Source organism: Peromyscus maniculatus, chromosome 10 (genome assembly GCF_049852395.1).
Source record: "Peromyscus maniculatus bairdii isolate BWxNUB_F1_BW_parent chromosome 10, HU_Pman_BW_mat_3.1, whole genome shotgun sequence".
NCBI classification, from domain to species: domain Eukaryota; kingdom Metazoa; phylum Chordata; class Mammalia; order Rodentia; family Cricetidae; genus Peromyscus; species Peromyscus maniculatus.
In genome coordinates, this window is record NC_134861.1 from 5,861,850 (window position 1) to 5,967,500 (window position 105,651).

Sequence of the window (105,651 nt, forward strand, 5' to 3'; positions counted from 1 at the left end):
ACTTTTCTTTCCTTCTGTGTATCTGACTTTCACTGCTTCTCTTGGCTGCCTGGCAGCTGCCTGGCTTCTGGCCCTGGGCGTGTCCCTCTCTTTCTCCCTCCTTCTCTCTTGAGCCTAGGTTTCCCCTAGATAAGGTGGAGCCTACTTATTCTCTCTGCCCACCAGCCCTGCCTATCCCTCTCCTGCCTAGCTGTTGGCCATTCAGCTTTTAATTAGGCCAATCAGGTGCCTTGGGCAGGCAATGTGAAACAATGCAACACATCTTCACATAATTAAACACACATTCTTACATTGTTAAACAAATGCAGCATAAACAAATGTACCACATCTTTACATAATTAAAATAATATTTCACGAGTTAGTATTACAGAATTGCATTCCTGGTAAAATGTTACTTTAATAATGTAGTTTCTGAATTTGGTAAGAAAAAGCACACCATCTTATTTTAAACTTGGTATAAATCAGCAATGACCAATGAGCTAGAGATGCAATTTTAAGTTATCTGTTCATACATTAAAAAGGATTTAAAAAAAGCTACAATTTTAACCCTTGTGACATATAGTTAACTTCATATCTAAAATACTGTCAGGCAGGGCATGGTGGCATGGGCCTGTAGTGCTAGCTGCTAAGGAGCCTGAGGCAGGAGGATTCCTAGTGCCCTCAAGTAGAGAGGTCAGCCTGACAGCAAAAGGAGACCTAACCTCACAAACATGACAGCTCAACACAAAGAAACCAAGAGCTTTCCTTCTAATGTACACTCAATACAAATTTACCAACAAGATATCTTATATTCTTTTATTCATGCTAAGTGTGTTAACCTGAGTTCTGTCTTACACACACAGTGTAATTTGGACCAGCCATAATTGAAGGGCTTGGTGAAACTCAGCCATAGTGCTGCACAGGTCAAATAACATCCCTTCCCCAAACATCCCACTAAGAAAGAGTCACCTGAATCCTAAACCCTTGAAAGACAGAAAATGTTTTCCCATACGAGTAAATAGCCCAGGAAGGTCCTCACACAGCCCCTACCAGTCCTTGCAGACTTATGAAGTGGGGAGGAAGATATGCAGGATATATGTCTTCCTGCTGTTTCAGCCTGGAATGGTCTCTCAGATGGCCATGGTCTCTTTCCCCCACGCATTCGGGTAGGTCTGTAGGAGTGTCCTCTCGGTTGTTCTGTGTAACGTGCCCCACTACACACTCGAATTTCTCTCACTGCAGACTACTTTCCACTCGACCACCAGAATTCCCTTTTGGACGCACACAAGAAACACAGCAGTTCCTGGTCGCACATGTGTGCCTATGCTCAACAGATGCATGACTTGCCATAGAACGGCTTCTGTAATGTGCTCAGTGTGTATCATGTGTACTGTGCTTATGTCCAGGAAGTAGGATTCAGGGAAGTGGTTAATCTCCATGTGTAGTGTCCTCTGATGGTTTCTAGTTTGATCTGTCTCTTCACATCTGTTCTATAAGCAGGGTTTCTCAGACCAGCAATGTCCCAGACATCAAAAGGTACCCCTGGATTCTCTTACAGCAGATATATATTTATGTGTTGACTTATTTGACATTAAAATGGGCCATTACTAGTTTCACACATGAAACACAACACCAGTGCAGTATTAGTCAGATGATTACAAGATGCAGGGGGCGCCAGGCGGTGGTGGCGCACGCCTTTAATCCCAGCACTCGGGAGGCAGAGGCAGGTGGATCTCTGTGAGTTCGAGGCCAGCCTGGGCTACCAAGTGAGTCCCAGGAAAGGCGCAAAGCTACACAGAGAAACCCTGTCTCGAAAAACCAAAAAAAAAAAAAAAAAAAAAAAAAAAAAAAAAAAAAAACCACCAAGATGCAGGGGGCAACTGGCCTCTGGGAGGAAAGCCTCTGGGCATCTCAGAGCAAAACAGAAGGAAGTGTTGGAATTTGCCTCCCTGAGGGACCACACGGAAAAATGAGTTCAAGCGAGGTGGCTTTCAAGCAGAGGTAGAAAGGAATGGCTAACTTGAAAGTGATCGATGCTACAAGACATTGGAAAATCTCTGCCTTTAGACTCTGGGTAATATGGTTATGTCTGTAACAGTAAAGACCAGCCCAGATAGGGCAAACTCCTTGCGTTCCTTCCCCTTGTAGAACCTCCCAGAAGACAGAACCAGGGTTGGAGACAGAAGGAAAAGTGCCTCAGAAGGCAAAGAAGGTCCAGCAAAGATCTTTCCCAGAGCAGAGGCCTATGTCCTTCTGTCTCTGGACCACTGAGCATTTTTCCACCATCTTACCTAGGTCCTATTAGATATTGAGCTATGATGAGGGCCCAAAGATATTCCTTATGTTCTAGTTCATAGGTTGCAGATCAAATCAGGACCCAAAAGATAGGGCCACATGTTGCCAGAGAACTTGGTTCTGTAACATGAGAAGTGACAGTGACATTTGGAGTATCCTACTAGAGAGAACCTAGGATGTGACATGGGAAGTGACAGTGACTTTGGAGTGTCTTACTGGAGAGAACCTAGGTAGTGACATGGAAAGTGATAGTTGCTCCAATTCTTCAATTTTAGAATGGGAGTGTTTAGTTTCTACCATTACCTAGTAGAAGGATATAACTTGTTTTGTGTTTTTATTAGAGCTCACAGTTAAGAGATTGCCTTGAATCTCAAATTAGATGTAGGCTTAGGACTAATTAACAGTTTGGCTTGTAGCCATAGCTCAGTGGTTAAGAGCACTGGCTGCTCTTCTAGAGGACCTGGGCTTGACTCCCAGTACCCACATGGTGGCTCACAACCATCTGTAACTCCAGTTCCAGAGGATCCAATGCCTTCTTCTGGCCTCCACAGTCACCAGGACCATACATGGTACACAGACATACACATAAAATACAATAATAAAAGTGTGAATTTGGATTATATTTTATATTAGAAGATTAGCAAGACTTTTGAGACAAGAGTGAAAGATTGTGGTTTAAAATAGGTTCATCTGGTGTAGTAAACACTTTTAATCCCAGCACTTGGGAGGTAGAGGCAGGCAGATCTCTGTGCATCTGATGTCTACATAATGAGTTCTAGGAAAGCCAGATCTACACAGAAGACCATGTCTCAATAAAATAAAATAATGGCTGTGAAGTTGGAGGTGTCATGGTTAACTCCAACTGTCAACTTGATGAAATCTAAAATCACCTGGGACACCTTTTGGCCTATCTGAAAGGATTAATTTGATTAGGTTAACTAAGGAGGGATGACTGGCCCATTGTTGGTGGACTGGGATCCTTGACTTTATAAAAAGAATTAATGTGATATGCACAAGCATTCATTGCTCACTGCTTCTTGACTGTAGATAAAATCTGACTGGCTGTCTTAAATCCCTGATGCTGTGACTCTATGACAGACTTTACTCTGGAACAAACTCTTTCTCCAGCACCTTTTTTTTTTTTTTTAATCATAGACATCCTACTTTGCTTTTTGTTGGTGTGAAAAAAAACCCACAAAAATTTAAAAAGTAGCTAAGACAACTGTTCAGATAAGAGTGCTTAGCCAGGCAGTGGTGGCATACACCTTTAATCCCAGCACTTGGTGACAAGGTGTGGCATCAACAACACAGACACCAGAAGTCAGCTGAAGACAAACATCAGATTCAGGGAGGAAGGTATATAAGGCCTTCCCCATTATTGAATAAACAAGTCTGCTGTTTGCCTTCAACAACTCCTGGTGTCTGTGCCATTGACACCTTCTCACCCCCTCCCCTGAGGGAGCCATTAGGATCCAGCAACATCTGGTGCAATGTAGAGCTTCTGTTACTTTCTCTTTCCCAGTGCAGATTCTGATTGTCTCCCTCCCTCCACTCATGGTGCTTGACAGTGCTTCCAAGACAGTGTGTTTTGGTGAGAAGGCCCCTCAGTGTAGTGTTTTTTCTGTCCCTTCAGTAGGTAAACGTTAGGACCCCATTTTTTCCCTTCTTTTGTGTTGTCTGTCATGTTTGTCTGCCTGTCCTGTTAGGAAGGCACATTTGTTTTTTTCTGTTTCAGTTTGCCCAGTGCCTCCATATAAGGATTGATACACCCCCACCCCCACCCCCCGCCAGGGAAGTGAAACCAAGGCTTGGCTCCTGATCACCATCTCTCATCCAGAGATACCATGTGGGCATAGGGCCATGACCTGAAAAACCATGGAAGTCCCCCACTAAGCACAAGACATAAGGGTCCAGTACAAATTCCACCCCTGTTGACCATCATCTTCTCTCTGACTATTGTTTGCTTGCTGTTTCTCTCTAAAAGATGGGTAATCTTTTCATCACCCCCATCATTTCTATGTTGGCTATCTCTACAATATCCAATGATGAGGAGACAAACACTTTGGGCCATGTGAAATCTGTCAAGTAGAACACAGCTGTAAGTTTGGGCCCTGCAAAATCTGTCAAGGAGAATATAGCTGTCAGTTTGGGCCCTGAAAAAAATCTATCAAGGAGAAGGCAGCTGTCATTAAGTCATGTGCTGCTTCCTCTCTGCTCCACCCTCATGGGCAGCTATGCCTCCATTGCAGTACTCTTGGGGCTATCTATCCCAATACCCACCTGCTTCAGGAGGTGGCTACTCTCCTTTGGTGCCAGATGTCTTATAACCCTCACAGCCTGCACCACTGTAAGTCTGTAGGCCCATAGAAGCTTTCCCAGTCAATATGAGCCCAAATGCCAATGCCTAGCCCTGGATTCCCACCTCCATAGCTGATCTCTCCCTCATCCAGAAGGCAGCCAATGAGTCAGGCCCAGATTCTCTCTATTTTCAGCAGGTACTTGATCAATGGTCCATGCAGTTACAAACTTATTTTGATTGGTACCATTTGCTTAAAGCTATGTTGGAGCCTGCAGTCTTTCTCAGTTGGAGATTGGCCTATGATGATTAGGCAGAATCCCAGACTTGGACAAACATTATTTAACATCTCAGTGACCTATGATATACCCATAGGGCTCAGGAAATATGTCCATCCTGTATACCGGGCACAGATTGGCTTGATGCCTATTTTCAAAAGGTCTCAGACCTGGCCCCCAAGGCCGTCAGAGCCTGTACTTCCTGGGACCCCTCAGCTTACTTTCACAATCTTATCTAACAGTCAGGGGAACTCTTCACTGACTTCCTGGCCCATGAAAGTGAGGCAGAAGAGCACAGAGTGGATGCAGGCTCCACTAGAGCTATGTTGATTAAACGCTTACTTGGGAGAGGCTCAATGTCCAAACCCATAATTTGGCTGCAGCAGTGCACAATGAGGACATACAGAAATGGATGCAGGCCACTGGAGATCTTGACCCCATCACTGGTCCCATTGCCACTCTTCCTGCCTTTCTGGATGTTCTTATCACTGACAGGCAGCATGCTAACAACACCTTTTGAGATGAGGAACGTTAGTTTAGCAGGCCCAGAGCCAGCTAAATATATTAAGGGACCCATGGTCAGCTAAGTTTCTATATTATTTATTACAGCTAACACACGAACTTTTCCAATTAAATAAAACAAGGGCAGAGATTATGGCCTTTGACTATTTTTGAAATGTTTTGGCATGATATAAAAAGACTGTTTGACCCCTCCTGGATTTTCACTTATGTTTTGATTGGCAAGGTGGTACTTACAGCACATTGGGAAACAATGGGCAGTCACTAAGGTGACTCTACAGGTGTTAATGGCTCTTAGACACCTAACTCATATCCCTCCACAGGAGGTTATGTATGCCTGGCTTTCTGAAATTCAAAAGGCTACTGCCTGATCCTCCCCACCTGGGGTGACTCCCCAGGGATGAATGCTCTTTGATGACTGATAGTCAATGATGGGTAAGAGCTTATTTGGAAAGCTACCCTAAGACAGGCACAATCCAGTTGCTGAGCCCCCCTGAGGCGGGGTCAACAAGACCAGAGCAAAGAACTCTGACTTCCACTGAGCACCCACATAATAAAATAAAAATGGTAGTATGTAGTAGGACAGGCCCATAGGGTCAAGGAAATTGGCTCAAACCAGTTGCCAAGGCATGCACATAACATACTTCTTTATGAGCCAACCTGGAGTCTGCCTGAAGGCCTAGCAACAGGCTCTGTCAGAGTTCCTGGTCACTGTCAGAGTTCCTGATCATGCCCAGCCAATGAGAGATGACCATACAATGCCACCAGATTGAGACACAGATGGGTTCTGGGAGGAGGATATACAAGGCCTTCCTTGTTATTGAATAAATGGGTCTGCTGTTTGCCTTCAACTGACTCCCAGTGTCTGTGCTATTGATGCCACATCTTCTTACCCCCTCCCCCAAGGGAGCCATTAGGATCCAGCAACACTGTAGATTGCTTTTGGTAGGAGAGCCATTTTTACTATGTTAATCCTATCCATCAATGAGCATGGGAGCATCTTCTGATATCTTCAATTTCTTTCTTCAAAGATTTGGAGTTCTCATTATACAGGTCTTTCACTTGCTTGGTTAGAGTTACCCCAAGATATTTTATGTCATTTAAGGCTATGTAAAGGTATTGTAAAGGGTGTTAATTCTCTGATTTCTTTCTTAGCCTGTTTATCGTTTGTATATAGGAGGGCCACTGATTTATTTGAGTGAATCTTGTATCCAGCCACCTGACTAAAGATGTTTATAAGTTGTAGGATTTCCTGTCTGAATTGCTAAGATCAAAAACACAAGCAATAACTCATGCTGAAGAGGATGTGGAGCAAGAAGAACACTCTTTCATTGCTGGTGGGAGTGCAAACTTGTACAGTCACTTTGGAAGTCAGTGTGGTGGTTCCTCAGAAAACTGGCAATCAACCTACCACAAGACCCAGCTATACTACTCCTGGACATATACTCAAAGAATGCTCAATCATACCACAAGGACACTTGCTCAACCATGTTCATAGCAGCTTTATTTGTAATAGCCAGAACCTGGAAACAACCTAGATGTCTCTCTACTGAGGAACTGGCAAAATGTGGTGCATTTACACAATGGAGTATTAATCAGCTGTTAAAAAACAAGGACATCAGGAAATTTGAAGGCAAATGGAAGGAACTAGACAAAAATCATCCTGAGTGAGGTAACCCAGATTGATAAAGACAAACATGGTATGTACTCACTCATAAGGGGATATTAGCTGTAAAATAAAGGATGACTATGCCACAATCCACAGACCCAGAGAGACTAGATAACAAGGAGAGTTCATAGGAGAATACCCAGATCTCCCTGGGAAGGGGAAATAAAAGAGATTTTGTGAGTGGACTGAGGGCAGGTAAAGAGCAACATGAGTGATCAGGTTGGGGGGGGGGCGGAGAGGTTGAGTGCGTAGGGGAACTGCTGGGAGGGGGATATTTCAGGTTGGGATGGAAGCCTGATGCAGGGGAATCTCTCAAGAGTCTATGGGGAGGATCCCAGCTTAGACTCCTAGCAATAGTGGAGAAGTAACCTGAACTGGCTGTCTCCTGTGACCAGACTGGTGCCTGGCCCAATTGTCATCAGAGAGGTGTCATCCAGCAACTGATGGAGGCAGATGCAGAGACCCACAGCCAAATATTAGGTGAAGTTCTAGAATCCCGAGGAGAAGGAGGAGAAAGGAGTATAGGAGTCAGTGGGGTTGACAACATGGAACTCCTGGGCTTATATGGGCTTGCAAAGATTGAACCAACAATCAGGGAGCCTGCATGGGGCTAACGTAGGCAGTTTGCGTATATGTTACAGTTGTGTAGCTTGGTCTTCTTATGGGACTCCTAACAATGGGAACAGGGTCTGTCTCTGATGCTTTTACTAGCTTTTGGGATCCTACATCTCATACTGGGTCACCTTGCCCAGCCTTAATACATGGGAGGTGCTTAGTTTTACTATAACTTGATATGCCATGTTTTATTGATGCTCATAGGAGACTGGCCCTTTCCTGGATGGAGGCAGAAGAGGAGAGGGTTGGGGAGGGGGGAGTGGGGGAGAGGAACTGGGAGGGGAGAATAGAGGAGGCTGCAGCAGAGATGTAAAATAAATCGATGAATATAAAAAAGAAAGAGTTGCTGTGGGCATGGTGTCTCTCCATGGCAGTAGAACAGCGGCTAAGATACATTGCCTTTAGGTTTGGTTTGTTCTTGTTTTCTGACACCTTAAGATTCATCATTAAGTCATTTATTTATATGAGATCTCTCTGATTTTTTTTTATTTTTCTTTTTAGTCTAGGCATTTAGAGCTATAAATTGCCCTCATAGGACGGCTTTCATTGTATCACACAGGATTTGGTGTATTTTCATTTTCAGTTAGTTCTAGGAGTTTTTAAATTTCCTTCTTGATTTTTGCAGTGACCTAGTCATCTTTAAATGATGTGCTATTTAATCTCCACGAGTTTATGTGTTTTCTGTAAATTTTTCCTGTTATTTCTTGTTTTATTCCACTGTGGTCAAATAAAGTACAAGGAGTTATTTTAATTTTCATATGGTTGTTCAGACTTATTTTGTGTTCCAATTCATGGTCTATTTTAATGAGATCACCATGGACTTTAGAGAAAAATGTGTATTCTGTGGTATTTGGTGGAATGTTGTGTAAAAGTCTGTTAGGTTCATTTACTCTATGATGTTATTTAATTCCAATGTTTATCTGTTTAATCTTTGTCTGAGTGACTTATCTAATAGTGAGAATAAGGAAAATGACATCATATATTATTACTATGTTGAGATTAGTTTGTGATCTTTTGTCTAGTAGTACTCGTTTTATGAATTTGGGTCCATCTGTGCTCAGGACATATATGTTTAGAATTGTAATATGCTCTTAGTGGCTTATTTCCTTAATCAGAATGAAATGACCCTTTGTCCTAGTTAGGTTTTCTATTGCTATGATAAAACACCATGATTGCTGTGGGATGGTCTGTATGTCAAATTGCTCTGATTGGTCAATAAATAAAACACTGATTGGCCAGTGGCCAGGCAGGAAGTAGGTGGGACAAGGAGAGAGGAGAATTCTGGGAAGCGGAAGGTGAAGGCAGAGAGACACTGCCACCCACCGCCATGACCAGCAGCATGTGAAGACTCCGGTAAGCCACCAGCCACATGGCAAAGTATAGATTTATGGAAATGGATTAATTTAAACTATAAGAACAGTTAGCAAAAAGCCTGCCACAGTCATACAGTTTGTATGCAATATAAGTCTCTGTGTTTACTTGGTTGGGTCTGAGTGGCTGTGGGACTGGCAGGTGACAAAGATTTGTCCTGACTGTGGGCAAAGCAGGAAAACTCTAGCTACAAATGGCGCCCAACGAGAGGGCAAGAGTTTCCACCTAAAACCTGAGAAAAGATTCTAAAACAGAGCTAAAAACAGCTTCCTAATTGTCTCTCTCAAATGAGCAGCAGCTGACGGTTTGAGTTCCTGGCGGGTTCCTGGCGTGTGCGCTCGATCTGCAGTATGGCGGGAATAAGGCCTCTGCAAGTGGCACATTAAGCTGTGTGGTGGATTTAGCCTTTGCTAGTACAAAACAAAAAGAGGTTTCTGGGCTACACGCTGCTTTGATAAGAAGCATAGACCCACTATTTCTGAGAGCTAATGGCTCCCAGAGCTGGCGGAAAACGTACCACCACCATGTTGGGAAGCTGAAGTGGGTGGAGCCAGCAGCCACAGCACAGTTTCAGGCTTAAAAGGCTACAGTTTAAAGCAATAGGCTCAAGGTAATATAAAAAATAAGCCACATAAAGATGGCTACCACACAGAGAATCTGGATTATGTTCTCTTTGATATTCGTAACTAAAGAAAAATATTTGATTGCAAAAGCTGTTGAGTTATGCCAAAATGTATATTTTAAAGGTACCTTGACTTCAAAATTTAGATGTAAGGATATGTTGCTTTGGAAAAGAGGCTCTGCTTTTGTTTCTACAGAAAGCCAGAGGCTGTGGATTTGTTCCAGATTAAGATACATCAGGTTTGACCAGCCAAGACCACCTGAAAGGTCTCTGATGACACCATGGCCCAGATGATCCAACATCCAGAATCGTTTCAAGGCAACTGGCTCAGACAATACAGCCTCACGGACTACTCTATGATCCTAAAATATTCTTTGTGTTCCCATAAGATACAGCGTCCCCCTCCAGCAGGAAGTAGTAAGAGAAGCTACGCCCAAATTCCCAATATACCAAGCTGGCTTTGGAGATGTATAAAAGTTAAAACCTTCCTTTTTAAAAAAAAGAAAAGGGGAAGTGCTGTGGGATGGTCTGTATGTCAAATTGCTCTGATTGGTCAATAAATAAAACACTGATTGGCCAGTGGCCAGGCAGGAAGTAGATGGGACAAGGAGAGAGGAGAATTCTGGGAAGCGGAAGGTGAAGGCAGAGAGACACTGCCACCCACCGCCATGACCAGCAGCATGTGAAGACTCCGGTAAGCCACCAGCCACATGGCAAAGTATAGATTTATGGAAATGGATTAATTTAAACTATAAGAACAGTTAGCAAAAAGCCTGCCACGGTCATACAGTTTGTATGCAATATAAGTCTCTGTGTTTACTTGGTTGGGTCTGAGTGGCTGTGGGACTGGCGGGTGACAAAGATTTGTCCTGACTGTGGGCAAAGCAGGAAAACTCTAGCTACACATGATCAAAAGCAAATCGGGAGAAAGGGGTTTATTTGGCTTATACTTCCACATTGATGTTCATCATTGGAGGAAGTCAGGTCAGGAACTGAAACAGGGCAGGAACATGGAGACAGGAGCTGATGTAGAGGCCGCAGAGGAATGCAGCTTATTCTCTGTGGCTTATTCAACCTGCTTTGTTATTGAAGCCATGACCAGGGGTGACTCTATGCACAATGTACTGAGCCCTCCCCATCAATCACTAATCAAGAAAATGCCCCACAGGCTTGCTTACAGCCTGATTTTATGGAGGCATTTTCTCAATTGTGGTTCCCATCTCTCAGATGACTGTAGCCTCTGTCAAGTTGACATAAAACTAGCCAGTACACTTCTTTATTTCTTCTAACTAGATTTGATTTGAAGTCTGTTTTGTCAGGCTTTATAATAGTAATGCCAGCTTGCTTCCTAGTTCCATTTGCTTAGATTATCTTTTCCATACTTCCATCCTATGATACTGTCTATCTTTAATGGTAAAGTGTTCTTGGGGGCAGCAAAAAGAAAAATCCTGTTTTCTCATCCATTCTGCTAGTCTGTGTCTCTTGTAGGGCCATGAGACAATATTTAGAATTATTATTGAAAGGTATGCATTGATTCTTGACAATTTGTTAATACTGTAGTCTTTTATATTTTTTAGTCTTCTATTTCTTTCTTCCTTTTTTTTTTTTTGAGACAGAATGTCTCTACATAACTCTGGCTCTCCTGGAACTTTCTGCCTAGACCAAGCTGTCCTCAAATGCATAGAGATCTGCCTGCCTTTGCCTCCCAAGTGCTGAGATTAAAGGTGCATACCACAGTCTTTTATTTCTTAATAATTATATTAACATAGTTCATTTTTCCCCGTTGGCTCTTGGGTGTATTTTTCTTTCCCTTCATAGTGAAGTATTCCTACTTGTATCCTCTGTATTTATCTTGGTAACTATAAATTTCTTTAATCTGTTTTTATCATAGAAAGCTTTGTTCTCTCCTTCAATTATGATAGATAGTTTTTCTGGATATGTTAGCCTAGTTTGACAGTAGTGATCTTTCAGAATGTGAAATACATCTTCCCAAGCCCTTCTGGCTTTTAAGGTTTGGATTGAAATGTCAGCCATTATTCTGATGGACCTGTCTTTATATGTTCTTGGAGGCAGCTTGTCAAAGGGTTCTTTGGAGGGAGGAGAGAGGAATGAGGAAATATTAGCTAGAAATGTAGATGGGAATGAGAAAGACAGAGACACAGGATAGGTTCAGGAGGGCCCTGGGTCAATACCCAGTCACCCTGAGTTTAATCATGATGGACTTTTTATACATTAGCAAAGGGAGGAGCAAAAGATCTCCCCTTTTCAAGATCAAAGCACAACATACAAACAAATGTAGACCTTTCAAAGCACCTGGTAACCACGCCCATGGTCAAATCATCCCATTATGCAGCCCTGCTGGGTAAAGCAAATTCATACTTTCTGACCTTGAATAAGGCCATACTAGGGAGCCTCTGTGGGCCCCCTCAATATGCATGTGATCTTTCTGTCTTACAGCTTTTAATATACTTTCCTTGCGCTATATACTCATTACTTTAACTATAATATGATGTGTGGTTTCTTCTCTGGTCCTGTTTGGTGTTCTGTGTGCTTCTTGTATCTGGATAGGCATTTCTTACCCTAGATTTTCTCCTATTACTTCATTAAAAATATTTTCTATGCCTTTGGTGTGAAATGCTTCTCCTTCTTTTATACCCCAAACCCAGCTTTTTCCATGGTGTCCCCATGGTCTCTGACCTTCTGTTCATTGTTTTAAATTTACGATTGACCTCGACTATGTAATCCAATTCTTCTACCTTGACTTCAGGCCTGATAGTCTGTCCTCCATATGAGTCAATCTATTGATGATGATGCTGTCCACTGAATTTCTTATTTGACTTATTGAACCTTTCATTTTCATCATCATTTTAGTTTAGTTGTTTATTAGAAAAGGAGACATATAAGAACATATGTTCTCTTTTGCTGTGGATATTGCTCTATATAAATAAAACACTGATGGCCAGTGACCAGGCAGGAAGTAGGTTGCCAGGCAGGAAGTAGGTGGGACAAGGAGAGAGGAGAATTCTGGGAAGCAGAAGGCTGAGGAGGGAGACACTGCAGCCACCACCAGGACAAGCAGCATGTAAAGACTCTGGTAAGCCACCAGCCACGTGGCAAGGTATAGATTTATAAAAATGGGTTAATTTAAGATAAAAGAACAGTTAGCAAGAAGCCTGCCACGGCCATACAGTTTATAAGTGATATAAGCGTCTGAGTGATTATTTTATAAATGGATTGTGGGACTGTGGGGCTTGGGGAACCTGGAGAGAAGCCCTCCAACAACACTCTTTTATTATAAGTTACATAAAATTGAAAAAAACAAAAAATTAATAAAAGTGATTATCAAGATGTGAGGCAGGAAATGGCAGCAAATGTCAGTGGGGAAAGGAGAAAGGCAAGTTGCATCTTTTAAAATATTTTCTGTTATTCTTCAGAATTTCATACATATATACAGTGAAATATGATCATATGCCACCCCTACTTTCTCTCCAACTCCTTCCACATACACCCCATCAACATGTCCCCCTTCCAAGTTCATAGCCTTTTTTATAACCCAGTAAGTCCAATTGGTGAGGCCCGTATGTACATGGGCATTAAGTCACCCACTGCATCAAGAGAAACCTACCAGCGGCCATACCCTCAAAGAGAGAGAGAGAGAGAGAGAGAGAGAGAGAGAGAGAGAGAGAGAGAATAATTTCCTTTTCAATCAGCTATAACCTGCCAATAGCTTTTCAGTAAGGAGAAGGGCCTAGAGATCTATCCTATCTATGTGAAATTTTGGTTGGCTTGATCTTATACAGGTCTTGTGCAGGTACCCACAGTTGCTGTGAGTTCAAGATTGCAATTGTCACATCATGTCTGACAGATGTCATTTTATAGCATTCCTCCAATGCTCTGGGTCTTACATCTTTTCCATTTCCCTTCTGGGGTGTTCCCTAAGCCTTGAGAAGTGGGGTGGCTGATAAAGATGGCCAACTTGGGGTTAAACACTTAGTCTTTGATTCACAGCATTTTGACCAGTTGTGAGTCTCTCTATTGTCTGCTGTCCATTGAAAAAGGGAGCTTCTTGACAAAGGTTATGAACAGCCCAGGTCTATTGCTAGAAACATAATTGAATTCTATTGTTCCCACATCCTGAATTGACTTTCTTATCTCATTCAACTCTATATGTTCTCTTGGAATTCATTCAGGAGGCTATTCATGTCTTCTTTGACTTCTTTGAACATATTTATAGTCATTCTCTTGGTTTTCTTTCCTAGTTTAAGTTGCTGTCATTGAGGGTTATAGTAGGATTATCTTTTGTACTGTGATCTACCCATATAGAATTCAGTCACTGGTTAAGTGTTAGTGTTATTGCTGCCGCTGTTGATTCAATTCACCTGCAGTGGAAGTGTTTGTGGTCTCATAAGAGACTGGGTTGTAGATGTTGAGATGATAATTCCTTATTCTGGATGGGTGTTTAGGGTAGGAGGCCCAGTTCTCAGACCTCTCCTGAGAGTTGATTACTATCTACAATAGTCCCCATCCAGCAATAAACTAACTGAAAATAGAGTAGCAGTTGAGTACAACCCAGTCATCCCTTAATTACCAATTGCTTTAGGAAATAAAGGAACAGCATTAGTGCCACACAGTATTAATGCATTGGTTATTGTGGGTATAAAAATAAGAAAGAAATCTCACATAGGAAGGGGGGGCATACATAGAAGGGGAAGTGTCTGAGCGGGGAGAGAAAATTTGGGAATGGGGGAGATGTGGGAGGTTGGGTAAGGTAGACTGAAAAGAGAGGGAAATAGCCACTCAGATAACACAACAGCCCCAGCTCCCAGGAGGCTGAGTCGCAGGAAGCTAGGTAGCTTCAACTGGCAACTTGAGCCAGTCTGGAATCACCTGGGAAGAGAGCCTCAACTAAAGAGTTATCTAGATAAGGTTAGCTCCTGGGCTATCTGTGGGAATTTTCTTGTTATGCTGAGTGTGGGTGTCACCATCAGGGGCGGAGGCCTGAGCTGTACACAGGTGAAGAGAGTTAGCTGAAAGCAGGCAGGCAGACAGCATGGATGCACTGTTTCTCACTGCTCTTGGCTGTGGATGTGATGTGACTAGCTTGAGTTTCTGCCTCAGCATTCCTGAAATAGCGGACCACAACCTGGAATTATAAACTGAATAAACCCTCTCCTTCCCACATGTGCCTCTATGTCAAGATACTTGTCACAGCAGCCAAAGTGAAACTAGAGCAGCCTGTAAACCAGGGAGGCCTCTGTCCTTTGAGAGCTGGAAAGAGGCTTACGGAGAAACGGGAGGAAAGGCATGAATAGCGGGGGGACTGAGGAGACCAGCTGCAGTGGCCTTGGGTACTACATAAATCAGGAATAGCTGCCGAGGGAAATGAGAGCTGTGTGGAGACAGGCTGGAACCGGAGTCTCTGCTCACTCCCTGACCTCCGAGGGCGACTGTCAGTGTGAGGCTGAAATCTCACTGTACTTCCTTGTCTCTGAGGATGCTCTGGCTGGGGGACCCAAGGCTTTAACCTCAGAGGGGACTGATGGAGGAATCCAAAGTCTCAGCACACTCCCTGACCTTGGAGTAAAGACTGAAATTTTGGCAAACTTCCCTGGCCTTAGAGGTGACTGTGGGTGGGGAGCTAAGACTTGGTACACTCCCTAACCTCAAAGGACAAACTAGAAGATCCAAAGTCCCACAACACTGTCTGAACTCAGAGGACAACCTGTATTTCAGGCTGAATAGATACATTTTTCTTGAATTGGGATATGGTTATGTTGCCCAGGCTATCTCAAACTCTTGGGCTCACGTGTTCCTTCTATTTGGGCCTTTTTAGTACCTGAGAATATAGGCTCACACCTTTGTACCTGGCTTTGGGTGACAATTTTTAATTGTTCAAGTGTGTGTGTGTGTGTGTGTGTGTGTGTGTGTGTGTGTGTCCCATATCTGAATGCTAATCACAATTAGGATCACTATTTACCTGTAATTTCAAAGTTGTTCAAATTTTAATGTTTTTGTTTTTATCAACATAAATACCCTTTAACCTGCTGGGTGGTGGTGGCGGCGGCGGCGGCGGCGGCGGCGGCAGCAGCAGCAGCAGCAGCGCACACCTTTAATCCCAGCACTCAGGAGGCAGAGCCAGGTGGGTCTCTGTAAATTCAAGGCCAGCTTGAGCTACGGAATGAGTTCCAGGAAAGGCTCAAAGCTACACAGAGAAACCCTGTCTCGAAAAACCAATAAATAAATAAATAAATAAATAAATGCCCTTTAACCAATGGGACTATAGTACAACTTAATACAGCATCTACATGGTTACGTGCATGTGACTCCCACCCCCTTTTCAAAGTGTCTTCTCTACACCACAGGAAATCCCATAAGCACCAAGATTTTCCATCGTTCATAAAGGAAAACACACAGTTCAGACAAAATAATTTATTACAATATATACAGTAAATCATTGGCCAATGCCAAGAACTAAAACCCAAGCAATCTAGGGAGTTTACGGTGCCCTTCCCACCGCAAGCTTCCGTTCCTCCCCTCTCTCCACTCACAACCTGCCTGCCACGAAGCCCACCCAAGACAGCACTCTGCGCAGTGCCGGCCATGAGGAATTCCCCGCTCCCCATCTTCTCAGCCTGGCTGCACGGGAACAAGAGGATCTCCATCACCTCTCCAGCTTTCCTTTCTTCTCTAACAAGAAGCCGTCCACTTCTCTTGGAGGCTCTTCCACGCCCAGTCTCCACTCAGCTCTTCCCTAAGCTAGCTAAATGAAACTATTATTCTACAATCACATGCTGATTTCCTAGCTTCAAAGGGATCATAGTACAATATAATTGAGATTTTGCAAGTATAATTTTAATTAATTCATTAATTATAAGTTAAATGAAAATGATTTTTTCCCATGGAAAACTAGCTCAACATAAACATTTTCTTCCAGCTAAAGCCACCAAGCACTGCCATCCAGAACTCGGGCCATCTGCCCTAGCCTAGTCAGGCCATGGTCACCAATCAGGACGCCTTAGAAGGCAGCTTGGTGGCCATGGGAAGACATGGGAAAGAGGAGCTCGGGCTAATTATGTCAGTGATTCCTGGGAAGGTATGCTGTACTAGGGTAGTGTGTGCCCTGCAGGGGCATTTGCTCTGTCCTATCATGAAGTGTCAACTTCTCAGTCCATACTTCATGTCAATATCAGCACCATGAGGCATTCTTCTCCATAATAGACACCATAGGTATACTTTGTGTGGCCATAAAAATAATAAAATATAAACTAAGCAAGGACCAGGGAGCACCTGTCGATAAATGCCATAAAAATCATGGAGTCAATGAGCATCCCTGAGTGGCTAAGACATTTTAGGCTCAGTAAACACCAAGGTGAGTAACAAACATAGGAGACACACACTGAGCATTTCTTTAAAGACCAGAAAATTCCCAGTACCTAAGACTGTCTGCACCCCCAACTGGTGTGAGTCCCTGCACTTCAAATAAATACTGTCCCCTTGAGACCACCACTTTAAAGAACAAATTCCTAGGACCAGGTCCTTATCCTCAGCTTCTGGGCATTCATTCATTTGTCAAATTGATTTTCTTTTTACTAGAAAAAAATGTAGAGGTATGTGATGACAGGGGAAAAGATTAAAAAAAAAAAAAGCTGGAGGAGGAGGAAGAGGAAAAGGAGGAGGAGGAGGAGGGTTAGGTAGGAAAGTGACAGGAACCAGACTACAATTTTAAAAAATGGTATTGAAGGATTATAAACAATAATTACAGGCTGGATGTACTGAAGCAGGGTAGTATGAGGGCACACAGGTTTCTGTGTCCAAGTCGGACTTTTCCTAGATCTGAGTCATTTTCTCCCTCCTCTAAAGCTCTAGCAGAAACAGGGAAGTGTGCCCCACTAGCTTCAAATGCAAAAATTCACAGCAACATAATTATTTTCCTCCAGCAAGCCTAAAATCACATATATACATATCTTATCCCAATGGGTAAAATGTACAACTGGCCGGTTTCCCCTTAGCACCACAGAACGGTCTAAGAGGAAATGACAGATCCAGACTTGCCGAGTCCACAACAGGAGGCGGGATTCAAGCAAAGTAGGCGTAGCAAAAGACGGCCACGGCCAGCAGGATGATGCCGTTGATGTTCACCACCGTCCTCCACAGGGGCTTCTCAGAAGTGTCGGTCATCTTCAGCTTCATGGCTGCCTCCTCTTCCTTAGTCATCTTGGGTCCTTTTTCCTGGTCCAGCCCACAGAACAGGTCATATGCCCTCCTAAAGCATCCTTTCTTCTTTTGGGGAGCTTCTGTGTCTGCAGAAAGACATAAAGGGATTATTGGATACAAAGCCTAAAGCAGTGGTTCTCAGCCTTCAGAATGCTGTGACCCTTTATTTTAGTTGCTACTTCATAACTGCATTTTTGCTACTGTTGTGAATTGTAATGTAAATATCTGATATGCAGATGGTTTTGGGCAACCCCTGTGAAAGGGTCATTTGACCCCCAAAGGGGTCATGACCAACATGTTGAGAACCACTGGGCTAAAGGGCCTAGAAAGGGTTTCCAGGGAAGATGGGATACCACAAAGCATTTACCATTCTATAGAAGCATCCCAGTTCTCTTGTTTTCAGGAATGGAAATTGAATGCAATGTTCAAAGCCTGAGAGTGTTGAATTGGATTCTGCCTTCTCATGATCAACTAGTCTGAGTCTTATCTCTTCCAGGACCAATAAAAATGTGTTTTGATTTGGAATAGTCAGATAATAGATTATGAGAGGGACATGCTAACTATGAGATGGACAGCCGACTTAGGGAGAACGTGGTAAACCCACCTCGGAAACACAGAGCTTGTATCTGTTTGCTTCGTCACTGCATGGCAGTGAGGCTGGCCTGACACAGAGAGTTGGCTGCACTTGCCTAGTCTAAGGTTTCACAACAGACCCATCTGGAGGGCAAGGACTACTCCGCACAGGTCCTGATGCAGAACAACAACAGTCAGTACTTGTTGGGCTTGCATGCTGATGCACGTTAACACCGCTAGATCAAACCATCCGAGTGGTGCTGACACCCGAAGAGGATGCCGGCAAAGGAACAGATCCCCTCCGCAGAGGTCAGGTGTGGCACTGGAGACAGACAGACAGAGTTTCATATGCCAGCTCTGCCAGTCACCAGCTGTGAGATCCACTCTACCGTTGAGAGACTACTGATTGGCACGTCCTGGTTTTTATAAGCAGACCGTTAGGTTTTGCTTTGCTTTGTTGGGGGTCGGAACGCAGTCTCAGTCTGTAGCCAGACTGGATGATGGGTATGTGCCACCATTCCTAACTCACACACTTATTGAAAAAGAGCTTTAGTGATGAAGTGCATACGTGCATCAGAACTCTAAAGTGAGGTGATGAGGGCAAATGGTCTCTAGGCCATAGTGAGGTAGACATCTAGTGGGCCCGTAGCTAAGAATCTCTGCTTCTGATGCCAGATTCGTAACTCTTTCTGCTTCATCTAGTGCTGTCCTGCAGGACTGACAGGCCTTCCACTTCAGCACCCGATCAGTGCATGAGCCTGAGCGCCTCACTTCCCCAGACGTCTTCTGCACACCATACACACGCGTTCCCATGTATACATCTCTTCCACATAGAGAAAAGGTTGCGACACTAAAGCTGAAGAGAGCCTTAATTCAAAGGGTAAGCCTGGGGCTAGAGTCGGTAGCTCAGGGACAGAGTGCTCTCCTCGCAATGTGCTAAACCTAAGTAAGGCTTGATCCCCAGAACTGAAAACAAAAAATCACAAAGGATAAGTCTATGGACACTAAGCATCATCTTAAGCATCCAGAGAAATTGGATTTCCTAATCTAAAGTGGAAAGACATAAGATGCCAAGAGCCTCTGGTCCATACCCCCGTTGTCATGAGAAGTCAACATAGCTTTGCACATGTCTCTGTCTCAGGCCATAGGATGTCAGTAAAGCCCTAACTCTGCCACACCAACTATGCTCCAAATCAAGAACAAATTATTCTTTGTTCACTGATTCAACGAGTTCTGCAAATTATGGGGAGTGAGGCAGCTGAAAGCATTTCTTCCTCACCTTCACCTATTTGGTGAACTTCCACAAATGCATACCTGTCTTTCACCCTGCCCTCCCCCAGTCCTCAAGGACATAAGCAGTGATGAAGGCATTTGCTAAAGACTTCAATAAATGGCTTAGGAACACACCTATTTCAATTGTATCCTTAGGTTCCTCTTGAATGTGCTCATCATCTTCTGCATCCAGGTCAATACGTTCTTCTTTGCTGTTGCGTAGGCTCCAACACAGACGGTACAGCTGTGGAGAAAGCAAAGCAGATCACCAGAGTGTGGTGACATATTGTGTACCCTGATAATTTGCCTGAAGATCAGAGGACAGAACAAGCCACTAGATTAAACATAGAAGCCAGGTAGTGATGGCACATACCTTTAATCCTAGCATTCGGGAGGCAGTGAACTCTGTGAGTTCAAAGCCACCCTGAACTACATGAGATTGACTCAGTCTAGGAGAGAAACAGAGCCAGGCAGTGGTGGCACACACCTTTAATCCCAATACTTGGGAGTCACACACCTTTAATCCTAGCACTAGGAAAGTTGAGACAGGAAATTATATGGGAAAGGTATATAAGGCGTGAGGAGACAGGAAGTAAAATCTTTCTGCTGAGGAAAGCTGTACAGGCTGAGGCGTCCTAGAGGTAAGAGGTGGCTTGTTCCTTTGTCTCTCTAATCTTTCAGCTTTCACCCCAATATGTGGTACCAGGTTTTTTTATTATAAGACCATTTAAGATTTGAACAACACCAGAAAGATCTAAATAGGCCAAGAATTTGGGGGAGGGGGGAAGTACACATCAAGAAAGGAAAAGCATATGGCCTTTCCATACCAAGAAAACATGGATCACTGTCCCATCGACATCCCAATTAATATATATATATATGTTAACATATATATTAACATATATATATATATATATATATCATAATAGAGAGAGAGGCTAAGAGACTGCCTCAAGTCATCCCTAAATGACACATCTGCATCTTCACCTCCGAGGCTCAGGAAGAATCACAGAGAGAGGACAAAAAGAAGGTAAGAGACCAGATGGGGAGGAGTGTTGTGAACAGTGTCTTCTGGACGTGACACACCACTGTCCTCAGGAACTCACTGCAGCAGGGACCTGCACAAGATGATGCGGCCTGTCTCCCCTTCCTCGTGCATGGGGAAGGCACTCATGAGACCCCACCCCATGTGAGGGACTGTGGACAACTAAAGAATGCTGGAGAGGAAGTGTCCCTTTCTTCAGGGGTGAAGCCAGTGATAAGTTCCCATGTTCTGTATGACGCCCACTCATGCTCAAGCAAGCAGCCTTCACTAAACTCCGTGAGTCAGAAGATAAGATGCGAAGTTAAGAGGGGGCTTGTCGGAAAGAAAGGTTTCAGGACAGACATGGGATGGCAGATGGTAATGGACAGTGTAAACGACCAAAATTCAGAATATTCACATATGCAAGTACCAAAGGAGTAAAATAATACTAATAGTAATAAAACAAAAAATTAAACAAAGTAAAAGGCAAAGTGAAATAAAAATACAATAATTGTAAAAAACTGGGCCAGTGAGATAGCTCCATGAATAAAGTTGTGTACAGCCAAGCCTTTAGACTCGAGTTCAATCCTGAGGATCCACTGAGTAGCAGCAGACAACCACCTCACACAAGTTATCCTCTGACCTTCATGTGTGCACTGGGGCATGCAGATGCCCCCCATGCATGAAATATATAAATAAAATGGAGTTTTTAAAATTAAAAACCTCCTGAGAAGAGACTGCCTGAAACATACATGTTTGTTGTGTGGATGAATCACTTTTCTCCTGATAAAGGAATTTGTCCTCTCAGCACTGCTTCTCAGAAACAGGACAAGAAGTCATTTTTCTGAACCAGCATTGTAAGATCTTATTATTGAACACTGCCACATTATGGAAATAAAAACTGTAAACATGAGCCATATCAACACAGGATACAGCAGGGCCATTTTCTACTGATACACCTCGGAATGTGAGGTAGGAATTTGCAAAATCCTGTGAGAACCAATGCCAAATGTCTATCCCAATCATGCTTTTTGGTGAGTGTCTTGCTTTCTCTACTTCACAAGGAAGCTCAGAGCTAAATAGGTTTGAGGCTTCAATACTTCTGCAGACTGAGATATAGCAAAATGGTTGCTACAATGTAAAGATCCCTACCACAGAGCTGGCAAAGGACGAGCTGGTGAATCTGCAGCTATAAACGTGGATTCTATTTTACAATAAGGTTGTCTCAGATCTCGATCATCTGACAGGGAGATTAAAGGTCTCTTAGGGATTCCACGGGTGCTTGTATTTGTGTGTGCTGGAGTAAAGTGTTCATACGACCCTTTTCCTATAGATAAATGCTACATTGGCTTTTTTGTTTGTTTGTTTGTTTGTTTGTTTGTTTGTTTGTTTTTAGCTCTGTTCCCTTGCAAACCTGGGAACAACAGAATGTTGTATGTGTTGGGTCATGAGACTATTTTGACTGTAATAAAATGGGTTCATTATTGATTATCCTTCTTTGTAGTGCTAAAGCTATGAAATAACTTTAATCCAATGGCAGCATATGCAGCTAAAGAAGTGTTTTATGTTTTCTGAAGGCTTGAAATGGGTGGGCATTGGCAGTGCATTGTGGTTTGAATGTCCAAAACAAATATTGGAAGGCAATTGCCAGTTTGACAATATCAAGAGTGGGGTTTTCTTTAGATAATCTTTGGAGGTAAGTAATCCAATTACCTCTTAATACTGTTATGCTGGGAGAACCTTCCTGATTAAAAACAAAAAGATGAAGTTTGGCCCCTATCCTTTCTTCCTCTCTCTCACATGCAGCTTCTGTCAAGACACCAGCTACCACGTTATTGTTCTGCAAGAAACCCCACCATACAAAGCCTCTCAACCTTGAATTTCCAGTATCTACATGGTGAGAGACATAAACTTCTATTATCTGTGATATTATAAATGTTATTTATAATAGTATAACTATAAATATTGTTTCTAATATTATTTATAATCCACCTAGTCTGTGGCATTCAATTAAAGTGGCAGAAAACAGAATAAAACATATTGTTAAAGATGTCTCATTTAGAAAATAGTCAAAAAGTAAACCATAGTTTAAGTGGTTCCCCTGAGTGGGTAATTTTTGTAATTAGGCATGTCCCTACTGGGACTTCTGGATGATTTGGCCATGGAACTTTCACAAGAAATACAACTTCTTATTTTGGACATGGACTTCTAGTCTAGAGTATTATGTTGCCTGTCGAGGGACCTCTCTTCACTTTGTATCTGTTACTCAGGAAGCCGAGTCTACAGAACAGCCCCCTAGACTGAAGTCTGGGCTTTGAGGATTTGCACCAGACAGTGTTGATACAGCAAGCATTCCATGTTTCCCATCCTGAATGCTTCTACATGAAACCAATGATAAGCTGGAACTATTTCAGTCACGCAGAGTGTGAGCTGCTCAGAGGGATGTGGCACAGGGTGGGGTTAGCTCAAACGGATACTCACGTGCACGTCGGGAATGGGCTTGGTGAGGAAGGAGACGATCAGGATGGTGATAATAGAGACAGAGAAGAGGATGATGGCGAAGTACAAATAGTGGACTCCACAGATGATCGTGGGGCAGTTGCTGGGCTCCATGCAGCTCCCAGTTCCATAGGCAAACTCGGTAATCATACGGGAAATTCCAACCAAAAAGCCTAGAATCAGTCCCCAGAAGGCTCCCTGCAAAGGAAAACCCTGGGTTAATGGTGCTGAAACAAGAAAGCAATGACATTCTCATTTTCCTAAGGAGCAGAAGACAGAGATGAAGAAACAGAGGAGAAAAGGTTCCTCCCGGCCATCCGAGGCCAAGGCACTGAAATTCAGGTTCTGGACAGAACTGGTAATTAGCCTGACACATGGGTAGCAGCCACCTTTTCCAACTCTTCTCATGTGGGTGGATGACTGAAGAGCACATCCATCTCAGGTCTCATTTCTATTGTACTGTAAACTTGGTAGCACCCTCCCCCAGGTTAGTGGACTCAGACTCACTGACCTGGGTTTTGATGCTGCTGTTCCTACCCTGGTTTCTCAGCTGTGTCTCCCATTCTTCATACACACAAACTCCATCTCTGGACAGGTTAAACTCCTTATGCTTTCATTTCCACATTGGCCAAGGTTGTGAGCTCCATCTTGAATGCCCTCTTTCTTCTTGACTTTAAATCCTTTCTGCCCTATGCCCTCCAAGCAGCCGTCCCTGCTTAGAGTTTTGGTGTCTGTTGACATGGCCCTTTTTGAATCCCTGCCTACTTACACTTTGTCCCATGTTTCATGGCTCATTTGTCATCTCTCTTACAGTTTCACAGATGAACTTCTTGAGCACAAGGACTTTGTCCCTCACTGGGCCCTGAAGATCCTGACTAAAAAGGCAAGTTCACATCATAGGTAACTTGTACTAGAACATCCTCTGGTGTCGTTCACCCAGGGACTACAAACAAGACTTCCTAGTGGGAGCCACATAGTCAGGTCAGAATTGCAAAGATTGGATGGATAGAAACAGTGATGCCATACTGATGAGAAGCCATATGTGTGCAAAGAGTGTGCAAAAGTCTTACCGTGCACCAAAGAATTCATACAGCAGAGAAAGCTTACTCCATGAATGTGGAAAAGACTCCTGTCTGCCCTCCTGCCTTACTGTCTGCCAGAGACTTCAGAGTGGAGATCTCCCTCATGGGCATGAGGACTGTGGGAAGCCTTCACTTGTAGCTTATACATATTCATATAAGAATCCATAGTGGGGAAACCTTATATGTGTAACAAGTATGGTAAACCGTGCACCAGTGAATCCACGCTGGAGAGAAGCCCTATGAGTGTGCAAAGTATAGTGTGGCCCTCATCTCTAGCTCATACCTCATGTGACACCACACGACTCACCTTGTCAAAGAACGAGGCAGGGGAAGCTCTCTTGTCATAGTCTATGCCCCCCACTACCCCATAGGAGACGCCCCTGTTCTATTTATTCCTCCCATGTGTTTTAAAGTTAGTTTTCTGGAAGGCAATGTAAGCACAAGTATTTCAGAGACTAATTCAAAGAAAATAAAACTAAGTGCCTAAATGAAGGAAAAAAGGTTGGATGGAAAACATACACTATTAGTTGAGACTTTGTAGCGAGGACAAGGGCGGATCTGATACTAACTCCTGAGGGTTCATGCCAGTTCTCGGGGGACCTCAGGGTTTCTTGAGGCATACCCAGTCAAAGCTATAACTGTACATCCACTTCTGTTTGAGATCTCTGGAATACAGAATCCTTCTCACAGAGAATATGCAAAGCCCTGTGACTGCTGCAGCACACGGGCTTTCCTGGAGCTGCTAGAGTGATACCTACTGGTTCATTGACTCTCTTGCAGAAAACAGCGAGCAGGAAGACAGCTGCAATGGGTGGCCCCAAGTAACTGGTGATAGACTGGATATAATCAAAGAGCTGTCCACTTTGAGCAGACTGCACAATAGGAACCCAGGCGATGCTGATGCCAATCAGAACGAGGATGAACAACCTGAAATCAAAGCCCCACAAGAGTGTATCAGTATTCTACATGATAAATATATACCAGTAATATAGAAACACATACGCACATGCTAGCATATCAGTGTTCTACATGATAAATATATACCAGTAATATAGAAACACATATGCACATGCTAGCATATCAGTGTTATACATGATAAAGATATACTAGTAATATAGAAACACATATGCACATGCTAGCATATCAGTGTTCTACATGATAAATATATATCAATAATAGATAAACACATACACACATGTTAGCATATCAGTGTTCTACATGATAAATATATACCAATAATATATAAACACATATGCACATACCTATATGTAGGTGTTACCAGCAAATATATATGCATACACATATTATATAAATATATACATATTTCATATTACCACAGTGAAGCAAATTCATTCTGGAGGCTTCTTTCTTCCTTATTCTGTTTAACTGAAAGTCATCTGTGTCTATGAATAACTGAGACACATTTGACTTTCAAAAGGCAGCTAGGCCCAGTGATCTAATGCACAAAAATCCCACTTTGAGAAGAGTCAAAGGCAGGTACAATGTTACAGACTCGGGAGCAAGGTAATCATGGATTCAGATTCTCATTGTTCCTGCATGAAACAAGCTACTTAATCTCCCTCCAAGTCTCAAGTTCTCCAGCTGAAAACGGAGAATAAAAGATTGGGTGAAGATTAATGAGAGAAAATCATCTCACAATAGAAAATTTAATTTTAATTTAATTTTTTTTTTGGTTTTTCAAGACAGGGTTTCTCTGTGTAGCTTTGCACCTTTCTTGGAACTCACTTGGTAGCCCAGGCTGGCCTCAAACTCAAAGAGATCTGCCTGGCTCTGCCTCCCGAGTGCTGGGATTAAAGGCATGTGCCACCACTGCCCAGCAAATTTAAAATTTTTAAAAAATTTAAAACTTAAATTTAAAAAATAAAATTTTCTTCCTTCCTTCCCTTCTCTCTCTCTTCCTCTCTTTCTTTAATTTTTTGAGACAGGTTTTCTCTGTGTAACAGTCCTGGCTGTCCTGGAACTCTCTCTGTAGACCAGCCTGACCTCGAACTCACAGAGATCCACCTGCCTCTGACTCCCAAGTGCTGGGATCAAAGGCGGGTGTCACCACACTCAGCTCTAAAATTAAAACTTTTTAAATTAAATAAAATTTTTAAAATATCATCTTCTTTTTCTTCTTTCTTACAAAGTCTTAACAAAGTTAAAGAATTAGCCAGGGAAAGATTTTAAGGGAACAGTCTAGTCAGGAAGTAGCCAGGTCTTTCTAGCTCTCTTCTTGTTTACTTCATGTTGGAAAACTATGGGAGATTCTCTTACACACTCTTATTTCTTGTGCACTTGGTTTAATTATAAAGAAGACTAGAGTTTCCTTACCCTGTGCGTATTTAAAGCAAACGAGTAATGTTTCCACCTAGGTCTCCCTCTGGAACAGCCTTCCTATACCACCCACTATTTACCCAAAACCTACCTGCCTTTTTGACTCCAAAAATCTCCCTCCACCAAACCTTCGCCTGCTACACTGAGCCATGCTCATCTCTCCCTTATCTGGGTCCTGGATTGCTCTTACAAACCATACAGTTGCTTCATGCCACTGTGAGCTTGTTTAATTTGAGCAAACCCAAAGCTAGTAGTTATTGGATGCACAAAAAAAAAAAAAATGTGAGATTTAATGCAATCATAGGACCAGGAGATCTAGAACTGTACAAGTCAACAAACTGGTTTTCTTTCCAGTAGGTACCTTCTAAGAAAACAAACAAACAAACAAACAAACAAGTGAGGTCTCGGTGCTGCTCAGTAGAGTGCAAAGTAGTAGACGCTCTGCTGGTCAGATACTCTTTTGTGGGGATAGGGATCCTTATTTTCTCAAAAAACAAGGAATGGGGATGCAGCTCAGTGGGAGAGCATTTGCCTGGTCCATGCAAAGCACCAAGTTTGATCCCAGTGTCATTTATTAAAGTATATGTGCACAGAGCTGGTGCTTTGTACTTCACAGAGTATATTGAGAGCTCTGTGGAGGGACTTAACCATCTGCAGTCACAGGCCTGGCTCTGCCCAGCCCAGGCCTAGTTAAGACACAGATAACTTCATCCTAGTAACCCTCATTAGCAGCCTGAGATAAAGAAGTTGATTTCTTACATCTTCTAACTCCAGTGGGACACTGCTTAATTGTTTTCAAATGTAAAATGAAATGCCAGGGCTGGGGTCTAGCTCTGGGGTACAGTGCTCGCCCAGAGTGTACAAAGCCCTGACTTCAATGCCCCATTACCACAGAAAATAAAAAGAAAGTGCCAGTGAAGGGTAACTATAACTGGCCACAGAGACAACTCCGATTATACCAAGTATCCGCCAATCTTGCCTAACTGAACTACGGTGGGTAGAATTTTTTGTGATCTTTTCAGCTTCCCTGGTACATGGCAGAGTGGAGGAAGCCGCATTTACCTTCCTGCGATCATGAGCTCCTTCTCGGATGCTCCCTTCCGGATCTTGGTGTAGATGTCCATGGTGAAGAGGGTGCTGGCACTATTGAAGATGGAGGTCAGGGAGCTCATGAGTGAAGCCATCATCACTGACAACATCAGGCCTCGAAGTCCTGGAAGAGAGAGAGGTTCTGAGTGACACATCCGTCACCCCAACCTCTGTTTCTTGTGCAGCAGTACCCAAGGTTTGTTTGCCTTCAGAAATTGTGCCTATGTCCTCAAATTCATCTCTCTGGGAAGAATAGGGGTTTTAAGAACTGGACTGTAGCTTCAAATTCTAAGACCACAGCAGATAATGATTTAGAGACAAGATAAACATTAGAGACTTTTCAACTAAATGGTGATGATGATGATGATGGTGATGAGTGTGGTGGTCATGGCAGTGGCAGGTATTTCCAACCAAGGAGACTTTCATAAGGACTCTCACCAAAAAGAGTCATGATACAGCAGAAGGATGTCTACACTAGATTGAAAAGAGAATGAGAAGACATCCATGAAGCCTAGAGAAATGAGCAAATCACATCTGGCAAAGCTGTAGCATACAGAGTGTGATGGCTGCTCTTGGTTGTCAGCTTAACCACATCTGGAATCAACTAAAACCCCTGAGTACAACTGTGGGGGATTTTCTTAATTAAATAATTTGAAGTGGAAAGATCCACCTTTAATCTGGATCTTTTAAGGTGGGAAGATCCACCTGTAATCTGGGCCACACCTTCTGGTGGCAGCCTATTATATAAGGACTTGGAAGAAGGAAGCTCTTGCTCTTTGCCTGCTTGCCCTCACTCTCTCTGGCAAGTCCATTCCTGCACTGGCTTTGGAGCCTATTTCTTAGGGATTCCAGCATACACTGAAGACTAGCTGAGACACCCAGGCTTATGGATGAAACAACTACTAGATTCTGGGACTTTTTGTTGGAAGACAGTAATTGTTGGGCTAGCTGGGCCACTAGCTGTGAGCCACACTAATAAATCACCTGGTGAAGCGGGTCTGTGACACAACCTGCCTGCCCTGCAACAAGACCTGTTTAAACTCCGCCGCCGACATCGGCTTTGCCATTGATGACTTGAGCAGCATCGGACAAGCAACTTAATTTCCTCTCATTGTTCTATTCTTGTTAGACCTTCATTCACTTATCTGCTCAACAAATGTTTGCTAAATATAATTGTGCGGCAGCCTAGCCCCCGCCCCCAAATCATGGTATAGCAGACTAGTAAGGCAAGAGAGGCAAAAGCAGACAGGAAGAAAAGTACATGATAATTAGGAGACAAAACGGGCAGAAGTGGTGTGGATTAGTGGGGGAACACTCACTGGCTGAAAAGCTGAATCTACAAGTGGAACCAAAGAGGCAGCCTAAGAAGATGGGGAAAGAGACAAACTGGAGAGGATAGCATTATGAACCCAAAGAGAAAGGTTCGAGAAAGACAACTGATGGATGACATTAAATGCTATTGAGTGATGTAAAGGGAGGGACAGGAAATGTCTGTGTGGTCTAACATGGGATTCAGTATTCACAGAAGCCAGGTGACTGCCGGGAGGCCAGAAACACCTAGTGCAAACACAGTGTTTTGCTGTTTTGCACACATCTTTTTGTTGTTCACTGTTCAACTCTAGCACCATGGGCTAGGGTCTCATGAGAGCAGAGGGTTACAGGGCCAATTTGGAAAAGTCACACATTTGTTCCGGCAAAGACCAGTGTGACTGACTGTTGCTCGTTGGAACCTTAATTAATAAGCAGCCAACTTCAGTGGAGGAGTTAAATATTACTCCAGCTCTTATATGAGTTGAATACAAATGTTCTGCCCAAGATTGTGCATAAAGCTTGTGGAAAGAAGTTTAAAAAGAAAGCTAGCCATGTTGGTAAACACCAGTAATCCGAGCACTAGGGGAGCTCAGACAAAAAGACTAACATCAATTCAATTCAAGGCCAGCTTGGATGGATGGATGGATGGATGGATGGATGGATGGATGGATGGATGGATAGACAGATAGACAGACAGACGGACAGACGGATGGACGGACAGACAGACAGATAGATAGATAGATAATAGACAGACAGACAGATAGATGGAAGGAAGGTTGAAAAGGTGGCTCAGTGGATAAGATATTTGCTGCATAAGCAGGAGGACCTGAGTTCGGATCCCCTGCATCTACATAAAGCCAGGAACTATAGCACATATCTGTAACTCCAGTGCTGATGGGAAAGACATAGATACTGGGGCTCCCTAGTCAGCCAATCTAGCCAAAACTGAGAGCTCCTGTAGGGGACTCATCCCCATCTTTTTTTTCCCAAGGTACTCTTGAGGAGTGAGGGATAAGAGATTTAGATAGAAATATAGAGGGGAGAGAGAGACAGATAGAAACACAGGATAGCCTCGGGAGGGCCTGGATCCTTATCCACCAGCCCCCTCTGTCTCTTCTCAAGGGCTTTTTAAAGGAATGCTGAGAGGTGGAGCAAAAGACCTCTCCCTAGCACAGTCAAGTGCAGACCCTTCCAAACACCTGGTAACCATGCAATTCAGTAACCAGTCAGTTCATCCCCTTATGCAGCCCTGCTGGGTAAAGTAAGCTCAGATCTCACTAGGAAACCTCTGTGGGCTCCCACAAGCACCAAGTACAGTGAGATAGCATGTCTTAAACAGACAAACAAACAAACAAACACCCCATGGCTTAAGGCTTATGGGACATCTTGGAAGATAAGATAGAAATACTGTAAGACCCAGAGGACCAGGAAATCTGCTGTAAGACTGTGTCTCCCAGAAATGACAGGGAAGTTTCATGCATGCTATCTTAACAATATGACTGCTTAAACAAGACCTGAACAGGGACAACATCAATAGACGTGATAACATGGAAGGGGCCCCAACCATAGGCAAAGGACCACAGGCAACTAAGGGGCATTAAGAGCAAAAGCAGTCTTCTCCTTGGGATGAGCTCCCAACTAGTTATCTAATACCAAGTGGTCAGCTCTGAAATCAAATACACACAAAGAACACTAAGTAGACTCAGCTCTCTCTCTCTCTCTCTCTCTCTCTCTCTCTCTCTCTCTCTCTCTCTTTCTCTCTGTGTGTGTGTGTGTGTGTGTGTGTGTATTAAATTTTAAAGGACAGGAATTTGAGAGAGTGAAAGAGGAACACAAGGGAGGAGCTGGGGGAAAGAAATGTATTATATTTTAATAATAATGAAAATAAATGTAACAGGAAAAGGACTATTACTATTATAAATGAGCGACAATATAGGTTATTGCAACTGTCAGGTAAAATGTTCTCTACAAATTTGTGTATTTCCCTTTTACACACTTAGTATTTCTATCATAGTGTAAATTTTTAAAATTGTGAGAAAAAATAAGGTGCATGGGCCAGCGAAGTGGCTTGGTGGGTAAAAGTGATGGGTACACAAGCCTGATGGCCTGGATTGGAGCCCCAGAGTCTACAGTGAAAGGGGAGAACCAGCTCCTAAAGGCTGTGCTCGGATGTCCACACACAGCACACACACACACACACACACACACACACACACACACACACACACACACACTAAATCAAATATTTGAAGTAATTATGGTGGTTTGGAAGAAAATAGCCCGCAAAAGAAGTGGCACTATTAGGAGGTGTGGCCTTGTTGGAGTAGGTGTGGTCTCATTGGAGGACATGTGTCACTGTCAAGACAGGCTTTGAGGTCTCATATGTGCTCAAGCCATACCCAGTGAGAAACTCTGCTTCCTGTTGCCTGCATATCAACATGTAGCAGCTCCTTCTCCAGCACCATGTCTGCCTGCATGCCACCATGCTCCTTGCCATGATAATGGACTGAACCTCTGAAACTGTAAGCTGCCACCTCAGTTAAATGTTTTCCTTTGTAACAGTTGCCATGGTCATGGTGTCTCTTCACAGCAACAGAAAGCCTAACTAAGACAGTAATAATAGAAGTGGAGACTTGACATCTACTTGTGGCTTCCACATGTGTGCACATGTGTACATGTACATACATACATACATACATACACACACACACACACAAATTCTAAATTTTGAAATGAGATCATTCAGCATTTGAGTTTCTATGACTGGCTTTTTTCACTTAACACCTTGCAGCGTCATACACATTACCACAAATGAACAGATCACCTTGCAAGTCTGAATGTCATCCTATTGTTTGTGGAGACCACATTTTTATCCATTTATGTTTGAACGCTTAGGTTGGTTCCATAGCTCGGCAATTGTGCACAAGCCTACGATGCACACTAGAACACATTTGTCTCTTTAACATAGTGGTTTCATTCCCTTTGGATATGAACTCTGTACGAAGAACGTTGAACCCTATGGTAGGTCTACTTTTAATTTTCTTTTCAGGAGCCTCCATACTGTTTTCCAAAATGGCTGCTGTAAGTTATAACCTCTCTGTTTAAGTGCTTTAAATGACTATCTAGACAGATAGGAATAGGGAATTTCTGCCCCCACCCCAACAAGTTTTCATATCATTTCCTTTCTTAGCCCAACTAAAGGACAAGACCCAGGACGACAGACTCCAACTGAACTATATGTTACAGACAGTAACTCAAAAACACAGAAATGGGGCTTTCACCTTAGAGCACAGCCCTGGCTGGGAAATGGCTTTGTCCCAGAATGCACCCAAAAGTTTAGGTAGAGCCTAAACCAAATTGACCTCCCAAGAAAGTCTCACCATTAGGCATGAGCTCCACCACCAAGGTTGGATAGGCGATGTTGGTGCAGCCAACAGCAGTGCCGCAGTACCTCTTACATTCTGAGGGGATGACACAGGCGATTTTGTCTAGAGAGAGAGAGGAAGGCTTGTATCAGCAAGTTTTCGTTGGGTTGCAGTGGGTTCAGATGGGTGCAAATGTTTATGCTTTTTTTTTCTTTTCTTTTTTTTTTTTTTTTTTTTTTTGGTTTTTTGAGACAGGGTTTCTCTGTGGAACTCACTCTGTAGCCTAGGCTGGCCTCGAACTCATCGAGATCCGCCTGACTCTGCCTCCCGAGTGCTGGGATTAAAGGCGTGCGCCACCACCACTGGGCATGTTTACCTTCTTAAAGCAACACTTCAAACAAGATATTCCCACCCAACACCCAAGAACAGTGCCCGGAAGAGAACATCTCCCAGCTAAGCCATTCTGTGTCATATCCTGGCCCTGTTATCCCAGACACAGCTTGAAGCTCCCACAGCAGAGAAAAATGGTTCTTAGGCAGAGGGGGAAAAAGGAAACTAAGAAATGATCTGGTGGGAAGGGAGAAGACGCTGTCTTCTATCTTAACAGCTTGGTGATGATAATTGTCTTTTCTTTTTCCTCCTGAAAATCATGGTTATCTGTGACTCCTAGTTTTGAGGTTTATTTTGAATAGCTCTTAAGCATACAGTCAATCCCCTAGAAAACCATGGTTACTCCCAAGATGTGAGAAATCTGGTGCAAAGATAAGAAAGAAATAGACTGGGAGGAGAAGGGAACAAGATCTAGAATCTTGGAGCAAATTCTAGAAACTTATATAGAATTCAGCTCCACAAACATCTGTTAAGTACTCACTTAGCACTGCACTGCACAGCACCAATTCACCAAAGTAGTATTTTGTAAATAAATAGCCATTAAGGAATGAGCCATTCTATTTGCTAGACAAGTGTCTCTCAGTATCCACACGTGATTGGTTCCTGGGTATTCTTGACCCAATGGATTCCAAAGTCTGCGAGTGTTCAACCCCTTAAATAAAATATCATAGTACCTGTTGTAATGCACATCTTCCCCTTAAATGACGTACTTACAATACATAATAAGCTATAAATGCTATGGAAATAGCTGTTACACTCTGTTGTTTGGAAAACGCAATAAGCAAAACTTTACAAATTTTCATCATAGGTGCAGATTTTTTTCAATATGTAGTTGGTTGAAGAGCCACAGATGTGTGAGTTACGAATATAGAGGGCAATTATATTTCCCCATGGTGTGCAAGCCGGCACAGGAATAGGAGAGCCTAGAGGGGGCATGTAACCAAGGACAAGATAGCAAATGCCTGCCAACTCTTCTGACTTCATTTTGGAGGATGCTTGCCAAACTGTCACTCTGTGGTGCTCTGTTTATTTATTGTTGTTATTTTGCATTTCAAACAGTTTTGAATCGTAACAGCTCACCAAAAATTATTTTTATTCCTAACAGCAGCATGTAAAGAGCAATGCTGAGATGCCACAAAAAAAGGCCAAAGATGAACCTGTCACTCTAGATGGCAACTCACAGGCTTGAGGCCCCTGCAAGGAAACAATCCACAACACAGGGCAGAGAACATGGCACTCAGCAACTGGCTGGGCCTTTGACATTAAAATTACAAAATAAATTATTAGACACCACTGCAAGGCTGGGGGTCAGGGTGCAGAACAGCCATCGAGCAGACACTATTTCCTGGAAGAGGGAACCTGGATGACAAGTCATGACTGTGGAAGATTTGAAAAGTAACGAGAAGGCAACTGTTGATGTAAGAAATGAGGGAACTGCTTCTCTCCTTCTGCCTCGTAGGCTCCAGAGATCAACTTCAGGTTGTCAGGCTTGGTGACAAGCCTGCCATCAAACAACTTTAAATTTTTAAAACACAAATAAATCATAAACTGATTTTAAAAGAGACTGGGAAAGGCAACGCCAAGATTTCTGTGTCTCTGAAGTGCTCGCTGCCCGACACAGGCAGCCCTGACCCTTGGTAATCATGGCACGAAAGAAAGAGTATCAGAGGGGCGGGAGGGCTTCCAGAGCGCCATAGAGCTAGCAAAGCAAAAATGGGCTGAGCTCGGGTAGAGGAATTACCTGTGTATAAAACCCGGCTGACCATCCCCGTCATCACCATGAGGAACATGGGCAACAGCTTCATATAGCCACACAGGATACAGCCGGCCTTCACATGAGACATGTTCTTAGCTGAGAGGCAGCGCTGCACGATGACCTGTCAAGAACATCCCAGTGAGGACCTGTGCGACACTGTGACCATCTGACATCCCAGCTTCCCTGTTTTGGGTCTTTAGCCTTGGTCCCCAGAAACCCACAGGCCTTCATCTCCATACTCAACCCCAACAGCCTGCCAGGTGGGAGTCTCCATCATGCAACCTGTCTACCTGCACACCCAGACGGCATACCTGGTCTGTGCACCAGTACCACAGGGAGAGGATGCCCAAGCCAAAGATGAGTCCAGGCCATGGAATGTCTCCCTTAATAGGATCTCGGAATATATGGAACGAGTCAGCCCTGGGAGTGTAGCATTCTTCCTTGATGGTGATGTTTCCATCAGAAACCATGCTTGGAATGGCTTTCATGTACTTCTCCATGAACGCCTCATACCCTCCTACTTCATTGAAAGCTGAAAAATATTGGTACCAAAAAGAACACTGTAAAAAATTTAATTCCATATAGTGATTTCATGTATGAGTATATTGGACACCAAGAGGGTACCAGCACAGGAGAACGCCCTTGAAGCGTGCACAGTTTGGGGCAAATTACCTTCCCTGTAGGCCCCAGGTTTCTCATTTATAAAAATGGGAGTGTGAACTCTGCCCAGCCTTCCTGGGAGCCACTGACATTTCAAAGCCTGTGGAAGTGCCCTGACTGAAAACCATATACAAAGGGGGAATGTCTTATTAAAAGAAGACCTCGGCTTTGAACCACATGCAGACTGTTTTTTCTTTAAATCCCACCTGTCAGCCAGGGTCTTTGGAACTCAGAACACAGTTAGAGACACACAGTTGCTTTCTGGAGACTGGCCACAAGGCCGGACAGCAAGTCCCAGGGATGTACCGGGAATGGGTGAGGGATCAGAACTTGGCCACCTCAGCTCAGTGTTGCCTTTTAGCCTGTGTTTGCCGACCCCCCAGAGCCTACAGGAAAACCCAATGAAATCCTCAGAAAACTAAACCCTAGAGTGTAGACAAGAGCCTTTGACTGACACCCAGAGGGTCCTATACACATGGAAAACAACATGTGTCTTCTGTCTCCTCCTAACAGCTAGGCTTCCCAATGCTGTCTTTTTTTTTTTTTTTTTTTTTTTTTTTTTTTGGGTTTTCGAGACAGGGTTTCTCTGTGTAGTTTTGCGCCTTTCCTGGAGCTCACTTGGTAGCCCAGGCTGGCCTCGAACTCACAGCGATCCACCTGGCTCTGCCTCCCGAGTGCTGGGATTAAAGGCGTGCGCCACCACCGCCCGGCCCCAATGCTGTCTTTTATAGACAGGACAATTTCAAGAAATGATAGAAGATGCTGACAGTGGGTGAACAATTTTAAAATTTTGTCAACTGAAGCATTAAAATGAAAGATCACCTATCACCAACAGTGCCTAAATGGTGGGTTTTTAACATCACAGTGTATGCAGGATATAGTTTCAGCCTGAAAATACAGCATGTAAATCTGTGTCACTTGATGGGTAGTTAACCTTCTTCATTTTTACCCAGGTTCTCTGCAAATACAGCACCACATTACCACAGGCCTACCCTAGAGACCACTGAACCAAGCTATCCAGAAAGAACAGGGGCAATTCGAGTATTCCTCGGGTCTGCTCCAACAAGGGTCCAAAGAGGCAAGGGGGGTCCCATAAGGATGGCCGGTCAGGGCTGGGCCAGTGCCCTGAGCTAGGCAGAGTGGAATGGGATGTTTGTACACTATGTGAAGATGTATTGCTGTGATTCGTTTAATAAAGTGCTGAATGGCCAGTATCTAAGCAGGAGAGACAGGCGGGATTTCTGGGGAGAGATCGAGGAAGAGGAGAAGGAATCTAGGTACACGAATTACTCCAGAGATGCCAGAGATGAACAGGTCTGATGTACAAAAATGGAGAAGAGGTTAAAAAAAAAAAAAAGCCATGAAGTAGAGCATACATTAATAAAAGCAGATTAAGTTATAAGAGCTAGTTGGGGGCAAGCCTAAGGTAAGACCAAACTTTCATAATTAATAATAAGTCTCCGTGTCATTATTTGGGAGCTTGCTGGTGGGACAAAGACTCGATACAGCAGAGCATGCAGGCAGGCAAGCCAGACTTGCTCTTCCCTGGTCAGAACTGCACACCTCTGCCCCCACCTCCTCAGCTAGCCTTAACCCACTTACCAAACACAGTCAGGATAAGAGACCCCACCAGCATAATTGCTGTCTGCAAGGTGTCCGTGTAAATCACCGCTGCCAGGCCCCCTAAGCATGCAAAAAGACAAGAGATCACATGGAGTGCGTGATGTCCACCTGCTTCCTTTTCCTACCCACTACCCTCTCTTTATCACCAAGGCACCTGCCAAGGAGCCCTCCACCGCCCCTGCCACCACCATCTGCCTGCCTTCCCTCCTCCCTAATCTTGCTGCAATATTCTCCTAACCTTCACCTCTCACGAAAACACCTAAAGGCCTGGGAAAGGGCGGGGCATTTGTCTATACCTGAGTGGAAAACACTTGTTGTGAGCTTTTTAAGCTAGGACATGGCTCAAAAGAAGGCTTGCTCCTTTTTACTCTGTAATGCTAGAGATGGAACCCAGCCCCCACCCCGTGTGTGTGTGTGTGTGTGTGTGTGTGTGTGTCCACGTGTACACACGCATGTGACAGACAAATGTGCTAACTGTAAATTACATTCCCAGCCTCTCTAAGGAACTTCTTGTCCTCAGGTATACAGGGCTCCCATGGAGCAGCAATCTCCACTGTTCATCTTCCCCTTCACTCCCGCAAAGAACACCAGTCTCTGCCATCCTCAAATCGTACTCCAAAACCTCTTCGTCTATCTTTCTCCCACTTCAAAATGGTTCCTAATCTAGTCACATTAGACCTGTGGTTCCCAAGGACTCTGTACCTGTTTGTACCATCATGCTTCACGTCCCTTCTCTGCCCGCTCCTTCCCAGTAACCACCTTCTTCCGGTACCTGCGGGGTCGCCTTGCTTCTGAGCCGAGCCACGCCCATTCCTGACACCGTTCTCCGTTTCTCTTATTTTTTTTTTTTTCTCACCTGGCATACCTCTAATTGTCCTAGCTTAGCCATAGTGTCCCACAACCTTCAGGGCTAAGCTCTCCCCGAGCGCCTGTGAAAAGCGGTCCTGACTTTTCCAACCAGCACGGGAGCTTTCGCAGAGCATTCACATGGCTTGCCGGGGAGACCGAGAAAATAGCCATTCTAACCCTACCTCCTTTATCCTTCTCAAGTACCTAAGCCTGAGCCAGGCTTGAGCTGCCCGTCGCTTGAATGGACTCACCTGTGATTGTATAAAGGGCGGTGATTGCTAGTAGGATGAAGATGGCCAAGTATATATCCAGGCCCAAGGCTAGATTGATGAATATGGCTCCAGAGAAGATGTCTGCCTGAGAGGAGAGAAGCGAGACACAGGCAGGCAGAAGTGAGAGGTCATCTGGTCACAGGGGCCATAAAGCAAGCTTTGTTCATGATAGTAGTTAGCACTTCACAAGAAAAAGGACTCTGTGGTTAAAAAAAATCTATTAAATGCTAGATTACACAAATTGAAAGTGGCTTCTGTGCCCCACATCCCTTCACCTTTAATATGTACCATAGGCTGTGAATACATAGCTGAGACAAGATGCTTCACAAACATTTAACTATAAATATATATATACATAATATATATGTATGTATATATGTCTATCAGCATCCCACCCATCAGCTGCTGCTCTTAGCCATTGCTCCCGGCTCTTACACATCAGTGTGCACAGGTTTATAATCTCTGTCCTCAAAAGCAAGTCTGAGTGTTTCAGATCTGTGCGTGGGAAACCCAACCTCCACTCGCTGCTTCTTCACGATTTTAATTTTACCTGCCTGGCCCCAAAGGAGTTTATCCAGAACACTAAAGTGCCTCTTGCACATTACTAGTGCTTCTGTCTATACTGGCTGGTGTAATTTTCAGGGGACTTGTCCCCTTGTCACTGCTGAATTCACTATGTTCTTTACACGGTTCTTCCAGACTTCCTTCTCTGCCTCTGGTAAAGCGACCTGGCTGGGTGGTATGCAGTTGCTAATATAAAGCAGCAGAGGGCATCAAAATACTGTGCTTCCAGGAAGGAGACTATTACCTGAACATGAAAAAAGTTAGAAGGTGTCTACTACCTTAAAAATACCCTTTGGCTTGGGCTATAGTGTGGTGGTGCATTCCATGCTTAGTGTATACAAGGTCCTAAGTTCAAACCCCAGTAGAAAACAGCACAAACGCCATGGTTGCTTTATTTTCCAGTATGTGGTCTTCAGAGTTTTGTGACAGCCACAGTGTCATACTCTTCCCAGCACTAGTCACAATACGTAACTCACAATCACAAGACGTGCTATAATGACATCTATAAAATCTTCCTGGAGCCCAGTGTGGTGACTCACACCTGTAATCCCAGCACTTGAGATGGAGATGCAGGAGGATTTCTGAGGCCATCTTGAGCTACATAATAAGACTCCTGTCTACACACACACACACACACACACACACACACACACACACACACACCTGTAAAAACACACAAGTGACGTGTGCGCGCGTGCGCGCGCGCATGTAGCTGCTTAAGTATTGACTAATTAAGTCTTATTTTTATGATATGCTATTTAAAAAAAAAACTAATACAAGCTCTCCCTCTCATGAATTCTGTCCTTGGGACACCAAAAACCAGGATTCCTGCTGAGAATACCGTAGCTAAGTGCATCCAGTCGAGGAAATCCACCTTAGCCCGAGCTCTCTGTGCATGAGATTTCAGTTCTTCCTACCTGCCTCAATTTTTCATTTCCCTGGGGTTTTTATCCCTCTTCCTTTCCAGGGAATTTTACAGCTTACCAAGGGCTGCCACAGGCATGTGTTGTTTTGATACTCAAAAAGGATTGACATTTGCTCATTTCTGCCTATGCTTTTGGGATTGCAGCGAGACGGTGAGATTCTCAAGTCAGCAAGCTGTTGGACCCCAAGAAGTTCTCTTAGTGGAAAGAGATCGTGTGTTAACATGTAAAGTACACTCTGCCAAGGAAGGCTCAAAATCTTGTGGTATTACAAGATGAAAAGTTGAAACTTCCACAACAGGGGCTAGAGAGATGGTTCAGGGGTTAAGAGCACCGACTGCTCTTCCAGAGGACCTGGGCTCAATTCCCAGCACCCACATGGCAGCTCACAACTGTCTGTAACTCCAGTTCCAGGGAACCCAACACCCATGGCAAAAACATCAACACACATAAAAATAAAATAAAATATTAAAAACAAAAACAGAACACAAAACTTCAACAACAAGTGATGAGGAGTGAGAAAGCAAAGAAAGAGATGAAAACTCTGAAATGGCCAAGCCGCCATTGGCAGAGTCACATGACCTCACTGGCACAGAGGATGACCCGCTGAGTTCAAGCTAAATGCCGAAGGACGCGGAGAGAGCCAAACAAGAACGCTGACATTTAAGAAGATGTGCTGGAAAAGTGCAACCAGAAGTTGAGAAGTCGGGTTTGCTCTTTTGTGACAGTGGAGGAAAACAGATACAGTGGTTGGAAAAAAAGCATAAACTTCGTGGGTGAATCACGGAGAGAGAAGAAAGGATGGATAATCGAGCTCAGATAAACTGCAGACATCTGCAACAGCTCATGAAACAAACTGAAGAGACCACAGGGGAAAAGTGGAAGCCTTGGAGGCAAAGAAAGAACTAGAAACAGAAAAGATGGTGTTGCGTAAACAAAATGTCCCATCTGTAGAATGTACAAGGCTTCAAACAACGACTAAAGGAAATTCAGAGAAGACATAATGAATTTCAAAGTCTCATCCTGGTTCCTAACATGTCCGTTATCAGCCTCTGCTCCGGGCCTGGAACTCCCCTTTCCTCAGATGTGGAGAAATAGCTTCACAGAGAACTCTGTCTACTTCACAAAACACAAGAGACTGGAGAAACTTCTCTCTCCTGGCAATGGTGGGGAAAGGTGAAGCCAGAGACTCAGCGAAGTGTGAAGCTGAGCACTGTGGCAGGGAAACCCTGCGTTACTGTTTGCCCCGACCCAGGAGCCACCTCAAGCAAAGGTCCCCGAGACGGGCTGTGCTGCCTAAACCCCGAATGTGAGGACTACGCTAATGAAAGGGAAGCATTCTGAGAGCTTCACAGATATCTAGAGTATGTACTGACAGTCTTTTGACAACATAAAAACAGCAATTAGCTAACTGAGAAATCAAGTTCTCAAATTATTAATTTTTACTTCATTGAGTGTTTCTGGCATTTTGCCTGAAATATGTCCATCTTGAATTCCTTTTTCCTCATCTTTGAGATATCTGCTTGGCACTAACAAGATCAGTAAACATCTGACTTATTGTATACAAAAGTTATAAACTACTTAAAAGTCTAAAAATTTCTTTAAAGTTTCTAAATAAATGCTCATTATAGAAATCTTTACCTTTTCTAAAAGCTCTGCACTTAGGTTATCAAACAACTTAATAAATATTTTTGTACTTAAAAATTATTGGTGCTTGTCTGGCTATGGTTTCAAGGTTGACCACTATGTATTGGACAATCAGCTAGGTTTATTATTGTCGTCATCATCATCATCATCATCATCATCATCATCATCCTCCTCCCTGGGAGTGACACCCTCTCTCAATCAGCAGTTTCCTGCAGTTCTTAGTCTAGGAGTGGGACCCCATGAGACTTTCCCTTTCTGTGTTAGCATTCTGTTTTGAAGCTGTGATGCTTCTGTCTTGTTTATGCAGCCATTATACAGACATACACAAGCATGCATACATATATATATATACACACACATATACATATGGCAATAACAATTTTTAAAAGACTATCAATACGAGAGAATGGTGATATGGAAGGGGTTGGAGGAAGAGGACTTGGGAGGTTCTGGAAGAAGAAATGGAAGGGGAAAGTAATGTGATTATATTTTAATTCAAGTTCCAGGAAAGGCACAAAGCTACACAGAGAAATCCTGTCTCGAAAAACAAAACAAAACAAAAACCAAAATGTATAAAAAGGCCATCCATGCCTCTGCCCACCCCAGCCTGCCAGATTTAGCATGGGTACCACATCTGGTACCCTGGCCTACTCTGGCCAGCCCTGCCTACACCAAAATTGACCTCTGAGCTTCCACCAGTACCTGGCCCATCTGCCACCAACTACAAGTCCCTTCTGTATTGCATCCAACCTCTACAGCCAGCCAGACACCCCACTTCCTTTTCGAGGATCCATCCCAGTGAGTTTTCCTGACCTCCCCATCACAACTTTTCCTGAACCCACCAGATCTAGCCTAGGCTCAACAACCAGTGCCCATATCCAACCTTTCCAACCAGATCTACACCCACATGCCAGGCATGGGCCAGGAAGCCATCCTGAACACCAGCCCAGCCCCCTCTGTCCACCTGACCTTCCACCCGAGCCATTTGCAACCTCTAGGCCCAACCCACAGGCACATCCTCTTGTCTGTCCAACCTGCTCTGTCCATATCAGACTTAGAACTAACAAAAGAAGTCCATATGCCACGTGTCATCACAAAAATACAAATAAGGTGAAAGGTCAAGCCAGTACCCTCTTTCCTTCATCCACTGTTCTGTAGAAAGGTTCACTAGTGAGAGTTACCTGGATGAATCCCAGGACACAGAATTTGAAAGACAATCATAACTTCACCAAAGAATTCAAGGAGTTTAAAGAAGACACAAACAATTTGATGAAATTAAGGAGAATAAACACCTGAGTTCCAGGACAGCCAGGGCTATACAAAGAAACCCTGTCTCAAAAAATAAAAATAAATAAAAATTAAAAAAATAAAACCCAGCCAGGCGGTGGTGGCGCACGCCTTTAACCCCAGCACTCGGGAGGCAGAGGCAGGCGGATCTCTGTGAGTTCGAGACCAGCCTGGGCTACCAAGGGAGTCCCAGGAAAGGCGCAAAGCTACACAGAGAAACCCTGTCTCATATACTCATCAAAGGAAAAAATTCACCAAGAGGATGTTAAATTCTTAACATCAAGCACCAAATTCAAGGGTACCCAAGTTCACAAACAGTACTACATCTGAAATCACATATCAACCCTTGCACAGTGATAGTGGGTAACTTTAATACACCACTCTCGCCAACAGACAGATCATCCAGACAAAAACACAACGGAGAATGCAGACACTAATTGACATCATAAAGCAAATGGACCTAGCAGATATTTACACAACATTTCACCCAAACACAAAAGGACATACCTTCTTTTCAGCAGCTCAGGGAACTTTCTCTAAAATTGACCACATACTCAGGCACAATCAAATCTCAACAGATACAAGAAAATCAAAATAGCACCTTGCATTCTATCAGACCACCACAGATTAGAACTGGATGTCAACAACAACAAACAACAGAAAGTTTACAGACTCATGGAAACAGACAACTCACCACTGAATGAAAAATGGGTCAGGACAGAAATTAAAGACTTTCTAAAATTGGATGAAAATGAAAACACAACATGCCCAAACTTGTGGGAAACAATGAAGGCAATTCTAAGAGACAAGTTCATAGCCCCGTAAGTGCCTACATCAAAAATTTGGAGACATCTCATATTAGTAACTTAATAGCACACCTGAAATCTCTAAAATAAAAAGAAGGAATCACACACAAAAGGAATAAAGGCAAGATATCACCAATCTCAGAGCCAAAAATCAATAAAATATCAAGAAAAACAATATAATTAATGAAACAAGGAGTTGGTCCTTTGATTAAAAGTCAATAAGATTGACAAACCCTTATTCAAATTAACTAAAGGGAGGAGAGAGAAGATCCAAATTAACAAAATTAGACATGTAAAGGGTGACATAATAACAGACATGGAGGAAATCCAGAGAATCATGATGAGATACTTTAAAAACCTGTATTCCACCAAACTGGAAAATTCAAAAGAAATGGATAATTTTCTCAATATGTGCCACCTGCCAAAATTAAATCAAGATCAGATAAGCAATTTAAATAGAACTGTAACACCCAATGGAATAAAAGGCAGTATTTAAAAGTCTACCACCCAAAAAAGCCCAGGGACAGACAGTTTCAGTGAAGAATTTTACCAGACTTCAAAGAAGAGTTAACCCCAATATTCCTCAAATTATTCCACAAAATAGAAACAGAAGGAATATTGTCTAGTTCTTTTTACAAGGCCATAGTTGCTTCATACCTCAACAACATAAAGATTTAACAAAGAAAAAAACATAGATGCAAAATTTTTCAATAAATACTTATAAACTGAATCAAAGAACACATCAAAAAGATCACCCACCATGATCAAGGAGGCTTCATCCCAGAGATGCAGGGATTGTTTGACACATGATAACAATAAGTATAATCCACCAGAAAAACAAATTGAAAGACAAAAACTACATGGTGATCTTATTAGACGCATGAAGGGCCTTTGACAAACTCCCTAACCTTCCATGATAAAAGTCCTAGAGAGAATAGGGATACAAGGGACATACCTTTACACAATAAAGGCAATTTCAGCAAGCCCATAGCCAACATCAACTCAAATAGAGAGAAATGTAGAACATTCCTTTACACTGTGAATATATGTTGCTGTGATTGGTCTAATAAAAAAGTTGACTGGCCAGCAGTTGAACAGGATAAAAGTTAGGTGGGAGAGTCAAACTGAGAATGATGGGAAGAAGAAGGGTGGGGTCAGAGGAGTCACCAGCAGATGCAGAGAGAAGCAAGATGGGCATGTCATACTGAGAAAAGGTACCAAGCTACATGGAAAAATATAGATAAGAAATATGGGTTAATTTAAAATGTAAGAGTTAGTTAGTAACAAGCCTAAACTATTGGCTGAGCATTTATAATTCATATTAAGTCTCTGTGTCGGCTATTTGGGAGTGGCTTGTTGGACAGAAACTTTTGCCCACAGAGAAACTCAAAGCAATTTCACTAAATTCAGAGAGATAAGGCTCTCCACATCTATTCAATATAGTATTTGAAACCTTAGTGCAATAAGACAACTCAGTGAGATCAAGGGGATACAAATTGGAAAGAAAGAAGTCAAAGTATCTTTAGTTGCAGATGCTCTGATAATATATATAAGTGATCATAAAAATTCCACCAGGAAACTCCTACAGCTGATAAACATTTTCGGCAAAGTAGCAGAATACAAAATGAACTCTCAAAAATTAGTAACCTTCCTGTACACAAATAACAATTGATCTGAGAAAGAAATCAAGGAAACAACACCTTTCACAATAGCCTTAAAAATATAAAATATCTTGGGGTAACTCTAAACAAGCAAGTCAAAGACTTGTTTGATTAAAAAAAAAAAAAAAAAAAAAAAAAAAAAAACTTTAAACACTGAATTAAGGAAACTGAAGAAGATACCGGAACATAGAACTATCTCCCATGCTCATGGATCAGTAGGATTAATATAGAAAAAAAAGCTACCAAAAGCAATCTCCAGATTCAGTGCAATCCCCATCAAAATTCCAACACAATTCTTCACATATCACGAAAGGACAATTCTCAGCTTCATATGGAAAACACAAAAACCCAGAATAGTTAAAAACAATCCTGAATATCTGATGTGATGTAAGGCCCACTTCACAAGACAGAACCCATACCAGACAGTGCTTGGGTAACCAAGAACATGAGACTAGACAACCCAGATACCTAGGGTAAAACCAAACACTATGGTTCTACTAAAGGAACATAGCTATAAAATGACTCTTAATAACATTCTTCTGTATTTCTAAATCAGGGCCTTGCTCAGCCGTCTTCATGCAGTAGATGAGAACAAACACAGAGATCCACAATTGGACAATGTGCAGGGAGTGAAAGACGTAAAACACTTGACAATAAGTAGGATGTCTCCATCAAATCTCTCCCTCAGGGTTCAGAGAACCCTTCAGAAGCATAGGAACTAGAGGAGATGGAGGACACCAAGGAGATGAGGCTTCCTAAATACAACAGGACCAACGCACATGTGACTTCACAGAGGCTGAGGCAGCCTGCACAGGGCCTGCATGGGTCTCACCAGAGAGTGTTCTAGAGCTGGAAGGAGAAGTGTTCACATAATAAAGGAACTACTGGAGACAGCTGACCTGAGCTGGTGGAAGCTCACCTACTCTGGATAACAGCTAGGGAGCCTGCATGGGACTGACCTAGACTCTCTGCATGTGTGTGACAGTTGTGTAGCTTGGTCTGTTTGTGGGACTCCTAGCAGTGGGATCAGGACCTGCCTTGGCGCTTGAGCTGGCTTTGGGGAACCCAATCCCCAAGTTGGGTTGCTTTGGCCAACCTTGATTCATGGGGAGGAGCTTGGTCTTGCCTCAGCTTGATGTGCCATGCTTTGTTGACTCCCATGGGAGGCCTGCCCCTTTCTGAATGGAGACAGAAGAGGAGTGGCTGTGAGGGGCGGGGTAATAGAAGGGAGGTGGGGGAGGGAACAGGAAGAGAGAAGGGAGGGGAAACTGTGGTTGGTATGTAAAATAAATGCAAAACTTTTAATAAAAGAAATTTAAAAATCAAGGAACTATTGGAGGCATCACCAACGCTGACTCAAATTGTGCTCCTGGGCTTACTAATAAGAACTGCATGGAATGTTTGGGGCAGGGTTTTTTTTTCACTTATGAAAATGATGGGTGAGTTAGAGAATATACTACCAGCCTCGATATAAAGAGCCCTCCTAGGTCCTCACTACATCTCATAGATCATCCCAGATTGCTCCTTTGCTAAGATTCTATTAGCACTAAGAGAGAGAAACACACCAAACAAACAGGAGGGAGGAACAAAAGAAAACAAGAGAAGAAGAAAGGAAGGGAAGGAGAAGGAAGAAAGAAACTTTCTCAATGCTGCTTAGCAAAACCAACTGGAAGTAACAATTTTAAAGTACATCCTTCAAAGCCAAGAACCAACGGTCCTTTTCTACAGGGGTAGGAAGCCAGGCATGGTATCATCAGCCTGTAATCCCAATTGCTAGGGACCCTGAGGCAGAAAGATCATCAGCTTAAGACCTACAGAGAGTCCAAGGCTAGTCTGGGCAACTTAGGTAAAAATTTGTCTCAAAAAAATTTGAATTTGGAGCTGGAGATATGATTCAGAAGTTAGGAGCACTAGCTGCTCTTCCAGAAGATCCAGGTTCAATTCCCAGCACCCACATGGCAGCTCACAATTATCTATAACTCCTGCTCTAGGGGATCCGACACCCTCATACAGACATACATGCAGGCAAAACACCAATGCAAATAAAATACAAATAAATAAATTAAAAAAACTTTAAATTCGGCCGGGCGGTGGTGGCGCACGCCTTTAATCCCAGCACTCGGGAGGCAGAGCCAGGCGGATCTCTGTGAGTTCGAGGCCAGCCTGGGCTACCAAGTGAGTTCCAGGAAAGGCACAAAGCTACACAGGGAAACCCTGTCTCGAAAAACCAAAAAAAAAAAAAAAAAAAAAAAAAAAAACTTTAAATTCAAAATAAGAAAATTTTAAATATCTCAGTGGTGGGGTGTTGGCCTTGGTTCAATGTACAAGGCCATTGGTTCAATCCCCAGTAATACAAACACACACCCACAAGAGTGGGGAGGGAATCATTCTCCCTCAGCATCTCTGGCAAAGGCTGCGGAGGCAAGAGCACAGCCTACTACAACATAAACACATTGGCTTGTGCTTTGTGGGGTTTCCAATAAAACCATGTGTATAGCAGTGGATCAAAGGTCAAGTTCAACCCAATGGCATCATTCTTATCACATTGAGAGGTGGGCTGAGCTGTGTCTATGGGACTCTTGGGTAGCAATAAAATATGGACCCCATTGGGAAACCTCTGAGATTAACAGAGCCTCGGACAGGTTACCTGGCCTTAGCTCAGAGGTTTAAAACCCTGGGATTTTTGTTTTATTTTATTTTATTTTATTTCCTGAAACACACTATGTAGACCAGGATGGCCTTGAACTCACAGTGTTCCTCCTGTTTCTGCCTCTGAGTGCTAGAATTAAAGGGGTGCACCATCATCCCTGACCCAACCCTGGGACTGTGTGTGTGTGTGTGTGTGTGTGTGTGTGTGTGTGTGTGTGTTTCTTGCCCATTCTGATCCTAACCAAGACAGCTCTGATCATCCAGTAAGCCCTCCCTGGCAATGAGGTTTCAGATGGAGAAGCCTCATTACTCAAATTTCTCTTTCCATTTGTCAAAGTGAACAGTCCAGGTCCCAAGCATCAAACATTAAGCAAGAGCAAAAGCTTTTATGTCTACCTAAAGACCTGAAGTGTACAGCGGGGTTGCTGTAAAAAGTTTATTGCAGTCATGATCTGTGATAACAGCTCCAGGAAATAGAAACCAGGACATCCCGTTGTCAAGTGATTCATAAAATCTGAAGCTTTATCTCAACTGATTATCCATATTTGAATGAGATACGCCACGTCAGGAAATCTCACAGAACAAAATGCCTCTTGCAGATTGATGCGGCAGGTGTTCAAGTGAGCCAATAAAATTCATGGAGTGACAAAGAGACATGATCACAAGATGGCAGCCACAACTGAGGTCTTCGCTGGCCTGTACCTGTAATTCCCTTTGTTTTCTTGTCCTACCAGTCACACACCTACTAAATCCCTACATCCTTGGAAGTCCCTCCTGGCAGGTCCTTTGCTATTCCCTGTCTAGATAGGAATCTCACAAACCATCTGTGCATGTGCAGGTGCAGGCGCAGGCACACGCACACGCAGACGCGCGCGCGCGCGCACACACACACACACACACACACACACACACACACACACGTGCACACGCACAAACGCACACACACACTGGTTAATCCTTGTTTAATATAAATCCTTACCACGTGGTTTGGGAACTAACTCTGTGTCTCTGAACCCTGTGTTCCTGAATATCAGGCTCCCAACAGGTGTAACTGACATCACTGTAATTTTTCTAAAAATATCATCCTATGCTGCAAAGTGAACCTAAAGCCAACCAAATTTATAAGGTCGTCTTGCTTTCCTGTGCACACGCCCTTCCTTCACCATCATGACACACCCACTGAAGCAGAGGCCTCACACAGTCCTTCCAGAGCCTTCTTTCAGCCATTCGGTTACAGGGTGCATTGTAAACCCTCCTCACTTTTCTGGGGGTTTGGGTTTTGACCTAATGTCTGTAGAGGAATGTAAGAGACATACGACAGAGAGGACGTTAGGACAAAGGATTTGGGTGTCGGGAAACCTGCTTCTTATTCCGTTCTGTTCCTGTTGAACCTCACAAAGCCCTTCTGTGAGGTTTGTCCCTCTGTAAATTGGGGCCTAGGACACAGGATGAGACAGTCTATCCCTTCCCATCATTCTCTAGCTTCTTCTCACCTGAAGACAGGGCAGAACTGTGAGACTGCAAGCTTTGAACCTAGACAGTTTTTAATCACAGTGGTGAACAGCTGTGTGTCTGTATGCCAGCTGTATGTGCACATGTATGTGTGTGTGGGGGGGTGCGCACATGTGTGTGTGTGTGCGCATGTGTGTATGCCGACATGTGTGTATTCACATATGGAAGTCAGAGGGAAGCGTTCCAAGTCTGTTCGCACCATCCAACTTACAAAGGCAGGATCTCTCCTGTTTGTTCCTCTGATCAGCTACTCCAGGGTAGCAGGCTCCCAGCCTTGCAGCCAGTTCTCCTGCCCCTGCACTGTGCCTGGGCTGGGAACACAGGCGCCTTCTGCTGCATCCGGCTTTTTATGTGGGTTCTGGGGATGGAACTCAAGCCACTGGGCTTGTGTGGCTAGTGCTTTTACTGACTGAGCCATCTCCCTAGCCCTAGCTGTGTGGCTTTTGAGAAAAATCACCTGGCATCTCTTGGACTCAGTTTCTTTCCTCTTTCATGGTTTGGAAAATAAAATGCACAACCCCAGCCCACTGACAAGAACCAGAGGCAGTGGGTAAAGCCCCTAGTGGGAACTAGCGGGGAACTCAGGCATCTTCACGTGCACCCTTCAAGACATCTTTGGGATCATTGTTTAGTCATTGGGTGGAACAAGTATTGTGCTGGCCAGGGCCTCCAGCCAGAAGCCTCTGAAACCACACACAGAAGCAGCCTGCAGCCTGTGTACAAGTCCATTGCCAAATGTTGGAAACAGTGCCGGCTGGAGGACCTGCTCCTTCCCTCAAGCTGGGATGCAAGGGGCTGGGCCTTGACTCCCTAGGGGCTCTCAAGTCCAGGGAGGTTTAATCAGTAACCTGACAAGTAGGTGAGGTGATAAGGAGGGGAAAAGGCCTGGCACTAGTTTGTTTATATGACCGCCCCTATACCAGTCTAAGGGCAAAGAGTACCCTTTCCATGGCAACTGCCGTCAATAGACTGTCACCAGCTTGAACTGTGGCTTGAACGCTGACCTTCAGAAGGGAAAGCTTTGCTCCCTTTCCTATGTGCTCACACAGTCACAGATAAACTAAGACCCAGGTCCCTCTGAGCGTCCTGTCCCTTCTAGTATGCCCAGCCCCACTGTTTACATCCTCTTTGCTCTTCTCACTTAGAGCCTTCCCTCCCTTGTGAAGCCCACACTGATTCCTTCAGCACTCCTAGCACATCCCAGGCAAGGCTCTGCACACTGGTTGGTAGTGAAACAGGACTGGAAAGTCCAGATTTTTCATCTTGTAACTAAAAACTAACCCTGGAAGAGGGAGGGAGAATGAGGAGGCCACAATCAATCTGCTACCAGTTGAAGACGTCATCAGTATGCGTCAGGAAGTGGTGTAAAGAGGGACAACATTCCTGATTGTTAGCCCCGACTCCTAAGACAAAGTCCTCTCCTGTGAGAGCAGGCTCAAAACCACTCGTGGGAAACAGTGGTCCCGTCAACCAATAGTGCTGGAGGATTGAGTGTCCACGTACAAAAGAACACATGGACTCTACCTTATATACACAACTTAACTCAAATACATCAAATCCAGGAAAATAAAAGATAACACTCATAGGAGAAAGGCTGGGAGAGGGCTCAGTCAATAAAATGCTTGTTGTGCATACACAGGAACCTTAATTCAAATCCCTAAGCCCCAGGTAAAAGGTAGACATGGCATGTGTTTACAACCCCAGTGCAGGGGTTGGAGACAGGCAGATCCCAGGGACGTGGTAGCCAGCCAGTCTAGCTGAATGGTGAGCTCCACATTCAGTGAGAGACCCTGCCTCAAAAGAATGAGGTGGAGAGCAATAGAAAAAGACCTTTAACAATGACTTCTGGCCTCCATATGTGCATGCAGGGTGTATACACACACACACACACACACACACACACACACACACACACATACTTTTTTATTTAATTTAACTCTTATTAGAAACCATGGAAATAAATCTTCATTCTCTTAAATTTTTCAGCAAATTCTAAGAAATATCACCAAAAGTGTGAGCAACAAATACAAAATCAATAATTCTGCCAAAATGTAAAATCTTTGTGCAGCAAAGGATAGTGTCCAGAAAGTAAAAATATAAATGCTTGCAAGTTATGCACCTAGTAAGGATCTAGAGTCCAGAATATTATAAAGAATTTTTATTATTGAACAAGGAGACAAACAATCTAATTTGTTAGTTCTTTGCATGTAGGCCAGACCAGGGGATAATATAGGAGGGAAAAAATAAATGTGGTATGCTAAAAACTTTTAAAAATATTTTTCTTTGAAGAACCAGCAGTTCAATATGTCTTAACCCTATGAAAACATTTTTAGGTAATCAAGAAATTTTGGGCACACCAAACATTAAGTCATCTGAATTTTTAAATCATGGGTTTTTTCTTTTTAAGTTTTTATTAAATGTTGTAAATGCATAATGTTTTTTTGGTTCCAAAAGTTAAAGGTGTTTGCTGAAGAACTGAGAGTAAAATCCTCTGAATTCTGAGATTTGATTTATAATACTGCTGAAAAAATTAGAAGGAAGAAAACGAACCAAGAACGGCCAAGGGTTGCTATTGTTGAAGTCGAGCAATCCACAGTGGTTTATCAGGCACAATGATGTTTCAAAGTTTTGTACAGGGAACACTTTGCTGGGATCCAGATCAGTGCATCCCTCAACTCTCATCAGAGGTTCCTGAGGAGCTGGGAATTAACACAGAGATCCACAGCTGGACAATGTACAGAGAGGGGAGACTTTGGAGCACTCCGCCCTAAATGGGATGTCTTTATTGACCTGCTCAAGGCTCAGGGATCCATGCAGAAAAGCAGAGAGTGAGACTGTAAGAGCCAGACATGGTGGATGATCCCAGGGAAAGAGAATCATCCAAATGTAGTGGGGTTAACACACAGAGACTATGATTGCTTGGGCAAGACCTGGACAAGTCTAAGCTAGACAAAATCCCGGGGCTTAGAAGGGAACGTGGATACAAAGTGCCACCTCTAATCAAGAAGCGGTTTACTATGTATACCTCCAGGGAGAGGGAAATTCAGTGTTCTCTGATGGCGTGTCACTGGACACATGAACTGCTCTCCAGGACAGGCCTCATGCTCAGGGGTAACTGGCCAACACAAAACAGACTCCAAGTTTTTGTGTGCTCTTTTGTTGTTGTTTGGTTTGGTATTTTTTGTTGTTTGTTTTGATGTTGGGATGTTTTTTTTTTCTTTTTTGAGGAGAAAGAACATGAAATTGGGTATGTAGGGAGGTGGGAAAGATCTGAGAAGAGTTAGGGAGAATATGATCAAAATATATTGCATGGAACTTTTAATTTCTCATTGTGTAGATGGAGGAGCTGGAGGGATGGTTCTTCCAGAAGACCTGGGTTTAGTTCCCAGCACCCATATCGAGTGGCTCACAACCACCTGTGACTCCAGCTACAAGAGGATCGAATGCCTTCTTCTGGCACGTGGATTCACACGCGCATATCCACACACCAATACACAAACACCCACATGGCAGTTCACAGCTGTCTGTAACTCCAGTTCCAGGGAATCAGATGATGGGGCACCGAGAGCGTACACACAAGCACACACACACACACACACACACACACACACACACACACACACTCACACATTGGGAGGATGGCACAGGGAAGAGTCAGGAGCACATAACACAACACCCATACACATAAATTTTAAATTAAAAAGATTTTTAAATTTTTAAAAATCTATTTCTATAAGTTTAATTTGTTTAAACCCCACATATAAATGAGATCACGAGCACCTATCTTTCTGGGCTTGACTTATTTTATTTAACATAATGGCCTCCATGTTCACCCATATCGTCAAATGATGAGATTTCTTTCTAAGACTGAACAGTGTGTGTGTGTGTGTGTGTGCGTGTGTGTGTCACAGGGTTCCACCTACACTTGCTGATGAGCACTTTTGTTGACACCATACCTTGACTATTGTAAATTAGGCTTCAGTGAACATGGGAGATTGGTATTTATTTACATGCTGCTTCCATTTCCTTTGGGTATATACCCAGTGGTGGGGATGACAGCTCACGTGACATCTCAACCCCCCTTTAATCTTCTCTTCAGAGCAGCTTTTGCTGAACTTTCATGAGCCTGCCACATAGTCAACTCATACCACAGTGGAGGACAAGGAGTCCCACTGCACTCCATTGGCTCCTTGATGTATAAAACAGGACCTTCCCCTCAGGAGCAAGAAGGCTTCGCGCACAAAGGCCATAGAAAGCTACTGTTGCCTCTTGGTGGAACGGCACATGTGGCATAGTGAGAAGATGGACCAGTGGCCAGCCTCCCCTCCCCCACCTCGCCCCACCTCACCCCTGGCAATGTACTCACTGAGATCTTGGTAAAGATGTAAAGCAATAAGGACAGAAGGGAGAGGTAGATCTGGATCCGCTTGCCTCCAAACCGCTTCCGCAGATACTCTGGCATCGTCACCACCTAATGGGATGAGATGGAGCCCCAGTGAACAGAGAGCCCAGGGCAAGCCGATAAGTGGGGTCTAGCCGGGTGTCAGAGCCTCGGGAGTGTGGTCAGGGATTCATACCCCTTTGTCAGCCCAGCCAGTCTACAAAGCAGCCAGATGGCATGTGCTGATTTCAGTTCTACATACCCTATACAGTAGAAGTAGAGAGGCCCTAACATTCAGGTGCAATATATCAAAAGTATTCAAAAAACACATGTTTTCTAATAAACACATGATTGGACATAACTAAGGAGGCAGATGCTTGCCCTGGAGAAGGTGCATGCAAATGCACATATGTGTTTGTGTGTGTCTATGTCTATCTGTATTTTTTTCTATATAGTTCATCTACTGCAAATAAGACAATGGTAGCCTCTTGCCAATGCACCAAAGAAGTTGTCCAGATTGAAAGTGACTGTCACCTTGTTCTACACATGCAGTCCAAAGGATTGCAGCTGCAGGCCTTCCAATTATTCTGATATTTCTCTTTTGTGAATCCCAAACACACTTCCTGTTTTGCTTCCTGTACCCTTAGCCTGTTGTCTTCTGGGACCAATATGTCACCAGCAATCTGTGAGCCTTCAGAAGGTATAACCTGCAGAGTTTGCCCTACATGACCTTTAGCTCCCAATGTATACACTTACATGTGGGGGGGGGGGGCTCTGAATAAAGTAGGGTCACTTAGGGACTGTCCTAGATGGAAGAGTAGTGAACCTGGACTGAACGGGGCCAGAGGACTGTTTAATGCCCCTGCAGACAATCAGGAGCTCTTTTAAAACCTAGGGATGAAAGCAAACCCGGACTATTCTCTGTCATTTATGCCATAAAGTCTCCCGTGGCTTCCAAGAGGGTCAACTTCACACGTGTATTTGCTGATGAGGAGAGATAACAGAGTGGATACTTACCCCAGCCTTGATGTAGATGGGGACGAACACCCAGCCCAGCACGACCACCAAAACCAAGGCCTGCAACCAAAACAAGAGGTGAATTCAGATCAGGAGAAACTTACCCATCTCTGCATCTCTCAAAAGACCCTCAACTACTATAGAAAAGTCCCCCACCTCTCTATCTATCTATCTATCTATCTATCTATCTATCTATCTATCTATCTATCTATCTATCGTTTGTGCATGCACGCATGCGCTTTGCTACTTGCTTGGCCTACAGCAAAAGCCTGTGAGCAACAGTGGAACCCAGGACGCTCCCTATCAACGCAGCCCAGACTCCCAGCTAGAGCTCGGAGTTCTCTTTCTGCTCTTCCCTGGTTTATAAGGAATAAAATACCAATTAGAGGGGAAGGGGAGGAAAGAAGGGAAGGAGAAAAGAAGAGATAAAGGGAGGGAGGGAGGGAGGGAGGGAAGGAGGAAGGGAGAGAGGGACGGAGGGGAGAAGGAGGGAGGGAGAGAAATGAAGGGAAAGGAAAGAGGGAGGGATGGAGGGAGGGAGGGAGGGAGGGAGGGAGGGAGGGAGGGAGGGAGGGAGGGAGGGAGGGAGCTCCAGTAGCATTTCCCAACCTCTAACATGTCTAGAGGAGGCCTCATCTTTTAAGGACCAAGGGAAAAGAGAGGGGCCTCTCCTATGAAAGCTCTTGGAGTTGAAATCCCCCATCTGCACCCAGGGTGGTTCTGAGGATCTTCTGAACATGGGCTGAGCTGGCCGGCTGCCAAGACTCTGCTGTGATCACATCGGGAAGCTTAGTTCTTAGTGTGGATGGTGGCAGCACCTTCACGAGGTAGCGGAGCACACGGACAATCCTTGTGTCTTTGAGAGCACTGTTCTCAGAAGTGACTCCTCAGTCATCAGTCCCTGAGGGGCGATTTTTACAAAAGCCAGTCTTGGTTCTACCTAACCCATCTTCCTGCTTTGGGTGATGTCCCATCCCGTCCCATGTCGTCTCCCCCCCCCCCACCCGCCACCGTTGCAGTCCAGGGGGAGCCTCACAAGAGCCTGTGCTATGTTGTTTACACTTTCAGCCTTCAGCTCTAGTGACTGAGTGAGTATCTTCTCTTTCTAAAGTTAACCTGCCTCCCACATTTCATTACAGTGACGAAAAAGGACCTGATTCGAACTCCTTCCCGCTCCCCTGCCCCGCCCCCCAGGACACAGTGACTCAGGAATCACTTACGTTCCATTCAGAGCCACCCATGGCAATGCCCGAGGCTGCTCCTGTCCCCGCCAGCCCCACAAAGTGCCCACTTCCAATGTTACTGGCAAAGAGGGAGGCTCCAACCTGGAAACATAAACAAATAAACAAATAAGTTAAGTGAGCACAACACTCAGGCTGGGACAACGGAAGAAGAGACATGTCCGAAAAATGAAGGGACATGAGCGATCAGAAGCCAGCAGGGGTCTTGATCAGGTTGAAATCTGTGGTGCCAGTTCCCACAGCAGACATGGGGACTTGAGAAATAACGAAAGAGACAAAGAGAGACTCGGAGGAACAACAAGACACATCTCATGTCAGACCATCTGTGGGTCGTTCTTGAACCTGATTTGAACTGTGAGGAGAACTCGGGAAGTCCCACAACCCACCAGGGTGGCCCTGAGGCTTCTGTGAGCCTGTCTGCTCAGGAGCAAGGCTGAGCCATCCACCTTTGCATCCTGGTCAGACCAGGTGGCCCGGGGCCTTGTCTAATAAGGCTTTCAATGAGCACAGACTATGCTCTCAAAGGGAATCATTTCGACCTCAGATACCTTGTCAAGAAAGAGTGGTTTCCAGCCATTGAATTTGGGGATTTTATATGCTCAAAAGTAACACAAGATAATATTAATGGTAACTATTCTCTAAGTCCAATTCACATGGTGATTTGTGATTTTTTTTTTCCACAAAGGTCCTGGAGATGCCCCAGGAATAATCACACTTTTCAAGAACACACATGGGTGGTGGTGGCGCATGCCTTTAATCTCAGCACTCGGGAGGCAGAGTCAGGTGGATCTCTGTGAGTTTGAGGCCAGCCTGGTCTACAGCATGAGATCCAGGACAGGCTCCAAAATGACACAGAGAAACCCTATCTCGAAAAACAAAACAAAACAAAAACCAGAAGAACACATATATATATCTGAAGCAGTTTGGGAAACAGATTAGGAGAGTATACATCAAATCTCCAAGAATAGGAGATAGGAGAATGAAACTGAATACAGGGCTGTGAACGGGAGTTGGAGAAGAGCATGTCCACCCGGGCCTTGGAGAGATGGCTCAGCAATTAAAAGGACATATTACTCTTGTAGAGGACACAAGTTCAGTTCCCAGCACCCATGCTGGTGACTCACAACCACCCATGGCTCCAGCTCCAGAGGATCAAAGCCTTCTTTATTCTGCTGGTACCTACACCCAACATGCGCAGTTCCACACACAGACACACATAATGTAAAATAAAGTAAATATTTTTAAAAGAATGCCAATTTATTATTTTTTTTTAAAAAAAAGAAGAAAAATGTCAACTGAGATAAGAAAAGGATTTTGCACTGCTTAAGTTACAATGAAGCTATGTCCCAATAAACCCCCCAGTCAGTGACCTCTGAAGTCTTCAACTACAAAGTAGACCTCACCGAAGAGTGCTGCAGACCCCAGGAATCCCACCTCTTCCGGTGGAGCAGTGAGTAGCAAATGCCCTTTTCCTCATTAGCACTCCATCCCCTAAGAATATTTCTAGTCCCATGGGTCAGAACAAGTCTAAAGAGAAACAGCTTTTGGTAGAAATTACAAGACACAGGCTTGAGATGAGAGGCATTTCAGTCAGCTCCAGTCAGTTTACAGACTTAGATGAGGAAGTAACAGATTATTTTAATCCCAAATGGCCCCCTGAGAAACATAAAGAAAGATTAAGGGGCCCCTGAGAGCCGCTGACCTGGTGGGACAGAGTCACCAGCAGACTAGGGTAGGTGGCAGAGATTCTACCCACTCTGCCCCAGGGAGAAACCTGCTGTTATTTCATTCAGGGTCTTATATAGGGTAACACAATATTATCACACTATGAGACCTCCTGAGAACATAAACTAGGGCCACTGAAGTTTGCTGTGCTCTCCCCCAGCTTTCTGGGGTGGCAGCCGTTGCTGCAAATAGCTCTCTTTGCGATGACTCACTGGAAACTAAAGGGTTAACTTGTGCTTTAAAACTTAGAAACTTGCCAGGCGGTGGTGGTACACGCCTTTAATCCCAGCACTTGGGAGGCAGAGGCAGGTGGATCTCTGTGAGTTCAAGGCCAGCCTGGTCTACAGAGTGAGATCCAGGAAAGTCGCAAAGCTACACAAAGAAACCCTGCCTCAAAAAAATCAAAAAAGATAGATAAATAAAACTTAGAAACTGCTTCGCCTTGGAGCTCAGAACTCCAACAGCTCATTTAAATATCAAAACAAACCTTGCCAACAATGCTGATTTAAAAACTGAAATGGTGATTTCCCCAACATAAACTAATCCTTCAGCTCTCCTCCTACAGCTGCCTTTGAAAAGTGTCTTTCTCTCTCTCTTTTCTCTTTCTCTTTCTGGGTTGACTGTTACTATGAAGTCCTTGGTTATTTACAAAAATCTTGGCCAAGTTCAAGAACTTGCAGTTAACTCATTCAGAACCAGATCTGTGGGAGGAGGCTGCTCCTCCCATGGCCGTAATACTATACGGGGTTTCTTGGATCCCAAAGATGTTTGGAGACTGAGGAATCCTGCCAAAATAAACGCTTACTCCTTTTCTGAACATCTGCCTTGTTTCTCTCTGAGCCTAACTGCCTGTCTCAGCTTTCATTTCCGCCTGCGTCTTCACCCCTCCCCATCCCTTACCTTTCCTGACGTCTGGCTGACCTTACACAGACAGGCTGATATAGCTTCAATATAAATCCTTCTCACTTTTAACTCATGATAGCAATTACTTTAGGTTTTTTACTGTGCTTATCTTATTTCATGACACATGATAAAGGATTTATTAAATTATCACTCTCCTTATATACTATATTTCTGATTAAAAGTTCTTGTTTCTTTATTAAAATAACTTCAATACAAACTTATTATTTTTAAAGCTAAACCTAACAGGGATAAAACTTAAAGTTTTAAGTCTATAAGGACAACTTACATATAAACTGTTAAGAATAAGTTTACTTTAATTATAAACTATTAAAGATAATTGAAATATACAACTTATTGATTTTTTGGCCAACTTAAACTATAAACTATTAAGGATAAGTTTTACTTAAATTATAAGCTATTAAAAATAATTATTAGAGCTGGGCAGTGGTGGCACATGCCTTTAATCCCAGCACTTGGGAGACAGAGGCAGGTGGATCTCAGTGAGTTCGAGGCCAGCCTGGTCTACAGAATGAGTTCCAGGACAGCCAGGATTGTTACACAGAGAAACTTTGTCTCTTAAAAAACAAAAAACAAAAATTATTAGGATACAAGTTAAAGCTTAATCGTCTTATAATGATCAAATTCTCTAATGTATACAAAACTATATTTACATACATGGTAAGTATGTTAAATATTAGTATAATAAATTCTTTACTTAGCCCCCTGGCATTTAAAGTGTTTAAGCTTCCCACAATAGACAAAACTATGCCATGCTCCTTATTGCCAGGATTTTTTCCAAATTATACTTTGAAATCATTTTGATTATATTTCCATTTACCAGGTCTAAAGATAATTTACCTTGCTATTAAATTTCAAATAAAAGATAGATCATCAAACAGATTTCAAAATAACCTTTTACTATTCCTTTGTTTAAAGAAACTCACTTCACATTGGCTAATCTCAGTAATTAATCACTATGTCTCCTGACAAATTAATACAAAGACGCTTTTAGATGTAAAATTTTTAATAGGATATGTAGGCTTAGATATAAAGAATGCTTCAGGAAATAAAAAAAAACTTAGAATATGTGAAATACAAATTATTGGGACAGATAACTATAACATAAACATCTAGATATGTTATAAATGATAACATGAGTCTGAGAAAATAACCTAGATATGCTGAGGATGCATGCCTACATTAGGTCTATAGTTATGGGATAATTCATAAAGGTTTAAATATGGATAAAGTGTTTATGAGGTCTGAGATATATAGGCTTAAGGTATGGACACATATATAAATAATGTTTTATGCAAGTTATAGAGGTCTGAGGATGAAAAGGCTTAAATAATGATAAAGGAAAGGGTCAACAATATTGGATAGGCAGGAGGAATTGGTCACAGTTCAAATTACAAGCTTCTTTACTCAATACACTCAGGCAATTATATGACATATACAGCAACAAATTAGATTAGTTTAAGCTACCATGTCAGAATTTAAATAACTACAACAGTTTTGGCCTGAGGATTTTTACTGGACACTCTGGTGCCTGGGTTGATGAAGATTTTATCTTGATTCAATGTCCTTATAACCACAGAAGCTGCCAATCTGAGTATAGGCTGTTATTTATCTCTAGATTCTTAATAATTGAACTTTGGTTTTGTGAATAAGTTGATACAATTCCAGGTCCTTTTGATGAACTCAATTTATCAATGATGTCAAAACTTCAAGGAATATGATTGGAAATGATAAGTCTGTTCTAAATATAGCTTGTTAATTTTAACTAAAGGTAAACAAGATTTGAGATATATAAAAGAATAAAACATGTTTCAGATTTCACCCTCTTGCTATCCTGCTGTTTTGTTGAGATTCCAAAGGTTCATAATTTTGCTCTGACAAAGTATCACCACTGTTATTACATTGCTAATTAAGGTTTTTGTCTCTTTAAGAAGATTCTTACAAGATTCAGAAGCTCTAAGTTCACCATCACCCACAAGCCAAGAAAGACTCAAGAAGAATACTACCTGACTACAGTTTGTTTTCCCACATATATATGGGAAGCTTTCCCTCTCTCCCTGCCCTTCTCATCTGCTAAAACCATGTATTTAATATTCCAAATATACACTGAAGAGAAAAGGTTTCTTCTTTAAAACTCCTTAACTTCATGTTCTGCCATTAACATATATTTGTTCCAGCAGAAATTCTAGTCATTTAAAGAGTTATAGGTTGTCATCCTCTGGGCCATGGATGTGCTGTCTAGCTGAAGATCTGCATCCTGCCCTCCAGCCCACATGCCAGGGGGTTCTGTTGCATTCTCCCAGTTCCCTCTCAGCACAGAATGATTCAAATGCCACCTGCATGGACAACACATGAAAAAACCTGCTCTTCCCAGTTTTCCACTGTGTTCCAGCCTGGCCTTGTTGGATCAAAACCCTTCAGAAGAATTACAGCGAACTAGAAGTGATAGCACAGGTGTCTGGCCTTGGTATATCTTAGTCCTTCAAGAGATCAATAGCACCTATGTTGCCCTAAGCTTCCTCCACCAGCACCTCCCCCCTCTGATTCAAAAAACAATTGACACTTTGTATTTATTTCTACACCAGTTTTTAATTGCAAGATTTTTGGCTCAGTAGACTGATTATGTATAGGTCCTGAGATTTAGGTGATTAACAGAAAAAGGCTGTTGACTGACTAACCATGTCTGGATATTATTAATCACATAAAATAGAACACGTATTCTTTACCTTTTCCTTAAATCTCTCATTGGTTTAATTTCTTTCCTTGTAACCCTTGTAGCTCTCCCTTCCAGGGATAGCCAGAACTTTTTACAGCCTACAGCTGTTGTCAGTCACCAATTAAACTGACCAAGTCTTTGCCAAGTGCGACTCTTATCAGAATACTTGTCCCTGAGAGTTTACTTTGTAGTTTTTACTAACAAGTTGTTAATGAATAGATGTATAGACACGTGGGGAGAGAAAGAGAAGGGAAGAACTAAGACATAACAATGAGAGAATGAAGATGAGAGGAACATGGAAAGAACTAGATAGAATCATGAGAGAACAGAGAAGGGACAGAGAGAAGCTAAGGATGAGAATAGAAAACGTGTGGATAGATTTGATTTAGAAGAATAAAGTGAAGGGACTAAAGAGCTCTGTGTGCTTAGATTCATTTGTTATCCCTCAGATTAGTATCCTAGCCGCTTGTAGCGTCTGTTCTGGACCCTGGTTGAAATGCCCTCATGGCAGGCACTTGTGGGGAATTCGTTAGGAGGAAGCATGTCACTGGCTTTGAAGTGTAAAAGGCTCATTTCCAGTGTGCTCTCTCTGCTCTGTGATCGTGGTTTAAGACATGATCCCCTCCACCATCATGAACTCCAACCCTCTGCAACCGTAAGCCCAAACAAAGCCTAACTTTTGTAAGTTGCTTTGGTCATGGTGTTTATCATGGCAGCAGAACACTAAGACACCAGCCTACCTTAAAAGTGCTCAGAGAACTCACATCACCCTACAGTTGGGCAGATTCATCCAGCATTCTATAATTACATGTTGAAAATCCCCTGTAACTTATTGACTACTGAAAAACATATTGTATGTATCAGTAATCTTTCACACCATCCTACACTTCAGAAGATGAACCATAGTAACATGGGGGCTATCTGCATTTCATTCCGTTTTTACTAATTAGATGAAAGGAGACATTTTCCTAAAGTCTCCAAATCTGGAACAAAATACACATTACCAAAACAGGAAGATACTCCAAGAAACTGCCCTACTTATACCAGCCCATGTCTCCAGCATGTGGTGGCCGGTGCTTGGTGACAAATGCTAGCCAAAGTAGAGGGGGGTTCTTGAAAACCAGATAGAAGGGCTCTCAGATGGGTCAGGAGAGGACGGGGATGAACGTGCATTCATTCAAGGCCCCAACCAATGACAATGTAGCTCCTATAAAATGTCCAGTCTTGTTTTAGACAGAGGGGACTAAGTGCTGACTAACACAGACAAAATCTATACTCACAAGAAACTTGAACCCAAGAACAACACCAAAGAAAAGGCCAGAGAGTGGTAACACAGAGCATGACCCAGCATAGTGAAGAGCCAGGAAAGCGCCATCTGTGGGTGACACCACAGAGTGAAGACCTAGATGATGCCGGTCAGTCACCCCCGTGGAGGCCAGACTGAAGCACCAGAGGATGGTGCTCCAAGTGGGCATGAGTGTACGGCTGAAGAGACCAGACTGGATAGAGTGAGATGAACAGGGAAGGGTGGATTTTGTTCTAAATATACCAGGAAGTCACCACAAGATTTTAAGACCAAAAAAAAAAAAAAAAAGTCATTTAATTTGCTTTCTAAATTGTGTTCTAGGAACTGCTGTAAATTGTGCAGGGAGTGTAATATGGGGAGGCCACCTCTGCAGCCGGGTGAGTGGGGGTGGCGGCTTGGCCTAGGCGAGGCAAAGACCAGCTTGAGGATTGGGAGTTATACTTTAAAAACAAAGCCGACAGCCTTTCTTGGTGGGTTTGATGAGGGAAAGCATAGCCAAGGCTGAGAAGGTGAAGGCCACGCAGGAAGAAGAGGAAACTTGTAACATTATACAGACTGAGCAGGGAACATACATACACATATATGTACACAACAACAATTAAAAGGAGGTCACGAATTTGAAAAAGAGCGTGGGGGGGGTTGGAGGGAGGAAAGGAAAGAGGAAAATGATGCAATTATAGTATAATCTCAAGAAAGAAAAGACATGTTTTTAAAAAAAGAACCTAAGGGGTTATATTGTTTAAAAATACGTGGTTGGTATGTGAAATGAAAAAAATTTAAAATAAATCATTTTAAAAAATAAAAACATCAACCTCTTTCTGACCAAGCATTGATGAAGATGATAGTCCAATTTTAACCAGATTGTCCCTCCTTTTAATGTCCTTTAAAATGGTCCAAATCTGGATTTTCCCCCAAAGAAGATTACTCCAAGAAAATGCCCTAATTATCTAGCCCCCATCCTGAACCATTATGTGTTAATTCATCACCTCTCACCTGATTAGTTATGAAGCCCAGTGTTGTACAGCTGAAGACTTGATTATCAGAGTTATTGGTGAACTCCCCAACTCTAAAATTCAAGAGACTTCTCTAATGTCCTCCCTCCAGGAGACAGTGGACGTCAGCGCATCTCAGGCTGGCCTGATGCTCATGTCTCACATCTGAGGAAGGGATGGAGTCAAGGCTGGCGTATTGCGGTACTAGAGTGTGCTGGGACTGGGTTGGCCTCAGTTATGGAAGGAGCACGGCTTTGACCTCCTCCTAGGTTTGACCACACCCACCCCGTGACCCGCGCTCATGACCTGCCTGCCTCCATCATCTACAAAACTCTGACTCTGTCTCCACAATGTTACTGACATCTAGCACTTTTTTTTTTTTCAACATCTAGCACTTTTTTGTTTTGTTTTGCTTTTTAGGATTTTTTTTCCACTCCTAGTCTTTTAAGGTAGACAGATTTGCTTATGAAACAGCTGTTTTTAAAAGCCCACAAATTTTAAGTCCAAACAATGGGGTCAAATCCAGCAGTGATGAAACGCCCGCGACAAAACTGACCACCCAAGGTAATGGCGGACAGCCAGGCTGGAATCCTCATGGCAAGCAAGAAGATCAAGCAGGGGTCTGCACAGTGGGTATGTGGGTCACCTTAGCTTCTACCTGCTTCTTAACAATTCACACAGTAAGAGGTTTTTACAGATGACCTGCACCCACTTAATTAGCCATGCAGCATTTTATACTCTGTAATGGGATTTTAAGGCCACCATATTCCTTTGGGACAAACCCTTTAATGATTTTAATATCACTTACTCATTCTTTTGAAGTGTAAACTGTCTTAACTGGATTACAATTAATTACAGATCATTTTTAAATACACCATTGCTACCATATTAAAATTATTTATACTATTTATATCCAATTATAAATAGTATATAAATCCAAATTCACAGACAAATAAACACACGTGATGCAGACACCCAAGGACCATGTCCTTCTGTTAGCTGTCACAGCTCGGACATGAGTCCTCACTGTGTGAACGAAAGTCAGACGCAATTCTTCATCAGCGATGAAGTGGGATTGTCAGGCACCTTCCAGTGTAGATCCTCAAGCCAGGCCAGCGGATGAGACGGCAGCAGAGATAGAGAAATACCTTCAGAAAGTCCGATGAGAAAACGCCTTTCTCCATAACCCGTGTGTTTCTCCTGCCGAGAGTAGCTGTGTTCTTCGGGTGTTTAAAAAGGAACTCCTTGGGGGTTGGGGGGAGGTGGATATTTTCTGGCCACCTTAACCAATCCCATATCCAGTCTGAGTTTTTCTTCAAGATGCCTTCAACTTCTTGTCTTCTCTCAATGTACTCTTCCTCAGGCAGAATGCTGTTTTTCTCTCCAGTGCTGAGGTGTCCGTTTGGGCTCTGCTGGTATCTTGTGGTGTCTTCAGTGCGGTGGGCTGTCGCAGCGAAGGCTCTTGGATTCATCCAGCGGTATTTTTTTCCATGTTACCATTATAGATAGAGACGGAGGCTGGAACGCTGCTCCCATTCCCATTGCTGAAGTACAGGTCTACCCAGGAGTCCTGCAGGCTGCAGGTTCGCCTCCCCGATCAGCAACACGGTGGCTCAGCAAAAGAGCCTGGGCCCAACCGCTGTGAGGGCCCAGGGTTCCAGTTCGTACTCTCTACATCGCTCTTGGCTGCTTGCCTTTGGCTGCCTGCCATTATCTCCCAACAAGACTGCAGTGTGTGTTGGAGGGAGGGGGTGGAGAGAAAGAGAGAGAGAGACAGAGAGAGAGAGAGAGAGAGAGAGAGAGAGTACGCATGTGCGTGTATGCACAATGTGGGGGTGCTATGATGTGTGACGGCCAAAGCACAACTTGGAGCAATCAGTTTTCTTCTTCCACCATGTAGGTCCTAGGGATCCAACTCTTCAGGTGGCTTTACCCACTGAGCCATCCCACCGCCTCTACAACATTTTCCTACATCATTTCAAGTCTCTCCCTCCCATGTGTCACTCCCACCCACACACATGTTCAGCTCCATGCGTCCTGGAAGCTCCATGCCCGGCAATGAACCCTGTAAACTCAGTGAGATTTCAAAGCTAATCTCCTCTGGAACAAATGTCCTCGAGCCTCACGTTTGCAGTTGGAATTCTTCCTCACTCTCTTACCATCTAGGTACTCACAACACCTGAGAGCCTCTCCACTTCTCATATTACAGTCCTTCAGAAGGCAATCAAGGTGATGGCTAACTAACGACTATCATGGATCTATCTCTAGTCAGTATCTACTTTCCCCATCTCACTCCCAGAGGACAACTACTTGACCCTTGAAGACAAATTATATTTCGAAGCCCAAAGTCCAGTATGACTTTATCTGGAGATAGGATTATTTCGGAGCTTATCAGGTTAAATGAAGTCATATAGGTGGAGTCTTGCGATAAGATGGGTGGCATTATAAAAGAAAGAGAGGAAAGCAGAGATCTTTTACTCTCCCCTCCATGGCCCCACCACACACACACACACACACACACACACACACACCATACATACATACACACACACACACACACACACACACACACACACACACACAAAATGAGCCCATATGAAGACTCAAGAGACAGCAGCTACCTTCAAACCAGGAAAAGAGATCTCACCAGAACCAACTCTGGTTGCACCAAATCTTTCAAACCTCCCCTCTCAGCCCCAGCTCCTTGGCAGGAGTCCCAGTCCCTCTAATTCCCATCACTACGGGAAGAGCTGCCCCTCAATTATTCGGACCATTTACCGAGGACAGCTTGCCTCTCGCTGCAATTTAGATCTCTGATAAGACCAATTCAGTTGTCCATAGTACAGTGACTCTACCATTAAAATTTTCACTTCAGTCCCTCCAGGGTTTGACACAAACTGAATGGTTTCCTGTGAGCCTCTTCTTAAGGGAAAACTACTTATACCCAAAGGAGAACATCTGGCCGCGTCATCTCTCCCTGCTCTTAATGTTAGTGCTAGAAGGTAATGGGATTACACATATCTCCAGGACCAAAGACAGACATTGTTTAATGTCTGTGCCTTCGCTGAGTAACTCAGCCCTAGAAATGGGCTCCTGGAACCAGAGATACTTACTGAGTCTTCCTCAGGCTCATCAGCTCCACCTGGGACTTTTGAGACTGCAACGTCTCAGTTACCACCCAGACTTAGTGAATTAGAGAAGTAAGTCCCTCCAGGTGCTTCTTACCCACAATGAAGTGCAAGGAGCCCGCCTCGTTTGTTCAAAGCCATCATTTCTCAGCCTTGTTTGGAGATCGTTTGGGGAGCAGAATGGCTGTCTCTAGCTACACAGAGCACTCAGATCAAGGGTCCTTTATCTGCAGAGTTGTAACCATGAGTTACAGAGTTAAGGTCTGTAACCATGGTATTTATCCTGCCCAATAGGTGACACTATCACTTCTGTCACAAGTCAAAATACAACATGTGGTCTGGAGAGGGTTTGGCCATCTCACCTCCGAAAGCCCAGAACTGCTAATCAAGTTAAGATTTTCAAGCTGGTCTCGGGTCACAGCCACACTATTAAACAGTTCCAGTGGAAACTTCCTAAAGTGATTCAGCAGACTGTAGGAAAGTCTTCTTCAAATAACAATTGAATGAATCCTCAAGGATGGGATTGCAAGGATTCCCAGATTTGGGCGCCACAGTGAATGAAATTGCGGCACTCAAAGAAGTGGATGCTCCCAGACTACCTCAGGCTGCATAGCAAGTTCCAAGCCAGCCTGGCTGTGGAGTGACATACAGTCTCACATGAAAAAAAGAGTTTCCAGAAGGGGATCACATAGTTAGGTTGTCTAGCCAGTGACCTCCAGGGATCTGCCTATCTCCACCCTATACCCCATCCCTAGCTTTGGGTCTACAGGAGTGAACTATTATGTCAGATTTTACATGGGGGCTGGGGATCTGAATTCAGGTCCTCATGCTTGCTGTCACAGTCAGGGTTACCACTGCTGTGATGAAACACCATGACCAAAAGCAAGTTGGGGAAGAAAGGGTTATTTGGCTTACAATTCTACAGCATAGTCCCTCATTGAGGGAAGGTGGAACAGGAATTTAAACAGGGCAGGAACCTGGAGGCAGGAGCTGATGAGAAGCCATGCAGAGTCGCTGCTGACTGGCTTGCTGATCATAGCTTGCTCAGCCCGCTTTCTTATAGAGCCCAGGACCATAGGACCTACATGCCCAGGACCATAATGCCCTACAATAGGAACATTTTATAAATTTGATAAATTAAGATTCATACTAATGACGGAATACTATGCAGCCATTAAATTAATGATGGCTTTGGAAATTTTGCTATAACATGGGAGATAGTCATGATAAAATGTAAGCTCAAATAACATACAGCCAGGCATGAGAGCAATGCCTACAATTCCAGACCTCAGGGGACTGGGGTAGGAGGATTACCACAATTTCCAGATGGCCCTGGTCCACATAGTGAGTGCCAGATCAGTTAAGCTATGTCAGAAACTTTACCACAATAAATCAAAATGGAGACAGGTATGGTGGAGAACCCCTGTAATCCCAGCACTTCAGAGGGAAGACAGGCGTGTCAGGAGTACAACTACATACTTTGAAAGCCAGCAAGGGCTACAAGAGACCTTGTTTCAAAAGAAAACAAGAGATGGCTTCATATACTATAGCCTATGTACCATATGATCCTCAAAATATTTAAGATGCACGTTTGTGTGCATCTATATACATGCATTGATGGATATATATCCAGATTCAGGCATGCTTATGTTTGGAAGAGAAAACACGGAGCACATATTTATTTTTACTTTTTAGACTTTTCTAATTTCTTTACAATGATTTTATAGATTTAATTATCAAAACACAAGTCTTTAAACCCTCCAGTGCTCTCTCAGACTCACTGACAGCGCCTGAAGCCTGAGAACAAAGCAGGCAGGTGAGTTCAGTATTGTTGTTGTGTAAAATGTCACCAAGAGCTCATCAGGTAAGAAATCTGTGGGGGACCTGCCCCCACTTTTCCTCCAGGTACTCTTGAGGAGTGAGGGATAAGAGATTTAGATAGAAATATAGAGGGGAGAGAGAGACAGATAGAAACACAGGATAGCCTCGGGAGGGCCTGGATCCTTATCCACCAGCCCCTTCTGTCTCTTCTAAAGGGCATTTTAAAGGAATGCCAAGGGGTGGAGCAAAAGACCTCCCCCTAGCTCAGCAAGTGCAGACCCTTCCAAACACTCAGTAACCACACACATGGTCAGTGCATCCCCTTCTGCAGCCCTGCTGGGTAAAGCAAGCTTAGATCTCACTAGGAAACCTCTGTGGGCTCCCACAGAGACCTCACTGCCACATTTGACAACCTGAGTTCAACACCCGGAACCTAAATGGTAGGTGAAAAAAACAAAACAAAACAGTTCCCCTAAGTTGTCCTCTGGCTTCCTTCCACACGCATGCATGGCATGTGCCCCTGAACAAATACATACACACGCACACACTATTTAGTTATTTAACTAAACAAAGAAATGAATTAAAAGTGGTAAAGGCCACTAACTACTAACCACAATTACACTTTGTGTGAGGAAAAGTAGAAAAGAGTTGTTTGAATACAGCTCGGCTGACATCAGAGCTTGGAGGTGAGTACGCTCAACCCTGCTGTTTTCAAATGAAAACAAAACTTTGTCACCAAGGAAAAAAGTAATTCAAATCACACACTGACTTCGTCTTTACCACATGACCTAAGGAAAGCCAGAGCCTGTGCACACCCAGGACCCAGCAACAGCAGCCATGCTGGACAGCACAGTTAAGTGGCATACACTCCTTCTCCTGAGCACAGGGGGCACTCTCCAACAGGGTTCTAGTCTCGCCTTTGACACAGCAAATTGCATGGCCTGAAGTCAGTTGCTTTAACACTTTGTAACTCTACTCTAAACTGAGAATAAGAACCCCTCTTCACCAGCCAGGTGTGGTGGAGTGTACCTATAATCCCATCACTTGTGAAGTAGAGGAGGAAAGATAGAGGATCAAGACAGCCGTGGCTATGTAGCAAGTCTGAGGCCAGCCTGGGCTACGTGAGAGCCTGTCTCAAAACAGAAAAGGGGGAGAGAAAGAGAAGACTCTCGGTCTCCCTCATAAGGCATTGTCAGATGTGATATGGCAGATGCAAGAAGTCACTGAGACAGTCTTCCCTACAAAGACACGCCATTGTGGAGAAGTACTAATACTGCTGTTACCAGAGTATGTTTTTATAGACTGCGCTGGAGTTCCTGAAAGACACCAAGATGTTTCCTTTCAGGAACAAGATCATCATAGCTCAAAAGGAAAATGTTCTCAGCTAACTTTAGGCAATTGCTTTCTTTGTTAAAGGCCATGTCATGCCCAACACATCCAGTATCTGGAGCTGGCTCTCTGCTTCTTGAGTCTGTCCTCCCCTTTAAAGGACACCAAGAGTCCCAGGGCCTCCTCTCTATTTGTTGGGTCATACTAGACATACCCATCCAGTGATAACTCAAACATGAGCTACCCCAGGACGTGAAATGTGCATTCACCTCTGCATTTCAGCTAACTATGCTAGTGTATAAATAGGCTCTACTCAGTATTTGGCATACACTCATACTACAAGTGTATTGATTGTTTGAAATTCAGATTTAACTGACCATCCCATATCTTCTAAATATATCATCCTATATCTTGCTAAAGCTGGCGACTCTCATCAGAATCATCTTAAGGTTAATTAATACGAATTGCTGGGGCACACCCCCAGAGTTTCTGACTCAGTAAGTTTAGGTTAGGACTAGAAAAATTGTGTTTCTAACAAGGGCCCAGATCTTGCTGGTGCTGCTGCCCTGGGTACCACTCTTTGAGAGCACCATCCTGGATAAGACAGAAAGGAAAACACTAACTTCTGTGATGTCTCTGTTAGGCCTTTATCTCACAGAGTGCCCTCAACAGCTCTGTAAGGCTGGGGTTATTCTCTTCCTATCTTCATGTTTAGGGAGGAGGAGCCTGAGGGTTACAGAATAACTTGTCCAAAGTTCCATAACTGAAGGGGGCTAAAGTCTACGGACCCAGGGAGAGAACACAGCATCACACTGACTTGGCTTCCTCCCCCCTCCTTCCAGGGTACACTCTCCCAATGTCCCTAGAGGGATAGTGTGGAGTAACACCCTTCTGTCCATCTCTGGGAACTCTGGCACAGCATAGGCTTGTCTCAATTGTTTGTTTTCCCAGCCTTCCTTCTTCCTCTCAGGAATTCTGGTTAATCTTGGTTGGCATCTTTTTTGTTTGTTTGTTTTGAGGTTGCTTTTTTGTTTGGTTGGTTGGTTGGTTTGTTTGGTTTGGTTTGGTTTCGTTTTGTAGCCCTGGCTGGCCTTGAACTCACTATATAGACCAGGCTGGCCGCAAATTCACAGAGATCCTCTCCTGCCTTGACTCCCAAGTGCTGGGATTAAGACATTTCTTCTCAACATGGAAAGTTTGGAGAGATTTGACCTTTAACCTTTGACTTTGGCCATCTCTCAGGGACAGTACTTATTGGACAGAAAATAAGGTAAGGCTCATAGATTCAGAATATTTTATTTCCAAACCTCTGGCAAACATTTGGACTGAAGCGTCGGTCAAGTCATCATAATTTCCGTTTACTTTGGATGAGCTCATGTCCCCAGAAACAATGCCTGTCTTCCAGTCATTACCTCTGTACACATCTCTCCCTACTCAAAGGCCCAAAGAGGTAGGAAACAGGAAACCATTGCCAACCCTGGTGTTTCCCAATGGATTTTGGCACAAAAGGCAAGTGAGGTCGTTCAATGGCATTAGAGGTCAAAGAGGTCACACCAGCAAGCCAGCCCCCAATCCAGATGAGCCTGTGTTTGGACTCAGTAGTGGCTCAGGGTCCCCCACTCAGAGGGCATGAGCTACCGACCGTCACTGCGTCTCTTCTACACTGGTCCTCACTTAGATCTTCAAAGATCTCATGCTCCTTCCAACCCCAGGGCCGTTGACCGTTCTGAAGGCTGGTCAGTTGGTTGTAGAGTGGTAGATTTTCAGGGTTTTCATTTGGAAGTTTTAGGAGAGTTGGGTTTGTGTGTGTGTGTGTGTGTGTGTGTGTGTGTGTGTGTGTGTGTGTGTGTTTTGTGTGTTTTTTTTAATTTCTCACCTCTGATTTTCAAATGGATGGCTTCTCCTATTCTTTTTCATTTGTAATTGATACATAATGATTATGAATACTTATGGGACACAATGTAACGTATGCAGAATCAGCTCAGGGTGGCTGGGATACCCAGATCATCAACAGTTTTCATTTCTAGCTGGCCCCTCATAAGCCATCTGGTCCTGGCCTAAAAGCCCTGGCCTCTGAAAGGTCTCCCCAGCCTGCTTTTGCAGGTTAAGGAGCATCCTGCTCTGTCCTACCCACTCTTGATTCAAATACATTTCAGGCTGAAACCTTACAAATGTTTTCTAAAGCTGTGAGTGATGTGTATGAGTGATCTACAAGCTCCTATCATGGAATCAGCCTCATGGTTGGCAACACCATGCAGTAGTGTAATGAATGAAAGAGTTATGTATAAATGGATGAATGAATAACTGAATGAATGATTGAAGATGGAGCTAACAGAGGAAGACCTAAACCTAAAATGCAATAATGATGATAAGGTGTGGGTGTGAATGCCTATAATTTCAAAACTCAGGAAACTAAGGCAGGCAAATGGTGATTTTGAGGCCAACCTGGGCTACATAGTGAGACCCTATTTAAAAAAAAAAAAAAACTATTACAATGGTCATAATGATCATCATCATCACATGGGAGGTTGAGGCAGGAAATTTGGGAGTTCATGGTCAGCCTGGGCTACGTGAGATTCTGTCTCAAAACAACAAGAAGAACAAATAAAGTATCTCTACAAGGTAGATCGATGATCTCTATTGTTTCCACTGAAGGAACTGAAACACAGAAAGACAAAGTCGCCCAGGGCCTTGCAGGTAGGAATGCATTGAGCTAAGGTTTTGAACAGGCAGCTTGGCTCCAGAATCTTTGCTCTTAATTGTAAATTACCTTTGTAATATCAAGTTTACTTCAAAAGTTACATAAAGCTGCAGCTGACTCTATGCCACATGCCTTTGGTAGACGAGGGAAACTCAGAGGACGTGGATGACCTATCTCAGCTGCACGACTCCCGCTTCAACCAACTTGAAACATTGATTATTACTCTGATTGCCTTTTCTGACTACAGAAGGCTTAATCTGTTAGAAAACACCAGGAAGACAGCCAGTGGGAAATGAGAGGCCACGAGATTAGGTAATGGCTCAGTGGCAGAAACTTGGCTACACACTGGCCCCCTGAAGCCTGGAAACACAAAGAACACACAGGGCAGGGGATGGCCACACATCAATCAAAGACGCTCCTCAGAGCCAGGTGTGGGTCTGCAGACGAGACACAATAATGAGGCTGAGCCTGACGGAGTGGCAGCTGCCTGAAGTCCCAGAACTCAAGAGTCCGAGGGAGGACAGCCTGGGCTACATAGTGAGACCCTAGTCAAAATGAAAGCAGAAAAGGGAAGGGAGAACAGAAGGAAGGAAGGTGTGGGGAGGAGGCCGCTCTGGAGAGGAAACTAAACCAAGAATAGAAAAACATAGGAAGGAAATGGCTTCAACATGGAGGATGCCAGAGAAAGAGCAAGGAGCCGGAGAGAAGGTGGAGGGAGAAGAAAGTGAGAAGAAACAAAGAGAGGAAAAAGAGGAAGAAAACGGGAACCAGGTGGTCTGAGAAGGCAGAAGCTGGCGGTGGGCAAAAACGTTCACTGAAAAGGAAATCTTACTGCGAGAAGTGCCAAATTGTGCCAATACTTGATTCAAACAGAAAAAATAAATTGGGCCAGGCAGTGGTGGCACACGCTTTTGATCCCAGCACTTGGGGGGCAGAGGCAGACGGATCTCTTGTGAGTTCGAGGCCAGCTTGGTTTACAGAGTGAGTTCCAGGATAGCCAAGGCTGTTACACAGAGTAACCCTGTCTCAAAAAACAAAAAAATAAATAAATGGCCTGAGACAGTGGAGAAGTGGCCCATACCAGGCCTTCCCAAGCAGTTTGGTATGGCATGACTTTACAGACACCCTCATCAGGACAAGGTTTACTCTTCCAGTTTTATCCATAAAACTGAAAGATATAATGGCAATGATTTTTCTTCCCTTTCTTCACAGGGACAGAAATTAGGAACCATTTTAGAAAGGCTTTGCACCCTCTGAGCTTCCTCTGCTCTTAGCCACTGTGAGGCCATTGCATCAGAGAGCAGGACACATCCCAATGCTCCAGGAGACAGGTCTGCCTCCTCCCTTTCTTTGATAGAGCCTGTATTTACATCAGGTGTTTATTGGCGGTGCAGGGCCTTACGGTGTGATACACACTTAGGGGATTTTTGTTTTAAGTTACAAAAGCGAAAGGATGAGCCCTCATCACAGTAATAGATAAATACGGGCACGGCAGCTTCATGCAGGTAGAGAGAGCAGAGTCGACCAGGGTGGCAAATGAGACAGAAATCACTCCTCCCAGGCTTCTGAAGGGCCAGCCACTTGTCATTCCCTCATGCTTCTTCCTGGGACTTTGTCCCTCAGCCTGTTCTCTGCCTCCCCTGGGTCAGTTTTCCTGGTTCCCGCTCTGCCTCTCTGAATTCATGACCTCCTGCACCCATGTCAACAGCCTGCCATGTTTTCCCTAGGCAATTTTTAGCCCCCTGGTAGCACGGTAAAAGGTTGAACTTCAGTCTGTTGGTTAGGTTTTAGACTTACCTTAAAAGTAAAATTAAACAAGGCATGAAGATGCATGCCTGTAATTCCAGCACTGAGGAGGCTGAGGCAGGAGGATCTTGAATTCAATCCACCCTGGGCTACAAAGTGAGACCCTGACTGAAATAGATAGATAGATAGATAGATAGATAGATAGATAGATAGATAGATAGATAGATAGATAGATAGATAGATGATAGAGAGAGGTATAAACAGATATAGATAGATGATAGATAGATAGATAGATAGATAGATAGATAGATAGATAGATAGATACATACATACATACATACATACATACATACATACATACATACATAGATACATAGATAGATACATAGATAGATACATAGATACATAGATAGATACATAGATACATAGATAGATACATAGATATATAAAAATAAAATCAGGTATATTTCCTAAGACAGTTAAAAGTTTGAGGTGTTGCCCTCTTCCTTAAGGATAATTTTCATTGGGGTTTCTTTCTAGCCCTAATTGAGAACCTGTCTTGGTTTTCAGATTAATCTTATACTACAACTATTGGCCCCATCAATGTCTGTCTCAAGACCTGAGTGACCAGAAGAATAGGGGGTCCTGGCTCTGTGCAAACCTGGTCAAGCCATACAGTGACTCGTCTTCCTCACTGTCCTTACCAAGCCAGGGCACTCAGGAGCCAAGCAGATAAGTCCTGCAAAGGATACACTGACAAAAAAAACAAAAAAGAGACAAACTGGAAAATGGACAAGGCCTCTGTTCTCAGACTATACAGTGTCCTCAAAACAACAAAGTGGGCCCTCTGCCATTTCCTTTTTAAATAAAGTTTTATTGGAACTCAGTTACACCCATTCATCTGTGTATTTCCCATGCATGTTTTTGTGCAGAGTTGAGAAGCCATGCAAAGATCTTTCCTGCAAAGATGAAATCTGGCTTCTTTGCATTTCCCCCAAACACTGCAATGCACTTTTTTTTTTTTATTACTCTCTAAGGAGACAAACCCTGGGTATTAAGGGACATACAGTCCCTCTTTTAAGGTAGGGTCTCTGAAGCCCAGGCTGGTCTCTAGCTCAGGATCCTCCTGTCTCACCCCGCTGAGTACTGAAATCATAGGTATGTGCCCCCCATATCCAACAGAGCCAAGGTCACCTCACTTTTCCATGCCTCTGTGGCACTGATGCACAATCTAGCTCACCTGGCGGCCTCACATGACAAAGGAGGCTCTCTCAAACAGAGAGGTTGGCAAGCTGCTCAACGTTGCAGAGCAGGGGAAGCCAAATCCTTCAGCTTCTGAGTCACAGGGGCTTGGCCAAGGGTCAGCTCAGCACTGCTTGCTGTACCTGACGCTTCCGCAGAACCAGCTCTGCCAATGCACAGGTGTGCCCATACTTCCCTCTAAAACAAAGGTCCTCCTCCAACCTACCAATTAGGGCCTCACTTCTCAGAATGTCGTCTATCTCGGGTGGAGAAGTGGGAATTTCCCCTCAAAGCTCAGCTTCCTGGAACGCTCTCACTTCCCACATCCTTCCAACAATCTTTACACCAAAGCCCTCGGAACTCTGTCAGGAAGGGGTCGGATCACAGTGCCGCAGAAGGGGCTCCTGAACGACCGATGCAGTGCAGTGAGCACCACTTGTGGCTTCATGTCACCCCGATGAGGTGGCTCTGGTTTGCCTCAAGTGTGACTTCATCTTCTGGGAGCCATCCTGCCCATCTCCTGCCTAAACTCACTCTAATGTCACTGGTGGAGTCCTTGCCCCACCCCTCTGGCTGTCCCTCACTTCTGTGCTCAGGACAGGGTACCAACTTTGTTTCCTTCATGAGTCATAACCACTGTCCCAGTGTCCCCTTCACCCCCAGAGATGTCCAGAACTAGCCTTTGCACAGTCTAACCATCTTTGACTTCTTTAGCTCTCATGGGGAACACTTAGGCCTTTCCTGTCTCAGAATCAATCAACACAGATGGCTCCTCCTGAAGTTTCTCCGGCTACCTACAATTCCTGCTTGGAAAGCAACTGTTGTAAAGGCAGATGAAGGGAGTCAAGGGTCCCGTCAGGTGGCGTGTACCAAAGCCACAGGGGGAGATGACTATCAGCGCGTGAGAGTCATCTGCTTCTCTGAGGGCCCTTGGGTCAGCTTATTTGAGAACTGATATTCTAATTACGGATTTAGGAACCAGTGATAGGCTAAATTGACTTTTTTATTTACCTTAAGAGGAAATTAAAGATATAATTTGGGTGCTGTTTAAAATACTTTTTAATTTTGAAGGGAGTCCTTAATGTGTACTTTCATGCATGCCATATTTTTATTTATTTGTTTGTTTGTTTGTTTATTTTTGGTTTTTTGAGACAGGGTTTCTCTGTGCAGCCCCGGCTGTCCTGGAACTCACTCTGCAGACCAGGCTGGCCTCAAACTCTGAGATCCACCTGCCTCTGACTCCCAAGTGCTGGGATTAAAAGCATGTGCCGCCACCACGCCACCACCACGCCACCACATTTTCTTTTGATTCCTTCTTACAGCTGCGTGATGTGATGGTGTTTATAAACCATTTTAAATTTTAGAAAAGAAACTGCCTGGATTAGTCTTCCTCTAAACTATTGGTTTTTAAAACTCCCAAGTCAATAGATCCCTATCATTAAACATATGTTAGCAAATTCCCCCTTGAAAAAAGAGTTGAGTTTTTGGGGAGTAAGTAACCCCAAAACATTCTACAGTGCCTATGGTGATAGTGAACATACATTAAAACATTACTTATGATAAAACTTCATTTTGTTACATCTAAGACCCCACCTGTCATCAAGACATACCATGGGCTGGAGAGATGGCTCAGAGGTTAAGAGCACTGACTGCTCTTCCAAAGGTCCTGAGTTCAATTCCCAGCAACCACATGGTGGCTCACAACCATCTGTGATGAGATCTGGTGCCCTCTTCTGGCCTGCAGACAGAACACTGTATGCATAATAAATAAATAAATCTTAAAAAAAAAAAAAAAGACATACCATGGGGGCTGGAGGGTTGGCTCAGAAGTTGAGATGCACACTGATTTTCTAGAGGACCCGAGTTCAGTTCCCAGAACCCGTATCAGGCAGCTCACAACCACCTGTAATACCAGCTTCAAGGGGTCCTGATGCCTCTGACCTCTGTGGGCACCCAAACACACGTACACATAACCACACACAGTTACACATTATACATGTAGTTAAAAACAAAGATTCACAAAGACATACTGAATGACATGAAGAAAGGAAAACACCCTGAATTTAACCTATAGCATGCCACGGGTTGTTACAAGACACACCAAAGTGAATAAATCTGTTGATCATGATTTCTATGTCTATCTATTTTTACTACTATAACTCATCATCAACCCATCTTAGAACATGGTTCCGATATAACTGAAATTGGTGACTTTCAAATTTTTTTTAAAGATTTATTTATTTATTACATATACAATGTTCTGCCTGCATGTATGCCTGCAGACCAGAAGAGGGTATCAGGTCTCACTATGGATGGTTGTGAGCAACCATGTGATTCCTGGGAATTGAACTCAGGATCTCTGGAAGAACAGCCAGTGCTCTTAACCTCTGAGCCATCTCTACAGCCCCAGAATTGGTGATGTTTAATCGTATAAATAAATGTGGGTATAAACCAGGTTTTATTCAAATTATCTACATGAAAGTTAACTTAAGGGACTCATTAGCAACAGTTTCCAGTATTCGCTGCACACTACCCAGTATAACGGCAATTAAGGGATTTGCCTGGGCACTCTTGGCCTGCCTTCTGTCCTAACAGTCCCATTCATGACCTGCTGGCCAGGCACAGTGTGGGGTGCTGCACAGTGCTGTCACGGGTAATTCTGATACACAGACAACTTTAAAAACCATCTTTTAAATTTTTTTATTCATGTGAGTGCACCAGATCCCCTGGGACTGAAGTCACAGGCAGTTGTGAGCCACCATGTGGGTGCTGAGAACTGAAGCCAAGTCCTCCACGAGAGAGGCAAGAGCTCTTAGCAGCTGAGCCACTTCTCATTTTCATAAGGTCCAGCCACCTAGAATCATTTGTATGGTCTCATGAAGCCTTAGAAGGAAACCATGGTTGGAAAAAGAAAAAAATCAAACGCCAGCGTCACCCAGGAAGTAACGACTTCTATGCCGTGCGCCTCTGTTAGAACAATGCAATCCTATGGTGTGTATAAGGAAACAATGCCCCAGGAACCTCACAAAAACACTGACCCCTCCCTGCTTTGGGTGGGACTAACCTCTCCCTCAGACACCCAGACCTGCCCTAACACACAAATCTTCTAAAGGAGTGCATCCCCTGCCTCCACCCTCACAGGTTTCCTCAAGACCCAAAGATCAGAGACTGAGATCTGCCAAGTGGTGGTGGCACACACCTTTAGTCTCAGCACTTGGGAGGCAGAGGCAGGTGGATCTCTGTGAGTTCGAGGCCAGCCTGGTCTATGGAGGGAGATCCAGGACAGCGAGGCTACACAGAGAAACCCCGTCTCAAAAAAAAAAAGAAAAAAAAGAAAAAAGAAAAAAAAGGAAGAAACTGAGATCTAACCCCAAGTAAATCAGCCCTAAGATTTTTTTATATAAAGAGATATAATTTCATCACAGTAAAAAAAAATATTCAAAACCTAATCCATGTCATCCACAACAAAACAAAACCCCACACAGATCAAGGTAATTTTACACATATCGTAGCTTCCTTTTTTTTTTTTTTTTTCTTATAAACTAAGGTTGATGATATTTACCTTCTAGGAGTGTTACAAGAAGTCAGGACTTCTAAACTGTGGGACTTCATAAAATTAAACAGTTTCTGCCCAGCTAAAGAATAATCAACCAGGTCAAAAGAAAGCCCACAGAATGGGAGAGAATCTTTGTCAATCATATATCTGACAGAGGATTACTATCCAGAATATATGAAGAAAAATGCTCCCTCTGAGAGCCAAAGGCCACCTAACCAAAACCCCAGCATGGAAGCCCTCTTTTGAGTTGGGTGAGGCTGTCTAAGAGACTCTAAAACATTCTAGACTATTCCTATTGTCCTTGGTTCCCCCACAGAGGTGGAAGATAAGTTCCCATTGCTGAAGACACCATGTGCTTCAGACACTGTGCTCAAAGGCCCTGGAGCTGAAACTGACCCGAAAGCCCCTCCCTGAAGACAGCTTTCATGGCACCAGAAGGAGCCATGTCAGCTTCCAAAGGAGGGAAGCAAACAGCCCTACCAGCTATGACACCTATGAACCATAGCCATGACCAGTGTGGCCTGATATCCCGGGGACTGTAGCGGTGGCACACATACCTTAATGGTAACTAAGAGCTGTCTAGTCAGACTTAGGAACTACTCCACAGGAGAGAAAGGGGGTCTTTCCTGGAAACCCAGCCACCGCGCCAGGGCTGGTGAAGTCATGGATATTGAGGGAAGACCTACAACTTTACTAAATAAGCATAATCCCTAACTACATTTTTAAATATCTGTCCTTATACCCATAGATAAGTACAGTCTTTACCCCTCATCAAGAAAATTCCCCTTAGCCAGGTGGTGGTGGTGCACACCTTTTACTCCAGCACTGGGGAGGCAGAGGCAGGCGGATCTCTGAGAGTTCAAGGCCAGTCTGGTCTACAAAGCAAGTTCCAGGACAGCCAGGAACCCTGTCTCGAAAAACAAAAAAATAAAAATAAAAAGTAAGAAAGAAAGAAAGAAAAAAGAAAACTCCTCTTTACAATAAACAGCAACCGCTGGGCGGCGGCGGTGGCATGCCTTTAATCCCAGCACTCCGGAGGCAGAGCCAGGCGGATCTCTGTGAGTTCGAGGCCAGCCTGGGCTACCAAGTGAGTTTCAGGAAAGGCTCAAAGCTACACAGAGAAACCCTGTCTCGAAAAACAAAAAAACAAAAAAAAAAACCAAAACAAAAAAAAAAAAACAATAAACACAATAAACAGCAACCATTACTAAAAACCACAACCAATCAAAATGCCCGAGGGTGCATCTACAGAACAACTCTTGTACCTAAGACCCGAGGAACAGTGCCCAAGAGGGGATGGAAAAATTATGAGCCACCGGATCAGGGAATTGGCCTTGCAATTGTGTCTCCTAGTAATGTCAGAAGCTACCCCCATAAAGTCTCACCAACATGGCTGCCCAGACATGTGCCGAACAAAGACAACAGTAATAGGTATGTCAAGTGGATGGAGGAAACCACAGGGCCTCAACCCTACACAAATAACTACAGACAGCTAAGGGATGTTGAGAGCAGGAGAAATAGTCTTCCTCAGGTGGAACACACCAACCGGGTATCCAACAAGTACTCAGCCCTGAGAACATACATGCAATTAACATTATACAGAACAAGCAGGTTATATTTAGGAATTTATATATATAAATGAAAAGAGTTGCCATAAATTTGAAAGAGAGCAAGGAGGGAGTGTTTAGAGGCAGAAAAGGGGAGGGGAAAATATGTGATTATATTATAATCTCAAAAAGTGAATATTAAAAAGAAAGATTAAAAAGAAAAGTTTTTTTTAGAGAAAACTTACCGGCCACCACACCATACTTCGGCCTGCCAGGAAGAAGCCTCCAACGGTCCCACGGTTAGTGGAAAACATCGCCTGAGGGAGAGAGGGTCCAAACTTTAACAGGAGCCGGAGGAGCGGCTTTATCCACGAAACAACATGCCCTCCCATGGGCACTTTCTTGCTTCCAGTCCGATTTCTGAAGCACTTTTCATTCCTTATCTGCTCAACCCCTCCACAGCCTCGGCATGGTCACATGAAGGAGCTCATAAATACTCACCTGTATTTGACAGACAGGGAAACTGAGGCCCTAGAACCAGCTCTGCAGTTAGCCTACCACGTGGCTTTAGCAAGTCACCCCTCCTGGTCCTGTTGACTTGTTTTGTTTGTGTGTTAAACAGGGGGGATGGAATGTTTTTGTATGTTTCTTACATGCACACCAAGGTGTAACGAAATATCATGCCTTTAAAAAGTACTAAAGGGTGTGTAAATTATATCTCAACAAGGCTATTAAGAAAAAAATTAAAATGTCATAAGAACCCAAAGTGTTAACACTTAAAAGACAAGATATTGCAACTTAGTTCAACTCTTTCCTCTCTGAACAGACACGGGGGCATTCGCTAGGGCTGTTAATTTGTGATATATTGTGACTAAGTTCAGAGGGCATGAAGAAAGTCCTTCTGATGGCAAGAAATACTTCACCTAGAGGCAGTGTTTCCCCAAGTCTTGAAGGAAAGGTGGGGTTTTGTTGGCCTGTGGGGGGGAAAGGGGGGAATTTCAGACTTCAGGAACAGCAGATTAGGGATTGAGAAGGGGCAGCCCCCAGTGTGTGGAGAAGGCGCGGCAAACGATGCTAGCTGTTGAGCCTGGCCAAGATGAATGAACGTGGACGGGGTGAAAAGGGAGACAGAATTAAGGCTCTCAAATGCCACACCAAAAAGCACAGTCTTTATTCACAGCTGTGGGGAGCCACCGAAGGCTTGGGAGTTGATAAATGGCCTCTATCTCCAATACATGATGAGCAGCGTCTCTCACAGCTCCTTTGGAATTGCCCCCTCTGAACCTGCAGTCGCTCCTGGCCCAGCCTTTGGCTCAGTGCCCTTGGCCTGGCTCCTGGGTCTCTTCCTCTCCCTCTCTTTTTCTGTCACTGCCTCCTTTGTCCAGACACTCGTTAATGACTGATAGTGGCTTTGCTCTTATCAGTGGTCCAAAGGGGTTCAGCTCTGATGTCATGCCTGCAGCGAACTTGTCTGCAACAGTTCCTGGGAATTGTACACCCTTATAGGTGTGCAGACTGCACGGAAGACCTTTGGGAAGGAAGGCCTTAATGCACCCAATCAGTCAGCAAAGATGGATTGAGCACCTCCGTGTGTCAGGAAGTACCAGCGAGAGCACTCGAGTCTTTCCTGATGCCTGACAGTGTCCTTCCTCCCACGAGTCACACTCAGAAGACTCGGTGGTGCTCTTCCTGGGAATAGCAAGATGGCAAACAGAGCCCAGGAGCAGAGAAGGAAGCTGACACTGAAACAGAGATAAATACTACAGATTTAGGCTCTAGAGATTAACTGGGAAAGTCACTCTGGAGATAATTCTGAAGTTAGAAACCAAGAAATGGAACATGCACCCAACAGTGACAAGCACCTAGAATTACAACCATGCCAAACCCAGATGCCTACACACTGGTGAAAACACAATCAATAGCAACCAGGACAACGAGTCTCCACTCCAGCCAGCAAGCCCTCTCCAGCAGGCCTGTCTCCACTCCAGCAGGCCTGTCTCCACTCCAGCAGGCCTGTCTCCACTCCAGCAGGCCTGTCTCCACTCCAGCAGGCCTGTCTCCACTCCAGCAGGCCTGTCTCCACTCCAGCAGGCCTGTCTCCACTCCAGCAGGCCTGTCTCCACTCCAGCAGGCCTGTCTCCACTCCAGCAGGCCTGTCTCCACTCCAGCAGGCCCTGAGAAAAGCAATAGAGCTGAAGCACAAGACAGGAACTTCCAAACAGCTATTATGAATATGTTAGAGGGCCTGGAAGAAAAAAATGAATAAATCCACTAATAAAACACAAAAAGTAGAGTGCAATGAAGAAAATAGTTCAAGACTTACAAGTGGAAATAAGATTGATAGAGAAAATCCAAACTGAGGGAAAACTGGAAATGAAAAAATTGTGAACTCAAATAGGAAACTCAGAGGCAAACCTCACCAACAGACTACAAAAGATGGGTGAGAGAATCTCAGGAATTGAAGCCAAGGTAAAAGAAACAGATACCTTGGTCAAAGAAAATGTTAAATCTAAAAAAAAATCCAGGCACAAAGCATCCAGGAAATCTGGGACACTATGAAAAGACCAAACCTACAAATAATAGGAATAGAGGAAGGAGGAAAAACCCAGGTCAAAGGCACAGAAAATATTTTCAGGGAGCTGGAGAGATGGCTCAGAGGTTAAGAGCACTGGCTGCTCTTCAGAGGTCCTGAGTTCAATTCCCAGCAACCATATGGTGGCTCACAACCATCTGTAATGAGATCTGGTGCCCTCTTCTGGCCTGCAGGCATTCATGCAGGCAGAACACTGTATACGTAATAAAGTAATAAATCTTAAAAAAAATATATTTTCAACAAAATTATTGAAGAAAAATTTCCTAACCTAAAGAAGAAGATGCCTATCAAGATACAAGAATCATACAGAACACCAAATAGACTGGACCCCCTTAGCTCTTAATAATCAAAACACTAAACATACAAAACAATGAAAGAATATTAAAAGCTACAAGAGAAAAGATCACATAACATATAAAGGCAGAACTATTATAATTACACCTGACTTCTCAATGGAGACTCTAAAAGCCAGAAAGGCCTGGACAGATGTTAAGCAAATTTGAAGAGAACACAGATGCCAGCCCAACTATTATAGCTAGCAAAAAAAAAAAAAAAAAAAAAAAAAAAAAAAAAAAAAAAAAAAACACTAAATCACGATAGATGGAGAAAGAAAGATGTTCCATGATAAAAATTTAAGCAGTATCTGTCTACAAATTCAGTGCTATGGAAGGAGCTAGAAGGAAAACTTCAACCTGAAGGTGCTAATCACACCCCCAAAAACAAAAACAAACAAACAAAAAAACCACAAGGGGGAAAAACCCACACCACAACCACAAAATAATGGGAATCAACAAACACTGCTTGTAGATAATTCTCAACATCAATGGTCTCAATTCCCCACTAAAAGGACACAGACTAAGAGAATGGATGCAAAAACAAGGTCTATCCTGCTGCATCAAAGAAAAACACCTTAACATCAAGGACAGACATCATCTCAGAGTAAAAGGATGGAAAAAGATATCCTAAGCAAATGAACCTAGGAACAAGCTGGTATAGCCATTTTAATATCTGACAAACTAGACTTCAAACTAAAACTAATTGGAAAAGATCGAGAATGTACTACATACTCATCAAAGGAAAAATCCACCAAGAGGACATTGCAACTCTTAACATCTATGCACTAAAAACAGGGGTGCACAAGTTCATTAAAAAAAAAAAAAAACACTACAGCTTAAATCACATATTGGCCCTCACACACTGATAGTGGGAGATGTCAATACCCTATTTTCAACAATAGACAGGTCATCCAGACAAAAACACAACAGAGAAATGCTGGATCTAACTGACATACATCATAAAGCAAATGGACCTAGCAGATATTTACACAACATTTCACCCAAACACAAAAGAACATACCTTCTTCTCAGCAGCTCAGGGAACTTTCTCTAAAACTGACCACATACTTGGACACAAAAGATACAAGATAATTGAACTAACTCCCTGCATCCTATCAGTCCACCACAGATTAAAGCTGCATCTCAACAGCAACAGAAACAATGAAAAGTTTACAAGCTCTTGGAAACTGAAGAACTCTCTATTGAATGAAAAATGGGTCAAGACAGGAATTAAGAAAGAAACTAAAAAATTTCTAGAATTGAATGACAATGAAAACACAACATGCCCAAACTTATGGGAAACAAGGAAGGCAGTTCTAAGAGGCAAGTTCATAGTACTACGTGCCTACATCAAAAAAATTGGAGAGATCTCATATTAGTAACTTAACAGTGCACCTGAAAACTCTAGAACAAACAGAAGAAATCACACCCAAAAGAAGTAGACAGCAAAAATAATCACTCATGGTTGAAATCAATAAAACAGAAAAAAATCAATAAAATCAAGAGTTGATTCTTTGAAAAAAGCAATCTAATTGACAAACTTTATGCCGAATTAACTAGAAGGTGGAGAGAGAAAATCCAAATTAACAAAATTCGAGGCGGAAAGAGGAACACAACAGTAGACATCATGGAAATCAGAGAACTATGAAGATATACTTTAAAAACATGTACTCCACCAAATTGGAAAATATAAAAGAAATAATAATTTTCTTGATATATACCACCTACCAAGGTTAAATCAAGATCAGATTTAAAAATTTAAATATACCTATAACCCCTAGTGAAATGGAGGCAGTCATTAAAAGTCTCCCACCAAAAATAAAAGCCCCGGGACAGATGATGTTAGCGCAGAAATTTACCAGATTTTCAAAGAAGAGTTGATGTCAATACTCCTCAAATAATTCCACAAACTAGAAACAGAAGGAACATTGCCCAATTCATTTTATGAGGTCATAGTTACCCTGATACCCAAACCACATAAAGACTCACAAAGAAGGAAAATTACAAACTAATTCCTTCATGAAAATAGATGCAAAACTTCTCAATAAAATACTTGTAAACTAGCCGGGCGGTGGTGGCGCACGCCTTTAATCCCAGCACTCGGGAGGCAGAGGCAGGCGGATCTCTGTGAGTTCGAGGCCAGCCTGGGCTACCAAGTGAGTTCCAGGAAAGGCGCAAAGCTACATAGAGAAACCCTGTCTCGAAAAACCAAAAAAAAAAAACAAAAAAAAAAAAAAATACTTGTAAACTAAATCCAAGATTACATCAAAAAGATCATCCACCATGATGAAATAGACTTCATCTCAGAGACACCATCCCATGGATGGTTCAATATAGGTAAATCTATGAATATAATCCACCATATAGAGAGACTGAAAGACAAAAACTATATGATCATTTCATTATGCAGAAAAGTCCTTTGACAAAATCCAACATCCCTTCATTATAAAAGTCTTAAAGAAATTAAGGATACAAGGAACATACCTCTACATAATAAAGGCAGTTTATAGCAAGCCCATAGCCAACATCAACTCAAATGAAGAGAAACTCAAAGCAACTTTACTAAAATCAGGAACAAGACAAGGTTGTACTCTCTCTCCACATCTATTCAATATAGTACTTAAAGTCTTAGCTGGAGAAACTAAAGGAGATCAAGGGGATACAAATTGGAAAGGAAGAAGTCAAAGTATTTTTAATTGCAGATGATATGATAATATATATAATTCCAGCCGAAAACTCCTACATCTGATAAACATTTTCAGCAAAGTAGCAGAATACAAAATTAACACACAAAAATCAATAGTCTTTCTATATACAAATGACAAAAGGACTGAGAAAGAAATCAAGGAAATAACACATATCATAATAGACTCAAATAATATAAAATATCCTGGAATAACTCTAACCAAGCAAGTGAAAGACTTGTATAATAACATTTTTAAGACATTGAAGAGAGAAATGTAAGAAGATATCAGAAGATGGAAAGATCTCCCATGCTTGTGAATCAATAAGAATAAAATAGGGAAATGCCCATCCTACCAAAAGCAATCTACAGATTCAATGCAATCCCCATCAAAATTCCAACACAATTCTTCACAGAACTTGAAAATAATTTTCAGCTTCAGGTGGAAACACAAAATACTCAAGATAGCTAGAACAATCCTTAATGATTTTTATTAAGGATTCCTGGAGAACTATCACCATCACTCATCTCAAATTGTACTACAGAGCAATAATAATACAAAAAAAAAAACCACACTATGGACACCCGATTTTTTTTTTTTTTATAAAGAAGCCAGAAATACACACTGGAAAAAAAGACAGCATCTTCAACAAATGGTACTGGTTAAAGTGGCGAGCTGCATGTAGAAGAATGCAAATAAATCCCCACCTAACACCCTACCCAAAACTCAACTCCAAATAGATCAAAGATCTCAACATAAGGCCAACGCACTGCATCTGTTTGAAGGGAAAGTGAAGAACAGTCTTGAACTCATTGGCACAGGCAATGGCTTTCTGAACAGAACACTGGTAGCACAGGCACTAAGAGCAACAATCAATAAATGGGACCTCATGAAACAGAAAAGCTTCTGTGTGGCAAGGGATGCCATCATTTGGACCAGGCAACAGGCTACAGAATGAGAAAATATTTTTACCAAGTACACACCCTGTATAGGGCTAATATCCAAAATATATAAAGAACTCAATAAATTGGACACCAAGAAAACAAAACAAAAACAAAAACCATTAAAAATGTGGTGTAGATCTAAACGGAATTCTCAGAAGAGGAAACTCAAATGGCTGAGATGCACTTACAGAAATGTTCAACATCCTTAGTCATCAGGGAAATAAAAATCAAAACTACTTGGAGTTTTCATCTTACACAAATCAGAATGTCCAAGATCAATAACACAAGTGACAGCTCATGTTAATGAGGATTTGGAGTAAGGGGAACAACTCATCCATTACTGGTAGGAGTGCAAGCTTGTACAACCACTATGGAAATCAGTGTGGCTGTTCATTACAAAGAGAAGAGTCCATCTGTCTCAAGATCCAGCAATACCACTCTTGGGCAGAGACACAAAGGACACTTCATCCTACTACAGAGGCACCTGATCAACTATGTTCATTGCTGCTCTATTCATAATAGCCAGAAATTGGAAAAAAAACCAGATGTCCACCAACTGATGAATGGTAAAGAATATTATTCAACCATTATAAAAAAACAGAATCATGAAATTCTTAGGTAAATAGACAAAACTAGAAAAAATAATCCTGAGTGAGGTAACCCAGACCCAGAAAGACAAAAATGGTATACATTTGCTTATATGTGGCTGTTAGCTGTTAAATCATTGAACAACAAGCTATAATTTATTTAACTACAGAAATTAGGTTGAGAGTAAGGGTGAGGGAGATATCTCCCTAGAAAGAGGGAATAGAATAGTGATGGATGGAGGATTGGGAAGGGGGCTGGACTAAGAGGATCAAACAGGAAGCTGGAGGGAAGAAGAGGGCAAGGGCAGAAATACAGGGAGAGAGAGCTAAAACTAAGGGCCATTTGAGGGGTCATATGGAAACCTAATACAATAGAAGTTTCCTAAATTATATACATATATGAAGATAATCTAAATGAAATCACCAAATAACAGGGAGACCCAACTGGACGTATCTCATCACCAAATGAAGCTTTCAGTACCAGGAACAAGTTATATCTAATTGAGTTCTTGGCCAAAAGGGTTCATGTGAAGCCCCAAACCCAGGCTATTGCCAAGGCTACTGGTTGCTCTCCACCAGCTGTAAGGCCCTGTTGCTGAAGAAAATAGCTACACAACTCAAAAAGGTTTTTGGGCTACATGCTGTTGGATTAAAGCATAGACCCACTGCCTTCCAGAGTCCTGGGTGAACATGATTCCTCCAAAGCTGGTGGTAAACATCGTTCCACCATGTTGAAAAGCTGAAGTGGACAGAGCCAGCAGCCGAAGCTGCCATTTCAGTCCTAGTAATGCTGCAGTTTAAAGCAGTAGATTCACAATAAGACAGATTCAGATGGAATAGTTTACAATGTGTGTAAAAATGTATGTAGGCTTAAAAGAGAGGGAAAGGGGAATATAGACAGTTATATTAAAGAAATAGAAAGTTTTAAAAAAATAAAGCCTTTAAGAGAAAGTAAAAGTAATATAAAAAATAAGCCACGTAAAGATGGATATCACACAGAGAATCTGGATTGTGTTGTCTTTGGGATTTTTAACTGCAGAAAGACATTTGATTGTCAAGGCTGCTCAGTTAAACCAATGTGTATATTTTAAAGGTACCTTGACTTCAAAATTTGGATTTAAGAATATGTTGCTTTGGAAAGGAGGCTCTGCTTTTGTTTCCACAGGGAGCAAGAGGCTAAGGATTTGTTCCAGGTTAAGATACATCAGGTTTGACCAGCCAAGACTGCCTGAAAGGTCTCCTATGACACCATGGCCCAGATGATTCAACATCCAGAACACTTTCAAGGCAACTGGCTCAGGCAATAAAGCCTCACAGACTATTCCAGCCAGGACTTAACCATAATTCTTAATTTTCTCAGGATCCCCATAAGAATACAGCACCCTTTATCAGCAGAAAGTAGCCTAGAAAACTATGCCCACATTCTCAAAAAATAAATTATGGATGTTTGTCTTTGTTTAGATTGTTGGTTACAAATTGTTATTGGTCATAATCAATATCTTTCTAAAAGAAAAAAGGTGGATAGGATATAGATATATAGGCTTTAGATATAATAGGATAAAAGGGTAGATTGTTGAACCTACTTTTAAAGAACAAAAACTTGTTTGAAATGTTTTACATTGCTATGGATTTTAGTTTATTGATACAAATTTAAAGCTAATTTTGTTATACTGTGTGTATATTTCTACTCTTGTTTAAGGTATTATGTTTGTGCAGCTCATTTGAAATTGTAATGGATAATTAAGAAATAGATTAATAATTAGTCATCTATGATAATCACACTTATAGTCATGTTAGTTTTCTAGATGTACATAGATATATTTCAGTTAGGTAGGTAATCTTCAAACACTTCAATGACCTACAGAAAATGGCATTTAAAATATTTTGAAAGCTTAGACTTTTCTGGACAATGAGATGCATCTGCTCCTGGCAGCACCAAATATGTCAAGAAAGATGATGGGCATTGAAGACACTCTATATGGAGTTTATCTTCTTCTTGACAAAAATAGCCATTTGGGCAAGAAACTATTCTTGTCTGGACTGCTTGACAAAATGTTGTATTGATTGGACATGCAGGACACATAGAAAGGTAACCACTGAACTTTGCAAGGCAAGATGATCCTTCAGGTTCCTGCTTTGAAGAACAAACTGCCAGACATTCTACAGGACACAAGAAGAAGCAACTGAGAGACTCTAGACCTGTGGGCTAAAGATGATGCCCCAACATTATAGAACTTTGGGTGACTGTCCAGGCAGCCAGCTGTCTCTGTCATTCTAGATTTTTGAGAGTTGTTTACAATGCTCTTCCTGTTTACTTAGATAATATTATATCTTTTGATGTAGTTAAAGACTAGACAGTTATAATTTCATTAGTTATGATAAAAGATAAGTTAGATATGAAACCTTAGACTAACAAATATAGAATAGATAGGATATCTTCTTTAATTTTGCCAAATACAAATAGACTAGATATTATAACTTTAATTCTTGCTTGATAATTGTTTTGTTATATGTAATTTTACTATGTTAAAGTTAAACCTTCCTTCTTGAAAAAAAAAAAGAAAAGGGAAAGTGCTGTGAATATTGCTCTGTATGCTGTGAAAGTGTTGCTCTGATTGGTTAATAAATAAAATCCTGATTGGCCAGTAGCCAGACAGGAAGTATAGGCAGGACAAGCAGAGAAGAGAATTCTGGGAAGAGTCAAGAGTCACCAGCCAGATGCAGAAGAAGCAAGATGTGAAGGCAGAACTGAGAAAAGGTATAATCCACATGGCTAAACATAAATAAGAATTATGGGTTAATTTAAATGTAAGAGCTAGTCAATAGTTAGCCTGAGCTAATGGCCGAGCAGTTTTAATTAATATAAGCCTCTGTGTGTTTACTTGGGTCCAAGCAGCCGCAGGGCTGCAGGAGCCAAGCAGGACCAGGAAAACTTCAGCTATAGAACACAGAGAAGTTGATCTGGTGCCTACCTACAGTTCTCACCCCTAGAGACAAGTGTTCACGGCCCTGGAAGGTGCTCTACATGCTGCCAAAGGAGAAAGGTGAGCACCAACCCATCTATAACCTTCAGGTGATGACCTTCAGGTGATAACCTGCCTGCGAGATACACTGGTGCAATAGTGACACAAAGCTTGTGGCCAACTAACTAAACAACCAATATGTGGTTGGATTTAAGGCCTATTGCATGAGATGGAACTCATGCCCAGCACTTCTCAAGTAGCCAAGACCCTGAGACCACATAGGCCAAACACTACCATTCCACTAAAGGAACAAGCAATAAAATGACTCCGAATGACACTCTGCTGTACACACACATCAGTGTCTTTCTCAGTCAACATCAGAGAAGCTTCCTCCTGCAGCAGATGGGAACAAATAGAGAGACCCACAGCCAGACAATATGCAGAGAGTGAGAGACCTTGGAATACTCAGCCCTAATAGGGGTGTCTCCATCAAATCATTCCCCTCAGGGCTCAGGGAACTCAATGTGAGAGGAGGCAGAAAGGGTGTAAGAACCAGAGGGGATGAAAAACACTAAGGAGTCATGACCTTCTAGACACAACAAGGCTGGCACACATATGAACTCACAAGACTGAGGCAGCATGCAGAGGACCTGCACGGGTCTGCACCAGATGGGGCCCTAGAGCTGAAAGGAACAGTGGACACAAGCTCCCATCCCTAACCCAGAAGCTATCTCCAACTGATAGCCGCTTGCAAATGAAAAATTAGTGTCCTCCCAGGGAGTCTCACGGGGAAACAGACCACTCTTAAGGGCAGGCTCTAAGGGCAGGCCCCATGCCCAGCAGTAGACGGCCAACACAAAATGAACTCAGTGGCATCTTTGGAGGTTCCTTGTGCTCTTTTTCACTTTAAACTGCACGTTTTGTATTTCTTGTCACCCTGCTTGCTCTTTTTCAATGTAGACCTGCGTAAGAGTGATTATTAATAAACATCTGACTAATCAGAGTCAATATTAGGCTGTCTTGAAATCTCCTCTGCCAGAAAAATTAAGTATCATTTTTCAATTTAGCCTCAGACAGATTCTTAGGGCAAGGGCAGAAAACAGCCTCATTCTTTACCAAAATTGCACGAGCCTCCAGCCACATTGCGATGTTCCTCTCTGAAACTTCTTGAGACAGATCTCCACCACCTGCACAGCTCTCAGAACTACTGTCCCATAACTTAGTTCAGAGAGGTCTTGATCATCCTTCTTTTCCACACAACACCACACTGCACTATATTGATAACACTTGGCTGAATGGACCAAGTGAGCAGGAAGTGGCAACCACTTTAGACTTGTTCATAAGGCACATGTACACCAGAGGATGGAGACTATTCAACCAAAACTCAAGAAGCCTCTATCTCAGTGAAATTTCCAGGAGACCAGTGGTGTGGGGCATGTATAGATAATCCTTTTCTAAGGGGAAGGATTAAGTTATTATACCTGTCCCCACCCACAACCAAGAAAGAAGAACAATGCTTAGTGGGCCTATTTGGATTGTGGAGACAGCACATTCCTTACTTGGGTGTGTTACTCCAGCCCATATACCAAGTGGCTCTCACTTTGAAAACTGCTAGCTTTGTGTGGGGCCTGGAACAGGAGGAGGCTCTTCGACAGGTCCAGGCTGCTGGGCAGGCTGCTCTACCATTTGGACCACATGATCCAGCAGACCCAGTGGTACTTAAAGTGGCAGTGGCAGATGGGGGTGCTGTTTGGAGCCTTTGGAAGGCCCCTATAGGTGAATCACAGAGAAGCCCCTTGGGATTTTGAAGAAAGGCACTATGGTAATGTGCAGACAACTATTACCCCTTTGAGAGAAAGCTCTTGGCCTGCTGTTTGGCCTTAATGGAAACTGAATGTCTGACAGTTGTCCACCAAATCACCATGCAACCTGAGCTGCCCATCATGAGTTGAGTGTTAACTGACCCATCAAGCCATAAAGTAGGACATGCATAGCAACAGAGGCAGTGGATCATTGAGAGTTTGAGGCCAGCCTGATCTACAAAGGTAGTTCCAAGACATCTAGGACTACAGAGAAAAACCTTACACTGCCTCCCCTCAAAAAACAAAGAGAAAGAAGGGAAGAAAAGAAGGAAAGAAGGAAAGAAGGAAATTCAGTCTGGAGGATCCAGATGTGGCATACTGTTTCCTGATGTGTAAAATGGGGTAATCATGTTCAGAGCAACATACATAGGTCACAAGCAGGTGACATATAAGAAACTGAAGATGTGAGATTTGAGCTGGATATCAGGAATGATTTCTTCTCTTCCAGGGCTGTCAATGGAAACAACCCCAGCAGAGTTTCTACTGGAATAGTCAAGGTAAAGCTGCTGGTAACTTGGGAAAACTATTTTGTCAAATAATTCAATGAAGAGTTGTATGAGGATTGAAGTCAGTAAACTTTGGGCCCATCTTCATGCAAATACCGTGAGGCAAAAATGTGAGGAAAGAAGGACCTTGTCACTTCAGTGATGGAGAAGGGACAAAGAAGAGGTTTTCCCAGGAGGGCAGTGTCTTGAGGAGGAGGAGAAGGAGGAGGAGGAAGGAAGGAATAGCATTGGCTCATGCGTCGTAAGCTCTGAATTCTAATTGCCCTCACTCTGGTGTTGATTTGTCTGGATGACTTCTGGCTACCCATTCTTACTCTCGTTAATAAAATAGAAAGGGTGGGCTCCCCAAGGCCACTCCAACTCCAGCATTCAGTGATGCTAGTAACTCAGAGGCCATTCCAACTCAGGGAGCAGTGATCATATTGGTTCAAATAACAAGGGTCTTAATGACAAGCAATCATCTGATTAGGCCAAAATAAAATGGGTCTGTGGGCTGGGGAGATGACTCAGAGATTAAGAGCACTGATCTCTTCCAGAGGACCCAGGTTCAATTCCCAGCACCCACATGGCAGCTAACAATTATCTATAACTCCAGTTCCAGGTGACCTGATGCTCTCTTCTGAACTCTTAAGACACTATACACATGTGGCACATAGACATATATGCAGGCAACACACCCATATATATAAAATAATAAATTAATAATAATAATAATTTTTTTAAAAGAAGAAAGTGGTTCTAATAGTGAGTACTTCAGATTTTATGGGTTCTCTGCCACATATTATTTTTATTTTGCCTTTTCCTATTATGTTTCTAACCCTCTAAAAGTGTAAAAATTACTCTTAGTTTCTGAGCCATACAAAAGTAGGCTGTGGGTCAAGATTTGGCCATTGGACCATAGTTTTTTAACAACCCTGGTTTGGGTTGGTAGCATCTCCCAGCAATAATAAGGTCAGTGATTCGATTTAAACTGATATAAAAAACCACCCAGAGAAGCAACAAGAAATAGTGAAGAAAGGGGAAATAAATATCAAACAGGTAACAGGACAAAGCTCAATGATAATCAATGGAGAAGCAAAGTTGAAAGACTACAGAGCCCAGATAAGTAACGTTGGCATGGATGGGGTGGAGACAAAGGAACATTAGCTGCGCATGATTTTCTAAGCTGAGGAGCGCAATGGGCTTGGGTCAGTCTCTGTGCAGCCCAGAAATCATTCAGAAGCCGGAATGCCCATCCCTAAATCAAGCCACCTTAACACTCCAGTAGGAAAAAGAGGAGTATTAACTGGAAGAAATCCATCGTGTTAAATGAGCAAGGTCCAGAAACACTGGCTAATGCGAGAAGATTAAACATGGACAGATACTAACAGGCTCATTAAGTAGCATTTTAACAGGACAAGTGACACTGGTTCACAGATATTTCAAAAGTGCAAACACCATAAAAAATGTAAACACTCGCAGGACTGGGCGAGGGGGGCTGAAAGGAGTTCGCTAAGAACACCGCGATGATCAGGGCATGCCTGGAAAGGGGGCCATCTGGTGTGACCAGCAAATGGTGGATTCACATCCTGGCTCCAACATCTACCGATCTGAATTGGAGCAGGGAGGCAGAGAGCAAGCGCCATGCTTGAGGGCCTGGTGTCAAGGCAAGGATCAAGACACCTGAGTTCCCGGAACAGTCCCAGGGATTGCAAAATCGTAGGCAAATCACAAGCACCTGTGACTTCAAGTTTCTCTTCTGTCAAATGATAATTGGCATTCCTGACCTCCCCGCTCTGGGGCTTTTAGTGTGAAGGCGTGTTACCCAGCTTACTATTTGTCCCCATTTTACTTGAAAATACAAAACTTACCCAGGGCATGGATCACACACCCTGTAAGGCAGTAGCATAGGAAACAATTCCTAGAATCATAAGGACCTTTAGAGTCACATCACGATATCTGCGGGCGGGGATCATAAGAACATGCCTACGTTATACCTGGATAAACTCAGGCTGTGGGGAGTTCATTCATTTAGTTCAAGTGCATGAGAGCAAGTACTGGACGCTCGCCACTGTTAAGGAAGCTAGGTATATCGATGAAGTGTCAGCCACACAGACACCGCATAAGTGAAACTTGAGTCTTCTGTTACACTTCCTTTAAAAAAGTAAAAGTCCACGCTTCCTTCCTTTCCCCCCATACAGCTATGTCTATGAAAAGGCTAATGCCCACCATCTTTTCATAACTCAAGAGCCCAACACCACACCTGCTGCCAAAGCAGCTTCCACACGGCAAGTCACCCTTTAGAGGTGGCTGAAATCAGCTCGCACACTCGGTCTAGCTGTTAGGTGTGCCAGCATCATAAATGAACTTTCAAGTTCCAGGCTTTGAAGAACGAGTTTCTCTGGTTTGGTGTGTCCCCAGAGTCCTGAGAGGAGACACATATACTTCCTCTCCCCAGGACCAGGTCACTCTTTCTGCTCACTGGCTCCTTCCTTATAGCTAACCGCAGATATCCTCTAGAATCCCATCAAACAAAGCTAACCCTTCCCCAGAAGGGGGCATTGGTCAGCCATAGGCGGCCTCGTGCACCTGCGGTCTGCAGAGGCTACAACGTTCTGGCTCTAAATTGTTTCTTTCCCATTGGAAACTGGATAATTCAGGGTAGGACAGTAGCCACTTGCTCTGTCCCTGACCCCCCTGCAGCTCCAAGTTGTCCCTTTCCTGTCCCTTACATTCTATCCTAGACTCTGTGATCCTCCGACTTCCCCCTCAGCTCAGGATATTCCCTGGGCCTTCCTGACAGGCTCCCCTTGGCACCCTCTACCTTCCCACACACAGGCTTCCTGTGCTCTGAACTCCTCCTCAGAATTCCCAGGACAGTCCCACTCACTCCCCTTATAGACCTGGAAGCCCATCTTCCCCCTTTGTGGGTCAGCGAAACCGTGGCATCTCTGTGTGCCCGCTCCTGCCACACAGTAGCCCTGCCCTCTCCAATCCGTGTCCCAGGACCCGCACATACCCACAGCCCGACAGCCATCACCACCAAGAAGTAGATGACAATGACTGAGATGTCAGCCGCATTGCGAATGCGCTCATGGGACTGGATGGGTGCATCTGTGGCGGTGACCGCCGGGCTCCAGGTGCTAACGTCCATGGCGGTGGCGACGAGTCCCTCTGGCTCACTGGCTCCCTGGGGCCACTCACTCCTTATAATGCCTTTGAGTTAATGATCAGCCCCGAGGGAGGGGACCCGCGACAGAGGGGCTGCGCGGCAGTAATGCTGGGCCCCTGTCGCTGCTGCGCTGCACCGCACTTTGGGATAGCAGCTCCTGGTGTGCCCGGTTGAAAAAGGAGCTAGCAAAGATGTAGGAGCAACTTCGGGGCGGGCGCCCCGCAGGTAAAGGCTGTTCTGCGAGCAGGGAGGGGCCTGCTAAGGGGTGGCGCCCTCCTGGCACAAAAGTCCTCTGTACTCCCGCAGTGGGTACCTCGTGCAGTTGCCACACCTGGACTGCCCCGACCTGCGTGGGGTAGAAACGGGGTAGCTGCACAGAGGAGCCGAAGTGCCTGGGGCCAGGGCTCTACAGGCTGGGACTCACCTGCAGCAGGGTCCTCTGAAGCAGACCTGGCATCTCTGTGAGCGGGCATCTCCGTGTGAAAAATGAGTGGAGGACTTTTCAGAGAACTCCGCCAATTTTCTGTTTCCTGGAGAACATTCTCAGGAGGATGAGATTGCTGGGGAAAAGTCAATACAAATCTCTTTGGCCATCAGCCTCAGACTCACCCACTCGTGACTTCTCCACAGCCTGCAATCCCCAGGAACAGTGCAATCCCCAATGTAAGAAGAAGGAAAAAAACAAAAAACAAAACAAACAAACAAACAAAAACCTGGGAGAAGGAGTCCCGCTAGAGTAATTTCTTTGTCCTGCGTCTTCACCTAAATGGTTCGACCCACTATAAATGAAAATATTTTTGTACTGAACTTGTACAGGCTCTTGCGATTCCCTAGACAATACTGTGTAACAACTTTTCATGGCTTGTACACGGTAGTCGACGTTACACATAATCTAGAGGTGAGTTAAAGCACATGAGAGGACATATGGGGGTGGTATGCATGTATATATTATTGTGCCATTGTAAGAGACTTGAATTTCAGTATTAGTGGGATCCTGGAACCAAGGCCCCTCAGATAGCAAGGGACAATTTGTAACGTACTTTGAAACCCTTTTCAAGTGTGAGAGATGTCTGGGCGTGGTGGCACATCTCTGTGATCCCAGCACTCAGGAGACGGAGACAGAGGGATGGTGATTGGAGGCTGGGCTACATATATGGTAAGACCCTGAATCAGGAGTAAATCACACGGACGAGAAGATGCCAGAGACTCTCTTCAAGGAGCTCATCAAACCCTGGGCACTGGGACAGGTGTCTGAGCTGCAAACACGGGCTGAGAACAAAAACGACTGAGAAAGGAAGCATGGCTTACCCAAAGTCATACAGTGAGCCAACAGCCGCACTGGCCCTGCAGCCGGGCCAGGCCAGAGCAACCTTCAGAGGGAGGACTTCTAGACACCGAGCCCCAGGCTAGCTTTGGAGAAGAGGCATCTGCAGCATCCCTAGCTTACCACCCTCAGCGTCTCAGAACACTACCTCAGCCTCTTGGCATGCAGCAGCAGGAAAAAACACAAGGATTCACAGCTGGAAGCCAGGAGCCTGAGTTCAACCTGGTCCCTCTGCCAAAGGGCCTTAGGTACGGCACTCCTCTCTCTCAACCTGTTTTCTCTTCAGTCAAATTGGCAGATGTTCACCAGCTGTTCTTTTCTTAAAAAAAAAAAAAAAACTAGTGTCAACTCTGACTCTAGCCAGGCTCCCTGGCTCTCAGTCTCATCTCTATTCCCTGGAGACAAGCCCTGGACATTCGCATACCAAACCCTGCCAGCCTAACTTTGGCCTCAACTTTACCCCCTGCTGCATCTCCCAGGGATGAGATTTTCTACTGCTGAACAGTTATTTCTAAAACCAAGAAAGGGAAACAACTGTTGTTATACAGGATCAGGCTCCTCCCTGGATACCACTCCCCCTTCCCCCACACCGATGAGCTCACCAGTGCCTCGCGATCAGGTATATCAAGTCAATTCTGTCCCCTCCTCTCACAAGAGAAGGAGCCTCGGGACATACTCCCTAACTTTGCAGGGACTCATTTTCCTCACTTACAAAATGGTATCAATAGTGTCTGAGGCAGGGGCTCCCATGCATCGAAGGCATTTCAGCACACCGTGAAATATATATGCAGTGCTCAAGAACAGGACTCACTTTATCTTCTTCATCATGGTCATCTTATCTGGACTCAAAGATGAGGGGTTCTCAGGGGTGCCCTTGCCCTCCCAGAGCTGGAGACAGGCATGGCCTGTCCACAAACAGTACAACTTCTGTTTTCACAGTGACCAACCTTGTTTTCCCATTTCATGGGCACTAGGACTCAAAAGGTTAAGTAAATTGCCCCAAGCACCTTCAGATGAAAATGGCCAAACCGGTATTCATTCAATCAATGCACCTGTATGTGTTTTAACCATTGCTGCAAAGAGAGGAGGGGACAGGAGGGGACAAATCAATAAATGATGCCTTCGTCCTGATGTTCAGGCCACCTCCAGGCCAGCAGCCCTCTACCCCTCTCCTGCGTTACTCCCAATTGGCAGTTGATCCCAGTTGTCTATAGGTCTCAGGCACTGAAGTGAGCCATTAACTATGAGAAATACAAATAAAAATCAGGGCAGTTCTTTCCAGGCACCATCTTGTTCTGGCAAATATCTTGGTTTGCTGCAAACTCAGAGAGTGAGGTGAGAGAAAGATAAAAGGAGTTCATTGACACTCAGATCCTGGAGAGATCAGCTCTCTGGAAGCACACACCAATGTGACTGATGCTCAGCTGGTCCCTGCTCCCTCTGTGAGATGAAACAGAGAAGCAAACCCCAGAAGCCTGCAGGCCCTGGCTCAGAAAATCACCTGGGAGCCTGGACCCACACTGCCAACTCAGCACCCATCAGCCAACAGACCATGGTTGGGAACCAGGAACCCGAAAGGAGAGTTTGAGTGAGGAGGGGTTAGGCTAGAGGGTGGGAGAGGAAGGGATAACCAATGAAGGGATAGTTGGGAAAGCCAATGGAAACCTATTTTCATGAGCTTCCTAAAACATATTTTTTTAAGAATGTTTCATTGAAATCCCGTACAGGAAGGGGACGTGCTTCTCCCAGAAGCTACAGTTTATCAAACAAAAGACACAGTGACAAGTACAGGGTACCCCTGTCAAGTCATTGGATGGAGTCACAGAGATCCCAAAACAATACAGGGAATTGTCATTGCCCTTAGTTACCCAAGACACCACACACTTTGATCACAGGACACGGAGAAATCAAGCTGGTGTTGACCTGAAAACATCCTTCCTGATGGCTAGATTTCACAGTGCCAGGACATGCTGTGCTGGCTGCTGGGGAGAGAAGCCATGATGAATCTCACCCAGATGTGAACCCTGTGGGCTACAATAATGAGCAGCCTGGAAAGATATGTCCACTGGTGCAATAATGGCATGAATGTTATTGGGGTAACCAACAGCATTCTAATTGGAATTTAGGTGTATTCTGCAGGAGGGAACTCATACCTCATACTATAAAGCTGGCCAAGAATCCACTGGCTAGAGGTCATAGGTGCTGCTACCATTTGCTCAAGGGATATAGTGTCACACTGCCTTCTAAATACTTATCCTTGGACCCATTGACTCCTGCAACTCTCGCTCCTCATTACAGAAGCTTCTTTATCCTGCAGATGACAGTTAATACAGAGACTTACAGCTTGTCAAAGTGTAGGAAAAAGTGATCGGAGTGCTCAGCCTCAATGAGACAACTCTCTCTCTCTCTCTCTCTCTCTCTCTCTCTCTCTCTCTCACACACACACACACACACACACACACACACACACACACACACACACACACCAAGGTTCAGTGAATATTGTGGAAGAGGAGTCATAAAGATTCTAAGAGCAAAGGTAAGGAAAAACTGATGGGAGGTAATGTCTTCTGAATATGGTGGGGAGCGGTAGCTACCTGCATCAAATCAAATCAAGTCAGTCAACACTCCAGCATGGAGGACGGAAGGGGTTCACAAGACCCCACCCCTAGCTGAGGACCTGTTGGCAGTTAATGGTCACTTAGAGAAAGAGTGCAACTCTGGTCTTTCTGATCTCTCTTCCATGATATTCCCTGAGCCTGTGTGTGTGTGTGTAGTATGTGTGTGTATGTGTGTGTATGTGTATATGTCTGTGTGTATGCATGTGTGTGTAGTATGTGTGTGCATGTGTGTGTCTCTGTGTGTGTCTGTGTGTATGTATGTATGTATGTGTGTGTAGTATATGTGTGCATGTGTGTGCGCTTCTTTGTGTGTGTCTGTGTATGTCTGTGTGTGAATGCATGTGTGTGTAGTGTGTGTGTGCATGTGTGTGTGCATGTGTATGTGTGCATGTGTGTGTGTGCATGTGTGTGTAGTGTGTGTGCATGTGTGTGTGTGTAGTGTGTGTGTGCATGTGTGTGTGTGTAGTGTGTGTGTGCATGTGTGTGTGCATGTGCGTGTGCGTGTGCGTGTGCGTGTGCGTGTGCGTGTGTGTGTGTGTGTGTGTGTGTGTGATAAGGTTTTCCCGTTTAGGCTGAGCACTCCACAGCTGCTCTTTCTGAAATAAGAGGAAGAGTCCATTTTCTCCACCAGTGTGGCCCAGGTAGATTGCCCATGCTCCAGTGAACAGCATCCCACACCCGTGTGCATACAGCCATTTCTAACTGGCCTGGGTGAGTTATTTTGAAAGAAAAAGAAGAAAAAGAAAAAGAGATATAAAGTTGAGAGGGGAATGAGAGTTCCAGGAGGAGTTCAAGGTGGAAGCAGGCAGCAGATACAATCTAAATACATTATATTCATATGAGAAATTACAAAAAAAAAATTTAAAGAAAAAAATAGGTTCAAAAATCTCTAGCCTCTGATCTGCTTAAGGGCCCCCTGGCAGTGGGATCAGGATCCATCCCTGGTGCTTGAACTGGTTTTTTGGAGCCCATTACCTATGGTGGGACACCTCACACAGCCTTGATACAGGGGGAGGGGCTTGGTCCCGCCTCAACTGAATGGACCAGGCTCTGCTGGCTCCCCATGGGAGGCCTTACCTTGTCAGAGGAGGGGATGGGAGGTGGGTTGGTGGGGGAGGCTTGAGGGGGGTGAGAGGAGAGGAGAGAGGGGGATCTGTGGTTGGTATGTAAAATGAATAAAAATTTTCTTAAGAAAAACAAAAACAAAATAACCAAGTTTAATAGAAAAAAATCCCTAGCCTCAGGCTGCTGAGATGGCTCAGTGGGAAAAAGCACTTGTCTCAAAATCTCACAACCCGCCCTCTAGGCCCATAAAAGTGGGAAAGAGAACTGACTCCACAGATTGTCCTCTGACTCAATGCTCTGCCTGGCACGTGTGCCTATGCATAAAATCATCCCCCCACACACATATATACACTCAAATAATAACTAAAACATATAAGCCGGGAGGTGGTGGCACACGCCTTTAATCCCAGCACTTGGGAGGCAGAGGCAGGCGGATCTCTGTGAGTTCGAGGCCAACCTGGGCTACCAAGTGAGTTCCAGGAAAGGCGCAAAGCTACACAGAGAAACCCTGTCTCGAAATACCAATATATATAAAAGATCCCCGGGCAATTTCACTTACACAAGACAGGAGCTTCAGGGGCTTGTGAGGGCGGCGGTATTTCTTTTTTAAGATTTTACTTATTTTTTATGTGTACAGTGTTCTGCCTGCATATATGCCTGAATACCAAAAGAGGATACCAGTTCTCATTACAGATGATTGTGAGCCACCATGTGGTTGCTAGGAATTGAACTCAGGACCTCTGGAAAACTAGCCAGTGCTCTTAACTTCTGAGCCGTTTCTCCAGCCTATGGGGGGAGGGGTGTGTATTATTAAGGTTTTTTTTTTTTATGCTTCAGAGGATCAAACCCAGGGCCTGGCACATAGTAGAAGAGTATCCCATGACTAAGCTAAGCCTTTAACCCAAGAGCTATTGTCTAATGGGCACTGAGTTTCCACTTTGCAAAGCAAAAAGTGGGACTGGGGGGGGGTAGGGGTGCAACACCATGATTATAGCTCATTTTCTGAACTGTCCATTTAAGTGACCAGGATGATACATTTTGTTTTATATGTATCACACCACATTAAGATAATAAATTATAATGACATCTAGCTATGTTAATATAATTAAGGAAAAATCTTTAGGCAACTGAAAAATCTTTTAAGGTGAGTGTGGGATTGGGAGTTATGTGGTATCCAACAAATGCCAGATAAACATTGTTCTAAGCAACAGGAATGCACAGATTAACAGCCTTCACTCTTAGAGAATTTCAAATCCATGTAGTACTCAGGGGGTACTTGGGGGCATCCCTTGGAAATGATGAAATGTTTTAGGATTAGAGGTGGGGGTTACACAACATTTAGGTATGCTAACTACCACCAAACTGTTCATTTCATTTCAGAATGGTTTATTTTACACTGTGTGAATTTCACTTCATCCTAATAAATTGAAAAATAATGCACAAGGCATATAGCCTGAAGATAATATTTAAAAGCCCTCCTACCCATACCATTTCTCCCCAACCTGACTAGCTTTAATGTTTCTTGTTTTTTACTCAGTTGCTCAACACACTACTTGTGTTGACTGAAACAGAGAATCCATTTCCCCATCGGATAGACCCTATCCCGTCTAGTATCTAATCCCAGTAATTGTGCATGGAAACACTCCTTCATCCGATCACTTCTCCATTCATCGTGTCTGCTCTGAGTCAGACACTAGAAATACAAACCTGGATGGCATGCCAGCTCTGCTTCAGGTCAGCCGAGGAAAGTGTGCGTGTGATACCTGCAAGCTGATCGCTGTGCAGGGAGGGCCCTTCCTCTTCACTAGCCACGCCCACAAACTTCCAGTCTCAGTTTAAACTTCTACCAAGGGGCTTCCTGATTTGCCTCCATCCCTACCCTAAATTCTATCCCTGACATCCCTATTTTCATCCTTCCTAATGTATAAGCTTTATGAGAATAATGCTAATGTCTCTTGACCCTCACTGTGCCCGGGACTGGGCTGACACATACATAGTAGATGCTCGATAATTTCCCTGAGTGGATGGATGATACAGTGACATAAACAGGCACAGTGTGGTAGATGCTCTGGCTGTGAAGTAAAGCAGGTCTGACTTGGTCCCTTCAAAGAAGGTAGTAAGTGAGAAGAGCAAAAGAGACAACTGGGGCTAGAGAGAGATGGCTCAGAGATCAAGAGCACTGACTGATCTTCCGGAGGACCTGGCTTCAATTCCCAGCACCCACATGGTGGCTCACAACCACCCGTAATGAGATCTGGTGCCCTCTTCTGGCCTGCAAGGACACATGCAGGCTCTGTATACATAATGAATCTTTAAAAAAAGGGGGGGGGAACAACAACTGAGGGTCAGTAGGAGTTCCTAAAGCATCACGGTTGGAGGGTAGCGTGAGAGCACAGAATGCGTGTTCAAGAACCGGAAGCACCTGTGGTCTGCACAGCTGGACATAACAGCTGGAGATGGGACCGGGACACAGGTGGGCAATGGATCACAGAGGGCCTTGTGCAGTAGGTAAAGCATGCTGGAATCCGTTCCATAAACTGTAGGAAACTAATAAAGCCAGCTCCCTAACCTTCGCCCATAGTCCCCTCAGAGTCGGGCTTCAAACATCCACTAACTCCCTAAAGTCACGTGCCCATTGTGGTCAGGTCTGTGTTTTCTAGGAGAAAGGGCCTTCCTCAGATTCTCAGATTGGCAAAGTGAGCTAAGAACCATCACTAGGACTGGAGCAATAGCTCGGAGGTAAAGAGCACTGACTGCTCTCCTAGAGGACCCAAGTTTGATTCCCAGCCCCCACATGGCTGTTCACAGCCATCTGTAACTCCAGTCACAGAGGATCTGATGCCTTCTTCTGGCCTCTGCAGACACCAGGCATTCACATGGGGCACACAGATGCGTGCAGACAAAACACCCATACATAGCAAACAAAAATAAGTAAGTAAGTAAATAAATAAATAAATAAATAAATCTTAAAAAATAAAATAATAAAATAAATGTCTATATACTACTCATGATGAAAGCAACATTATACTTCATGAACCATTTTTTAAAAAAGAAAGAAAGAACCGCCCCCTATTCTGACCACCCACATTTAAACAATCCCACCCGACCCCGGTCCATGGCTTTCATGGTACCAACAAAACATGAGTTTCCATTTCTTGGTTTACTGCCTTTCTATGTTCAAAGAGCAGCTCTGTCAGGGCAGGCTTTGCCCTGCTCACTCTCGGTCTGTCTCCAGTATCAAATACACAGGCCTTGAGAGTTCTTAAAATTCAACAAATACTTAGGAACTATATAAATCTTATTAGAGTTTTCCCTTCACTGGAAATAAAGGTGGCATAAGATTTGGCATCTTAACAGTTTTTAGATGTAGGCTTCAACCTCATCGAATGGGTTTGTGGTACGCTCCCCTCGCCACCACCCATCCCCAGAACTCCATTCTTCTTCCAGCTCAAACTCTTTACCTCAGTCCTGGGGCCGATTCAGCTCTCTACACCCTTGCATTTCCTTTCTCTCCATTTTTCCCGGGTACAGTCCTCTTTACCTTATGGACCCAGACTCCCCTGTGGCTCAAGTTCCTGAATTTTCATTGAGCCAATTTTTAGTTTTTTGGCTATTGTTCTGGTTCTCCCACATTTGATACTGAACACGGTTTCATTCGGCTTAGCCACTCCCTTCTCTGCCAGCATTGGCATTTGGGGAAGTCTCTCCTTCCTGATCAGCAGCATCCCAAACTCCAGTGCACAGTCCTCTTACTGACTCACAGCAGTGGTGACCGTGAACTAATTACTCATCTCTGTAAATATTATGACATTCCCTTCAACTCAACACAGCTGCCATCGTTACAATGATATTAAAGTGATACACTGCCCCGCCCTCCCTACCTTATCTGCCTCCGCTGCCCCTGGCACTACCATCCTATTTTCTAACTTGTATGGATTTGAGTGCTCTAGACACCTTGTGTAAATAGACTCTGTAGCACTTGCTATTTTGTGTTTGGTTTGTTTTATTTAACACAGTGACCCTCAGGTTCAGTCACATTACAATATCTGTCAGGACATTCTTCCTTTTGGAGGCTAAATGACATTTATTGTGTGTCTATACCACATTTTGTTTCTCCTACCCTTCATTTATGGACACTTGGCTAGTTGTCTACCTTTTGACTTGTGATTGACTCCACTATGAGCGTGACTGCATAAGCATTCTAATCCTTTTTACAGAGCAGTCACAGGGACTTAGTGGCGGAGGACATGCTCAGTATGGGTGAGGCACGGGGTTCAGTTCTCAACACCAAAAGAGGAAACAAGAGTAGTCACAGAATGGCTGGGTACACGAATAGATGTGTGAGTGGACGTGTAAATGGTGGATAATGGACGGACAGATAATAGATGGAAGGGGTAGATGGATATAGTAACAGAGTATGGGTGATGGATGGTGGGTGAATGGATGCATGGATAGATAGATGAATCAAAGATGAGTGAGCAGAAAAATGAAAGCATCTGAATGGAGAGTGAGGAAGACTGCTCCCGACTTTAACTGTGACAGTTCCCACTTGCATGACACTTCAGACATCAGATACTGTTGTAGCAATGGCAGTTCAATTGAGTTACAATTGCAAAATGCAGAGATGAGCAACCCTGT

General features: G+C 43.6%; 1 protein-coding gene across 1 annotated transcript; it reads right to left on the reverse strand.

Annotated features, from left to right (window-relative positions):
• Nucleotides 1–16,058: 16,058 nt before the first annotated feature.
• Slc5a1 (solute carrier family 5 member 1) lies at nucleotides 16,059–96,244 on the reverse strand. The gene is made up of 15 exons (XM_006972898.4): nucleotides 95,851–96,244; nucleotides 80,624–80,695; nucleotides 55,628–55,732; nucleotides 54,408–54,467; nucleotides 53,376–53,480; nucleotides 37,940–38,045; nucleotides 36,819–36,899; nucleotides 34,868–35,088; nucleotides 34,542–34,677; nucleotides 32,426–32,533; nucleotides 27,708–27,858; nucleotides 25,067–25,235; nucleotides 23,209–23,424; nucleotides 19,839–19,947; nucleotides 16,059–17,944 (listed from the first exon to the last, which is right to left on the reverse strand). Exons 1-15 carry the CDS (start codon nucleotides 95,983–95,985, stop codon nucleotides 17,721–17,723), a joined length of 1,998 nt encoding a protein of 665 aa, XP_006972960.1. The 5' UTR covers nucleotides 95,986–96,244; the 3' UTR covers nucleotides 16,059–17,720.
• Between the last annotated feature and the right edge of the window lie 9,407 nt (nucleotides 96,245–105,651).

Coding starts and splice junctions, on each gene's coding strand:
- Slc5a1 (XM_006972898.4), bottom strand. CDS start 95,985: ATGGACGTTAGCACCTGGAGCCCGGCGGTCACCGCCACAGATGCACCC. Junction 55,733..80,623: donor GAAGTATGGTGTGGTGGCCG/GTAAGTTTTCTC, acceptor TTATGTTTCCAG/GTTGGAGCCTCCCTCTTTGC. Junction 34,678..34,867: donor GGTACTGGTGCACAGACCAG/GTATGCCGTCTG, acceptor TGTTCTTGACAG/GTCATCGTGCAGCGCTGCCT.